Genomic DNA, 142,216 nt, shown 5'->3' with positions numbered 1-142,216 from the left:
AAGGTTTAAAGGTTAAATATTTCATGGTTAAGTTTACCAGTAGGTGAGGGTTAACCATGCAAAAGTGTGTGTGTGTGTGTGTGTGTTTGTGTGTGTGTTGAGTCAAACGACACACCCAGTGTTACTCAGTGTGTCTGCAGAGAATGAAAAAAACAAAAAGTTCAGGAGTGTGTTCAGCTAGCCCCTGGGCTAACATTTCTTTTCACACAGGTGACGATCAGCACGCCGCCTGTCAAAGCTGAAACAGCACCCACAGGGCACTTATAATGTCTAGGTAATGACTTTGTCTCTGTGTTACCTGTCATCGTTGTTTCCCAGTCGGAAAAAAACACACAAAATAGTTTTATGTAATATTTAATTGAAATAACTCATCAGAATCAGAATCAGAATCGTGTTTATTGCCATGTAAGTGAAGGGGGTTCACATTACTAGGAATTTGCCATAAAACCGTTGCATATCAATACCCCTGCATTAAGCATCTGGACATACATGTAGAATATGACATTGTGAGACATTGTCAAGACATGTTGGGCAATAATTCAGACATTGAGGAATTTCAGTGTCTGTGAGGCAGGAAGGAATCTCAAGCACTTGTGCAGTACTGAGTACACATTCTGACAGATTTGTCTGATAGTACACAGCAATCAATGGATTTCACCATTGTGAACATGTGTCATTATTTGCCATCTCTCTCTTTGTTGTATACTTCATCATAAATGGTCCTTTGAACCTAACACAACCCTTTGTGAACTCACAGGAAATGATAGCATTTAACCGACTAACCTTCTAAGCTAGCTGGTTGCCACATTTTGTTATCATCCCAGATGACTAATGTAACTCAGACATATTAATGATTTGTATCAGACAACAGTAATGTTAATGTTTTTGGTGCAACACCTAAGTTTTTGAAGGCAACAACTGCTTCTTCTGTTAATGATGATAATTTCATACATTTGATATGGTGTCCTAGTTGCTATGAGTCCAAGCTGTGACCAATTAGGATGAGACGCATTCACCAAAGCATCTGAGTGTATCTCATTTTGAATGCTTACAGTAGTACAGTGCAGTAGTGATAGTGAGATTTGGCTGGCTTTACTACAAGGCTGGAGATTGCTGCCATGATACAAAATAAACCAGTAAAATACAAAATCATCTGATTGTAATATGGGAAGTATAACCTCATGACACTCCACTTTTACCTAAAATGAGATGTCCTCACATTTGTCTCTAGAACACTCTGGTATACAGAGGAGTTCATGGTCCACACAATGACTGCAAGGTGTCCAGGTCCTGTGTCAACAAGCCCAAATCATCAGTCCACCCCTGACTGTGCTTGACAGTATGTATGAGGTGTTTCTGCTGACATGCTGTGTTTGGTTTTCAGCAGACATGGTGGTGATCATTAAGACCAAACAACTCCACTTTGGTCTCATGTGTCCATAGGACATTGTTCCACAAGTGTTGTTCTTTGTTCAGATGCAGTTTAGTGAACCTCAGTCCTGCTTCCATGTGCTTTTTAGACAGAGTCTTTCTCCTGGTAACCCTTCAAACAAACTGTACTAGTTCAGTCTTCTTCTAATTGTGCTGTCACATTAACACTGAGCATGCTCAGTGAGGTCTGTAGCCTCTGACATGTAGCTCTTGGGTTTTTGTGTATTTCTCTGATCTTGGGCTGAATTTGCTGGGGCGTCCACTCCTGTGAAGACTGATAGTGTCTGTCACACTGAAAAAAAAAGTTATAAGGTGTTCCTCTCCTTCCTCCATCTAGCCAAGCTGGCAACCATTGGGGGTGAGAATTTGTCCATCATTTAACACTTGTGTGTGTCTCATTTCAGATACTTGCATAGGTGTTCTTGATAATTTGTGCACTCAGAGGGAATGACACTAGTGCGATTTACCAGCTAACACTACCCTAAAATGTGTCCCCTGTCTTATGCTGCCAAACTAAATTGAGGATGAATTTGAATATATCAATGAGTACCCAGTTGTGTGAAGGCAGTCCAAAAAAGTACCTAAAGTAGGTACATGAAATGAGAGTTTTAATATCTGATTGGACCTACCATTTCTATCCTATCCTATGTTTTTTTTTTTCACTTTGATTGCTTTCAAAGTCTTTCTACCTGTAACGTCTGGTGTTGAGTCTGAGGTATCACTTCTACAAGCATATGAGATTATTTTCTACCAAGTTTTCATTTGAAATGAAAAGTGCTCCACTTCCCCTGTCTCTATGGTTCTTGTTTAGGTTTGTGGTTCCTTGGTGTCTGTTTGACTGTGTGTCTGCATGTGCCTGCATGTCTGAGTATGTGTCTTGATTCATGAGTGAAGGGAGTGGTTGTACAGGGTGTGACTCTGACACACACTGTATCACAGCGTCCAGGTGAGACAGTGTTTATAAAGTGGCAGCCAGGCAGCAGCACATACCTTAATACAGACTATAACCTTGCTGCCCAACAACTAGGTGAGACTCACATCAAGAACAAGAGTGTACAGCTGGATTTGGTTCCGTTTGTGTTTTCTGTGTTTTCTGATTCAAACTTTTCTTTTCTTTGCAGAAGAAACACGACATGAGAATACTGCTACTTCTAGCTGGTAAGATTTCCTTTCATTTTCTCTTTTGCTTTATTATTTTCTTACATTTCTTTTTCACTAATCTTTGAACTACAGCGTTTGAATTTTTTTAAACCAGATGTTTACATTATTAAATCACTACAAGTTGACAGCCTGCAGGTTTTCTCAGTGGAGAGGAGGAAGTGACCTCAATTGAGCTGCTACAACAACAACATGCCTAATTCCTTTATGTGATGCCACATTATACTAAGCTAGTAATCCTGATGGGATTTATTTGCCTGGGTTTTTTTTTTCCTTTTGAAAATCACTTGACTAAAAGGTGTTGAAAATTATAGTTGCGTACCTTATTGTGCTTATGACTTAACTCTAAATCTAAGCATGAAGTTGTATGACATCACAAGCATATTCTGTTTCAATGAAAAAGAAAAATCTAAAATCTAATAAACTAAGAAGCTATTTATGTGACTAGCAGTCACGTAAAAATTAGTATTTTCCTAGTAGTTTTTGTCCAATATTAATAAAATAAAATAAAATAAAATAAAAATTTAAAAATATAAAAATATTATATATAATATATATAATATATATCCTCTCCTTTTTTCCTTTTCTTTTTTTAATGCTTTGAACAGTATCCCCTCAAAGGACCATGTGGCAGAAAATGTGATTTTATGAGCAATTAAAATACTGCTTTCATCTTAAAGGTTAATATCAGCTAATATATAATAAATAAACGCTATGTGTGTGACACAAACAGGTCAATGTTTAATGTTTACCAATCTCTAAACTTAAAAGCTTCCATCCTTTCTATCATTATTGATTGTCAGCTGAGGCCATCGTGTTATTGATTCAGTTAGTGGCACATTGTGAAGTTGCTTTTCTGGTTGTGTTTCTTTCCTCCTGGCAGCTGTAGCAGCTGTATCACAATCCCAGTATGACTGCTCTGGGGGAGCATGTTACCCACCCAGCAAGGACCTGCTCCTGGGCAGAGGTCACCAGCTCCAAGCCTCTTCCACATGCGGCCTGACAGGCTCCGAAGTCTTCTGCACCCCATACCAACAGGTAGGAGCACAGTCCTGAGCTAAAAAACATATGGAAGGCATTCAAGGGTAAAATTTCAAGGTTAGGATGTCACAAAGCTCTAGCTCTTAATTATTGATACTGGCCTTCCAAAACCTTGGATCATACAGCTGTGTCCACCCGGGGTGCACGTGGGGTTTGCTCTGGCAGAGTGTGAGCGGTGCAGAGGTCATGGTGAACAGACTGATGCGCAGCCAGTTATGGTTTCAGACATATTTGTGAAACTGTCTGATTTCAGTGCCCGAGCATCATGTTGCAACTGTACTCTTTGACCAGTGTCTGAAAATCCACTCATCTGCTGGCTCAGCAAAAAAATCTATGACTGGGTTTTGAAATCCGACATGAGTCAAACCTGAGGTGTTGCAACTTTTATTCTGTGAAATCACTGTATGATGGATAATTAGGTACAATAATTTGAGCCGGACAAATAGATCATGTGTGTATCAGAATTCCCTGAAACACAGACTTCTACAAGATATATGATGTGCGCTATTTTAGCTGTTTAAGGGTGTAATGATAAGAAGGATGGTGCAACAAAGAGTGTGGGAGGGCAACAAAGGTCACAAGCTACCACTAGATGGTGAAACAATTAAAATAAAAAGGCACAATATTTTCTTTTACAGTCGATATTTCAGATGTTAAAGAAGATATCTTACATAATCTGATGTTTATACAAAAAATATATAATATGTATATTATATTCAATTAATATATATAATTATATATATATAGTTATATAGTGAAATAAATTATAATCTGAGTAGTATAGCTTTAAATTAGCTAGTTTAGATTTAGCTAGTTAATATTAGCTTGTGTTCCAGTTATTTATAGCTATTTTTGCAGCTATTCAGATTTTATTGTACTCATGTTTTAGTTACTGTTGCAAAGTTAGTTAGTGCTAACCTAGTTTGAGCTAATGCTAACAGAAAGTATCCAAGCTAGATATAGTGTACATCAATGCCAGAAGTGACAAAGAAGCTACACTCTGTGTCGTTAGTGCAAATTGCAGGCTTTTTCCAGTAAAATCTGGATCTGGGCTCCCATGAGATGTGGTGATAGACCTATCAGTGTCCTATGAGATTGTACTGGCAGTAATAGAAGTGTGATGACACTCCCCCTACTTTTCTCTTGAAGTAGTTTATCCGATTGGCAGAAGTTACCCCCACACATACCATGCCTGTTTTAGCTAATCAATCAGCTTTTTTATTTTATTTGGTTTTTTTTTGTTTTTTTAACAAACAGCATCAGGTTATGAAAGATATTCTCTTAAACATGACAACACTTTAAAAATCCACTTTAAAAGAAACAGCAGTGAAAGACAGGCAGGATTATGTTTGTGACAATGTTGCATAATTTTTATATGAGGATTAGTTGTGTTGGGCAGGGACTCTGGGCATCTCCTGTTGAGCAACCCTTTCCCTTTTTTGTAAATTATTATTATACCTGAGTCACACCTCGTCCAGACAGGGAGGGGCTGAACACGCTGACACATGGAAACGCACACACACATTCATGATGAATACCGTTGGTGATAAAGACGAGGAAACTAGTTAGATCTTGTTGGGTACACTTCATCGCCACAGGTTTTAGACTTTCTCTAGCAGAAATATTGAAGTCTAGTAGCAGTGACAGTGTTGTATGCAGAGAACTGTTGATAGTAATGGGGCACTGAGCGTAATGTGAATGGAAGTAAACAAAGATAGTGATAATAATAAAAATAGTGATTGCTTTTATTATCAAAATAAGAACATGTACAATATAAATGTTAGTGCTGTAGTATATTGACGTTTCAGCAGCTGAACAGCATTTATGTTAAATTAAATAGCATTAACTTTACATAAATGTTTTTGGAGGGAATTTTGTGTGCAAAAATATAACCTGCAAAACTTACTTTAAAAATTAATGAATTATAAATTATCAAATAATTCACTTATTACTCAAATATGACTGGATAGTGTTTTAAAGGTAGGGTAGGAGATTTCATTATGATGCACTTTTTGTTAAATTAGTGTAACTTCTCTTTACAATCCGATAGCAACCAATTAGTTAGGCAGTTTCACATTAAAACAAAGAATATTAAACATCTGTGGAAGCTATAAAATGCTACAAACATCAACCAATCCTCCGGGACGACCCTGCGTGGAGTATTGGCTGGTTGTCACTCTCTTTCTGCTCTGCGTGCACCAGAGAGATACATGCATGATGGCTGAAGACACAGACCACAGCTCGTCTTCAGGTGATGCACGTCCATGTGATTGGAGGAGTGATTGGCTTCGGGGTGAGCTCAGAGAGAAAGGGGCGTGTGTTTACGTTCGAAATCTGGCTGACTCTCACTGAGTTTTCAAAATCTCCTACCCTACCTTTAATACAAACACTCAGCGTTCAAATCTTCTAAATATTCAATATGATCAATTATGAACACCACAGGGAAAATATGTGATTTACCTTATAGAAATGTCATACTGCTACTGTTAATCTGTTTGTAATAACGACAAAATACTGTTATTTGTTGTTTGTTTGGCAAATCTAAATACAGTGTACCTACTGTACTAGGTACAACTTTAAAGAAGAAATTTACAGCACTTCATGAATGAAATAAAAACATTAAAATACTGCAAAGCAGAAACGTAAAGGAAAGAAATAGGAAGGAAAAGAACATCTGAATTTCAGCAGAAGAACCCATCTGTGAAGCATAGCAAAGGTAATATCATGGTTTGGGCCTGTTAACCTGCCATCATAGATGGAACAATGAATTGAGTGATTTTTTTTTTTAAATGTCTGAATCTGCAGAGATTAAGGGAAATGCAGCCAGACAACAGCCCTTAACCATTAATATAATAAGCTTTCGTCTCACCTAGATTAAAAGTGAATTCTAGCCTGTATGTCTTTCCCCTCTCTTGATATTTAAATGTTCTTAAGTTAGCAGAGTTTCCAAAAGACAGATTTCTGCTTCTATTACAATTCCAGGTATCCATTAGTACATTTCCAGGCCATTAGTGTTAGATTTGTGTGCATTATTGTGCAAGTAGTGCACTTTAAATGAGTTAAAATGTAACTGACAGCACAGAGCCTGATAAAGTTTAGATATCTAATTTTATCATATAATGCCCAGTGTAGACTTTACACCCTACCTGCTGTGGATCAACTGGCAAACAGCTGGCACTGACTGCATGTAAACAGTGAGTGTTTGTGCAGGCATTTGAGGTGATACACTGCGGTGCCAAAAGCCAAAAAAAAAGAAAAGTAAGAAAAGAAAATCACTTTTAACCCACAAAATGTAGGAAAAGCAACTGAGGTGAAGTAGTGGTGAAAATGAGGTTTTAGGAGGGTTTAAATGTTTATCAGCTTAGGTTAGATATGGTTCACTTTGCAATTAAGGGGGGGAAGTCATACTTGAAATTTAAGGTGAAATAGGCCTTTAATAAAAGGCAACTACAAGTATTTATTAGTATATTATTATTATATAGCTGGAATTAATGCAGTTCAGCTTAGGAAGGGACGGTGTATGTGTAGGAAAAGCATGCTGGATGTGAGGTTATCTGCTGACTTTTATCTGACATGTCTGCGACCCTCATTATTGAAGAAAGAGAAGGTGATGATAATTCAGAGATAATGTCCCCTTAGCCCTCTGAACCACACACGTGCAACTGTGTAAATGGACGTGTATGAGTCATATACTGTGATTGCATGAGGTGAGACACATACATGGTGTGGAAAACATCACAGTTGTAACATTCACAGAAACACAGGAGGAACTTTTCCCCACAGGGAAAACTGCCATGGCCGGTCTGCAGAGTGGCAGCCGTGTCCAGAGTTTCCAGCATCGAGAGGAGGGAGCTAATAAACACTGGACAGTGGCACAGTGTGCAGAAATGTCCAAGTACATACAGCTGCAAACAATTCTCCCTGTGGACACTGTGTGACCTGCTCAGTGACATGGCTTATCTTTCTGGCAAGGCAGGGAAGCAAAGACACCAAGTTGGTCTCAGGTTCATCTGTCCATCACACACTCACAGTGACACCATTACATGCATCAAATATGACAGCAACATTGTAGTAAAAGTCTGACTTCTGATTTGTTTAAATTGATTGATTGATTGATTGATTGATTGATTGATTGATTGATTGATTGATTGATTGATTGATTGATTGATTGATTGATTGATTGATTGATTGATTTCCTTACAGAGGAGGATGAAGTGCTGCCCGTGTGACTCCAGGAACCCAAACAGTCAGCTGGCCCACACTGTCCAGGATGTCCTGTCCACCTCTGGTCCTGACAGATGGTGGCAGTCGAGAAAAGGTGGGGAACACAACATATGATCATTAAAATATCTTCTTCCTAACATTCTGTGCCCATGGAGTGCTGTGTTATATAACCGTACACTGTGCAAACATGTAATTATGCTCTCCTTTTGTGCTATAGAGTTGAGTCCAGTTACTCTCCAGCTGGACCTCAACAACCTTTTCCAGCTTGACAACCTTGTGCTCAGCTTCAAGGTATGACACAGTCTACAATCATCATGCTCAATCATGTACAATCATGCTCCACCACGCATTTTGATTTTTAAATCTCAATCATGAAATTGTGAACAAGACACAAAATGGGAATTGTACATTTGATTAACTTTTCCCTGCAGGGTCCTCGTCCCAATGCCCTGGTCATAGAGAGGATGCTGGACAATGGCAGGACATGGCAGCCTGCTCTCTACATGGCCACAGATTGTCAAAGAGAATTTCCTGGTGTTCCCACAACATCTCCTCTTACCCTTGAACAGACGTACTGCTACACACTTCCCCCTACTGGCACAAACCCATACCAAGATCACACGGTAAGTATACAGTCCCGTTGTAATAGCAACTGTGTCAAATTACCTAACATCTTTAGTATATACTTTTTTAAATTTAAATGCATTTCTCTTCCTCAGATTGAGTTCAGTCCTTTGCGTCAGTATGCTTTTGTGCCAGTCCCTGACAGCCAGAAAATTGAAGGTAGGTGTCCTCTGGTGTCACAATGACCCTTGGTTCTACGTCTCTGGCTAACTAATAGCCGTCTCATCCACAGGTGTATCGGGGCTGACGGGGCTGAGGGTGAGGATGACAGAGTTGGGCGACGTGCCTCGTCTGCCAGGCAGAGCTCTAAGCAGGTTTTTCGCCCTGAAGGAGATGAGGGTGGTGGGCACCTGTATGTGCCATGGACACGCTAACCGGTGCCTGCCGGAAGAGTACAGCAACCCACAGTCTAATACCATACAGGTGTGATTACAGATCAGATCAGACCAGGTTTTGGAGCTGGTTTATCCAGAATTACATGTGTGTCTCTTTGCAGGTGAATCCACAGTGTGACTGCCAGCATAACACAGCAGGTGTGAACTGTGAGCGCTGTGATGATCTCTACAATGATTTGCCATGGAGGCCTGCAGAGGAAGGAAACACTCATACCTGCAAACGTGAGACCACACACTTTTTTTTTGTTTGGAGGATGTTATGCTAACACCATTGTCCTTTCTCAGGCTGCGAGTGCAACAACCACGCCCAGAGCTGTCATTTCGACCAGGCAGTGTACGAGGCCAGCAGGGGGAGGAGTGGAGGTGTGTGTGAAGGCTGTATGCATCACACCACCGGGCCAAAGTGTGACCAGTGTGCCCCGGGCTACCAGCCAAACCCCCGCAGCCGAATGGACCGCCCTGATGCCTGCATACGTGAGTGAAACATCGTCTGACTTTACAAAAATGTATGATGATGATGTATGATGTAGGATGTGTGTTTTATAGGTGATTTTTTTTGTTGCTGCAGGCTGTGTCTGCAGTGCTGAGGGAACAGTGAACGGAGGCCGCTGTGATGACAGCACAGGTTCCTGTCACTGCAAAGAGAATGTGGAGGGCCCCCGCTGTGACCGCTGTAAGAGAGGATACTACGGCCTGAGTGCCTCCAACGCTCTAGGGTGCACCAGTGAGTCATACAACACCCACATATACCCGTACAACACATTTATATATGCATGAAGAAATAAATGATTTGAACTATGCAGATTCTGTTAAAAACAAAAAAAAATCTTCTCTCATCTGGCTGATCTGGCTGATCCCATGACAACAATTAAATCTGGCTGAACTGACATTTTTCTAACTGTGTTAGTTTCTAACTGTGTGTAGCGTGAAAAACTATGTTTTTTCAGGATTCTTTTCATGCCATATTTGTAATAAATAACTGCTTTTTTTGTGCATAAAAGAGCATGCAATTCAATTCAGTTCAGGTTTTGGGGCCTTTCAGTGTCACACTTTTATTTGTCACAGTGTAGTATTTCTCTGTTAGCTCCTGATCCTTAGAGCTTTGGCTGTTGTTGTAGTACAGACCAGTATGTGTTTTTGCAACTGTATACTCATGCTAATCATAAACATAACTGTGCTGTATCTTTGGATATGATGTACTGTGTGTCCTCCTAACTCTGACCTTCTCCTGCTGTTAGAGTGTTCCTGTTCTCCTGATGGCTCGCTGTCAGGTGTGTGTGACCCAGTGACTGGCCAGTGTCCCTGTCGTCCCCACTTCCACGGCCTAACCTGTGATGCATGTTCAAAAGGCTACTGGAAACCGTTCCTGTCTGAACGCTGCGAGACCTGTGGCTGTGACCCCACCAGGTCAAGCAGTGATGCATGTGACCAGGTGTGACCGCACACACTCATCCACCGTTATACTGCAAGAACACAGCAGGGAAAGAAAAATAATATTTTAACACATGATATCTGATATCATTAAAAACAACTGGAAGTGTGACAGTCAAAATGTTTAGTTATAGGAAACAGCTTGCAAAATGTATTATATTATACAAAATATTAGTAATCATTACATTTAATGTTGCCTAAATGTTAGCAAATTTTATATTTATTTTTATAATTTGGTAAATGTTATAATTGCTAAATTTTAATGGATAATCTAATAATAAGTAATTTTACTACATTTTGTATTACTTACATTATAGTTAATTTAGAAAATGTTCAATCTTAAATTTACCAAATTTCAGTAAATTTTTTATTTACAAAATTATAAATTTATATAATTATAAGGGCTAAACTTTAGTACTTACTATTGAAATTTTAAAAATATGTGAATATCAACAATTTATTACTTTTAGTCTTCCACGGTTGCAGACATACTGGCTCTGGAACATCATCAAAAAGTTACTGGTAATAATACTAATTGTGTTGTGTTTCCTTCACTTCAGCTCACCGGTCAGTGTCAGTGCAGACCAGGCTTTGGGGGCCGAACATGTACTGAGTGTCCAGCCTACACATACGGAGACCCTCTCTTAGGTTGCCAACGTGAGTTAGCCATCTTTAATTCATCTAATTGATGTTAAGAAATTGTTGGATTCTTGGGCTTAGGAGATGCATTTTCAGGATAAAAAATATCATGTTTTAGGATTGATATTTGAATACCTAAAAGTGCCTTGTAAGAAATTGCTCATTTTTATGTTTCTGCCATTGTACAGCACTTCTTCATGCTAATTGTATGTGATAATCGCACTAGCTGGTGACTACATTCAGCTGTTCCTCAGTGATAAATTGTCTTTCTGATATTGTGTTTCTTCCTCAGTATGTCGGTGTAACATTGACGGAACCCTTCCAGAAGTCTGTGATAAGCAAACAGGGGCGTGTTTGTGTCGGCCGGGCCTCACTGGGGCTTACTGCGACTCCTGCAGTAGAGGCCACTGTGATTCCTTCCCTGCCTGTGACCTATGTCCCTCTTGCTTTTTCACCCTGGATGCCCAGCGACAGAACCTCAGCTTGGCTCTGGAGAGACTCTCTCCCAGGTTTCCCTCACGTCCTGGAGGAGACGTTGACCCTGGAAACTACGGGCCCCGCATTCTGGCTCTGGAGACCAGGCTGAAGCAGATTCGAGACTCCATATCCCTTCCACCCGATGTTGCTAAACAGGTTGCTGATGCTCTGTCTCGGCTGAATAAGCTCAGGTAAGGAACTGCTGAGTTCCTCAAGGAGAAAATAAAACACCAAAATAGCTTTCACTGTTGCTTGATAGAACAATAGAATGACTTTCATTGTCTTACAGGGGTCAGTTGGACAAAGTTGATAATGATCTTTTACCCTTGGCCAAGACTCCTGGTCTGGACTCAGAGCTGGACGCATTGAAGAATCTTCTGGACAGTCTCACTTTGGTGTACAAAGCTAAGAAAGATGCCATGGATAACTCCATCAGTCCTAACAACGCAGGTTAGACACAAACTGATCACTGCAACCAACCAGTCGTTATTAACTCACACTGATCGCACACTGACTTCTGTCTCATACAGGAGCGTTTACTACCATCAAGAACGCTTACGATGAGTCTACAGATGCAGCAAAGAAGGCAAATGCCAGCAAAATCACAGTGAAGGAGTCAGCTGATGTCAGACAAGAGACTTTGGACATTCAGAACCAAGTACAGCCAGCCAACACCAGAGATCTGAACAAACTGAACAGCAGCATGGCCTCCCAGCCAGACCTCACTCCTGCTGCTAAGCAGGTACCTATGCTGACCTTTCTGCTACCATAGGATTTAAGAAGTCCTCACTGAGCATGCTCAATGTTAATGTGACAGCACATGATTTTCATGTGTCATTGTGTTTCAGGTGTGTGGCAGTGTTCGCTCAGAGCCCTGCACCCCTCTGCAGTGTGAAGGTGGAGACCTGTGTCCACCAGAGGGAACCGCCACATGTGAAAAAGACGAAAAGTGCGTGGGTGCACTACCTCTGAGCAAGCGAGCAAACACTGAGGCTAAGGACGTGAAGGACCGCCTGGAAAAGCTCAGTGAGAAGATCACAGAGGCCGCAGAAAAGGTACACACTCACTTATCACCTCAACCTTTAAAGATTATTTTTAGACTAATAAATAGTTACTGATTATTTAACTGATTATTGTCACAGCTCCAGAAAGCTCAGGAGACAACCAATAATGTGAGACAGTCAACAGAGAATCTGTCCAGTAAGATCAATCAGGCCAGAGATGAACTTGAAGACGACTTGAAGGAGACACGAGATGTTGTGAAAGAACTTAAAGATTTCCTGTCAGGTACAGACCAGAGCAAATATCTGTCACACCTTTGGCATATACACTGACTCTAACTGTTCACTTTTTCTGTCTAGACCCATCCTCCAACCTGACCCACATCCAACAATTGAGCGACTGGGTCCTGAAGGCCAAACTGCCTCTGAGCCTGGCTGCTCTGAAGAGAAAACTAGAAGAGCTGAAGAAACTGGCAGACAATTTACCAGACAGCACGGCCGTGCTGAATCGGGCCGAGCCGCAGCTGGAGGAAGCCAGGAAACTGCTGCAGGAGGCCCAGGACGCCAGGTGAGACTTCATGTTCCAGGGTTACTGACAGTTATAAGCTCTGTTAAAAGCTATGTTAATTCTTGCCTAATTTGCCATTTACAATCTGCCTGTGATCATCCAGTCTAGTTTTTGTACCAAGCTGTACATGTTTATTTCTAATGCTAAAGCTTCTAAAGCTGGACATTTTAACATGGATGTCAATGGGGATTGACTCTATTTTGAAGTCAGCCCCTAGAGGCCACATGGGGAACTGTGGTTTTTGACACCTACATATAGGCTTCACATCTCAGCCCAGAGGTTCTTGGTCTGCCCCACCTGATGAAGCTTAGATTAATGTATATAATTTAATATAATTTTAGATCACACTGTGTGTGTTTCACATTGGCAGGGACACTGCACTGGGAGTAAAAGCTGACGTTGACGGGCTGCTGCAGGGCTTCAGCACTGTGGAGGGCTCCCTATCTGTCCTGGAGGATAAACTGCAGGACAGCATGGCTCTCATCGACAGCCTTAACAACAACCTGACAAAGGTATAGAGACAGCTTCAACAATGACAGAAGGAGACGGCGTAACTGAGTCTCCTCAGCACATGCCCCTCTTTCATCGCGCAGAAGGCCACACAACATCCATACTGCATAATACCTAATTTCTCCACAGGGATTTTTAAAGTTAATCTTAACTTCTTTCTGGATGCTGTGAGTCTAGTAAATTGACCACTCAGCCTTATTGCTCTTTAACACTAAATGCACTTCATTACTACCATTGTGAGCGCTATTGTTGTTGTTTATTTTTAAATGCTGCTGCTACTGCTGCCGATATTACAGTAGTCCTTGATCTATTTTATCATCCCATATTTTTATTGTTGTTTTTATTGATAGTGTTTTCTTTAAATCTCTCTTATTGGTATTACTATTCATTGCTGCCAAGGCCAGAGTACTGTATTTTGTTTCAGCGTGTACGCGTGAAATGGAAATAAACAATGTTGATCCTTGAACCTCTCCATCCAGGCCAAAGACCAGCTGAGCCCTGCAGAGAAGTCTCTGAACGACATAGCAGCTCTGGTAACTCCAATAAAACCACAGCTGGAGGGGCTGAGAGACCTGCTGCAGAACGGAGAACAAAAGGTGCAGGATGCACAGAAGAACGCAGACAAAGCTGAGGATGAAGCAGCTGCTGCAGATAAGGTGGGAGGCATGCTGTAACTACAAGTGCAGGTTCAAATATGAACAGGACATTGGATTAAGATCTGCTACTAAAGTGTATTAAACAGCATTAAAAGAATTTAGAAAGAATTTTGGAATAACTCAAATAACAGCCTGTTATTACTAGCAAAAATTAGTGAGAGTCCTGCAGCCATCTTTAATACAGCTTTCAAAATAAAACTCTGGCTATGGAAAGTCTTTATAATAATAATAACTCAAAGAACATTTTGTTTCTCATCTGTCTGTAAGTGGAGAAAACTAACCAGGGTCATAATGTCTAATAAGCTTGAGAAGCTTCTAAGCTATCCTAACCTGTGTTTGTGTGTTTGTAGGACCTGGAGACTTTGGAGAAGCAGCTTGATCGTCTTAAAGATGAACTTCCCTCAGGGACAGGTGGAAATGAGGGACCTCTGGCAGATCGACTAGCAAAGCTGCAGCAAGATGCTTCAGCTCTGGCTAACACCACTAAAAATATGGTGACAGTTCTGGAAGGTAACGGAGCAAAATCACACCAACACAAGCCAGAAATTAGAAAGAATTTAAACAAGCCTTTGTTTAGAATACATATATTTATAGAGTTATATGTACATTTTTCTTTGCATTTTACTGTCTCTACAAAACTTAACTTAGGCTTGTAGACCACAGTGGTAATGTGTTTTTTGTAAGAAACACACTTTTGGAAGGTAAACTTGCAGAAAGACACCAAATATTTTGGATTGTTTCACATTTTTATTATGAACATCAATCCAAATCCATTGTAACTCCATGTCCTCTTATCTTTTTTCCAGGAAAAGCAGATTCCCTCAGAAAGTTGCAGGATGAGATCCTTGAAAAGTCAACAAAGCTTGAAGGACTTGATGCCAAGCTCGAGGACCTTTTGGCACAACTCCGAAAGAAAGCCTATGATCTCAGCATCTGTCAGGGCTGAGAGGGTCACCATGAAGGATCACACCAGCTACACATTTTTCAGCCCCTGACCATGTGTTAACCAAGTCTGTGAGCACTCCAGAGCTGCTTTAATCTGCCTCTCTACTAACAAAATGAAAAGAAACTGTCTTTATTAATAATAAAACCCTTCTAAACCCTTTTAAAAATGGCATCAGCTCATTTCTGAGCAATACTTAAAGGGTGAATGTTACAGTATTTATGTTTTACTTTGCATCAGTTGTTTGTGCAGTATTTAATAAAAAACCTGGTGTTACTTTCATTTGTATATCCTTTATTCTGTTTTAGAAAGCTCATTACAGTGTCTATTGTAAGACAAGAAAGAAGCTACATGTTGCTACATGCTACATGTTTATTAGAGAAAATAATACAAAAAAAAGTATGACACTATGTCACCTATTGTGAATTAGGAATAATCATTGACGTGACTAGTGTTCTCAGTATCGTTTACACCAGCTTGTGGCACTTGATGAGTTCACTTTAACAAGAAAGCAGCTTATGGACATAAGAGAGAAAAGAGCAAACACACCACCGGTGTGTGTCAGCAAAATAATCTCATGAACAAAAAGAACAGCTTCCATTCATAACTGGAATAAAGTCTGTATGAATGGCAACAAAATAATGCATGCCCGAAAGTATATATAATATATAATAATTTACACAGCATAGAAATAACATGACTGATTTTGCAGAGTCTATAAAAGCATTTATAAAACTGATCAGCCTTTAGAATTTAAAGCACATGTTAAGCAGTTAGTTCTAACAGAAATCCGTCTGTTGCTTAAATCTAGTCAAAACACTTGAAAGTAATATATAATTAATAATATTTTTGAAAAAATAAAGCTTATCGGGAATTAAAAATGATTAATTATTGCTTTGAAAGTGGTGTTCACTGCAGTCAAACAGAACACTGAAGGTGTCTGTTGATGGTGCAGCAGAGAACCACAACTGACATGAAAAAGCTGAGCTCTTATTGAATTAAGAGTCAACAGCTTCATGTCGAAATGGAAGCAACTGAGTGCCTTCTTATGGAAAAAAAATAGGAGATTGTTGAAAATAAGACAGATTTCAAATGAATTCAGTCCACGTCTAAACTCCAAAGCAGACGCACCAGTGCACATGCAGTCCTCTCTGGTTTGATCAGCCAATCACATGACAGAGCATACACCGGACTGAAGCGGCTGGATCTTCCTCTGGCTGCAACACATTATGAACATCATTAAGATGCTGATGAGCAAAGTGACACTGAAATAGGAACAACACAGTGATATTGCAAAGATTTTTTTAATAACCTTGCAAGAAGCTCAGTTGCTGAGCTTCTTGCAAGGTTCTGTGGTTTAAAGGGAGAAGACAGCTCTCACCTGGTGGATGGCCTGAGTTGAGCTTCACTTTCTGAGTGGAACCCATGGACTTCACTTGATTGGTCATCAGTGTTGGGGTTACCGGGCTCACTAAAACTGGCTCTCAGTGTTGGACAGACACCTCTGCAACACTCAGGGTTAGTGCAGGACAGGTGACTAGTGGCAGGAACAGGATTCCCATTGGGGTCCAGAGGATCCTTTCCCTCTACCACCTCCTCCCCCTCCTCCTCACTGTGGCAGCATCCCAGTGTCTGCAAGTCATTTTGGGAGGAGGACTGTAGTATGATGGTGGGTGCAGAGTGGGCTGAGGGCTCGCTGTGGGACAGCTGCAATTTCTTCATGTGATGTATTACTGAAGCTGCGTTGAAGGCTTGCTGTTAAAGATGGACACACCAAGAAACACATGATATACTACATAAACTTTGAACACAAAAACTTCTGGCACTGTTCCCTCAATATTCTCCCTAGGATCATGTTTTTCTATGGCTTTAGACAAACGTAGAACAGTTACTCACCTTCCATTTGGATTTGGCAAAGTTTCTCTCCATCTGTTCACAGACAGACTGATAAATGTCAACATCTTTAGCTGTGTCCAGAGAAATCCTGCAATCCAATCAACAATATGATGTTAGCATGGAAAGAAAAAAAATACAAAAGCACCACTGTGGTAGAGAGGAAGTACTAACCATGGGTGCCTGAGTGCCTGTTCAGTGGTGAAGCGTTTTGTGGGGTTCTTCTCCATCATGTTCCTGATAAAGTCCTTGGCTGTTGACATGACATGAACATCTTCTGGTTAGAAATCAGACCCTATCTTGCTGCTAGCATACAGTAAACTGCACAGATATGGCTAGAGTAATATGTGGTGATTGTAAAATTGTAAAATAATTTTATTATTTTGTTTTAACCCAGAAATTCCCTTTTAAAGATTAAATTAAATTTAAATGAATTTTAAAAATATCTGTTTGAACCAGCCTATAAGTATTTTGTCCCATTTTGTTCAATTTAGAAATTCACTCTAGAAAATAAAAGACGGAACATATACTTCACAGGATGAATCAAACTGACTTTCGTCTTTAGGTTAGGAGGACAGCTGACATGCTTCTTATAGGCAGCTAATTTAATCCTGCAGGAAGGTGAGAGCTGTCCTTTACTATTCTGTATGGGCACTTGGGCAGTGATTATATTTGGCCTAATCCAAACCACTATAACTGTCCTCAGGAGATAATGTCAGGGTGCTTGGTCTGTATGAGGTTAAGCTCTAAGAGCACAAGAACACATCCTGCTCTATATTTAGCTAAAACTGAGGTCAACCACAACCACGCTCATATTTGCCATTTTGTATTATATAGTTTTATTCTCTAGAATAATGTGAAACTTCTTTCAATCTGTTTTCTTTAGCCTTTTTACTGTAAAATGTAAGTTTTAAGCAGGTCCAAGTGACTTAAAAAGTTTTCATACCTGACTCAGAGATGTCATCCCAGAAGGGTGAATGAAAGGCGTACTCGGCCCTCATGATTTTTGAAAACAGACGGGTCTCATTTTCTTCAAAGAATGGAGGGTAGCCGGAAAGCCTGCATCACACATAGTTAACATGGTAAATATATTTACCAATAATATATTTTACCATATTGTTGCCTACATATTGTTTATATCTATTTTGCATCAGCAATATGGTACAGCAATTAAAGCAGAAGGTGTTATTGCCTACGATTAGCACATAATATCAGTAGAGTAGAATGTACTTACAGTATGTAAGTGATAACTCCAATAGACCAGCAGTCCACTGCTTTGCTGTAGGGTTTCTGAGCCAAAACCTCAGGGGCTGTGCAATGACACACAACAGTGAGTTCTACACATCAAGTTTATAAATCGTGTTCATGTCATATCAATGACACCATTTATACTGAGAGAAAATCTTTTTTTATTGTGTTATTTATAATATTGGCATTGCTGTCAGGGATGTGTTGGAAAAAAGGGTGTGCCCCTCCTGATTAACTCACCAACATATCCTGGTGTGCCACAGGCTGTAGACATTACACCATGCTCCAGTGTCTTGGACAGACCAAAGTCACTGACCATGATCTTAGCATTCTCATCCATGTTATAAAACAGCAAGTTCTCAGGCTGCTCAAGAGAGAGGGAGGGGGAAAAGAAGGGGAGAATGTAAAGAAATGCACTTGTGTGTATCCTTTTTACTCAAAAAAGCACAGCAACAGCAACAACTCCACTTTCTTACCTTAAGGTCCCTGTGTACAATGCTGTTTTCATGCAGGTAGCTGACAGCCTGCAGCACCTGTTTGATCACTCTGGCGGCATCCTTCTCTGTATAAACCCCCTTTTCTAAAATGCGATCGAATAGCTCACCACCTGACACCCTGTAAATGTGCACACACACACAAATATTGTTGTGTAATCTTACTGATTTATTTTTTTGAAGATGAGGCACACTAGCCATTTGAGAACTTGAAATGTGAGTCCACTTACAGTTGCATGACCAGGTAATAGTGTGTTCTACTCTCATAGAAGTCCTCCAGTCCCACCACATGTTCATGCTTTATCCTGAAAGAGCAAAAAAGGTGAGGCTGTCTGGTGATTTTACTCTTCTTAAACAGTAAGAAGAGACTACAAGTTAATGTACTTAATATGGGGCAGGACACTACTACTGCACTACCCTCTAATGGATACTATGTTATAGAACATGAAGTACAGTTGGTGTGAGAGTGTGTTTTACCTCCTCAGAACATTGATTTCATTTTCGAGGTTGCTATGAGCCAAGTGCTTTTTCTTCAGACATTTCAGAGCATACAGGTTCCCCGTTTTCTTGTCTCTCACCATGAAGACCTCTGAAAACGCCCCCCTGCACAGAAACACAGAGGTGAAACAGAAATTATGCAGACACTTTTTTATTGTCAGGTGGGTTAACAAAACTCATTTTTAATCTTCTGTAACAGACTTCTAGTCTAGTCATCTCTACAAGAAGACATGAATGCTTCCAGGGTGAAGGACAATTATAAGAAAGCCTAGGAATGTTAAAATGCTCAAGTACTCATTGTATTGTACAGCAAGTCTAAAAATATATGCCTATGATACATTACAAGGCTGGTTAAATAATAAACCTTGAGCTTTTATTAGCTTTCAGCAGGTGACACACATGGCTTCTGTATACCTCTGATAATCTTCTGTAACAAGACTTCTTACAATCTTGGGGTTAGCACCCACACATATTAAGCAGAGTTAATGCAAAAAAAGGCTGAAAGTGATGGGATGAAATACAGGGCCTCCTCTCCATAAATGTGTATGTTTCTGACAGTGATAGACTTCCTTTTTCAGTGCTAGGTGGGTAGGTTTAGACACTAAACAGTCATTACTGTGCTGTCTGCTCCTATTATGTCTCCATATGCAGTGAAACCGTAATTAGCTTGATTGCTGCAAGGCAATCAAACTCTTGTTCTTCGATTTCTTTCTTCTTTCTTTCTTATTCTTCCATACGTTTTTTGGCACAGCGTGTCTTTAGCATACATTTACCGATTTCAACCATTCAACTACAAAATGTTCATCTCATAGAGGACATTCCAAGTTTTTTTTCCAAAAATTATAATTTTTTTAAATATTAAGCAATTTCTGCGTCATTTTTAACATGGGAGTCTATGGAGGAGCCTTCAAAACCAACTTTGACATGCAACTAGTTCCACATGCCTTCAGCTACAGAAACCATTCAAACATCATTCTGTTCAGCTCTTCGAGGGATATTAAACTTGTATTCGGATTTGTTCAAATATGTTTTGTTTTCAAATTATTAATAAAAATTCAAAAGCCATTTAACATTGTAGTCTATGAGAGAGCCCTTCAATGAGGGTCATCTGCCAAATGTACCTCCTACAAATTTCAAGCTACAGACTCCATTTTAGTCTTAAAATGCTCATTAGATGCTGCTCTATCAAACTTGCATTCAGAATTTTCTAATTCCCAATCGTTTGCACATGCTAGCCTCTCAAAGTTGGAGTGGTTTTTGAGGTCTCCTCTGACTTTAACATTAGTGTGTATTGCACGGAATGTTGGGAGCCAGAGTTGATGATGTTATCACTCAGAGTGGAGAGAGGCTGAGGGGATGCCTAAAAAAATCTCTCTAACCTGCGCTCAGGCCTGCACCTTCCATCTAATTGGGATAATTTTTATATCAGTTCAAAGGAACACTCGTTAGCTTTCTGACAGTGTGACTCTTAAAACTGAACACCAAACCGTTTTGCCTGTACAGCCAGCTGTTCGGGGAGAGTGCTGGTCATTCTTCGATTAAGACGTAATGTAAAACCAAAAACAGAGAAGCCATATTTTCCAACTCGCTGACAATTCCACATCTTTGACATCATAGACATAACAATTACACCACTTTGTAGAACAGCATCTTGTGATTCTGACAGTGTGCATATTTTTTGTCTGAAGGCTTCAGTTTGGACAAAAAGAGAAGTTGTTCAGAGGGTGCCACCCCCATTAAAATACATGGGATCTGCCATGAGAGGAGTGAAAGGAGGCTGACACACTTGAGTCTCCAGCGTAATTAGACAGGCAGGCAGGCAGGCAGGCAGACAGGGCTGTTACCGTGGTGACAGGCTAACAGGAAGTTATTTTCAAAAATCAAAGGCAGGTGCTCCTACTCAGGCCGTTGTTTGTGGGAGAGCGCAGCTCAGAACTTTAATTGTTGTACGACTCTGAGCAATAAAGGTGTTTGGTGAACAGTTTTAAAGATAGACACAGCAGGATATTTTGGATATTTCTGTGGAAACCAACCTGCCTGAAGTGCAAACCAACAGGCGTCCTAAAGGAAAATAATCTCAAGCGTTAATACTGGACTAAACACAGAGAACAGAAGGATCAGAGAGGAAGAACCAAAAACACAGCTGCAGAGGAGGTTAACATCTTAGCAACATATTTCTTCATACAGTCAGATTCGTGGTGAGTACCAATAGTAGTGAGTGATAAGTGCAACTTCATCACGTTTATTCAAAGAAAGAGAGGGAGAGAGAGTCATGTGCATTTCCGCACATGCCGTGTGTGTCTGTGTCTGTGTGTATTGGGGCGAACTCAATTCTGCATGATAGAGAGACCAGAGAGGTGTAAACCCAGGGACTGTAGAGACGGTAGATAGCTGCAACTCTTGGTGACGTTAAATTGATGTTAGACTCAACTTAAAGAAAACGCTGGGAGGAAGCTATTGTCTACTTAAAGTTACAGTAGATGGTATTATTTGGCTGATGATCTGTTGTTTGCCATATCTGCGATGGACATAAGGAGAAGGGTTACAGGCTGGAATTAGTAGATTTGATTCCAGAATCAGAAAATAAGCGTTTACTTCTGTATGTTTGACATCATAGACATACAAATTGCACCACTTTGTAGAGCAACATCTTGTGATTCTGACGTTGTCCATATTTTTTGTCTGAAGGCTTCGGTTTGAACGAAAAGAGAAGTTGTTCAGAGGGTGCCACCCCCATTAAAATACATGGGATCTGCTGTGAGAGGAGTGAAAGGAGGCTGACACACCTGAGTCTCCAGCGTAATTAGCAGGCAGGCAGGGCTGTTACCGTGGTGACAGGCAAACACAGGAAGTTATTTTCAAAGATCAAAGGTATACCTTTGATCTTTAAAAAAAAACGGCAAAGATCAAAGGTAGGTGCTCCTACTCAGGCCGTTGTTTGTGCGAGAGCGCAGCTCAGAACTTTAATTTTTGTATGACTCTGAGCAATAAAGGTGTTTGGTGAACAGTTTCAAAGATAGACACAGCAGCATTTTGGGGAGTTCCGTGGAAACGAACCTGCCTGAAGTGCAAAAGGAAAATAATCTCAAGCATTAATACTGGACTAAACGTGGAGAACAGAAGGATCAGAGAGGAAGAATGAGAAACACAGCTACAGAGGAGGTTAACATCTTAGCAACATATTTCCTCATACATGAATGAATATGAGCTCCTAGGCTTTTCATGACTGTGTGAGTGTCGTGATCTTGAGATCTTTTGTCATTTTCCTTGTTTCTGTTGTTGTTCCTGGTCTTAGATTATTGTTTAACTCTGTGTTCTGGTTGTTTTGTTGTTCTTGTATCCTGAGTTCTGTTGTAGTTGTGTCTTGTGTTTCTGTTTTATTTTGAAAGTCTCGTGTTCACCCATGTGTTTGACTTCCAAGTGTTTCCCCTCTCTTAGGATTGCTCGCCCCGCCCTAATGTGTCTCACCTGTGTCCTGTTATCCCCATGTAAGTCCTGTGCTCTCTTTTGTTCTTGCCAGGTCATCGTGTCTGTAACCTAGCTTGTCAGCTCGTGTGTTATACCGTTTGTCAGCCCTCCGAGTTTGTGGTTTCTAGTTCTTTTGTGTTGGTTTCTGCATTTTGGATGTAGCCTTTAGCCTTTTGTTCTTTTTTTTTTTGCTTTGTACTCACTGCATTTTCTCTGCCAGAAATATAGTATCTGTTTTTTGAACCCACTATGCCTCCTGCCCTGCACTTGTTTGCATATCTCGAAACCCTAACAACGAGAGTATGCACAGAAGCCATAAAATGAGTTATGTGGCAGAACACAATCATGCAGTCAAATTGCAAATATACCAACCACATATTTGAAGCTTAAAGATCTGGGCATGAGTACAAACAATGATTTCAATTTTAATTACTACACAAAAGGTTTGAAATCTGCATTTAGGTGATAAAAGGCAGAAAAATACTTCAAGATATCAACTGATACCAATTTATTACACCTCCCCTAGACATAAATAGTGTATTAACATAATTTTGACACTGATGGAAAACCATTTTGTTTATACGCTCACATCAGTCTTTACCCCAGATATAAGTTAGATGTCATAGACCACTGATTTCTTTTCTATCCTGGAATGGGTTTTAAGAGTTAGTCTGGGATTTAGTGTGGTTCAAATGTGTAGTCAGTTATCATAGATCTGATGTCATTGACGAAACACACATAACTTTAGCTGAAGATTGCAGCTCACATGTAGTCCAAAGCCAGCATGCCTTGACTGTAACCCAGACAGTCCCAGCTGGGTATCCAAATAGAGCCTGTTGGCTTACAGTGGCAGTCACAGGTGTTATGCCACACTTTGGCAACTGAAAAGAGCATCTGGACTCTATACACATGCTACAAATGTGTAGCTTATATTGTTTAGTGCATGTGTAAAACAATGTTGGAGTTTTAGTTTAGTCTATAAGAGCAGACAATTCTGCATTTCAACTCCAAAAACATCATAACTTAACATATTTGATACACTTATCCCAAACTAGGAACGGGACTAGCCTGTAGCCTTCAGAATTTCCTCATGCTAATTTGTCATTAAATGGTCACTTTTTAAAGGCATATAAACACTTGATCGGAAAATTTAATCCACTCTGGATTTAATGAAGTTGCGCATGTGTTGACTCAGTCTCTGTCTCGTGTTTGCATCAACACCTGCACCTGCTCATACCACCTCCCTTCATATACATTCAGTACACTCATACACCAAGATAGTCAGGCAGACGCTTAATCCTATAATGAAGTGGTGCTAGGATGTTCTCGCACTGCTGCTCTGACGTAATGCACCATAGACACACACAGAGGCCTCACTCATTCAGTCAGTGGAGGAGAGAACACTTTAAGCAGCTTTGACACTGTAGGACAGCTCCTTTGGTTACAAGTGAGTGTACTGAAGGCAGCTGGTCTTACTAAATGTCTGGAAATTCAGCAAATTACCCTAAAGCAAGTACAACTGTATCAAAATGTGTATAAAAGACTACCACCAATCACATAAGTCTGGATGTGAATTCTAATTTTAAGTTGCACAAAATGTGTGTTAAGCCTTATTAACTCATTTGTATTCTTTGCTTGGAAATGCTGTGATTTAAATTAGATCTCCTGATAAATCTCTCTTCTGATACCAGCCATTAACAGATATTTTAGTATAGGTGTTGAATGATTTTTTTTGAAATGCAGTAAAAAATGCTATAGGTGTGTGTCATCAAATAGTCTGAGACGCTTAAATTCTATGGTTCACTATCTGTAGCACATGTGCACTCACAAGTTTTGAAATTCATCCCGGAAACCGGATGAATGACCACGATCGTTATTTGATTAACTGTGAGTCCTGGCTGTCTTATAACAAGTTACTGATGTAAATTCCTTCACTGGCAGGTTGAGCTGTGAGTCGATTACATAGACTGTAAGATGCTCCATTGAGAAAAGAAGGACTCTAAAAGGCAATGAAAGGGATTATCTTCAGCCTGATGGCTAGTCTAGTCACTGGGAAGGCAGATGGCAATGTTCTTTTCCATTCATTAAAATAAAGACTGACAACAACTCAGTGTTACTGTAAAACAGAATCTGGACTCAAGACAATAGCTGCAAGACATGCATTTACAGCATTTACCATCTTCAGAGCTAAATACCTACCAGCTTCAGAGCTAAATGAAAGGTTGAAGCTGTAATTGATGACACAGAATGTGTCAGCTTCTTTCTGTTTATTTAATTCCATCAAATGGCTTCAGTGTACAACCTGACTGATGTTTTTGGAAGAAAACCATTTTGAAATTGATGAATTGGAATGTATTAATTAACTCAAGCAATGTAATAGTACATTGTAGTAACTTAAAATGAAGACATTGTATGACTAACAGCATGACCATTTGCCTAGCAATAATCCATACGACACGTGTGTTGCAGACAGTGCTGACTATTGTTTACAAGAAGGCATGTTCAAACTGTGTGATGCCACCAATGCTAAAGAACCCAAAGCATCTAAATTCTGCATTATACTATGTAAAAAACACTGGCCAACACATACTGATACTGACACACGTGTGATGAGCAGATATTGACCAATACCAGACAGACTGTATATCAGTTGACAGTTTTGTGTAGCATTGCACCAGTAAACAGACAACAATGTCACCCACATTGTGACATTATTGTCCGATTGCAGTCTCACACTCATGTCAGTGCCACCTACTTAAAAATTAAGTTAGTTGCAGCACCAAAAAATGTACATAAACTAACTAAAAGTTAAGCTGTCTATTTGCTGCAGCAGTACTTACGATCCCATTTTTCCCTTGAAGTCAAACACATCCTTGATGTTACTGGTGCTCTTCTTCCAGCTGCAGGAGATCTCTTTCCGCCCCATCTTGGCTCTAACGTTGCCGTAGACTCCTAAGGAACAGATAATGTCTCCGATTCACATTTACATTGAGATTAAAAAATACTGTTTTAGTCTAGTCTCAATTTACAAGGGATTACATTCATTTTTAGTTAGTTATGGGTGAAATAGGCTTTTGGAGTGTTTTATAAAACACAAGACTTATAGGACAAGACTGATTGGTTCTGTGTTTCTGTATCAGTGAGAAAGTGAAATTCTATCTATCACCTCTCACCAAATGACCTAGGATCCAGCCCACTGCACCCTAAAGTGGCGTAATGATAGATGAAACATCCTCTTAAGAGTAGATTCTCAGATCCTTCACTCAGTAATTAGTTAGAGCAACACTGGCAGCATTAGAGCTTGACACTTCTTGGTCCTGATCCCACAAGCTTGGCACAACCTCTCTTCATTCAGAAGTTTAGCCTTCACAGTTTTAGTGATTCATTCATTTCATTTGTGCCTCGACACAAACCTCTCGCACCTTTCTGTGGACAGTTTTTTTTCTTTATTTTACCTCAAGACTTCACTCACACACCAGAACACACCACCACCTGTTTGTTTGAGCCAAATATTGAAGAGCATCCTGGTAAAATTTCTGCAGTGGATGGTGGTCTCAGGATGTCATTAAGTTGTTCATGACCCTCATGACCCCTAATACTTACCCAGTCCCTCCATCCCCCCAGCCCCCATGTTCTAGTTACATAAACAGCTGCATATGTCCATGACTGAGGTCAGATCTTGCTGGGTAAAGCTACTTTGTACCTATCAGTTACACAAGCTTTAAACTAGCAGAGGATTAGAGAGGTAAATAGCAGCAGTTAGTTAATCGTCCCAGCCACCTCTCCCTCATCTCCTACATGTCTGCTGTGGGAACAGATTAGCAGCTGATTCCCTGACAGAACAAAAACTGGGCCGGTTTATTATCTTGGCCTTGAAAGGTGGCTGAACTCTGCCCTTATAAAAAATATTTGCCCAAATATCAATGCACACTGTATTGTCTCAAGACAGAAGAGAAGAGGTTGATATATTTAAAGTTGAGTTAGAAACAATCAAATGATTATAAGGATTTTGTTCCTTAGATTAACAAAGTAGTAACACATTTTGGAAACTCTTCCACACAAGAAGGGACTAGAAAGAAATTCAACATATCAATCTCAGGACGTACAACGTAAAATGACTAGGTAATATTAGCATAGGAAAACCTGAATTAAGAAACTTTAATAGGTGATAAACATTTAAGATATCTGTCTGCTAACTAAACAATAATTTGTAAAAAACGAGTGTATTTCAAACTCCAAAAATGGAGTCTGGTATGACGGGGGTAACAATAGCAATAATTGCTAAAACCATGTTGTGCTTGTAATGACTAATTAAGCATCTGTAAAGGGTCAACTTTAATGTTCAAGACATGAAATATATGTCGACTTTATTTCGCCAGTATAACTTAAAAAACCAATACAATCCCTCGGTTTACATACAGAAGGGGAACAGAAGACACTCTTACCTGAGGAGCGGTGTGCAGGTGGTTGAGGTATCCGTGCATGTACCCGACTTTCTCAGGTGCCCCGAGCTCTTCAATAGAAAGGGCGGAGCCTCGTCCATTCATCACCTCACAGCACCCATACACAGCATCCCGTCACCGTGTTGCATTCACTGACCCTCGGACACTGCGCCCGCTACAAGTTTTTTTAAAAGGGGAACTTTTGTTAATTACTGATAGGAATTTAGAATATTTTAATCAGTATCGACAAAAATACATAAAATTAATATAACTCTAAATGGGGGTCAATAGGCTATTTACTTTCTGTCATGTTATTGCCTACAAACCATGAAGGTATCATTTCTATTCACTCTGTGCCTGCCATTTATTTTTTTAGAGATTGGACAAAGTTACTTATTTCATATTTTATGTTAAAGAATGTCCTTAAAGTTAAGTTCCTTAAATACCAATGCCATTTGGAAGATGGAGGATCAGTTTAATAATATCTCTATAAGACTACAGTAATGTAATAAAAGTGTGATATTACTATATAAATGGATAACAAAACTCCAGTACCAAAAGAAGCCAGCTGTGTCAATAGCACAGTTTTGGGCATGTGTTGTCTAAAAACAGATAACATAAGTCATTTTCTGTGCCTGAATGTTTCTCTGTGCATGGCGAATCACAAGACTCAATTCAGATGGTAAACTACCTACTATTGTTGGTATAATACACATTTTCCTTTATCAAGAGTGTTTTAGCCTCTTACCAACATTTAAAATACTCAGTGCACCATCCTCTCTGCACCTTAGTCACGTTAAACCAGTCCTAAATAAGCTTAAGTTCTTAGATCATCTATTGCACTTATCTCACTGTGGACTGTTTAATTACACCTGTGCCATGACTGCACTGTTTTTGCACTATTAACATTAGCGCTCTCACTACAATCTTTGTGCCTTAAATTCTGGTCCTTGTATTTTGTGTGTGTGTCATTGTAGGTACACATTTTTATACCGTATATTTATTTTTTGTACTTTTTAAATTCTTTATTCTTCAAGTTATATGTTGTGGGTTTAAGAGTAACCCAAATGAACTTTTCCCCTTCCATGGTTACAAACCCAGCTCAGTCACCAAGCTTGTTTTGCACGTGCAGTTGTTTATCCTATCTTCTTTGTTAAGAAAGAAAACATACCAGAAGTTCATCTTCATTGCCTCTATGTATCTCAACACACAATCTCAAGTGGCGATTGTTATACTATATCATAGGGATAGAGATCGCCATATGCAGCCTAATATTAATTTTCCCTCATTACCTTCTCTGTGATCAGCATATTTTAACACAAGGGCATCTATGCTTAGGAGACAACTGCCAGAGCTACTTAAACTGCACCGCAATAATATCCTACGTGATTATCTCATACACAGTCAGCATACCTTCCATAATATTACATCACCTTACCATATGGCCCTCAAGGTGCTATGTTCTGCTATTGTCATATAGGCCTACAGTGTTTATGACTCATGTGAACAAGCCTCCATATTTTATGCCATAAAAATCTATATTAGCAGTTTATGTCAGCAAGCTTTACCATAAACATATTAGTCTTTCAATAGATGGATTTATACATAAAAATCATATAAAAGTGACCATGATATCTGCTATCTGTGTGAATATTTTATTAAAGCAAGAGGAAAATAAAAATACGGAATTCAATAATACCTTAGATGCTTGTAAATTCAAACTAGTCGATGTTATGACCCGTCAACTTAGGGGTGGTAAGTAAATATGCACGTTTTAATTACATTAAAAAAATACATAGGCTCCTTTTTCTCACATGGCTTGTTTTTAATGCTACTATATATTTTGAACGTAAGGGGGCGCCATAATAATTTGAACGGAGCATGACTTTTTTCAGACTTCAACTATAACCCATACAAACGCAGACTTACACTGCTATCATTAACAGGTCAATTAAACTACTTGTTTAATTGTTTAATATAAACTGCCCTTTTCAGTCAGATTTGGGTATTTATATTGCTATTGGTAGCATCACTTGGTAAAAAAGAAATAAACAGTTTAAAAATGAAACTAATACGAAAGCAATGTTAAACATGTTTAATACAAGAAACTATACACAAACTGTCACTTGTGTTGACACAAATAAAAACTAAGAGATAAAAAAAGAAACCTGTTAACGGCAATATCCCTTCCTCCTTCTGGTCACAACAAAGAGACGTCACCTACGTCACTTGTTGACGTCGTGTTGATTTTGAGCGGAGAAATAATTTATTTATAAACTGACGCAAGGGCGCTAAATCTAAAATAAACCGTGAATAAAATGTGAAAATACACAAGTATTTTGGTGAAGCAGCAGCACGCATGAAAGGTTCGATAATATTTCACTTTAATATAATAACCTCGTTACGTTAGTGTCAGGTAGCGTTAAATAGAAAGTAGTGGGACAAATTACTTGCTAGCACGGCCAGTCGGGCTAGCTACGTTTAGCTAACTAGTTAGCATTAGCACGTCTAGTTCTCACTTGTGACGTTACTCTGTAAACGCCGTTTTCAGAAATGTTTAGTATATCAGAAAACTATCCATAGTTACGATTCCGTGTTAAATGCTCACATTTTAAGTATAACTGTGTAGTGAGATTACAACAACGCTAACATTAGCTGGCTAGGTTAACTGGTAGCAACACTTGCTAACGGGAGGTTGCTTTGCAAGATCGTAGCTATGACCTGCTAGAACTTATCCTGCTAGCCGGCGTTGTGATTAGCATACATATATACAGTTTGGCTGAATCATTTGTATCTTTGCTCTCTCACGAATGACTGTGGGTGACGTTACATCGTAGGATTATGGCGCCCCGCATTCAGCTGGAGAAGGCGGCTTGGCGTTGGGTGGAAACGGTGAAACCCGAAGAAATAAGGCAGGAACATATCGAGCTAGCATATCGCATCAACCTCCCGGCCTGCAAGAGAGGAACCTGCAGGTACAGTATTGACATTCATACGTACTTCCCAGCTCGGTTGTGCTAGCTATGTGTCAGGAAAGAAACACACGTATCAAAAGTAAATTTGATGTTACGTTTAGCAGCGCATAGATATCTGAATCCCGATCTTGAATGTGTTTTGTGTCCTTACTTGCTTCTTAGAGTGTAGAACAACCGTACACTTTATATGAAAGGTCATGAAAATCTACTCTTCAAACACAGTAGCGGTGCTATACATGATGGAAGGCACCGGGTTTTAAATCCAGCGTTAATAACTGGCGAGGCTGATGATTATGACTTTCTTGTCCAGGAGGAACTGCAAAGGAAATCCCAATTGTCTTGTGGGTATTGGTGAACAGGCATGGCTTGGGGAGATTGATGAAAATGCTTTCCACAATATCGATGACCCAAATTCAGAACGCAGAGACAAGGTATTTCTATTATTGGACTAATATACTGCAAGTTATTTACCCACTGGTTGTATTGCTTTGGTTGTAGGTGGACTACTTTGAAAGCCAGAGATGGAAGTGTAAATAAAGACATTTATCCTTCTACTCTCCTTTTTTCTGCTCTGTTTCAGAACACATTTGTTGGCTTGACCAACCTTGGTGCAACATGTTATGTCAACACATTCCTGCAAGTGTGGTTCCACAACCTGGAGCTGCGTAGAAGCCTCTATCAGTGTCACAATTCCAGAGCACAAGAACACAACATTGAGTCTGGTATAATAAATCTCTTCTTCTGGTTCAAACAATTCAGATTTAATCCTCGGATCAGATGTGATCCTGATGTGAACCTCTTCACATATTCAGATTTGATCAAAAAATTTCAGGATTGTTACACTGTGACAATTGTCAATCCTGTGTGACATAAAAATTAGGCGTTGGTTGCTCTGTAAATTTTTACCTTTTGCATTTGATGAACACATGCTGTCCTCTCTCATTTATTTTCAGACTATGAGCCCCAGTCCATCTGTGAGCATCTGCAGTACCTTTTTGCACTCCTGCAGAACAGCAACAGAAAGTATATCGACCCATCAGGTTTGGTCAAAGCACTGGGCTTGGACACAGGACAGCAACAGGTAAGTCCAAAAATAAAGTTATTATAGCGTTAATTAAAAGACACATCAAAAATGTACACGGCAGAATTTTCATTTAGAATGTGAAGACCCGATTGTTTATTAAACATTTCTTATTACAGACTTGGTTTCTGTGTAGAGTACTGAATTCAGAAATTTTATTTTCAGGATGCCCAGGAGTTTTCAAAGCTTTTCTTGACTCTGTTAGAGGATACATTGTCCAAGCAGAAGAACTCCAACCTGCAAAATGTCATCCAGCAGCAGTTTTGTGGGCAATTCTCCTATGTTACAATGTAAGGTCACTTAGTACTCAGTTGTGTTTCATTATTGTTGGCAATTGATTTCAGTGATGTTCCACACAGCGGCTGCACCTGCCTCAGAAGTTTGTCAGTGAAATCAGATGTGGTGGTTCAGAGAACAGATTTGACTATTCTTTCCAAGCCCTAAAGGCTTCAGTACTTCTTGCTAGCTAACTAGTGCATGTTGTCTCATTGATTTTCTAGTTGCAAACTAGCTGACAAGCTAACTAGAACTGTTTTTTGGTTTTTGTTTCCATCTGCTTCATTCTACCATTGTAAAGTACACTCATTAATTGTAGGTGTCTTACATCTGATGCAGACAGACAAAAGATTTTTTCTTTATTTCTTTTGCATAATACCTTGTAGGTTGTTGAACAACATCCCACTCTGCTAAAGGTAAAAGTTTGACTTTGGCAGCTTGATGAAAATGCAGTTTTATCCTGAGTTGTCAGACTCATAACTGCAATAGCTTGGCCTTTTGAGCTTTTTCATATAAAACCAAATAGTTGTTTAGAAAAAGGACGCTTGCTTTTGGATGTGTTGCAAGATCCCTAATAATATATGTTTTTTTGTTGTTTTGTTTCCAGCCAGACACTTTTAAAAAAGTCATGCTCTTTTGTTGTGTAGCACTTTTATCAGACATGGTGCCAGTTGGACTGGAGATTAGGTTTAAAAACTATTTAGTTATTGAACACTTTTGAAGGAGATGGAATGCTTGTTGTTGTCCTATTATTGGGTCTCTATAGGTCTGGTTTGATTTTTCACCATGCACACCATGCAGCATTTGGACTGAGACCAGAATCAACCAAAAGCACATAGCGTAACTCTTTCGTTTTGATTGAACCCGTACAATGGGTGGGAGAATTAATGCTAGGGGAAACTTATGTATTCATTTGGTGTACCTAAAAATAGTTAAAATTAGTCATTTTGGTTGTTGCTGTTCTATAGGTGTAACCAGTGTGGACGGTCATCTGCACTACCTTCTCGGTTCTACGAGCTGGAGCTGAACATCCAGGGCCACAAGAATCTCACAGAATGTGTGACAGAGTTCCTGAAGGTAAAGTAGCCTTTATTGGTATGCTGAATGTATTGTCATCCTTACAGTAATACCTTAATAATGGGGGCAGAGCAATCCAAACATAAATCCACACACATTTAGAGTGTGTGTGTAGAAAAACAGGTGCTACAAAAAGGCTTTTTGAATATGGAAATGGCAAAGAGTATATTATATTGACACGTGTGTGTGTGTGGTTATGTTGCAGGAGGAGAAGCTGGATGGGGAGAACCGCTACTTCTGTGAGAGCTGTCAAAGTAAACAGTGTGCCACCCGAAGGATCAGACTGCACAGCCTCCCTACAACCCTCAATCTGCAGCTCATGCGCTTTGTATTTGATAGGTCAGCCATCAGCCTGTGGTTCATTTTAGCTGTGACAATACAGAGCAATAATGAAAAGGACTGTGAAAAAAATATAATATATCCTCTGTTAAAACTGCTTTTAGACAACAGAGCAGACTAAACCCTACTCAACAAACTGCTGATATCATTGGTCTCTGTTTGTTTAAGGCTTTACTGAACTATGTTGTCTTCTGCAGACAAACAGGCCACAAGAAGAAGCTCAACACTTTTATTAGTTTTCCAGAACAGCTTGATATGGGCCCTTTTTTGGAAGGAAAACAAGGTATTGGCAGTATGAATCACTGTGATACATACACATTCTTTACTGTCATTAATATTTATATATATATAACGGAGCATAGTCTGATAAATTGTATTTTTGGCAGGTATTTTTTTTAGTCAATTATAGTCCCATTTCTCAGTGATAGCAGACATTTGTGTCTGTTATACTTAAGTATGAAGTTAACGTGCTGATGTGCTGGTGTAATGTTTTTGCAGACCAGAAGTGTGTTTATGAACTGAGTGCAGTGCTGATCCATCGAGGTATCAGTGCCTATTCAGGCCACTACATTGCCCATGTGAAGGATGCTCGTACAGGTGACTGGTACAAATTTAATGATGAGGAAATTGAAAAGATGGAAGGGAAAAAGCTCCAACTTGGTATCGAGGAGGATATTGGTGAGTAGTAAGAAAACAATGTTGTACAATTCCACAAGTGACAGTACTCTACTAAGCCAAGATAATACAAGCATGTATGTAACAACACCATTTGCTACCTTTTGGTTCTCTAGCTGAGACAGTAAAATCCCAAACACGAAAGCCAAAGTGCAGTAAAGGCTACCACTGCTCCAGAAATGCCTACATGCTTGTGTATAAGGTCCAGGAAGAGGAAAGCTCAGATCCCTCCCGGACCAGTGTTGAGGTGCCCGGTAAGAAAAAGACTTAATACAAACAACAGAAACTCCATGCAGAGCTCACTGTCTGGTGTTGCATTGCCTGATGGTCTTATTTGTTTGTGTGCTGGCTCCCAGCCTTCCTTCAGAGGCTGGTAGACCAAGACAACTATAAATTTGAGGAGTGGTGCTGTGAGATGGCTGACATGAGAAAACAGAGTGTGGATAAGGGCAAGGCCAAGCACGAAGAGGTGAAGGAGCTCTATGAGCTTTTACCAGCAAGAGACGGTGAGTTCAAAACACTCCTAATCATCCACATTCCACAGAATTAGGGCCTGTTCCTCTTTTAGATTTGTTTTTTTTTAATGAATACTTCTGTCTACAGGTGAACCCTATGAGTTTATCCCCCTGGAATGGCTCAAGAAGTGGCTCGATGACTCAACTGCCACAAAAGAAATTGACACCTCCCTCTTCCTTTGTTCTCATGGCAAACTGCACCCAGACAAAGTAGGAGAGTGCAAAAGGGTTTCCCTGCAAGCTGCACAACTCCTCTACGAACGCTACAGTGGAGGCCCAAGACTAGAGGGTCAGATGCAAATCTTCTGCATTATCTGCTCCTGAAACCATTCTTGCTCTTACTTTTTCTGTGTGTGTGTGTGTTTAGGCTCCTCTCTGTGTCGAGAATGTGTTAGCGAGCGATGCAGAGTTCTGAGGCTGAAGAACCAGCTAAATGAAGACTACAAGGAAGTTTCCAATCTTATCAAACGTACACTCAGGTAAACACTCTGAATGTTAGCTTGATTTATTGTTCTGTTTATTTAAGTCTAAATAAAATGATTGAATGATGTGATGAATTTTTGGTGTGCCTCAGTGATGAGGGATACTGGGTAGGCAAAGCGTCTCTGCGTCGCTGGAGGCAGCTGGCTTTGGAACAGTTGGATGAGGATGAACATGAAACAAAACACAGCAATGGCCAGACAAATGGAGATGGACCACACAACAACAGTAAAGGTGGGAGGATGTTTCTCCTTTTGCATCTGTTAATCCCCACTAAGCAGAAACCAGCAACTGCTAAAATGGTAATTTATTAGTTTAACTTTTGGAAAACTACTACACATCAAAATGAATTTATGTGAAATGCTTTGAGTTGAATGTTAATCAGCTTGCAAACATGTACATGTATCTCTCGCCCTGGCTGTATACTAATGTGTCTCTGGGCAAGACACTTAACCCTAACTTGCCTACAACAACAACAAGCGCTTTGAGTATGTTTGGCTTGGTAAGAAAAAAGTGCTATATGAATATACAGCTAACATGTATACAATGATGACAATGCAAATATATGATAAGTACAGTGTTTACAGTGTTAGCATTGGCATAATCAGTTCAGTATTTGTTGAAACCATTTACTTAACTCATCAAAGAAGAAACCATACCTGCTTCATATCATATATTGGGACACACCCATTGAATATGACTTTTAGCACCTAACACGTGATCTGACAAATATGTAAATTCAAGTTAGGGAAGGATTGATAGAAGTTAAATTGAACGACACAACTAGCAAGAACGTGTAAAATAGTAACAAACCAAATAACAAGGATTATGCTTGCAAATACAAACATTGAAACATAAATTAATAAAATGAATAAATAAAAGTGATAATGTGCATTCTTGCTGATTTGTTTGATAGCAGAGTTCGAGACAGATCTGTCAGAGGGCACTGAAGACGACATGAAAACTTTCAATGAAGACATTGTCTGCAGTCACGGTATTTCACATGTCAACAATAACACTGCACAGAATCATTTTTTGCATATGTACTTACCGATATACTCCTTTATTGGATGTTTCCTGCTATAGGTGGGCTAAGTATTCTGGACTCTGAACGGAAGCTTGTATCCTCTGAAGTTTGGGCCAAACTGAGGGAATATTTCCCCAAAGCCCCAGAATTCAACCAAAATCAAGAGTCCTGTCAGCAATGCCTGGTGAGTGCAGACTGACACATTATTTAGGGCTGCACCACAATCATCCATCCTCCATTTTCACTATTGACAACACCTTTGGGAATTTAGAAAAGGTTATGCATACTGATTCAATTTATTTACACTTTTTTGTGAAATCAATAGTGAAAGAAAGTTAACTAATTCTTTGAGACTTATGTCTAACTGTGGTATACTGCACAAACACTTATTTGAGTTCTATCTTTACCATTATTGAAGTGTTTTTTAGAAGGTGGAGGCCTTTATGTTGCAGAAAACAATGAACTCACTTTGACTAGTGACTGTAGCCCTAAATATCAAACACGATATTGATATCCTACAGCAGATCATACTGTATTCACAAGTCATGGTAGTTTGACTATATGCCCCTTGCTAAGTTTTTCCCTCTTCAGACTTTAGAGCAGGAAGAAAAGGACAATGAAGCAGTCAGTAAGATGATGGCTCTGGAACAGAAAAACCAGCTGCTTAACCTTTTCCACGAGAAGAACCGACCAACACTCACAAAGTGGCCTCAGGTAAACACAAAGCAAAAGTATACGCTCTTCACTTCAACAACATTTATTTAGGTTCTCCATGTACAATGGCAGGTGCAGTAAATCCTCTGGTTTGTCTTCACAGGGCACAGATGTGCTTTACATAGTCCCTCTGTTTTTTGTGGAAGAGTGGAGAAAATTCATCAGGTATGTTTACTTCTCTGAAGAGAATAATTTTTTCAGTTTCAAAATCAAGTTTACAGTGGTTATTTTATTCCCATGTGTGCATCTAGGAGGCCAACAAAATCCTCTCCAGTGTCTAATGTGGGCAACACTTTGCTGCTCTGTCCCCACGGAGGCTTCATGTTCACCTATGACTCTCTGATCAGTGGGGATGCACAACAGTGAGTTCTGTCAAAATCTGTCAACAAAACGTAGTGTAGGGTGTAATGCAGTCCAGTCCTTATAAAACATTTGCAAAGCTGACCTTCGCTAAGAATTTTAATGTCTTATGACCGCCCACTTGGCAGAAACTGCTTCGGTCTCATGTTGTGCTGTTTGTCTTGCACAGTATAGCTCTGCTCTGGCCCAACGAATGGGACGTGATCAGCAGACTCTTCATGGTGGACCAGGCAATCTCCATCCACTGCTTTAAAGAGACCACGCCAAGTGGTTCCACCACCCAGTACACCACACAGCCTGGTAAGGCTTTTATCATTTCAGTCTTAGCAAGGTACAGTGGTTTGCACTATAACCTCACAGCAAGAAAGTTCTTGATTCAAGCCTGGGTCACAGGCTTATTTGGGCTTTTATAAAGTTCACTTTTGGAAATGCTATGATTACACACATGGACATGTACATGTGTAACGTGGATATTAATGTTTTTTATGGTACCATGGTTATGTTCTGCACATATAAACACCTAATCCTGCTTTCAGCAACCTAAATAAGACTGGTTTAGAATATACTAGGTATGCTCCCCAGTGCTCTAAATAGAAAGCATGATACTTGTACTGAATATTCTCTGCTGGTAGAGAACACAGATACAAAACTGTATACGGAACAGAAACAGATTACCATTGTAAAAATTAATACATGGGTATGTTTTAGCATGTTATTTACATGCTAATATGTGTGGTAATATGTGTTAATATGTTCATAGAGCTGTGTTGGGAGTGCAGAGAGAGCTTCCTTTTCCAGCAGCAAAGGGATCTCAGAGAGTACACCCAGGCAACCGTCTACATCCGCAAAGTCATCGAAGACAAGAGAGTATGTAACAGCCAAATAAGAATTATAGATTCATATGTTTAGTGTTTAACATCATGTACTCTTGTGTAGATGATAAAAGATGCAGCACCTGAGCTGAATGCCAGTAGCTCTGAGGCAGAGGAAGAGAGGGAGGAACCTCCGAAGGTGGATGGAGAGAAAGACCCAGACTTCAGTCAGGTAATGCACATTTGTGATGTAAGTGACTATTGACACTCAGTACTTAGCCATAATGATAACGTACTCTGTTACAGTCACAGGATAGTGCCAAGCGGCTAAAACTGAGTGATGGCAGCACAGCATCATCCGCTGCTCCTGTGACCAACACAACCAAACTAGGTGGAATCAGAAGAAGCACTCGACACAGGAAACTCAGAGGAGAGAAAGCACTCATCGTCTCAGCCAATCAGACACTCAAAGAGCTTAAAATACAAGTAAAGGACCCACAATATTGCACACAATGCTGCAGGAAGTGGTTTCACAGCACTAATTCTGCTCGTGGTTTTGTAGATTATGCACGCTTTCTCTGTGGCCCCGTTTGACCAAAACCTCTCCATTGATGGAAAAAGTCTGACAGATGACTCGGCCGCACTAGGAACTCTAGGTATCATCCCAGAGAGCATCATCTGCCTAAAGGTATGCATTACTTTACTTTATTATCTATTTTCTATAATCTGGAGTGTTATTACAGATATTCCCTTGTTTTTTTTTACAGGCAGATGAGCCAATAGCAGATTATGCTGCAATGGATGATGTCTATCAGGGTAAGCACCACTGATGTAAACTAATATATTAAGCTTATATATGTTATATAATATAAACTCTTCTGCTTCTTCTACAGTGAGAATGCCTGAAGAAGGATTTAAAGGTGAGTGTCCTTTTTATTAAGTTGTGAGAATCTGTAACAAACTATCATCTTCGTATCATCTGCACTGATACATTAGAAAAACAGTATTAAATTAATAAGTAATAAATTTATAATTATTTAAATATTCACAATTTTTGCTTTTAGAGTGTTTTGGTGTGCAGAATCTGGGGGGTATCAGGTGTAGAGATTTGTCTCCTCTCCACTTTAATGGAGCTCAAAACACCAAAAACAATCTATTCATAACACCATTTACTTCCTCACAGCAACAGGTTACATTTTCAGCAATGTAGGAGCCATGGTTTAACTAATCCAAGTTGTCAAGTGTTTTACAGTGATCTAATGACCCTGTCCCTCTTCAGGCACTGGGCTTCTCGGGCACTGAGGAAAGTTGTGCTGTAGCTATGCTTGAGTTGGATGAATGACGGGAGGATTTTTTTTTTTTTTTTATAAAAGCTTGAATTTGTCAAGTGTCCATATATAAATAAGTGCTTTAATTTGTTTTTTGTTTTTGTTTTTTTTTTACATTTTAAGTAGGCTTTCTTTGATAAAACTGTGACTGTGTTGCAAAGCCGCTGTTTTTTCTCTAAATAAATTTAGCTGGCCTTTGATATTTAAAGATCCTAATTACGACTCTGTGGTAGCGCTTCTGCCTGACGAAGCTAAAATGACCGTTGTATCCTGAGGCTTTGCTTCAGTTACGTTCTACTGTTTATCAAGAAAAATGAACTTTGTTTTTAAATTATGGCAGAAGAAAAATTCACCATGTTCTTTTTTCCATTTTGTGGAAGCTTGTGTTCTCACTGCAAAGTTTTCAGGTTTGTCAAAAGAATGCACAAGTTACTTCAATATTACAACTATAACTGCTCTTAAATATTACCTCTACGGCAAATCTATATCCATATAATCCATGTGGCATTTACAGATACATAGCTACAAGGTATGTATAGAGCTGATTCTTGCAGGCGCCAGCGGTGCACGACCTTGTGAGAAACAGAATGCAAGCAGTGATATGTCCTGTTATTTTCACTGTTATTTCTTATGGACAATAAAGTTATTTTCAAAGCACCGTGTCCCTTTACAATTTCTAGTGTAATCCATCATATTGAGAACATTTAATAAAAGGATCCTCCTCAATGTTTCATTTGTGAACTTTGGATTTACAAATGTTTTTTGAAAATTGTGTTCATTTATTGTGATCAGATTGTAGAATCACTGTTTTGGATGATTTATTATGCAGTGAAGAGACATAACAAGGATAATCAGTCAGAATTCTGGTAGGGACATATGGACATAGCAACACGTGGTTGGAGTCAACCCATGACCAATTATTCAGAAGAGAAAAGGAATACAGAGAAATTGACCAAAAACATAAATTACCAGACACAAGACAAAAATGGCAAATAATCACCACAACCTGTTATAAAATAACAGGAGACATAAACAAAACTAACTTACTTTTGAAAAAAGATTGAATATGATCAAATACATACAGAACATGAGCATTTAATATGTGAACTGGGATGACATTTTTAAATACCACATAACAATCTACATGGTTCCGTTTTATTAAAGGTTTGTGGTACGTGCGTCGCTGCTGCTGAGTCTATCCGCCTGGCGTCATTTTTGAATAAAAAGACAAACCAACAAACGTGTTAATTGTTTTATTTGATAATACTACTCGGCAGAATTCTATTAATGCTGATAAAAAAGACAAAGTCGTCGGATTTACAGTGGACTTTCTTTGACCGGAAGTGTACTCATTTGACTGCCGGACCGCATGTCGCCATTTTCAAAATAGCTAAAGCTTTATTGAGCCCGGCAGATTTGTTCAGCAGAGAAGTTTAAATAAAGAGACGGATCGTTTGAATAATTCAAGGTAAAGCCTTCCCCAGACTGGAAACTGCGGCTCGAATGGCCGTCTGGGGTTTATTATATTATAATTACCCCCGTATTCCAGTGTGTTTCACCGACATAACATCAACTAGTAGTATTATCTAGATTATATTAGCATGTTATGCTAACACTATTGATATACAGACTGCTACAGATATTTAGCATTGCAGGTGACTTGTAAATACTGGTCGATATTTGAGAAAACCTGTAAAGTTGCCAGTTAAATGTGGACCATTTGCGTTGTAAACATTACAAAGACATAAGCTGACTGTTGACAATTTTCATTCATTAATAAATATGCTGGGTACCTTCACACACACTTAACAAATACTCGTACTCATTAGGCTTACAAAATAGAATTCGTGTAGTCGTTTCCATAATTATTCCCATAATTAGCTGCAGAATATGGAGGCTAGTAGTATTATCCATCCCAAAACGCTACATGAGTCTGCACTATTCTACCAGTTAATCCAAATTCTGACATATATGTATAATAAATATATTGATTGCTGAACTGATGTCTGCTTTTTCTCCGCAACACAGAGAGACGGATGCAAAATGATGGAACTACCGAACTACAGCAGCCAGCTGATGCAGCAGCTGTGGGCCCTGAGGAAGGAGGGCCACTTCTGTGACTGCACCATCTTGGTGGGAGACAGCCATCACAGAGCACATAAACTGGTGCTGGCTGCCTCTAGCCTGCTTTTCAGGTAGTTATTCAAAACAAAAACCATACAGAGACTGAGTTGTTGTTAGTGAAATACTGAGATGGATTTGGATACAAGAGACAAGTATTTATTATTATTATTATTATTATTATTGACCTGATCCTCAGGAATTAAGAGAAGGGCAGTATGGAGAAAGGACTTGTGTCAAAGTTGTTGTTAAGAGATCAGAAAGTATAGTCATATGGGATCTGTTATATTGATGAAGTGGAAAACAACGCCTAGATCAGACTAAGGATTTCTTAATTTCTTAATTATATGATGAGTAAATAATGCAGACATTCTTATAGTTCCCTGTTGTGCCCTCTAGATGGGTAACTAGATGTAGAGTTTTGCTTTCATCAGTTGTCTACACAAATATGCGGTTAGAAAGGAAAGTATTTAAATAAGTATGTATCTCTAGATGGATCAACAGTCTTACCCAGACACAGAGGTCTAAACAGTCCATTCCAATATCTATATTCATACTGTTGGTAATATTGCATTTGTATGTACGATGACAGATGCCAAGTTAGAATCTCATGGTTTTCCTCAGCAAAACAGGATTCTATCAGCTATTGGATTATTAAAGAATAAACAACATATAATAATTATGATATTCACAGGTTTTGTTCAGCACATTTAACAACTGAACACAACTTTATGATTTTGAAGCCTAAATATGACCACATGAAGAACAAAAACTAAGGCTTTGCTAAAAACCAGCTACAGCTCAGTCATGTGTCCTGATTATCACCACTATTAAACATAGTCATCGTTCGGACCAATGAATGACATTTAATGTTCATTCTGTAGTCTCATATAGCGTACTGTTAGCAGTTTCTGTGCACAGCATTCTGGTAAGAATTGCCTCAAAATGTATGTTACTTTTAGCATACTGCATGCATTGTTTTTGGCATACTAAATGGTATGGAAGTGTGGATGTTGGAACCCAACACTAGTCTTGAATATAGAAAAGTGATATGAATCCACATCGCCTCTTGTCAGGTCTGTCCTGGATGGCTCTGACACCATCTCCATCGACACATCCGTGGTTTCCTCGCAGGAGTTCGGCTGCCTCCTGGACATGGTCTATACCGGCAAGCTGCCCCTGGGCAAACACAACGTTGGTCGCATCATCGCTGCTGCGGACAGCCTACAGATGTTTGACGTAGCAGTTGGCTTTAAAAACGTCCTCAATAACCTGGTGAACCAGCATCCTCCAGTGTCTGTCAGTTCTACACAAACACCAAGCCTCACTGTGATCAATAAAGTCCAGACTGTGAACTCTGAAGGGACAGAATCATCCAAAAAGGACAATTCATTTGAAGAAAAGGTAGAGGATGGGGCTGAGCCAGAGAGGGACAACACAGAGGAACCACCATGTAAAAGAGCATGTGTGGAGCTCCCTCGCACCTCAGGTTAGTTTGCATGTTAAAAGCCTATTTTTGCCTGATAATATACACAACAGCATTCAAACTCCATTTGTGTCCACAGAGCCTGAAGAAACCAAATCCTCAGAGAGTGCAGTCGAAGAAGACAACACTCCAGCTGCCCAGGTTTCCACTGATGAGTCTGCTCTTCTGAAACACTCCTCTCAGCTCGTGGAGATCCTCTCCAAAATGTCGTCCATCCTAGAGCTGCTGAGTCAGGCAGCACATAGCAGCCTAAAAGAGGAGGAGAGACAGGTAAGACCTGGAAAGGGTTTATCAGTGGCCATGCCGTTAATGATCCAAACCTAATATTGTGTGAAGGGAAAAAACAAATCTATGGATTTACAATCTATGGGGATTGATGCTAGACTGTATATAAAAATGGATGACATGACAGCCCCCAAAAATGATGTCAAAACACCTGGTGACTGGCTGATGTAATGGTCATAAATGCCTTCTCCATGTTAGTCAATGGGACTTGGACCCAACGGAAACTAAAACATAGTCATGCCCATAAGCAAAATATTTGGCCTTATTTTTGTACAATGGGTGGAGGTGGGACCGTGTTGTCCATCTGTTATACAGTCAGTGGGATTTACTCACTTTTGGAGCCACTTCCTTATTGGCCTTCTATCTCAGTCCTGATGGTATTGTTAATAATTATTCTACTGCAAGCCTTTTATTCTGAAAGTCATGGAGATATAACAATAAACAAACAAGTAGCAGTAATTAGTATATATGGGCATACAAACTATTCATTTGAAATGTTTGTGCTTTCTCAGATTGTGTGTCAGTGCTGTGAGGAGGCAGATCCCAGCTCGGCACTGGAAAAGCTGATGAGCAGAGTGAAAGAGGGGCTGATCAGTGAAGCAGCGCTCCCTAAACTGCTCTGGACCCTTCAGCAGAAAACCTCATCCTCCTTTCCCGAACCACTGCTCTCTCTGCTGGAGGAGACCGAGAGGAACACAAAGCAGCCTGGGGGTAGACACAAGCACTCACACTGATTATGTGATCAAACGTATCCATTCCTCTTATTAATAAAGAATTTCATTTCCATCTTTCACAGCTGAGTCAGAACAGCAGGGCAGCTGCAGCAATGAGGAAAAGCAGGAGGAAGAGGTAGAGGAGGAAAACAGTAAGGAGGAGGCCGAAGAAGACGAGAAAGATGCAAACACAGACTCCTCGTCCCCTTCCTCTAAGTCCAAGCCCTACTCCTGCCGCTGGTGCAAGAAGAACTTTGATTACAAGTGTCGAATGCTGGCCCACGTGAAGCGCTGCTCCATGTCACAGGAGTGTGAACAGCAGTGCCCGCACTGCCCCGAGAAGCTGGCCAACCAGCGCGCCCTGCAGCGCCACCAGGCAGAGGCTCACCGCAACACACGGGTTAAAAAGAAGGTGGCGTGTGACCTCTGCGGGCGCACCTTCGCCCACCCATCAGGTGAGACACTGCCGATCCAGGGAGAGCGCCGACCTGCTCTCTGATTGTAACACATAAACTCTAGATTAAAGATCTGTCATCTTTCAGGTATGATTTACCACAAACGCACGGAGCACTTTGAAGAGAAGCCATTTGCATGCGAGGAGTGTGGCACAAAGTTCGGCGCCAACTCGTCTCTGAAGAATCACATGAGGCTGCACACGGGAGAGAAACCGTACCGCTGCAAACACTGTGACATGAGCTTCAGCGTGGCCGCTGCGCTCGCATACCACACCAAGAAGAAGCACTCAGAGGGTAAGACACACACACACACACCTGTTTAATGCGACTTATTGGATTTTCTGTTACTGTGCCTTTTGTGTTTTTTAGGTAAGATGTATGTGTGCCAGTACTGTAAGGCTGTCTTCGCTCAGTCCATAGAGCTGACACGTCACGTGCGAACACACACTGGCGACCGGCCGTACGTGTGTCGGGAGTGCGGCAAAGGCTACAGCCAGGCTAGTGGACTCACCGTACACCTGCACACCTTTCACAGTGAGTCGCACAGTTCCATCATCATGTTACTAGAGACTGTGGTAAAAAAAAAATCACAGTTCATCACAACCAGACATTGATCTTTCCAAATGCATCACTTAAAAATACAGAATATAAGCTAAAATTCTCTCTGTCCTACACAAATTTCCAAACATAAACTGTTTATACAATTCCAAAAAAGGGGACACTGTGTAAAACGTGAATTTGATGGCAGCAACATGTTTAAAAAAGTTGGAACAGGGTGATGCTTATCATTGTGTAGCATCCTCTTTTCTTTTAGCTACTGCCTGTAAAAATCTGGGAAGAAGGAGACCAGCAGCTGGAGGTTTAGGAGAGGAATGGTGTCCTGTTCTTGTCCGATGCAGGATTCTAGCTGCTCAATAGTCCTGGGCCTTCATTGCTGAATTTGTCGATTCATGATGCGCCAAATGTTTTTTATTGGTGGAAGGTCTGGACTGCAGGCAGACCAGTTAAGTATCCAGACTCTTTCCTGCAAAGCAATGCAGTTGTGGATGCAGTATGTGGTTTAGCATTGTCCTACTGAAACATGTAAAGCCTTCCCTGACAGAGATGTCTGGATGGGAGCATGTGTTGTTGTAAAACCTCTTATGTGCTGTTCAGCATTGATGGTGCCTTTCCGGATGTGTCAGCTGCCCACACCAAAGCCACTAATGCAACCCCATACCATCAGAGATGCAGGCCTTTGAAGAGTCTGCTAATAACAAGCTGGATGGTCCCTCTCCTCTGTAGTCTGCAGGACATGATGTCCATGGTTTCTAAAAAGAATTTCAAATCATGATTTATGTGACCACACAACAGCTCTCTATTGCTCCTCAGAGCATTTTAGGTGAGCTTTGGCCCAGAGAAGATGGTGGTGTTTCTGGATCAATTCAATTCAGTTCAATTCAGTTTTATTTATATAGTGCATTTTACAATCAGAAATTGTCTCAAAGCGCTTCACAGAAACTCAGAGCGTGAGACCCAGAACCCGAACTTCCCTAAGAGCACAGTGGCAAGGAAAAACTCCCTTTAAGAGGAAGAAACCTTGAGCAGGACCCGTCAATTAAGGGGGAACCTGCTGCTAGTCGGCCAGGTAGAGGAGGAGAAGAAGAGGGAGACAGGACAGAGAGGATGAAGGAGAAGGAGAGAGAGAGAGAGAGAGAGATAGAGGAGCAAACATGATACAGTACAGAGCAAACATGACAGCAAGATGAAACAGTGATTATATTATAATGGATAACTATATATATCGTCAGTCCATAAGTAGGAATAGTAATTTGATAGTAATCAAAGTAAAGATGAGCAGCAGGGGCTAGTGAAGTCAATGAGCACAGGGGAGATCAGGGGCCGGACTGCAGGTCAGTATGCAGGTCTGGAGACCTGCAAAGAGAGAGAGAGAGAACGAGAGCGAGGTACAAAACTACGAGGAAGACGGTAAACACAGATTATGAGACAATATTACCCAGTATGAGCCAGACTAAGGAGAGTAGAGGAGAGGTCAGAGGGTGAAAGGGAAACTGCTCAGTGGATCATGTTTGTGCCCCCCAACAACATAGGCCTAGGGAGAGTTCAGGGGCCGGACTGCAGGTCAGCATGGGTGTTGAGACCTGTAAAGACACAGAGAGAGAGCAAAAGCAAGGCACAAAACTACGAGGAAGACAGTAAACACAGATTATGAGACGATATTACCCAGTATGAGCCAGACTAAGGAGAGTGGAGGAGAGGTCAGAGGGTGAGAGGGAAACTGCTCAGAGGATCATGTTTGTGCCCCCCGACAACGTAAGGCAAGAGAGACTTCACGGGCCGGACTGCAGGTCATCATCCAGGTCTTGAGACCAGTGTGAGCCAGACTAAGTGCAACACACTAGGTCTAAGGCTAACTGTACGCCTTACTAAACAGAAAAGGTTTAAGTCTAGTCTTAAAGGTGGAGGCAGTGTCTGCCTCTCGGACCCAGATTGGTAACTGGTTCCATTGTAGCGGTGCCTGATAGCTGAAAGCTCGTCCTCCCATTCTACTTCTATGAATCCTAGGAACTACAAGTAAACCTGCACTCAGAGATCTGAGTGTCCTATTAGGAACATATGGTACAATCAGGTCCTGCAGATACAATGGAGCAAGTCCATGAAGAGCCTTGTAGGTTAGAAGAAGGATCTTGAAGTGTATTCTTGAGTCCACTGGGAGCCAGTGAAGAGACGCTAGGACAGGAGAGATATGATCCCTTTGGCTGCTTCCTGTCAGAACTCTAGCTGCTGCGTTCTGGATCAGCTGCAGGCTGTTGATGGAGTAATGTGGACATCCTGACAATAAAGAGTTGCAGTAGTCCAGTCTTGAAGTGACAAAAGCATGGATGAGCTTTTCAGCATCACTCTGAGAGAGGATGCTCCTGATCTTAGTAATATTACGCAGGTGAAAGAAAGCGGTCTTGGAGACCTGCTTAATATGAGACAAACGACATGTCTTGATCAAAGATAACTCCAAGGTTCCTCACAGTCGTACTGGAGGCCAGAGTAATTCCATCCAGAGAGAAAGTACTATCTGATAAACTAGTTCTGAGATGTTTAGGTCCAAAAACAATGACCTCAGTCTTGTCCGAGTTTAATAGTAAAAAGTTGGAGGACATCCAGTCCCTTATGTCCTTTAGACACGCCTGTAGTCTGACTAGCGGCTCTGTTTCATCAGGCTTCATGGATAAATACAGCTGGGTATCATCAGCATAACAATGAAAGTTTATGCCGTGCTTCTGGATGATGTTTCCTAGAGGGAGCATGTAGAGGGTGAACAGGATCGGTCCGAGCACAGAACCCTGTGGAACACCGTGATTAACCCTTGTACCTGTGGAAGAAATATCGTTAGCATGAACAAAGTGAAATCTGTCAGATAAATATGATTTAAACCAGCGCAGTGCTGTTCCTGAAATCCTGATCTTGTGTTCTAATCTGTGTAGCAGGATGCGATGATCTACTGTGTCGAAGGCAGCACTGAGATCCAGTAGAATGAGTACAAGTCCACGGTCCGATGCCATGAGGAGGTCATTAGTGACTTTGAGCAGTGCTGTTTCTGTGCTGTGATGGGCTCTGAATCCAGACTGGAAAGCATTGAGCAGACTGTATGCAGGTGGTCATTTAGCTGACTTACAACAGCTCTTTCGAGTATTTTGGAGATAAAGGTGAGGTTGGAGATCGGTCTGTAGTTTCCTAAGACGTCCTGGTCCAGTGAAGGTTTTTTAAGGTTTTAAGGTTTTTTTACGGTTTTTATCAGAATGATCACAGCAGTTTTAAAAGCCTGTGGTACATATCCTGTTTCCAGAGACAAGTTGATCTGTCCTAATATAGAGTCTCCGATCAGAGGAATAGCATCCTTTACATCTGAGAGTCTCTGCCTCTCTGAAACCCTCCTTTCATATCCAGTCATTTTGCTCACCTGTTGCCACGTCACATAATTAGTTGTTGGATTCTCCTCCATTTGTTTTTGATTTGTGCTTTTTACTTTACAGCCTGTTGTTTCCTGTTCCAACTTTTTTGAGATGTGATGTTGCCATTAAATTCAAAATATACATATTTTCCATGAAATGTTAAAATGTGTCTTTTTCAACAGCTGATATGTTCTTTATGTTCTATTGGGAATACAGTATGTGTTTATAAGATTTACAAATCACTGTATTCTGTTTTAATTTATGTTTTACACAGTGTCCCAACTTCTAAGAAATTAGGATTGTAGAGATGTGATTCTGTTAAAAAAAAACCTCTCAGTGCATCGAGAAAGCCAGGATCATAAGCATCAGTGTCTTCTTTGAGTCACTTTAGCACCACGGCCTAATTTGTCCTACTGTAGTTTCATAACAAACCAAAAATATACGTACCCATCTCAGCATATATTAATACAAGACAAGGACTCATTGTGTCTCCCTCTTCTCCACCACTGAATGTGGCTCCACAAATTCTTGGTTTAGACTGTGAGTTACCAGGCAGGATTTTGTTTAATCATTCAAACATGACTGTCCCTGGTAACCTTGCTGCCTCTCTCTCTTTAGTTTTCTGTTGTGGAGTTTTATTCCGCATGATTTTGTTACCCACATTATGAAATGTCTTAATCATTGCTGCTGTGGTTGCTGTGGTGTTTTTTTTTTTCGTTGTGTTTTTTTTTCATTGTAGGACACTTATGCCACTTACCTATCAGCACTTTAATTCTAAAACACTTACAGTGCTCCTGTAACTCACTGCTCCTTGTTTCATGCGGACACACTCATTTCCCTGATAAAGACACATTAACTCTCTGAGCCATATGAGACATCATTTTTCACTGCTGCACCTCTATGGGAATAACACAATCATGGCTACCCTTTTGTCTTTTGTTTAATATTTTTCTTGTTGTTTTTCTTACAGTTGTTATATGGCAAAACTCAGATTTCTTAAAAGACGATGTCAGAGTTTAGCAGTAATGTTAGCAGGATGTTAATGTACATTAGTGCTGTCAAAGTTAGCACGTTTTTACATGTCCTCTAGTAACAGTCGGTACAGCCAACCAGGTCATCACAGTGTGTTCTGCTCTCCCTGTCAGACTTGTCGGAGCCTCATGACTGTCAGAGGTGCTGTCTCAGCTTCTCCTCCCTGGAAGAACATCAGCAGCACATCCAGGAGTTTCACCCTAAAGAGTTCCACAAATGTCCCACCTGCAGCAAAGTGTTCACCAGCGCCGCTCTGCTGGACAAACACAAGAGCACACACATGGGAGCCAAGCCCTACAGCTGTGAACTCTGCAACAAGTCATACCAGGTAGGAGTGGCTAGCTTGGTCACATTGAATCTTATCAGCCTGGTACAAACAATTCTTGCAGAGGCCCTGAGGGGCAAAATACATCTATATTAGATATAAATGTTTCTCTAGTTTCATGTGTATTCCTCTGTTGCCATAGCAACTGTCAGGCCTGTGGTACCACAACAGGACCAACCACCCCGATGTGTTTGCCAACCACACCCGTCAGCTCAAGACTCTTGTCCAGTGTGACATCTGCTTCAAGTTCTTCCCCAGTGCCACCTGTTTAGCCAAACACCAAGCTGCTGAGCACCAAGGTGAGCACCGCACAGCAGCTATTAAGCGCTGTGAAGCCTCCACACACCGCTGCCTCTTTCTCAGTGTCTGATCTCATGTGTCCATCCTGCAGGCACAGAGGCATCGGCGCTGCGCTGCCCATTCTGTCCATACATCCTCGGCAGGGAGGAGGAGATGCAGGAGCACATCAGCAGTCAGCACATCAGCGAGGTGTTCAGCTGCCCCCTCTGCTCCCTGGTCAGCAACTCCCAGCTGGAGCTGCAGGAGCACCTGTTCGCCTGCCACATGGAGGCCCAGCAGGAGCAGGAGAGTGGCGAGGAGGGGCAGGCCTCCACCTCCTACACGGTGAGAACAGCTGCCAGCAAGAACATTCATTGATGCACTGACTTTTATCAAATATTTAGTAGATAAGCCTGCTTTTATCCATGAGTATATAATACATATATTAAATCATCATGAAACCTTGGACCCAGAGTTTAAAACTGAATGAAATAAACCACTAAATAGTCCACCATCTCTCTGTCCAAACAGGTGATTTCAGATGATGGTCCCTCAGAGGACAGAAAGGCAGGATCAGAGTCCACTGTCCTGCCTGAGGAGCAGCAGGGAGCGGGCCAGCCGGTGTTCGTAGCTCTGGCGGACAGGGATGGCAGGTCGTCATCGGAGGTGGTGGAGGTGAACATGTACGACCTGGTGAACAGCAACGTCACCTTCATCTGTGAAGGCGAAGCGTCAGGTGCAGACTCCTAACAGGACTACACAGACAGAACAGTATCACATGATCCAGCTGCTATTTCTACTTTGTACACTGTACGCAGCTTTTTATTGATGACTGAAAAACTCTATGAACTGTCATAGTATATGTTATTGTATTTATTGTAGGATAAGACTTCATTATTATATTCACCAGAATGGAGTTAAAATAGTTATTTATACCCACAGAAAGACTTTTTTTAGACTTTCATGTCTGTGGCCTTTCACAAATGCACGACATGTAGTGCAGCAATAGTGCAGTATTTTTGTAGGACAAAGGTGACAAGTATCCTTGATAAAAAAAAAAAAAACAAAAAAAAACCCAACATGATTTTTTTTCTTTGCCATTTAAGTTTTTGCAGAAAATAAAGTGTAAAATTCTTTGTTCAGCAAGATAATAAACATCACTTTTATAATTTGTCCAAAAGCCTAAATAGGAGTAAGACACTATTATTACACTATTAACGATAACTAGGGATGTCCCGATCCGATCACGTGATCGGAAATCGGGCCCGATTACGTGATTTTAGACTCGATCGGAATCGGATGTTACCTCCCGATCAGGACTCGGAGGCTCTCAAAGTTAACGCCTTCTGTGCAGGGTGGCTCTGTTTCCTGTAGTGTAGGGGTATGACTAGGCCTGTCGCGATAAACAATAAATCAATCAATTGCATAAATTACAAGTTTTTCTGCCACGATAAATTACATTTGCATGCTGGTTTGTTTTCCTCTCTTTCTCTCTCTCTCTCCCTCTCGCTGCCAAAGAGACTGGATGACAAAAGGCGTCACTCCGGTGCGTCGTAGTGTATAAAGGCCGTCGGACTTTACATGGCCCGCGGCTTCTGTCTTAAAATGTGTCAAATCAACAGGTAGTTCTTATTTTTTTAACTCATTGTGTGACGTTTACGGGATGTTCTGAGCAGACCACGGTCAGCTTGGTGTCTGCGTCGCCACGGTGCGTCACAGCGCTGCAGGGCTTGGACGTTACAGCAACACAGAGAGCTGTGAAGCTGCTCAACACCGTTTCAACACTTTTCCACAATTCACCACGACACTAAACATGCTCATGTATAGAACCTGCTCTCAGAGAGAGTCCGCGTTGTACGAGTGAAGTTCTCTGCCTTCTCACTGGCGGCACTCGCTGCAGCGCCACCCATTAGTTCTCTTGCCCAGTCCTCTTGTGCCATCTCTGCTGTCAGTTTCTATGTGTTTCTGTCTACATGGTGGCATTTGTAAAATTCACTGCAGCTGTCTGCAGTGGCCTGATGCGCGTACACACATGCAAACGCGTGCGCACACAAGCACATGTGCTCACAGGTGAGCCCACTCCCAGAGAGTGCGTGTTGTTCGGCTCTGTTGCTCATGACGTGCTAGTTGGTTTGACTTAACTCCATTGACTATGCTCAGATAAGCCATGGTAATAGGCCTACCACTACTCATAATAATAATATCATTAATAATAACAATAATAATAATAATAATGTTGATGATTGGGGGCCTTTCCAGTGTTAAATGTTCTTTAGAAATTAGTTTATTGATCTTATAGAGAATCTTGAAAGTATCGGATCGGGACTCGGTATCGGCAGATACTCAAAATCAAATGACTCGGACTCAAAGGCAAAAAAACCTGATCGGGACATCCCTAACAATAACTATTGCATGATCACATGACTTTCACATCCCCATCACCAAGTTTATAGGTCAACTCATCAACAAACTACAATCTACAAACGCCTTGATGACGTCTGATTCCCCCTGACTGCATTTGTTCCATTTTTAGTGTGGAACAAAAAAAAATCCCTCTGACTTCAGTAGGAGGAAACAGGAAGTGATAAAATGTTAGTAAATATATAGGTTTTAAGACTTATTGTTGTTGCACAGGTGTACATTTGTTGGAAGACCATTTGGAGCTTTAAATACACTGTAGATTATTTCACCTCTTAGAAAGTTTTGAATGACTTATTTTTGACCTTTAAAAAAACCATTCAATTATTAAAATAGCGTTTCACTGATCAGAAATAGTCACTGGTAATTACTTCTAATTTACAGTGTGACATATTAATATTATATATTATATTATTTCTCTATTAATTGTTTAAATATATAAATACATATAAATACATAATACAATTAAATAATGTAACATTTTTGCATAATAGAAAGGCATGTGCATGATGATTTGTTTTTAATGATGTCAACCTAGAAAAAGACTGTCAATGCCATTGTAATACATGTATTTGGCTCCAATTCACCTAGAGGGCGCTCATGAGATGACTATGCGCTCTTAAAAATACAGCTTAACAGAAAAATTATTCCAACTCATCACAGTTTGTGTTTTATTTGTCACGCAGAGCTCACAGGATTAGATAAACACAAAGCCACTTTATAAACTGAATGGGCTCATACAGGCCTGAGTTTACTACAAACTGAGAGCCACACCGGAGGAGACTTTTACACATTCATGGCATTTTCACAGCATATACCACAAATGGATGTTGCCTTAATAGGAAACACTGCTGATTTCATTTGCATATGCACCTGCTAAATAAGACATAAAGAAGAAAAGAGGCTGCTGTGCTGGAAGATCAGTACATCCAGTAGGTCATCGGCTTTTGAACATAGTCCACATTCATCGTCCTGATTATTGCGGCTTTAAATAACACCATCTGCAGCTGCTTTTCTGGAAAACTGCAGAGCAAAGCAACGTGTTTGTGTCCTACATTCAACCCGTCAGGTAGCCTCCACAGCCTCACTGTGTGCCCCATACACAGGACTCTGGTAGTGCCTATTGTTAAAAGCTGGGAAAATAATAATAATCCTTATGAGACTGATGACATTTTTAGGACTTTTATGACAAAACAACATACTATCATGATGAAAAGTTAGTACCACCTCTGTTAATTCTGTGTTTCTTTTGTGTAAAAACATAATAAACACAATCATCTCTCATGGTCTTAGTATTAGGCAAAAACACCCTCATACAAATAACATCAAACTTTTTTTTTCACTGTGCCATTATTTATTTATCAAAACAAAAGCCAAAAAGAATAAAACATGTTCATACTGCATCCCATAGGATTGAACTGGTAGAGCTGCAGCAGGTGCTGCTGATCATCAGTCCTTGATGAATTGATCATCAGCAGGTGTACAGACCTCTATTAAAACAGATGACAGTTTGCTGCTCTGGAACATTCAGGTGTGTGTTAACACAATGACAAGAGAGAAAGACAGAAACAATGGTGTTAGAGAAGCAGCTGTTCGTGAACATCAATCTGAAAGACGCATAAAACCATTTCAAACTATTTGGAGTTCAACGTTCTACAGTGAGAAAGATTATTCACAAGTGGAAACATTTAAGACAGCTGTCAGTCTCCACAGGAGTGGATGTCCCAGAAAAATCACCCCAAGACACATACAGATACAGACCTCACTGAGCATGCTCAGTGTTAATGTGACAGCACAATGAGAAGAAGACTGAAGAAGGGTTAGGATTAGACTTATATTCATAATCATGAGGGTACTTAGTATTGAACACACGGCACAGTGAAAAAAGTTACGTAATGTTGTTTGTCTGAGGTTGTATTTGCCCACTATGATCAGTGGATTTATATAGTTTATAGTTTTTTTACACACAAAAAAAACTGAATAAAAAGAAGGGGTACTAAATTTGAACATGACTTTAGCATCAGTGCAGATTCATTTTTCATAAAATATAAAAACAAAAAGATGATCAGAAAACAGGAACACAGAGAACAGGACAGTTCACACTGGATATATGAATCAGGTGATACATGCAGTTTTTAACATGAGCTCAGTTTTAGTAAGGACATATTTTATGTAGTTGTTTATAGTGTTATAATTCATGTAGTCCCACTGTGTAAAAGCTGCAGTTATCTCCTGCCACCACCTGACAAAAATATCTGCAAAACATTTAACTTTATCTATCAGCTGGCATCAATGTGTTGTGGACCTCTGCAAGGGGCCCCTGTTGACCCCCAGTGTGACACTCTCACAGCAACCGAATGAGGCAGATGGTATGTCACACAACTCGCTCTGAGTTTGATGGCATAAGCCGTTTCCCACAGCGCTAACGCCTCTTCTCTCAGATGGTGCGTTGCTAAGTGTTAATCAGTTGTATTTTTATTTAAAATGTGGAGCATCTGAAATAAAGTGTTGTTGGATTAGCTGAAAAAATGTAGCTCTATGACATTACATTTTATTTCTATGTATTTTTATATGGACAGTATCTGATCAGTACTTTGAACTGACTTGAAAAGTTAAGTTTGATGAAACTTTCATGTTGAAAATCTTCATGTAGCACCTTTAGGAAGTGATTACAGACACAAAAAAACATACATAAATAAATAAGAGAATTTACAGGCTGGTAAATACCACGTGTGCCCCTGTATGCCCTAAAATGCCGATAATTCCTCCTCAGAGGAGGTGAATGGACACTCCAGGGCTGCATCTAGTAGCTAAAGCCACATATCCTGCTTAGCATGTGAGTCAGAGGTCAAATGGATGTACTGGCTCAGAAGGTATGAGGACAAGACCTTCTTTCATTCTTCCAAAGGGATAAAAGCTGTCAGAAATAAATGTTCCTATAAATATAAATGTGATTGTCAGTGGTCAAATCAGGTGACCAATATCCCTCTCCATGTTATATCCTAACTGCTCATCTTCTTCCGAGGCAGGTAGGCGTTAGTGATCTGATTCATCACCACCAGTGCGGGAAAGAGGGGCAGCAGGAGGAAAGCCCACCACGCCACTCCCTTCACTGTGGCCTGGAACCAGTCTGAGAACATGGCCGTCATCACGGTCACCATTGCTAGCAGGTAGACCACCAGGCCGCAGGTGGCATGGTACAGCTTCAGCCTAGGTGGGGGGGACGACAGGCGCAGCAGCTTAGGGAACATCACGCAGATGCCGCACGCAGCTTGGAGTAGTGTGGCAGCCAGTGTGGAGATGCCCAATAGGCTGTGCCAGGAGACCAGGTGGGGGCGCTCTGATATGTTCTTGCTGGCCACCATGAAACCCAGCCCAGTGGCTGCAACAATCAGGACCAGGGCCTGACAGAACCAGTGCAGGCGGACTTTACCTTTCCGAGACTTGAAGCAGAAGGGAGAGCCCTCGGCAGAGAAGAGGAGGATGCCTTCAGTCATGCACAGGCAGTACTGCAAAAAGATCAACTCACATTTTATACACAGACTACATATCTGATGGTTAGGGTGACTCTAAATCATGCATCATTCATTCTTTTTGTCTTTTCTTTTTCTATTTTTTCTTTCCTTCTTCCTTCTTTTCTTTTCTTTTCTGTCAGGTGTATTATTATTATTATTATCATTTCTGTGGCTTCCTTCCAAAGTGACAGTCTGCAGCTTGTTCTCAGTGTTTGTGACTGTCAATCAAAACACCTTTACATATTACAGAGGGCAACTATTGAAGAAAAATACTTTAAAATGTGCAGCCTTTACACTGGAACAGGAGACAAAGCTTTCACTGAATAAATGAACTGTACAGTATTCTAACAGCAGGCTGTGCATGTCATTTAACAAAGTGAGCAATGAGTCACTAGCAGAGTTCTATTGTGTGGTTTGAATAGAATTAAAAAAAACACCCACATCAATCAAAGGTTCCCAGCTCTGAAAGGAAGAGCCGTCGCTGACAGGAGAGGCGTGATGTTTGTACACCAATGACTGACTGGAGGCGATGACGCACTGTGACCCAGTCACCACGTTCTAGTGAAAACTCTGACGTTAAAAAGCTGCCACTCCAGTGTCAGGTCAGTGTGTAACAGGATAGCTGACACAGTGCAACACACTTAGACCATGTTAGTGCGCACTACTCTATCTATTATTCACAGTGGAAAAAAGCCAGAGACACAAAGAATCCAGGGTGTGGAGGAAGAGGGAATGTTTAGGTGTGCACAGGGGAGTTCATATTTAACTGAAGAGACGCCAGTGGAAACATATACTGCATGATAAGCTTTCCTTATTATGGAATTATCTCTGTCCTGCTTGTGGTAACATGTTAAATTATTATTTCTAATGATAATTTCCCCTCGGGGGGACAATAGAGGAACACACAATCATATTACCCACACAGTTTCATTTTAAACCTACCAGTTAAAACAGAGTATTTTAAACCTTTGACCTACCCACACTCACACGGTAGTGCCACTCACTGTAGTTCTGCCAAGTTCGCTTGTGCCATCTCTGCTATCAATTTATTTACCTTGAAATCCCAAACTTTTTTAAGACTATCCCCATCTCAGCCTTAGCCAGTTATTTTAACTGCTAGGCCACTATCTGCTCTGCATTTCTTATAATTATTATTATTATTATTAACAACAATAATAATAATGCATAATTAAGAACACAGCAAGCGCTGACTCAGATCTCAAGCTTCCTGTATGCCATTTCAGCTACACTCACACTCCACCTCTTTACCCATATGTGGGTTATTTACTGCGATTTTTACTGGACTCTGGTGGCATCAGCCAGAGCTGGAACCATTCTTCAGAAATCTATGGATGGCAGCCATTTTTACAGTGATTGGCAAACACAAACCCACATCTAGCACGACTGTGCATTAGCACAAAAAATATGCTACTACAGCAAAGATGGTTGGTGCCCATATATAATGAGTTAATAAAGAGCAGGATGCAGCAGTTTGCATTGGATTACTAAGTGATACATTATTTGCTTAGCTATATATCAGAATGTAATTAAATATACATGTATTATGCCATTAATGGATAGTCTCCTGCCACAATAAGCATTAACAACAGGGGGAACATCAGAGCAAATCCCCCAATAAACTCTGCTGTGTTGCTTTTTACAACCTCACTAATTCCTTTTTAACCAGCTAAATATTTCAGTTACAGTAGAAAGATGTTTCTTCCTTCTGTATGTGAGTGTAGTAAAAGTAGTGGAGGTGACATCATATAAGGGCTATATACTTACAGCAACAGACATGCACACTGGATGCCAGGAAAACAGACCTGAAACACAGAGAGAATGCAGTGAGAAACCTGTAACCAAATCTCTCTAAAATAACAGCAGCAGATGAAGGGATTTAGGGCTCATTCTAACCTGTTTCCATTACCTGCCTGCAGTATGATAATCACATTGCACAGCACATGCACACTGAATGCTCAATCTAAACTGACTGAAATAAACGTTGCAGTGTTCCACATACAAAAAGTTGGTGTTTATTGTCACTCTTAGAATGATCATTTCATTTAAAACATATTGACTGACTTAAAAAAAGGATAAGATCACTAATAGCCATTTATGTTTATGATCTAATTAAACAATTACAAGGTTTGAGAGGTGTAAAGAGTATGACACCTATGAAAAATAGCAAATGCCACACTTAAACTTATTTATTTGCTTTATATATTTAAAAAAATCCATTAAAGCATTAGCAGATTAACTTCTAAAGAAAATGGTTAATTTACCCTGAAAATGAAACAAGAAATGACAAAATTATATTTATGCCTGCTCCAATGTCAATGTCTTGCCTCCCTGTGCAACACTAGCTCATATTTGCATGCTAAGATAAGATAAGATAAAACTTTATTAATCCCGAAGGAAATTCTTGTGCCAGAGGTATCAAGTTACATTAAATGCAGTTAAGTACAGAGTATAAGAGTATGTGTCACTATAATCCAAAATAAGAGTACAGCACGCAGTATGAGCACAATATATGATACATGGATACAAATATGGAGATGTAAGGTGCTAAGTAAACATAAATATAGACCAGTGGAGGGAATGACAGTGATGCCTGACATGATTATCTAGCGCTTCTCCCTACAGAAAGGGGAGGAGTTATACAGTCTGATGGCCACTGGCAGGAAGGACCTCCTGTGGCGTTCTGTGCTGCTCCTCGGTAGTCTCAGTCTACCGCTGAATGTGCTCCTGTAGGACAGCAGTGTGTCCTGCAGGGGGTGAGACGTGTTGTTACGAATACTGAGGAGTTTCCTCAGTATCCTCCTCTCCGTCACCTCCACCACAGACTCCAGCTCCACTCCCAGCACCGAGCCAGCCTTCCTGATGAGCTTGTTGAGTCTGTTGGTGTCGGCCGTCTTCATCCTGCTGCCCCAGCACACTACAGCGTAGAAGATGACGCTGGAGACCACCGAGTGGTAAAACATCTGCAGCATGGTCTGGCAGACGTTAAAGGACCTGAGTCTCCTCAGTAGATACAGGCGACTCTGTCCCTTCCTGTATACTGGTAAGCAAACTGCAGGGGGTCCAGCGATGGTTCCACAACAGCACCCAGGTGTTTCAGGACCAGCCTCTCCAGAGACTTCATCACATGTGAAGTCAGAGCAACTGGTCTGTAGTCGCTGTGTGTGCTTGGATGTTTGGTCTTGGGCACAGGAACAAGGCATGTTGTCTTCCACAGGGCAGGGACAGTCATCAGCTAGCTAGTTAACGTAGCAACATTGGTCTTATATGGAGTCAGTTCATTAATGCACAGTGCCAAAAATGGTTAAGACACTTTACTAAGTAATTTCCTGTATTTGTGTCACATGATTATTTTCTATTTAGAAGACTAGCAGTACATTCATTCCAAAGTGAGACACTGACCTAACACACAGCAGTGTGTTTACATAAGTGCCTGCTTGAGACCTGCTTGTATCTCAGCAGCATAGTCTTGCAACTGTTTGGTAACAAATATCATAGTTAGCTCATTTCTGTGATGCTAACTATAGCTACTAGCTGTGTACATGTCGCATTTTAGCAAATAGGAAAATTTAGCATGCAAATATAATTTAAATACATAAAATTTAGTGACTGGCATGTTTTGACCTGAGACAGCTTATCTTGTAATCTAATGTTAATAACAAAATTTCAATATATACAAATGGATAGTTCACTATAACAGCTGGAAACAATGCATGGGCATCTGTAACTTAGCTCTGTATCTGAGATTGGCTGACATGTTTAATTCAAATAAACCTAACTTTATTGTCACCTCTGACACATTATAATTTATTACACAAACTGCGGTTCATTAAATGGCCACGGGTGTCGCTATTATCCGCTTTTCCCTTCGTACATTTGGAACCTTTAAATGAGGCGATAGCATTCATTAAGATTAAGAAACCTTTATTAGTCCCACAATGGGGAAATTGCATTTACAAGCATTTAATATGATATTTACCAAGCAAGTACAACTACATAAACCCTGAACCACGTATTACTTATTAATGTATGTTGTATTGTGAATGTATTGGTTTATCCTCTTTAGTGAATATGAACATTGTTTTTATGTAGTCGTTGGCATAGCAGGTATATATTCCATGTATGTACTCACTGGTTCCGGGTCTGGACAGCATTGAGATGACGAGAGTCAGGCCAAGACCGGTGACATGAGCTGCTATCACGGCCACTCTCCGAAGCCAAACGTACAGCCAGAAGTCCCGCATCCCCAGCCCCTCTCCCACCGGGCTGTACTCCACATCGGACCGCATGCTGCTGACCCACCCTGTCCGACTACCTAGCAGCGGCGGGTGTGAACGCTCGGCAGAAAGGCAGAGACGCGGCGTGGACGCTGCCGGGAGACAACACGGGCTCCATGATCACGTCGTTAGGGAAGAAGGAAGAGCTGAGCAGCCACTGGGGAGGCTGACCTGAGTCAAGCTAGCGACAAATACCACAACAACACATGCTAGTACTTCCGGTGTGCTTTCAGCATCGTGTGTATTTTATTCCTTCATGCTACCAACGAAATGTGTTTAAATAAAAAATTATTTTGAATGATCCTTCCTGTGTTGACTAAATAAAGAAAGTGAGCTAAAAGCGGTCAGACCGCGGATGGAAAACTCGTTTGATAGCAGTTTTGTTATCATTACAGTCTCTGCCTTCCATATGCTAACAGCTAATTGTTCCCCACGTAGTATCCACATCATTATCATCATAGTTCTTGCTTTGGTTCCACTTCCTGGTTTCAATCTATCTTCGAAGGATGCTTCACTTGACCTTAATTTCCTGCTGTTTAGTTCTGGCTTCTAGTCTGTCAGAACATTTTTGCATTTTCACTTGCTGTGTTGCCCTTTTTTGAGTATTTTAATTTGTTATACATCAACACAACCCTTATATCCCAGATTTTAAGAATACGTATATGTCCATACAAACTGAATAAAGGGCCAAAACTGCAATAAAACCACAAAAAAATTGTTTTTTTTTCTCAACTTATTTTTCTAAATACAAAGATGTCATGGCTGTATCCCTCAAAAAATTGTAAATCTAAAAAAGGTTGCACAAAATTCTTTCAAACCACAGTACATTTATTTTGAATGTATTCATTGGTTAGTTTTTAAGGTACACTCAAATTTATAAACTAAGACAAAAATGACAAAATGCACATTGTGCGAAATTTGCAAAAAAAAAGATATCATGATAATCAAAATAAACTATTTACAAATTTCTAAGTGTTTTAAGTGCTTATGATCATAGATGGCTTTATATGAGAGTAGTCATCAATATAAAGTGAAATAAACAACAAAAATGAAAAGTGTTTTTACTGTGTTGAAACTTCAGAAATCAAAATACACAATCAGGCATAAATATATACAGGAAGGCACAATCTGCAGAAAGTGTATGGACATCCAATGAAAGTAGTTACAGTGCAACAGTATTTTACTGCATATCAGAGCTGTGGTAGGACTTATGACAATTCCTGTCCACAATGATACAAAGAGGCACTTCACATGCCTCACACATGAAGGGAGTGCACTTCCCACACAGTCTGCACTTCCTGCGCCCCTGTGTGGCTTTTTTTGAGCCCGATGCCCCCTCACAGATGGCAACAGGTAAGTGCTGAAGTCCTGTGTTCTCCCAGACTGGCTGTGAGGGCACTCCACAGAGCTCCGCAGTCAGCTGCTCCTGGAAGGCCTGGTGTGTCATCGGCTGCTGCTCCAGTCTGCCACACAGCTCTTTGTGTAGCAGATAGCTGTTTGTAACAGCAATGTCAATAAAATGATGCAGCACAGTCAGGTACCCCTTCCTGCTTTTCCTCCAAGAGGAGTACGAGACAATCAGCTGGTCTGAGAGGTTCACTCCCCCCATGAACTTGTTGTAGTCCTTCACAGCTGATGGCAATGGCACCTCCACCGCTCTGTGCTTGCCACCAACCTTCAGCACTCTTCTCACAGAGTCCCCTGAGAAGGCAGTGTGCAAGGTGGAGCACACACTCACCTCCCTCGTGTCCATCCACTTGATAAAAATGAGAGCTCCCTCTCTGATCCACCTGATGGTCCCTCGCGGAGATTTTCTTGTCATGGCGTTTACTTTTGTGTGTGGGATGCCAACTTGTGTGTCCTGAAATGTCCCACAAGCCCCAAACCCCAGGTCATGCAGGTGGCTGAACAGTGCTGGGCTGGTGTAGAAGTTATCACAATAAATGTGATAACCAGATCCCGGGAAGTTTTTGTTCACCAGTGACATCACTGCATCAAATGACAGCCCCTTCCCACTTCCTGGAGTATACCTCCCTATATATATGAAGAAGTCCACTGTGCAGCCTGTATTGTCAGTTGTATCTCCCACTTTGTGGGCTTGTTTTTGATATATTGCTTCAGGGCAATTCTGGCTTTGGTGGTTACCATGCGCTCATTCACAGTCAGGTTTCGCTGGGGTGGTATAAAGATTTACAGGCAACATGTAGCACATCATATAGGGGTCGAACTCTGTGTAGACAGTCATAATCATCAGTGCCTATTTTGGTATCATTGACAGCATCTTCAGCAGGATCACTCATATGAAGGTTCCAGGTGATGGTGAGAAACCGGTCTCTGGACATGACCTTCTGAGGATAAGACACATGAAAAATGTGGTTGTCACCCCAAAAATCTCTGAGCTTTGGCAGCTTAAGAATGCCCATGAACAGTGAGATGCCAACATATTGATGAAATTCGGCCTCTGTTAGCTCAGTCCACTTGAATTTTTTGCCTGCAGCAATATTTTTTTCTGCATTTTGTTTGTATTTGCACACAGTGTTTTGACAGTAGCTTGGTCAAAGTACATACCAAACAGCTCAGAAGGAGATGGTATGTCCACATACTCTGTTAGAGGTGGCTGCACACCTGGTCTTCTTCTGGGCAGGAAATTTACGGGGGGATGTGGCAGGTTGTCAGGCTCCTGTTTTCCGCTCCACTTTTCTAGCCAGCTACATCACCAGAGAGTGCCTCTGACCTGGGATGCTTGCCAGTGGAGCGGCTGCTGAGTCTTGCTTTAGTTGGAGGCAGATTCCTTCCTCTCCCTCTGCCTCTCTCCGGGGTGCAAGGTGCTTCAGGGGCACATGGTCCTCATGTTCATCATCAACCTCATCGAGACTGCAAACGGAGGAAGATTGCACAGCGTGTTAGATGTGTACAGCACGAGAGTATTACAACAACAATCCGTATTTGGCGCGGAATCCTTTCAGTTGAATATGCTCCTTACTTTTCTCTAATCAATACTTGCCATAGGCCGGGTCTATCCCGTAAATGAAGTCGGCTTCATCGCTACTGTCGGCAGAATCCGGATGAATTAACAGAAATCCAGTGTGTGTAAGTGTGTGTGGTGAGTATCTGATGTGTGTTAGCCGTGTGTGCCAAATGTTTTAAAGAGAGATATCGATAACAAGAGCGCGAATGCTATCCAGAAGTTTTTTCTGCAGAAAAACTACAAAGTCCCGGGAAGAATACGTCAGGCCCGGTTTCGCGGGTAATGTCGCGGGATTCATGCACATTCAAAACGTGATGACGAAATCGCCTGCGACGCCTTGAACACCCGCTGTCCGGATTATAATATTCTTATATATATATATATTCTTGCCGTCGGTTTTATAGATTTAAAATGCTGTAAAGGAATTAAAATGTCATAAATGGGTTGATTACAGACTATGGCTGAGCATAACATTGCTTTTTTTAGTAGTGATATCTGACACTTTTAAAAGATAACCGCCCACTTTATTCATAGCACTAGGATTTTCAGTATAAATAAAGAAATACTACTAATTTGGCCCATCCCCTAACTCTACTGAATTAATATTTATATATATAATTATAGTGAATTTTATATTTTCAGAAACTGCGACTGATATGAGATGATGCATACTGATGAGAGTGGATGCAAACGACCAAGTCACAAGCAGCCGAGTAACCTTTGTGTGGGGTTAAAGTAACCATTTTAAATTTGTTATGGTTCTGCTGTATTACATAATATAACAGTGTTTTAAATATTAAAACATAGAATAGGTGTAGTCTGGCTGGTAATGCATATTTCTTGGGCTAATATCAGGATCAATTGTTGGGAGAATAAAAATTGAGCTCAGGATATTAGGTTTATAGCATCACACAACTAAAAATAAGTCCTGGAATAAAGGAGCCTTGATATTTTTGTTAACAAAACTTTGTAGTGTATGAATCATTCAGGCCAAATAAACTTGACAGTTTCTCTGTTCATATTTCCACATCACTGCTAAATTAGATCTCCACAGAACACCTTTCCATAATCAGCATCATTGTAAAAAACAGTCACAGAAGCCAAGTGAAAAGGACATTTTTAATCCATTTTTATAAACTAACATTTTTAATTTAGCAGCATAACCGGATGGTCTTGAGGTATTTCTAAATCCATACACTGAATTTAATCCCACCCTCCCACTCCCAGTTCTCCCTCAGACATTCATCCAGACCCACACACCCAGCCAAGACTCACACTGCACTAACTTTGCACATACAAACACCACCTGACACATTCATACATGAGCATATGCTCAATAGCAAAAAAGGCAGACAGATTCAAACACACACACACACACACATATGCACACACTTGAGTCCTGTAGCCTCAGTCATGGACTAGGCAGAGCTGGCTCCCTCATAGTGGCTTGTAAGGCAGGCACACTTAATGGTGCAGTTTTGGCTGTTGGGGGGGGGAGAAAAAAAGGTTGTAATTAATACATTTGTTCATGTTAAACACTGTTGATTCAGTTCAGAACTAAATCATATCATTGCAAGACTTCCTTTACATTTTTCAAAGTTGATGTGACATAACTGCTGGACAAGAAAACGAAAATCAAGCCTGTACCTTTAAATATGTGTAAGTCACTGAGTGCTGTGGGTAGCTTTCTATTTAAAGTCAATTCCAGGCTTCAGTTACCTCCCACTGTGCATTACTTAACTACACTGTCTTGTTAAATAAGAGGATGTGCATCAAGATGGGGTTACTGCAGTCCCTGCCCATCATGTCCATTAGGTGTCACAGATTGTTGCCATAGAAACCGCTCTTAGCTGACAGATAGCCTGTGGGAAAGTTAAGAAGTTTTAGACCTAAAGTTCATCCATATTTAATCCTCGACAGCAAACTTTTGATAGATAAGTATAAGAGCAGAACACACGATGAACACTGACCGCCAACGACAAGTTTACTCTTAAGTGAGTCATTTTGCAATTATAGTATTTGTCTATAGTTAAGACCAACTATTACTACTGGCTTTTTAAGACTGATACAGAATAAATGCCTGCATTGGGAACACAATAATGACTGACATTTCATTTTAAGGCAAATATCTTGCCAATAATATTGTGCATTCCTTCTTTATTCATATGCAACATGATGGTTGGACAGGGCTATGTCAGAGTTCTATTGAAAATGGAAAATGATTTCTTTATTAACTTTCCAGCATTGTGTTTCACATACTAGTAAGAATCATACTGTCAATTCATCTGCTACTACCTGTACTGTAGACATGTTAAGATTATTGTAAATTGTGGAAGTGAAGCACTTTAAGCTAGGTGATGAGACCATATTATATATGATCCCAAACATCTTTTTCCAGCATTGTGTTATGTAAAAGTAACATTGTCTGATCACTAAATATCACCCAACACATATGCATATTCTAGTATAAGTAATAAACACTATCGGAAACATAAAAAACACAACATGGGCAGAAGTTATAAAAAAATAAATAAACTTGCTTGTTAAATATCTTAGCATTCTTGGTGGAAATTGGTTTTGGAATTGTCTGACCCTAAATGAACTGTTGCAATGTTATGAAGAAGATTCCTCCACAACTGATAGTCATACAAGTTATTGATGCTAAAGGTGGATCTACAGGATGCTGAATATCACAAGTTGTACTTAGTACTGAACATGTTTTTTTTTTAATTTTCAATTATTAAATAATGACAGTGAAAAGTGAGATGTTTGCCTAATACTAAGAATTAAAAGTAGGTACTAACTTTAGACATGACTATCATGACGTTCATGACTGTAACGCTGATAGTTAAGGTGGTGTAAAATAGAAGGAGCAATCCACCCTTATTGTTTATAATAGTGCTTGCTTTAGCATACATTATATATACACACAATGGCAGATAATTAAATATTTTAATCCCAAAACAATTTCCTAAAAAAATCTATCAGTGGGGCTAATGTAAATTGGGAATTAATTTTTCCTTTCACTCTTCACTTCTTACAAACCTACCTTTTGTGTGCCCAGTTTCTTCTCCACACCCCCAGCCAGCCCCCCACTTTTACTGTCCTTCCATGGATAGAAGTTAGAGCGTGGAGAGGGAGAGGTGGCAGAGCTGGAGGAGGAGGGCAGGCGATGTGATGGAGGCTTGGAGGAAGGAGAGTGGTCCTCCATGCCACCCCCCTTGCGTTTTTTCACCAGTCCCTGGTGCTCAAAGCCCCTTCCGCTGCCTTGCCCGTGCAGTCCTGAGTCCCCCATGCCAGCTCGGCTGTGGGAATTGGTGGTGGAGGAAGGGTCTGGGGGTGATGAATGGCCCAAAGTAGGGGGTGTCCGTCTGTAAGTCCAAACTGCCTTTGCAGCTGGTGAATGGGACTCTGAGGGCGATGGTAGAGGTCTGGGTTTGCTGCTTGGGGAAAGCGTGCCATTAGTCTGTCCATGTGGGAGAGACAAGGGAATCGAGGCTTTGGACGAGGAAGATGAGGAGGATGAAGAGGAGGAAACAGTGGAGGGTGGCCGGCCCCGGTCCTGGAGAATGATGCAGTTCCTGTCGGGGCCTGAGTGCTCTCCTTCCTGTGATGGGGCTTTGCGTTTGCGGAGAGCGGCAGCCGCAGCAGCCTCCTCTCGCAGCTTCAGCATCTGTTTGCTGGGACGCCCGACTGGATTCTTGGGGTGCTCAGGACCCACTAGGCGCACTGAAGCAGGCTTGCACGGAGATACTAGATGACCACCAGTGATGCTGGTTCCACTGCCCCCAGAGTTATCCGACTGTATGGCTGTCGAGGGCCTCCCTGGACCGCGGAATGAAGATGAAGAGGGTGATGATGTTTTGAGGGAGGAGCTGAGATGACTTCCTGTGCGGACCTTAGAATGTAATGAAGTGGAGGACATGGTGGCAATGGAGGAAGAAGACAAGGATGTTGTGGCCTTGGCTGAAGTAAGTGGAGACTGAAGGTCTGTGGCTTGAGGTATTTTCCTGAAAAGATTAAAAAAAACGTTTTGATGCTCATAAAAGTTTTTGTGATTTGTAACAACAGAAAATCTGCTTTAAATCTATGTTCAAATTAACACAACAACAATGGTCCACTGTGTTAGCACATGCTATTTCTTGGTGGTTTCTGTTGATATGTGAATGTGGATCATAATCACCAAACCTTTAGTGTATTGATGTTTAAGTCAGTTCTGTTTAAGCCCAGGAAGGTTTTTAAGATATTCATTCTGTTGCTAAAACATGATTTAAGAATGCTAACAGAACACTTGTGAAGAATAGGCATTGGTATTTAGATTAGTTTATACTCAGTGCACTGCATACAATTTGGTTTTCCAGTTTTGTGAATGTTATGTGGGTGGAAGTAGATTGGGTTGGGATTATAAGTAATTGTTGGAATTAACATATTTTTAGGTGTTATCTGGAGCTAACTCATATTTACCATTTTATTGACTACTTTAGTACTCTGAGTCCTGCAGTTAATTTTTCTCCTCATTTCTCTGGCTGAAATTGAAAAGGTTTAAAAAAGGAATCCAATATCAAGTTCTAGTTGACTATGAGGCAAACAAATTGGACAGTAACTGTGTGCTCAAATTCACTCTTGCTATGTCATTTTCACTCAACTCTAAAACTGTTGCTGTTGTCCAGTTTGAAGGGGCATAACAGAATTTAATATATGGTTGAAAATCCCACAAAGTTCACCCAAAACATATGATCCTTACAATTCAATGTACCGTAGATTGAGTATTCAAACAAGTAACCAGGTTACAGCAGGTCTGTAAAGAGGCTGAAACTGATGTTTTTCTTAAGACGTGTATTGCAGTGAATATCAGCAGATATTCAAGTCTCCATCCTTCTGCCAACTTCACAGACTTCACCACTGCTATTCTGGGCAGCACAGAACTCCATCTGCCTCATCTATTAGTGACTAAGCAGTGGGTTACACTCACGGTTATCTGCTAGTGTTACAAATTCATGGAATCTGGGTAACTAGGCATCATTTTACTGTGACTGGGCATCTGCAAAAAAAAAGCTTTCTAAATGGGATGGATGCGATACATACTTGTCATTCACCACTGGATATATTGATTGACATATTTTGACACATATGGTATCAATCACATTTTATATAGCCTAAAGTTATATGAACATATAGAGTCATGCTTTGCAATGATTGATGATGATTTGATGTCCATTCTTATTCATGGTTAAGGATAACAACTGATTTAAACTTTGTACAGATTAGCACCATAAAAGCAGACAGCTAAAAATCATGGCAGGAATGTGAGCTCAGGTTTCTTACTTCCAAAGATGGGCGCTGATGTGCTGCTCCAGCATGCTGCTGAGTGCCGACCTCAAGTGGTGAAGTCTCCTGTCGAATGTGTAGATGCCATGACCCAGTGCATGGCTGCCAAATGAACACACCTATAAGGAAGGGAAAAAGGTGTATAAAACAGCTGACAAAAACCTGAAAACATGCATTACTCTGCAGTCTTTGTCACAAATAAAACACCATTTTTGTGTCTTGGTTATGTGCGTTCATGGACATCTCGAAGATACTAAACGTCAGAGTACACTGTCTGTGCATGTACTGTAATTAAGGAAAAATGAGAAGGTACTTAAATTAAAAACAGCACAGAAAGAACATTATAAATGCCTGATCTAAAGATTAGCAGCAGTCAGGTATGGAAGTGTAATGTAACTTCTCTTTACAGCTAAAGACATGCAGTGAGATAAAGCTGGTACAGAAACAGTGATGTGTTCCTCCACAGAGTAGTGCTGCTTGTACATACATGATTTATAACAATAACTTCTCACAAGGAAAAGTTACCTGTGATTTTATCTCAAGATGTTTTCAGTGTGAAATACAACACAAAAGTCAGGTTTGTTTGAGGAAGTGCTGCAGTCAATTACTGTTTATCACATCAGTGGTTAACAAAGTTCTTTCAACAGTACAACACAAAGATAAAAACACCAACATTTGGCAGGAATTCTCTGGCCCTCTATTTCCACTCCTAAACCACAGTAAAAGCTGCTCACCGCTACTGGTCTGGGATGTGTTGTGGAAGATTGGAACTCAGCAGGTTCCTCTGGTCCTTCTGTCTCACTTTCGTCACTGGAGATTCGCCCATGGACAAGAGGTGAGGGGGGTCGCAGACTAGCCTCCTCCTGCCGCTGCTTCTCTTCCTCTGGGATGCCCTCTGACACTGCCGTAGGCCGACTGGAAAAAAAGGCAGGCAGTTTGTTTAAAGTACTTGTTATCATACAACTATATGATCAACTTACATCCTCTACATGTTGTCCAGTTCAGTCTGGACTGTGTGTGACCATAAATGCATCTCCCTTATGTACAGCAGCTGCAATTGTTGATGTAAAATAATTAACATATTGGTTGCCCTACAACACTAAGCAGATAGAAAAAGGTGATCTTGAAAAACAAAGAGCATGAACACAGCGAGGGAAACGAATCTTTTGAAATGCCATGGTCATTATGTTAAGCAACAAAATGTAATGTAATGTTTCTAAACGCTGAAAAATAGTGCTTAACCAGGAGATCAGTCAGTAATGTGTGGGCTGAACACTTGTGTAAGTCTGCAACACATACACCTACAAATATTGTCATCTTGTAAAATGCTGTCTCCCAGTGTATTTTTTCAGTAGCTGACCAAGCATCACTACCTCAAGCCAAAGTTTCATTGGCTATGGAACTAAAAAAGAAGGATGAGCTGGGATACTGAAAGTAATTTAAACAGGAAACTCTAGTAATGTTCTCACCTGAAAGCAGGGAGGCTGGCAAGTGGTCTCTTGCAGTGTGGTGCTCCAGCCTGCTCTCTGGGGGCCTCAGGGCTGGGGGAGCGTCCAGTAGAAGAGCCTCCCTCCAGTGCTTGGGACCCCTTTTCCCGAACCTTGGTCTTGAGTTCTGCCACTAGCTGGTCGAAGTTCTTGCTGCGGCCCACCACCTTCCTCCGCTGGTGGATAGAGTGAATCTGAGGATGGAGATACAGTACACTCATCATCACTTCATCATTATTGCAAATGTCCTGCCAGACCCAAAAGCTTAAACCTACTCTAATCTTATTAGCTGCAATCAGTTATTTTTCAACACTGGGTAACAAACACTGAGGCTCACAGGTGCATTCAGATTACAGAATCTGTTAAAAAATGTTAATTGAAATTATTTAAGATAATTTCATATGTTTTTATGCATGATGTTGAACTGGCCTAGAAATATTTCCATAACAAAACTTTTGAGTATAGTGAATAAACATGCCGCTTTCTGCAAATTTAAAGGACGTGATAATTTGTTGTTTACAACAGAGCTGACGGATGTAATGCATGAGTGTAATGCTGGTGGGCCAGGGCACGCAAGTCAGGATCAGAATCGATTGGCTGAACTTTAGACAATTGAGAAATAAATTTACCTCTCTCCTTCAGAAAGAAAAATCAGAATTCTATTTTTCCACATCATACTTTAATCAAACTTTTTTCAGCACGTGTATGTTTTTTACCACATCAAAAACTACAGCACTGTTTGGGAATATTGTAACAAGAAATGGACACCAAATAGAGTTGGTACCTAGGTTTAAATATCTAGGATTTTTAATTGATGACTAGCTATTTTTTAAGGAGCATATTTATCCATCTATACATCCATCCATCTTGAAACCACTGGGGCACCAATCTAAGCAGACATCCAGACTTTCTCATCCGGGACACTTCTTCTAGCTCTTCTGGGGGAATCCCAAGGCTTTCCCAGGCCAGCTGAGAGACATAGTCTCTCCACTGTGTCCTGGGTCTCCCCCGGGGTCTTCTCCCAGTGGTACATGCCCGGAACACCTCCCCAGAAACAGCCAGTCTACCTTGAGAACCTTTCGAGGGATGGAGCTCCTCGCCCCTATCTCTAACGGAGCGCCCAGCCACCCTTCGAAGGAAACTCATTTCAGCAGCTTGTATTTGCGATCTAATTCTTTCGGTCACTACCCAGGGCTCATGATCATAGGTGAGAGTAGGAACGCAGAATGAGTGGTAAATTTAGAGCTTTCCCTTTCAGCTCTTTTCTCACCAGAACGGCCTATAGTTAGACCCTTAGATCCAGGAGGAACGATGGGTTTTCGTTCTGCCCATGAAACACTGGACCAGCTCTATACCCTTAGTAGGGTGCTTGTGGTTTATGGGAGTTTGCCCAACCAGTCCACATGTGTTTTGTGGATTTGGAGAAAGCGTTCAACCATGGCATCGCTTGTGGCATCCTTAAGGGGGTGCTCTGGTAGCATGTGATCAAAGGCCCTCTGCTAAGGACTGTCCGGTCCCTGTATTACCAGAAAGGGAGTTTGGTTCGCATTGTCGGCAGTAAGTCAGACCTTTTCCCGGTGCATGTTGAAGGGCTGTCCATTGGCACTGTCACTGTTTTTATGGACAGAATTTCTAAATAAATATTGCCTATATATTAAGCTAAGTATTATTAATGAATTGTCATTCTTAGCAATTACCACAAATATTGGACATTTCACAAATCCTCAACCTGACTCTCAAGCTGAAACACCTTATGTTTGATCTTTGTATATTGACACTGAATTTGAAGAAGAAGAAGATCTCAGAATGTAATTAAGCATGTGGGCTGCTCAATTAACTCATTTCAAACACTGTTGAATGGATAGTAAAATAACTAGATGACACTCCAATCTTGGTAGCAGGTGGCAGAGAAGACACAGCCACCTATTGAAGTCTGTTTACCTACAAAGCAGGTATGAACTATGAAGCAGCCTGTTTTTTTGCGTCTTTCTCGTCACTTCAGCCATTTCCTGTTGGTCGTGTTATCCTGTCTCTCCCCTACTGGATGTGGCCTCTTGCACTCACTTCCTCTATACACACCAGGCCACCATATAAGGACTCTTCCTGTCCTGGGAGCCATTTTCACTGTTGAGTATCAGTCAGTACTGATAAGTAACAAGAAGCTGTGGTTGCACTTTCATTCATCTGAAATCATCTCTAAAAATGCAAGCTAACACCGTCTTGTAATTCAACACATTTCAGTAAGACAAGCTAAAGATTTTACAGCTATTCAAACAACGGGATCACAGTGCTGTATGTGCAAACATTCTGATTCACTCACACAGGTTAAAAAAAACGACAACAAAAGAAACGGGTCATCTGATTTTACCACTACTAATCCAATACTTGAAGAAATGAACAATAACCTTCACATTACAGCAACAGAGAACCTGTGCCACACATACGCAGTGATGTTTTCTCCAGATTTATTCTTTGATTATTATTTTTGGTCACTATAAGAGCTGCAGGGGTAGGCGGTCAGGGGTAGCTCAAATTATATTTTGATAAACCCTCAAGTATCTTCTGTGTATAGCATAATGACGTCAAAGGGCTTTCATTCAGTGTATATTAGATGAGCATGAAAAAGATGCGAAATTACACGACAGACACCTCAAAGTAGAGAGTACACTAAAAATTAACATGTGTGCTAAAACTAGCAACCGACTTTCCTATCACTAGTAGCGATGTGTGCTTTCTTGTTTTCCTGACATCACCAATACGTGACAAAACTGTGTATTACAAAAAAACACTTGCTAAAAAAGGGGCACAAGTAAAAGTGTCCATTTGGGTGTCATGTTTCCATCAATGACAATGAAGCTGCTAACGTCCACTGACTGTAGAATCTTTTGACCCACTTTTAGGTCAAAGACAGGGCTGGATGCTCCAACTAAGCCTCTCATTCTTCTACTGTTGTGTTTGTGAACCTTGTTTTTGTACAAACAGACCTGAATCACTTCCTGAAACAACCTGTTAATTTCTCAGTTCAACTAAGGACTCAGTCAGTCAGTTGCAAGCAAATATGAAGACATACACCAACTCCCTAAAAGAGTGCATTAGTGATACACTCATGTTTGACAGATCTAACAACTAATAATGCCAGGAATTAACACCTGATAATCAACTGGTCAACACAGCTTCCAGTTCTTTTATTTTAACACCAACTCAAGAATTTAAAAGATATGGAAAGGATACGGTTATTGAAGATGTAATTTTAAAGTGTGTGCCACCTTTGCAAATGCAAGCGCTGTGTGGTGAGATGAGCACTTAAGAACACAGAAGAAAAGAAAACAGATTTTGTCATATAGCTAAAAAGGCATGTGCATTACCTTGCATAGTATTAAGTCTGCAACTGCTTAGAGAAATTTGAAATATGCAGCAAGCTTTGCTTGGTCCTTGGGAATCAAAAAAACTACCAAACACTAAAGTTTGGTGTGTTCATTAAAGTGATAGAGCTTCTGCTGAACAAGGTACATGAGCACTCATTGTTTGCATCTTTTTACTTGGCTGATTTCTAGTGAGTCAAGACACTGACAAAAAACTGTTTAACACCCACTGAACTTCAGAAAATATTACACACAAGAAAGAAAAGCTGGAGTGACATGAAAATCTGTGGCAAATGTATTGTGCAGCGTTGTATGCATGCGGGACTTACATTGCATGTCAAAAGGCGAGTGCAGACTTTCTTTCTGTCAGGATCCAGGACGCCACAGTGTTTGTCCAAGTCACACTCCCTCTCTGAGGAAACAGAGACCAACTCAGCTACAACACCACACAGTCAATGAACAATTTCAAACAAGTCAACATCAAAAACGATTTTTACCAGAATACACTATACAAGCTGGAAATCTAGCCACAGACACTGCTGAGTCATGCTGCCCCCCTATAACCACCATGACCTAAAACGCCATCTCACGTCCTCACATTTACACACAGCTACAACGATTGTGTACTGGACTAAATTTTGCTGCTGAATTGTGAATCTTTATTTCCTGAACACATCCTGTGTAGACTCTTTGCTTTAGCTACAATGAACTGCAAATTCACATTCTTTAAGCAGTCTGTATCAGCAAAGTATCCGTGTTCATTAGCAACGGCCGAAAGCAAACATAATAAAGCAGTTTTGCCAGCCACGTTATTACCACAAATGCGTTACACCTGCATACCATGTGATGACATCACTAATGACCCGTCGAATACAATGTTAGCCGTCGACTAGTTGCAGCCCTACTTTACACCTGTTAATGCAGTGGCATTTTAACAATTAAACAAAAGGTACGTTGCAAAGGTCACAGACTGACTAGACAGCTCTTATGATGGGTACTGTATGACCTAATTTCAACAGCTTTGTCTCCTCATTGCTGATACAGAACAGTGCTCCTTCTCTTTTGTTAAACTGTGTCATTTTTAGGGTCCAGAAATCACAAAAGTGTGAAGACACCATTTATAGCTTTGGCACATCAATACTCACTGGAGGCCACTTTGTTGTAGGGTCTGGGGATCCGGTGGCCTGGCACCACAGAGGGTTGAGCGGAGTCCTTCCTTTGCGTAGGATGCCTGTCACTAGTTGAAGACCTACCAGACGGAGTGCCTCCGTGTGGCCAGGGGGGATCTCTGAGTGACGGAGATGGTGAGCTCATCGGAGGTTCCAGAGGTGGCGGCTGCTTGAATACTGAGGTTTCTGAGTGGCTGCTGTGAGAGTACTTCTCCAGTGGGGAATGTCTGCGATAGGAGAAAAAGGCCTAATGAGATCTCTCTTTGAATTTACATTGCAGAGGATGTACTTGCATATTTTGAGATGGATTTAAATCAGTATATTTCTCAACTTTAATTACATCTAGTATAAACTCCCATCACCACTATGCCCCATTTCCTTCTTACCGTACGCCGTCCTTGGAGTTCTTGGAGTGTCTGTACTGCGGTGGAGTAGAAGGTGAAGGTGGGGCTGCACGAAGCTGCCCAGCCCCTTGGCCGCGGCCCTCCCATGATGAAGCTGAAGCAGCATTGGTCCCGTGAGAAGGAGAGTGGCCATGGTGGGGTCTTTGCTGGGGCTGAGGTGCAGGGGTGGGAGAGCGCAGTCGGGCATACAGCTTAGACAGGGGTCCATGTCTGCGTTCGCAGTGCTTTTCAAAAGCCTGCGGCTTCACTACTTGACTGCAGTGGCTGCACACCACCAAGTAGAATTCGTCGTGACCAGGATAGAGACCAAAGATGGACATGTCTAGATGGAGTGGACAGGAGGAATGTTGAGAGAATATATTGCATATTCAGTTGAAGCAATGTCACTTAGACAGAGAAGGCAGAGATGACGATGTCTAAGGGGTTTCTCCACTCTCCACTCCCATTAATCAGATCAGAACTACAGACCATATTTGGATGCGAGTGCTATTAGAAAGATGCTTTGTATGGAAATAAACCAGAACTTTGGATGTGCAAGAACAATGTAGTTCTTCTTGTGTGCATATTTGAGCAACCAAATGAGATTTGTGTAACCTTGGGCGTGCTCTAGCCATAAATTCAACATTATGTACAAGTAGAGGTTTTGCGTGTGCATGTCCAACTGAGCTATACATGGACACGTGAAAGTAAGTTGTGCGCGATCTCTTATATTTTAGATGAGTGATCAGACTTGGATCAAAAGTCTGGAAAGACATATTTTCCTTCTCTCTTTCATTCTTATCCATACCTGAAATTGGATTATATACTACATACAGACACTTGGTTGATGTAGTATGAGTGCTGGATTATTGAAAGCATTCCTACCATTGGTGTCTGACACATTATCAAAATATGTACTTTCCCAAAGCACGAATAAAGTAAATGTAAATGTAGGCTAGTTCCCTTTCTCTTTAACCTAACCAGAAAAAACACACCTGGCACAGACGATCTGCTACCCCAGACACTGTCTGGTCGTGATATTTCTTTTCAAAGGTCATGTTTGAAAACGGTCATGTGTGAAAATAGCTGTGAGAAATGTTAAGAGGTAAAAAAAATAATAATAAAAAAACGTGTGTGCAGACTCTTTTTTAATCCTTGTTTTGGCTGTTATGCTGGTATGATGCAGATGTAGCACAACAAAGGTAGAGAAGGTGAAAACACTGACTTCATCGTGCCAAACTCTGGCACAAACTCATACATACACACAGGGGGGTGTCTGTTGGACAGCTGCTGCTACAGACAGCCAGGCTAGGTGCCAGAAGGTGCCTAAGCAAAACACCATCTAGAAATAATAGTCACTCAGGTCTTTGCAAACCAGCAGCTCTATTTAATCATAGAAAAAATGAAATACAATTTAAAAACTATCAAGTTTTTACAGGACAATGGAAACAAGCATGTACAATATGATCAGCTCTGCTTACGGATCCAAAACAGCCTTAGCTATGTCTTCTAAATGTTAGTGGGCAAACTTACCCTCTTTACTGAGCGACATGGCCTCCGCTGCCTTTTTGCCATTTTTGCTGCAGTCTTCCACATCAGGTCCTGAAACATCACAAACACAGTTGTACTGTTCAACAAGCCCCTTGTCAAGTATGGGGTTTCTAAACCTTGTACATCAGGTTCACCAGAAAGAATTCTGCATATTAACATGCCCTTAAGCTGTGTTATATAAAGCACTGATTTGCAGGTCAACAGCTTCTCTACTGACTGCTGTTGGTCAATTTAATTTTTATAGTCATAGTTTCTTCACAATAGCAAGCAGCTAATGGTATTGTGTGGTGGAAGAGTTTGTTAGATAGTTATAGACAGAGTAGCAATTGGAGGAATGCCAAACAATAAGTGAGCGCAAATACTTAAAGCAGGGAAGGGCAAGAGCAATTCTGAGGAGAAGTCACACATAAGGTTCCCTGTCGAACAGAGAAATGCTTACATCCTTAAAACGACACAATGGCGCTTCAAATAAAGTGGGAATACTAAAATAAGGCGAAAGAAACCCAGAGTGACGCCTGCTAATATCAAACGCTGGGCATTTACATGGTGGCAACAGCATCAGACTCCTCCTCCGTCACCGGTGTCTACTCTGAATTCTCCTGCTGCTAGCATTAGCATGCTAACGCTAACTGCCCCGTCGTCAACGGCTAGTCTCGCTTGCGTTGCTAGCTTGCTATCCTAGCCTTCAACAGCAAGAAGTTGCTCGCCCAGCCATACACACTAGCCTTCTTCCGCTCTGATGCTACCACTGCCCGACTGGTTTCACTGAACGTTTACTTTAAGCATTGGCACCCTGAATTATGGACACAGCAGTAAAACACATGCTATAATTGTTATGTCTTATTAATGAGTATTTTATATTTCTTGAAGACAGCGTATGCAGTAGAACCTGAGAGGGAGCAACATGTTACCCACCCAGCGCTAGGACCCGGCAGGGTCTTTGTTTGGGTAACATGGTTAGCTCTGTGCTCCGTTTCCACAAAAATAAACCCTGGTGCTTTGATTAAATTGCTTTATAGCTGCCGGCGTTTGCGCCAAGATGCTTCCTTACCATCCGCCACTGTCACGCCGGCCCAGTCAGCCCAGGCAGTCCAGCTTTGACCCACGAAATCATCGAGGCTAGGCACCCGCCGATCCAGAGCAGCCATTACTTTTACTGCGCGTTCACGCACCGCCATCATCACTGCGCGGCAAGTAACTTACGTCATATCGCGCGCTCTCGGCAGGATAGGAACTTCCTGCGTGCGCGTTCAGGGGACACCCACACAGAAAAGAGAAGAAGACTCAATGTTTGTTTTATTACCTCATTAAAACTCAAATACTGGTCACTTCTGATTTTTTTAACAGAAAAAAAGAAATGTCAGAAAGATTAAAGACACACTCTTTCATTCATTTTATTTGAATGCCACAAACACCTAAAATTGCAGGAAAACTTTGACTGATTCAGCGTATTATTGTAAGAAACACATATAGTAGAATCAATCTTGAAATGTATCATCAAAATAGGTTTGTACATTAAATTAATGTCTGTATAGTGTTTTAATCACCAATAACCAATCACCAATGCATGTTGCATGGATCACTACTACTAGAAGACAATCTGTCCAATCCTAGGTTATCTTAAGGTGTGTTCAATCAGTAGCACCATAAGGCTAAGGAGGAGCGAGAAAAAGAAAAAAACTGTAGAAATCAGGGAGTAAGTTTAGAAAACCCACTTTTGGGACTTTACTTGTTGGAAATTTTAAACCAAGAGTTGAAGGCCTTAAAGGAAATTTTAGTCTAATACCATCCAGCTGTAGTACTCGTCTCTGTAACCTGCTTCAACATCATTGTATCACAGTGATATGGTTGCAGCTGGATGATGTAGTGCCGCTCTGTGCCAGAAGCATCTATCGATGACTGAGCACATAACCCTGAGGAACTCCAGTGCTCACTGGAGGCATTAAGCCCTTGTTTTACAAGGCTGCAAGATACACTGCGAGAGCTTGATCTTAAGTAGTGATCAGAAGTCACAGGTCTACACACGTGAACACACCTCCGCATTTTCTAATCCATGTAAGTGCTTAAGCCTCACACAGCTGATTAGGAGTTGTGGTAAAACACAAACACGATGCAGAAGTGACATAACTCTGAATGTGACACTTTGCAGCTGAATGTGTGTAGCTAGTGAAAACTATTAGGTTCTGTCTGTGCAGGTAAGGGTGTCCACTGTGTGGTATGGAGACCAAAGGGCTCAGACCTTAAAACCCTGTGCAAATATTTAAAACTCAAGTAAACATCTAAACTCTGAAAGTAGCTGACACGATGATGGAAATATTTCAGATCAGATTCAGAACCAGGTTATTTGTATTGGCAATTAAAAAAAGGCTGAATTGGCATCATTAATGTGTAGCAAATTATCTTCTAATGAATACATCATTTAACAACATGCATGTCCATCACCTTTTTCATTCATTCATTTCATTCATTCTTTCCCCCATTGTTTTGTGCATTGTTTTGTGCTTATATATATACATATATATATATATACATATATATATATACATATATATATATATATATATATATATATATACACACACAGTATATATGTATGTGTGTGTGTGTGTGTGTGTGTGTATATATATATATACACGGCTCAAAAAAATAAAGGGAACACTCAAACAACGCAATGTAACTCCAAGTCAATCACACTTCTGCAAAATCAGCCTGTCCAGTTAGGAGGCAACACTGATTGTGAATCAGTTTCAGCTGCTGTTGTGCAAATGGAACAGACAACAGGTGGAAGGCAATTATCAGACAAGCCCGGTCCATTTCAAACCTATGACAACACTGAGACAGAGACTGGTTCACCCGAAGGATAAGATTCCCAGGGAGAAACACAGCAATGTGATATATGCAGTCCAGTGCAGTGAGGAATGCTCTGATCTGTACATTGGAGAAACTAAACAACCACTCCACAGAAGAATGGCTCAGCACAGGAGAGCCACCTCCTCAGGACAAGACTCAGCTGTTCACCTCCACCTCAAAGACAAAGGACACTCCTTTGAGGACAACAATGTTCACATTTTAGACAGGGACGAAAGGTGGTTTGAAAGAGGAGTCAAGGAAGCCATCTATGTTAAGCTGGAAAAACCTTCCCTTAACAGAGGTGGTGGCCTCAGACATCATCTTTCTACCACATACAATGCAGTGATTCCATCCATTCCCAGGAAGTTTGCACATACTCACAGTAAGAACAAAGGGCTGTCAACCAGTCCCCCTCCGGCAGTTTCATAGTCGTTAGCCAGTCGTTAGACACACCTGGCCCAGTCAGCCAGAACATCACAGGTAAGTATGGAAACATTTAGTGCTATTGTTTGTAAGTTTTTTAAAGTTTTACCCAGACCCACCCACATAGGTCTGTAACCACATATAAACCATGTTTCCCCACCAAACAGTTAGAACTGATGAAGCTTCTTGGATGAGCAGCGAAACGTCTTCAATAAAACTCTACAAGTCCAGACGCCTTGCTTCAATCTTCTCTACGTATGATGACCTGGATGACTGAGAATCTTCATCAACAATTATCAGACAACCCCTATAAAGGAGAGGTTCTGCAGGTGCTGACCAAAGACCATTTCTCTTATCTCAGGAGACTTGGAGGGGGCCGTAAGAGGGCAACAACCCAGCAGCAGGATCGCTTCCTCCTCCTTTGTGCAAGGAGGAACAGGAGGAGCACTGCCAGAGCCCTGCAACATGACCTCCAGCAGGCCACTTATATGCATGTTTCTGCTCAAACTGTCAGAAACTCTATGAGGGTGGTATGAGGGCGCGACGTCCACAGGTTGGGCTTGTGCTTACAGCCCAACACTGTGCAGGGTGATTGGCATTTGCCAGAGAACACCAAGATTGGCAGATTCACCATTGGCGCCCTGTGCTCTTCACAGATGAGAGCAGGTTCACACTGAGCACATGTGACAGACGTGACAGAGTCTGGAGACACCGTGGAGAACGTTCTGCTGCCTGCAACATCCTCCAGCATGAACGGTTTGGCGATGGGTCAGTAAGGGTGTGGGGAGCCATTTCTTTGGAGGGCCACACAGCCCTCCATGTGCTAGCCAGAGGTACCCTGACTGCCATACCAGGATGAGATCCTCAGACCAATTGTGAGACCATATGCTGGCACAGTGGACCCTGGGTTTCTTCTGATGCATGACAATGCTAGGCCTCATGAAGCGTGTCAGCAGTTCCTGCATGATGAAGGCATTGATGTTATGGACTGGCCTGTTCCTCAGACCTGAATCCAATCCAGCACATCTGGGACATCATGTCTTCCATCCACCAATGCACTCCAACAATCCACATTGCACCACAGACTGTCCAGGAGTTGACTGATGCTTTAATCCAGGTCTGGGAGGAAATCCCTCAGGACAACATCCATCGCCACATCAGGAGCATTGTAGGGAGGTCATACAGGCAGAAGACCACATTGTTTGACTGTGTGTACAATGTTCTTTGGTTTATATGCTTCTTTCATTCTTCAATTGGAGAGCACATATCTGTGACTAAAGAGCTCTAGTTTAATTTTACCAGACTAAATGAGACACTTCCAGTATGTGTAATCCATCTCTCAGTTCCAAACTTGGTTGAATCCTTTACTAGTGTCACTGCAGTTCTCAGCTCTTTGGACACATCTCTCGCTAGATTTCATTCCAGAAGCTTCCAAATGTTTCACTTCCACCCTCTGCCAGTCTTGCTCTGCTCTGTTTGAAATCTTGATAAAACCTCTCACACCAGTTCTCGAAATTCAGAGGCACTTTGATAAACTTGTATATCCTTCTCCTGCTTTGTAGACATTAACAACACCTTTTTCTCTTACTTCTTTCCCATTTTGCTATAATACTACAAATCATGAGGCAAAATGTTACTTGTTACATTGTGGGTGTACTACAAGATAGCAATCCTCACTTTTAAGTGTAAATCAAATGCTTACAGGGTCACAGTGACATTTTCATAGAGGGGCTAATAATTTTGTGTGTAAGTGGAAGGTTACTCATCAATAGTTATAATCAAAGGAGACAGAATCCAGGAGTTGCAGCTCTCATGTTTTATAGCGCTCAATACAGATAAACCATTATTTCCTTTTGCACAAACAAGACATACAATACATAAACTTCAATAATCAATAGCAGAAACATCTGTGATGTAATCAAACTAAGATTTTTAAAAGTGTTCTTACTGAATTTGTGTCTAATTTGAGGAAATATATTACTTACGTATAGTGATAAAACATTCCCATTTATTCCCTACAGAGGCAATGATCTATTAAATCATTCCTCTTCCGCAACGCAAATAATCAATGTGTTGACCATCAGTGAACAACAAAAACTTATGGCTCACAGCCAATTTGCATTTATCCTAAGAAGATTAGTCCTGAAACTACTCAGTTACAATCAGTTTAACAGAAAATGTGTCACAAAAAAAGGAAAAAAGGAGAAGCTGCACCATTGGGGAAAATCATAAACCCAATGTAGGTTTTAAAAATACAGACCAATTAATGTTGATAAAAAAAATACACATGAACTGTATATAAATAATGTCACTGCAAATTACCTTTTGCAAACCAAGATGAGTCTTAGCGTGTCTGAGTAGTCGAACATTGTAACATTTTGATTATACAGGAGCACAGTTTGGCCTGACAACAGTGATGTCATGTACAACAGCTGCTGGAGTAAACCTGTAGAGCCTGTCCTGCTCCGGATACAGGCTCAACATAAACAACCGGAAACACAGAGATGCTTTCAAAATAAAAGTACCCATTAAAAGTACAGAGAACTGCAGTAGACTGTAGTGTAGATTTGTTTTTCTTTTAATTACACTGTGTTGCTTTTTGTGATAAACAGAAAATCACAGTGAGCTGTATGTACGGTAGTTGTATGTGTGCAGATCACATAAGACATTACTGGCTGTCTCTCAGAATGGCTTCTTTATGAACTGGACAGCAAAACATACATTTTTACTTCATAGAGATGCTCTTTTTGGGGTGTGAAGGCTGATTTATTTTAACCACAGTAAATCTTTAAACCATTTTCATTGCCCAGCAGAAATTATAGTTATACATCACAATTTTATCACTAGGTGGCTCCCTTAAGGGCTGACATCAATGGATGAAATTTCTAATGTGGAGGCAAATGCACCACATAAATACCATTTTGAGATTTGAACTCAGGCTGTTTGGCCTGCAGCTCTTGTTATACATAGCGTTAAAGCATTTCACTGTATACTGGCACTTAGTGTTTTCAAGGATCAATGGTAAAGGTATTGCTTAGTGACTGGAGACTACCTTAGATTAAGTGTTTGACAGTCAGCTGTGTGTAGTTTCCATATCTGTAGATTAAGATGAGAGGCAGTTGTGGGGCATAAAAGATTTCTCTGTGGGTAAATGGCTATGCTTGATGGATGTTAATGATAAAGTTAGGGCCCAGGGGCCCCACCTTCCTCCATGGTGGCTGGTGGTTGTGGATCTTTGTGGAATGGAGTCTCCTTGTAAATAAACCAGCAGTTACCTGCCCACAAGATCAAGTTCAAAAAGCCAAAAATCTGTAGAAAGACAAGAAGAAAACACATTACTCTGTAATTTCAAAGCTCACAGTGAGAAAATCACACATGCCTTTCATATCCGTCACATTTTTTGTCAATGTGGCCATATTATTGTCTGCAATATAAAGTACTGCATCACTATGAAAACAGTACAATCATGGCGAGAGAGCTCAAACATGTCTTTGTGCAGTATAACAGTCAAAAAGACAGAAATATACATTTTTTACTCTTTATTTAGCTTATGCAAACCAGTTTACAAAGTTTGCAAATCAAGATTTTGCCATGCTACTACTAATGGTCACAAGTGAGCGACCATGGTCTAAATCAGGTTTTTTTTAAACCAAACGCTGGTAGTGCAAAATGTTTATTCTATTCTTTTATTGTGACATGCAAAAAGTACAATTCCAGCCTAGATGTGGAGACATTTTACAGATTTCAGTTGACTGAACTTGACAGACTACTTTACCACTGTGCCTGTATTTACTCAACATACCAATAAAAACAGCAACATCATCATCAAAATCCCCTGGTCCATATCAGAAACAATTAGTTCTCTAAGATCATTGCTGATGTCTTTCCTCATTTTCATTGTGTTAACACACACTGAATGCTCCAGAGCAGCAAACTGCCTACGTGAGAATGCTCAATTAAGCAGGAGCATGTGATTAGCAGCACTTGGCTGTTACCTTCTGCTTAATTTCTATGGAAGGAATAAGGATGACTTTTAATAAATAAATAATATGTCATATGTTGTTGTTCATCTAGGGCTGCATTAAACCTGCTAAAGACCAGAGGCCGTAATCACAAAGATTCTTAGCACTAGGAGTTTCCCTTAGTGGTGAACATTTAAGAAAATTCTTAGAATTATGACGTTTTCTAAGAATTTCCCCTTATAATTAAGACTAAATCCTAGTAAAGATAAAAGATCTTAAGGTAAAAAACTGTTAAGAGTGAAGAGGAGGACTTTTAAGAGGTGTAATAGTTCCTTGAACAGGGAGAACATGACGGAGTGACAGTGAGGAGAAACGTTCTCCAAACTATGAATGACGCTGAACTCATAAAAAGCTACAGATTAGAATGAGCCGGAATAATGTTTGTTGTTGAATATGAATATGAAATCTTAGTAGTGACTCTTATCTTAAAAGTGATTTAAGAACATTCACAGAGCGACTCCGAGGAAGGAGCAGACTAAAAGTGTCATCTTAGTGAGGAGGCATGTTTGACCCCGTTGCTAAGCATGACGCATTGTTTAGGAGAATCACCTCTCTGTTCTCTCTGTTTAGGGAACTATTAAAGCTGGATCCATACTCCACGAGAACTCGCTGCCGGCGTTCCGCCCACAAAATGATGTCATTTTTTTCTCGGAGCGCCTGTTCTGCAGCTCTCTCAGACAGATGCAGAACACACAGAAGGAGCAAGTACAACGACGATGGACAGTTTAGATGCGCAGCTGGTAAACAACTCCTGGAAGGAGCACAGAGGAGAGTGTCTGTCCAAAAGGTGGCGATAAAAATTAATCCCAGTATTGATCATGGTGTTACAGTGACTGGACGCGCACATTAAACACTAGGAGACGAGATTTATTATTCCACACGTTCACAGAATTAAATTCACACACCAGAGGTCTGCTCTACAGTCAGCTATACTAATCTTCTATCTTAGAGAAGATTGAAGCAAGGCGTCTGGACTTGTAGAGTTTTCTAGAAGACGTTTCGCTGCTCATCCAAGCAGCTTCATCAGTTCTAACTGTTTGGTGGGGAAACATGGTTTATATGTGGTTACAGACCTATGTGGGTGGGTCTGGGTAAAACTTACAAACAATAGCACTAAATGTTTCCATACTTACCTGTGATGTTCTGGCTGACTGGGCCAGGTGTGTCTAACGACTGGCTAACGACTATGAAACTGCCGGAGGGGGACTTCCCCTCTGAGCTGGTGGGTACAGTTTGTGCTCTGTGCTGCAGGGTCCTGATGACTCCCAGTTTGTGTTCCAGTGGGTGGTGTGAATCAAACAACAGGTACTGGTCCGTGTGTGTGGGTTTCCTGTACACTTCCACATTGAGGAAACTGCCAGAGGGGGGATGTCAACCAGTCCACCTCCGGCAGTTTCATAGTCGTTAGCCAGTCGTTAGACTCACCTGGCCCAGTCAGCCAGATCATCACAGGTAAGTATGGAAACATTTAGTGCTACTGTTTATTTAAGTTTTACCCAGACCCATCCACATAGGTCTGTAACCACATATAAACCATGTTTCCCCACCAAACAGTTAGAACTGATGAAGCTGCTTGGATGAGCAGTGAAACGTCTTCAATAAAACTCCACAAGTGATGACTGAGAATCTTCATCAACATAATCTTCTATCTATTGTCATGCGCCCGCTTCCTTGAGCATTATCAGCTCATTAGGCCAGGTAACCACGACTGTGCACACAATTTGCAATACAATTGCATAGTCAACCTTTTGTGTGTGACGTGCGCACACACTTCTCGCGGAGTATTGTACCTCCGTGCCGAAACAAATTTTTTTTTTTTTACTCTTACCACCCGGGGAGCGAGAAGCGAGTTCTCTGTTCTTGTGGAGTATGGATCCAGCTTTAGCCTCTCAAAAGTTCTTCTAACAGTTTCTCACCTTAATACCTCTTTTTAGGGCTTGTGATTCACTTTTATATTTACTAGGATTTAGGCTTAAATATAAGAGTACATTCTTAGAAACTTAATTCTAAGAATGTTGTTAGAATTTCACTCCTAACGGAAACAAATAATCTCTGTGCATGCAGCCACTGTCCAATCAATGCTGCCTATATATTGGGAGCATATTCTCATGTTGTTCTGTCAACCAATCACATCTTCTAAAACAATGTGTTACACTTAGCAATGGGGTCAAACACACCTCCTCACTAAGATCAAACTTTTAGTCTGCTCCTTTCTCAGCGTCACTCTGAGAATGTTCTTAAATCACTTTTAAGCTAGGAGTCCTTACTAAGATCTTTTAGGCTAAGATAAGAGGGGATTCTAAGAATCTTTGTGAATAAGGCCCCAGATGACTATATTATTATCTCCTGATACATAAAACTATAAATATATAAAGGATGTAGTTTCGATTTCACGATTGTACCTGCTGTTGGTCAGGCATTGCATACTAAAGGTGGTATAGTTGTAAAAGTGTTATATAGTCATAGTAATAAAGGTTCCAGCAGCCTTACCACAGAGGCATTGAGGCGACCCATGAAAGGATACTCTCCTGCCTGACAGACTGTAGGGCATTCCTTTACTAGGTGGCTGGGGTTAGTTGCCCATTTGACATCAGTCAGACCTTTGCCCCAGGCTGAGGATGACACGAGCCACAGGAAGGCAAAGGCAGCAGTCACCACCAGGTCCTGGAAGATGTAAACCATAGACGCTGAGCACACACATCAATAATATATATACTCAGTTTATGATTCTGTACTCACTATGATGGGACCGCGGGTGGTCTGACGGTACACACTCTGGTAGCCCAGGTAGAGGATCAGTGTGGCAGTGCAATAAAGGAACCCAAACACACCAACACAAACAAAAAACTCTGCCGAGGATGAGAAGTCACCCTGCAGGTACGTCTTATTGGACAGGCTACTGTTACAAGAGGGGATGTCGAATGGGTACGCTGACAATCTGTGGGAAATTAGAGAACGAGAAGAAAAAGTCAACAGCTGCTGTGATGGCTCTTCTTTTTATACAGTGTCATTTCTGAAAAAACAAGTCCTCACCTGGGGTATTCTTCTATCCAAAGAACGCAAGAGGAAAGAATTGGGAAGTGTAAGGTGAGACTTTTGACAAAATACTTTAAACTGATGATTACAGAAGAGCTTTATTGAAAAGAACTTAAAAAGAAACACTTTCTGTTACTTCCTAAAATAATAACATGCAGCGTATTTTACCTCAGTAATGCTGTGGGACTGTTCCGACCTAATATGTTGTTTGTGATCCAATTCCAAGTAGAGAGCTCCATCTATCTCAGTTTATACCATGTCTTTGTATCTGTTCTCCCCTCTATGTGCAAATAAACATGTTATAGGAAGCATGCTTATGCATAATAATGTCACTACCTATCTATTACTTAATCCTAATAATTAATTATGTCAACACTATTATGCTGTAAGCTCAAATGTGCACTGTTTTCTCTTTTTGGAGTCGTTTACCCATGTTGTTCCTGCAGGCATTTAAAAAAAATCATGTCTACAGCTGATCACCATTGTAAACATACATATCCGCAAGGCCTGCACAGCCTCACCTGTACCAGATCACTGAAGGTACATGCTAAGGTCAAACAGTGTGACATTTCAATAGCTGAGAGTGTGGTTGTCTGACAGAGTATAGGTTAAAGAATGAAAGAGACATGTCACATGACACTGCTACTGGTTGTTATGCACCTTCTCCTTTCTAACGCTCTCTTTTCATCCATAGCAACCGCTGACCATTGCTGTGAATGCAACAGTCAGTCATTGCTCTAAACACCACTGAGGATATTGCTGACTAAACAAGAGTCAAATTTAGTTTTCTATCAACAGACTATGTGTTTTTAGTTAGCAGCCATGTAACGAGCATGATAAAGATGTGTCATATAAAAAGAAAGTGAAGCAACCATATTTTTCACCAGATGATGGCAGCAATCATCATCATTGTGTATCCAGCTGGACAAGACAGATTTTTGTGTTTTAGTGTGGGTGGCAGTATTGACAGTAAATGTTAGGGCATAGCAGCAAAGGATAGTGTACCCTGGTGCTCCACAGTACCTGAATGGGTAGCCAAACGTAGCCACTACACCCAATGGCTCTTTGCCATCTGGGCATTTGACTGTGAATTGGGTTGTCCCAGAGTAACCTCCTGTGGTGGCGAAGGCAAAAATGGTAAAGACCTGTTGAGGGAAATAAATATTACAGGGTAGGAGGGTGTCAAATAAATTTTGTCAAATAAATACATTTGAAACACCTGAGAAACATGAGTAACATATATTCCTTCCCACCCACTGTACTAACGCTCCCCTGGACTATCACTCTGCTCCATGCAGCTGCGAGCTGAAAGCAAACATGGCAAACATGAAGCTGACAAATCAAGCCAGTCAAGCTTTTAGACATATTTTTAAAGGGTTTAATGTAGTTGAATATTATGTAACTAAGATACACTACTAGTTAAGTGAAACATTTGATTCTACTAGGCTAATCTGTGCTAATTGATGTATTGAAAGTGTAATAAAAATGGAACCTGTAACCCTCAGAACCTCCTGCAGTTATAGTAATGTTACTGTACAATTAGTTTTCTTTCAGTGCTTCTAATCTTGGTCAAACTGTAGCTCCTTGTGATATAGATATTGACCTATCATGGCTTCCTAGTTGCACCGATGCATTATGTGTGATGGATTTTGTGATTTTGGTTTTGTCATCACCTAAATTGAAGGATGCCTAAAATGACTAATTTTCAAGCTGTATTGTTTATTTACTTTTGCAGACATGAGATATATACACAGCTATATTTAGCATTGCAAAAAAGCACTTAGCAAGGACAACAAGTCTGACTGGGCTGTCTGGAAAAATGCAGTTTTGATGTTTAAGATAAATGTTGATGAGATAATTGTGCCTATGGGGTGAATATAGGTGACATACTCCTCTTCCACTGAAAGAAACAGGCCCACCACTAGCCTGCTAAAGGGTCGTGGCAGTGAAATGGCCTCTGTGACACAGACACATCGCATGAAATGGCAATGATATGAATCCAAGCAGACTGTGAGGATGTGAATACTCGATTGACAACTGAAAATTAACCACAAAACAAGAACATTCTTGTATAAACAATGCTATGAATGGGTGTTCAATTCTGTAGAAATGGCTTTCTCAACAACACACAAGAATGACTGTCAGCAAAACTTTCCTTCTCATGGGTGAAAAACAAGATAAGTATGCTGACAGAGACAGCAGCAGGAAGAATGAAAAGCAGAGGGATGCACAGCCATTTCCTTTCCTTGTTAACATACCGGTAAATTGAATGTGCAGCAGAATCTGTGATGCCATGCAGGGGTCAATTTTTTAAACCACTTTTGGCTACTAAATTTAAAACACCTCTGTTAAACTGCAGTATTAATTAATAAAGAGAACCACACTGACTATTGCTTTACATTGGGCTAAAGCCTAAAACAAAGAAGCAGGGTTGAATGCATGTTGGAATGAAAGACATGGTGCAATGCTCATTGTACAGATTAATAAGAGTCTTAAAAGCCATACAACTCTCTCTCCGAGGCCTTTTCTGTGCTAGGAAAAACCTTGTTACAGGTACTATATCAGTCCACAGAGTAGATCTGTCTGACTACATTACAATGCTGTTGAGGTTCTGATGGCTGTGGTTTACTCCTATTTTTAACCTAAAGACACAACAAGCTAAAATAGCCACACTGCTAACAGGGTAGCACATGGAAGATTGTCTTTGTCACAATCCATAGTTCACAACAAAGAGAACACTAAACACTGAAATGCTGAAACAGAAATGATTTTTGAAAATAGACATATTTGGTGCAACAACATGACTTGACAGGGGCATGTTGAACACTGCCATTTGCACTGATGCCCCCTATGCAATCACAGATGAAATTTTATTACAAATGTTCTGGTCCAATCACTTTTTTGAGTTTCTACACTGTAAATGTTTACCCCTTTGCTTACTTTTATTTTACAGTGTTTACAAATTCCCTGAATACTAAAATGCATGAAATAAATGGTAAATATGGATAGAGTGAGATAAGTATCCTTTGCAATTCAATGGAGGATTCAAGGAGCTGTGCAGAATTTTAATTTGCTTACAGTGAATTTTGTAACAAAATTCCACTCAAGTAGTCAAATGGACTCCAAGGAAACATATGAAAAATGCTACACTGCTCAATACCTACATAGAGACTACTGTAATCAGTAGTCTTACGGGTGTGTATGTCATGAGCATATTTCAGGTAGCAGTGACCTCTATGGTGCATTCTGAAGCCCCAGTGTGTGGAGGACCAAATGTACATTTCTGTAATAATTCTTGTTGGCAAGGTTAGCACCTGCTCTTAATTGACCTCAGCCATCACACAAAGTCATAAATAAATTAAACTGTCCAAGTAATACTCAGTTTGCCTCCAACATTTATAACGCGACAAGGTAACATGTTTTAGGTAATTTTTAGGTAAACACTGGATCCCAAAAGGCTGACTCGATACGAGAATTTAATCAGGCTGATTTCAAAGCATTTTCAACTCACAAGGAATATTTAAGAACTAAATAATACATAAATATCATAGTGTGTTTTTATCACACTGTATATATGTACGTTTACAACTTAAAAACACATTTGGACTTTGAATTTGAAATTCCTGCAACTTTACATTTTACAGTTTTAAAAGCAAAAGGTATAATGTGACCTAGAGACACTGTGGCTTCTGTGTGCTTCCATGAGCACGGTAAACCTGGTAAAAAGCTTGTCAATACCAGCATATTCCTTTTTAAGTCTCTTCAAACTGATCTTGTACAGCAATTTTCCACAACTTATTGTCTGACAGGGCAAAAAAGGCCAGACAACAAACATACTTCTGCCCATTTACTATAGAAAGATTTTGACCAGGCAAAAATGCTGGAGAAAATGACCTCTACTAGTTTTGGGAGTGTAATCTTTTAACTTAGTTACAGGCAATCAAATGGGGTATTTGTGGCTTTCATATGACACTGACATAGCAGGCACAGTACTTATTTCTGATAAAAAGAGCAATTTTAGTATTGCAGTAATCACTACAGCACCGAGAAACACTGTGACCACTGACCACACATCTCCTCCCTTTCCCACACATCCTTCCTGCAATAAAAAGCTTCTCATTAAGACATGTGATTCTTGCTTCCGTAGTTTCTCACAAGAATAATGTCCTTTGTTCAGTCACACCCACATCTTCAACATTGGGCTCCTTTTCAGCGACATAACATTTGTATATAATGACCAAAAGTGCAGGACCAGGCACTGAGGCCTGCAGTACTTCAGATAAACAACATGCACACATATACACACACACAGAGGAAAGGAGTGCCATATTAGCACATATCAAGCCCACTGTGGATTTTCAAGAATGGGTTTCATCTTTCAGGTGTCTCTGGATCTCCACACAACATTTCTCAGTTTTCATCTCAGCCCTGCATGACCCACCCAGGTCAATCTGACAGCACTCTCCCTCCCAGACAGGGCGGGGATTCCCTGTCCAGAGTCTAGTCTCCCACCTAGGCCCCCACAGACTTGACACAATCCTACCTCTCCAGATCAGGGAGCGGCAGAATAAGATAAGAAAACACAGAAGTAAGTCACAAGGTTCTGCTGTAAGGGATTTAGCATTTTCTTTTACCTATGTGTGTATAGCACATAAAGCAGATATACAACAACACTAACCAAAAATACTGCCCCACAGGTCATATGGCAGAAATAGCCATTCCACTGGCTGGCTGACAAAAACTGCAGAACTGGCTAAGGTTCATGTTTACACAGAATGGCATACACACTGGCCTGATATTCAGAAATATTAACTATAAACATCTCCCTGAAGCACACTGTTCGCCCAGAATGAAGATTTCAGTCTATTTAGACTTAAAACTGACACAGAACTACAAACAAAAACTGAACTTGCAGAATTGGAAACAATATGACAATAACAGAAGAGCACAGACCTTCATGCTCCAAAAGCAGAGACACCTGCCCAGCAAACAGGTTCCCATAAGGAGTGGGAGTCCTCACCCACACCATTATGACAAACAAATGTAGAGGAACACAATAAAGCAGAAAAAAAAATATCATCCTCTGATTTTTTTTATGTTACAGGGTTACATTTATATGAAGTGAATGTATGTAAAACAAAAATCACTGTTCTTCATTCATTCTACTTTCATGGTTTGACATTAGCTCATCATGAATTTATTAATGCTGCATCTTACATGCAAATAAGTGTTAATGAAATTTAGATCATCTGCAATTAATTAATTTGAGCAGCTCAAATTATTTATTTATATATATATATATATATATATATATATATATATATATATATATATATATATATATATATATATATATATATATATATATAATTTAATGATTATTATTAAATCCCTATTTGTAATCCACATTTGTCCTGTGGAAAGGGGCTTTCACATAATGACTAAAATACACCATTCTGCCATAACATTGTGAGCACCTGCAAGTGAAGTGAATCACACAGATTATCTGGTTATTATGGCAGCTCCCAGTGGCTGCAGGTGATCATTGCATATTCTCTGCAAGGGTCAGTAACTCTAAAAAGTTATCCAAGCAAGGAAAAGCACTGAACTAGTGACAGTGTCATAGATGGCCAAGGCTCAATGCCCAGGTAGTGAAGGCTGGCCTGTATGATCTGACTGGATTGACCACAGAGTAACATCAAGCAAAGCATGGTTGCTAACATATACTGAAAATGTATCTGTGTTTCACACATCACTGACTGTAGTATGTAAACTTCTTTTTGGTTGCTTTACAGGAATTCAACAAGGTTGACCAGCTCTGAAACAATGTTAGCTTTTAGTGTGAAAGGACCTCATAGTCACATCCAGGAAGTGTAACTAAACAACATCCCAACCAACAACAAGGACACCTCAGCTTCATCATTGTTCTTCTGATTTACTGTATTTACAAATACAGATATAGCTAGACACAGGTCTGCTTAACTAATATTACATTAGCCACATTAGTGGTTCAAATTAATATTAACATTTTACTCCCTATGACATTTTGACATGATGGACAAATAAAATCAAATTTTGCTTTTGGCTGGTTCAGAGCTTACCATCATCATCATTAATTAAACTAATTACACACCTGTATGAACCCTGCAAGATCTGACAACTACTGTTAGAAATGCAAACTACTGATTTTCAGCAATAGAAAATCACACATCATACAACTTTACTTATGACACATAAATTCATATACGTACAGACAGTATGTACCATTTCATACCATTAATGCAGGGGTGTCCAAACTTTTTTCGGGGAGGGCCAGATTCGATAATGCGAAACTCTCCGAGGGCCAGCAGTCCCCGATGTCATTATTTTAAACAATAAAAACTGTGTATTTACTCTGTTTGGCTGGCGGGCCAAAAATAACACATTTTAAGATAGAAGCCGCGGGCCATAGAAAATCCTGCTCGCGGGCCGCAGTTGGCCCGCGGGCCGTAGTTTGGACACCCCTGCATTAATGTAATGTGTCATTTCTCAGTGGCCCCTTTCACACAGCCTGTTCAGCACCTGCACTTTGCTGTCCTGTGCATGGAGGTGAAATAGTGTTGTAACAGGCCGCAATATCAACAGCACCCAATCTACTGCTGTGTGAAAGGGTGATTGTCACAGCAGGACAAATAGGAATCACACCTCTGATTGCACAGTGGAGCCATGCCCTTAGAAAGTGAACATTGAAGCTGCAGCTTCACATGGAGCAAAGCTGGCACAAAGAATGGATCTTTATAGGGCAATCTATGCATGAAAGTGTCAAGGGTTGAAGTATTCTTGCTCCCTTCCTGTGATCCCACTGTGTGGTAAACTTTAACCATGAAATAGAAAAGCAGGGTTTGCCTTGCTTTAGTCGGCAGATAATGGCTGCTATGTTAATTAGCAACAGGACGTGGCTGTTCCACAAAGCCACACCTTAGCTACACACAGGGCTGAATGCATTAAAGAAGCAGTTACTGCAGTAGTAGTCTAGAAATGGAGAGCTTCATCCCTAAACCGTTTCTGAGTATACACACTTCATTCAGATTACAAGAATGGCTACACAAAGTGGAGGTAATATTTAGAGCAACACCAGCAGCTGGCATTCCACACTGCAGCCACACAGGAGCATACGCTCAGATTTCTGCTTTTAATTTTGTCTGCATTACATAATGACGTACAACTCTAGTGTAGAATTGCCAAACCCAGAACACTTTCTGAAGCAGCATGGGACTACAGTTAATAGTAAAGTCACAATATCTGGAAGTATTTGGGTCATCTGTGTCTGCTTTTACTTTGACCTACTGATACATATAATAAAGTTTTATTATGATGAAGGGTAAGGTTTTACACCAGCAGGTCCAGTCTGGACTGTGTCATTTAGGTTAATCATTCCCTAGGGAAATTAATGAGGTAGAGAAAATGAATTGCACATTCACAAGCTATAGAAAAGTGTAATGCAGTAAAATCAAATTATAAACCAAGATTTTTATGCTTCAAATGAACAGAGACAGAGGAAAAGTTTCTTAGTATTTTAAGCCTTAATAAGAAGTATTAAGAAGTAGGCTGTTTGCCTAAAACATTCGTATTGTGTCTGACTAATTGGAACAAACATCAACATCACGAGGATCAAATAACAGGGATGCTAAACTAACTACACATGAAGACTTAACACAAACAGCATAACTAACTTTAAGCGTGGTTTGAATTTAGAATTTTTAGGTAACGTCTTACCCATTCTAGGACGCGAATAAATCCAAGGGGTTCTTTCAGTGGTCCCAGGTCCAGAGTGAATCCAGACACCATTTTCTGTGGATAACGAACCAGATGTTAAAGACCCACACAAACGTACTGTCAGCTAGGTGAACTACAGACGAATGAGCGTTGACGTCAGCACGCACACGCCTATCTTTACCTGTTCGTCACCTTGCAGCTAACTGGCCCTGCCCTTGTTAGTTAGCCAGCCCGGTGCTAGCGACATGCTAACGCTAAGTCGTGTCAACTTTGAAACTCAGCCAAACGCACCTACCTGAACAGTATCCATTGGGGCGTGAGTAAAAGACCCAGAAAGCAGATTATTTTAACTACCAACGTTGCAGTTCGGGGGTTAAGCGAACTTAAAGTTACTCGGTTTGTATTCAAATAGTAGCGTGCAATACAACTGGTGTCAGCAGGCGGCAGAATATCAGTCTGTCAAACCCTGTGCAACCGAACTGCTGTCAGCTAAAGCTAACAGATACCACTTCCGGGTTACTTTTCACAATAATGAGCCTTTATTATTTGCTGCTCGGTTAAAATCAGTCTGTGCACTCTTTCGCTCATAGCACACCAGATACACGGTGCGATTTTAAAATTATGCTATGCATTGTATTTACTTACTGTTTTTACTTGACGCTTTAGATTCATGTCAATAGATGTAAACGATATTTGCCCAATTTAAAGTAAATTTTAAATTAAAGACTTTTATTCAGTTTTTAACTAAATGATACAAAAATGTACAAACAAACTTGTTTGCTTTGAGGCTTTTACATATTCTCTTACAAAATGGTAAACCTCTAAGGCACACGTTAAGAAGCAGGTCACACCGTCCTCTTGTGGAATTTTGATTTATTGCGGCCTTTTTAGATGATCCCAGACTTTTTGATGCGATTTAATTAAATACGCAGCCAAAACACAAACAACAAATCCAGACGTATTCGCCGAAACGTGCATTCCTGATTTCTGTTTATACATATAAAACTGCTATGAGAAAGAACTGTTGTGTTCATTGTCTATCAGGAAAAATAACAGTTCAGTGTGCTAGCACTTGTACGAAAGCGTATTACATTCACCTGAGAATATTTTCTGTTTTTATGAGTTATTTTCTTTTATATTTATCTTTTTTTAGTTTGAGAAAAATACCTAATTATTATCATGTTCAATCCAAACAGAATGTTGACTTGTTCATGGTAGCAACAATGTCCCATATGTTCGATTTAATCCGTTTTTATTTTTCTTTGGGGTTACGACACTGGGAGATACTGCAGTCTTTGATCAATATTGATGGTATTATTATAAGTTTATCGACTTTGCGCAGGCACCTAAAGACTTTATGGCTGTTCAGGCGAAAGGAGCAGTCTGATCTATTAGATATAGCAGTGTTTCTCTAGGACCAATTGAATTACTATGGGATACTGCATGGATATAAGATGATGCCTTTAAAATGCATTCAGGCTGGCTATGTGGTGACTCAAGAGACAATCCTGATGGGGTGCAACTGAGACGCAGGAATCGCCTTCATTCACGTGTATCAGAAGATAGATAGATAGATAGATAGATAGATAGATAGATAGATAGATAGATAGATAGATAGATAGATAAATATTTACTTTATTAATCCCCATGCATGGGAAATTAAGTTGTAGCAGCAGCATATCAAAAAACAATAAATATAATAAACACAAGCAAAAACTCTTTTATACACATGCACGCACATGGCAGCAACAAAAGAAGAAGAAAATGTACATACACACACATAAAGCAGATTAAAGAAGATAAGACGCATAAAAACACAGTTAATGTAATTGAGCAGTTTGAAATGCACCTATGATGATGCTTTAGTCCAAGTTAGTGAGCACAGCTCTGACAGTCACAGGTGAGTTATACAGTCTGATGGCGGACGGCAGGAATGACTTCCTGTACTGTTCCTTAGAGCAGCAGGGCAGCAGGAGTCTGTTGCTGAAGCTGCTTCTCAGTCTGTCCACAGTGTTGTGGAGAGGGTGGGAGAGATTGTTCATGATTGACAGCAGTTTAGCCAGCACTCTTTCCCTCGCCACCTCCTCCACATTGGCAAGATTAAAGCCAACAACAGACCCCGCCTTTTTGATGAGTTTGTCCAGTCTGTTGGCGTCCTTTGCTTTTATGCCTGATCCCCAGCACACCACAGCAAATAAGATATTGCTCGCCTGGTAGAACATGTCAAGCATCCTGCAGCAGACATTGAAGGACCTGAGTCTCCTCAGGAAGTACAGTCTGCTCATGCCCTTCTTGTACACAGCCTCAGTGTTTGTGGCCACATTCCTGTAAAAACACTCCACAAGGCCTCTGTACTCATACTCCCGTCCGATCTCCACACAACCAACTATGGCTGTGTCATCCGAGTACTTCTGAAGTTGACACGTCTCAGAGCAGTACTGGAAGTCAGCTGTGTAGGTGGTGAATAGAAAGGGAGACAGCACAGTTCCTTGAGGAGCCCCAGTGTTGCTGGTCAGGGTGTCAGACACACAGCTCTGCAGTCCCACAAACTGTGGTCGGCCTGCCAGGTAGTCGTCAATCCACGAGACTAAGGGAGCATCCACCTGCGGCTTCTCTAATTTAATCCTCAACAGTCCCGGCTGGATGGTGTTGAAGGCAGAAGAGACATCAAAGAACATGACCCGCACTGTGGTGTTCAGTCTGTCCAGGGAGGAGTACGCCCTCTGCAGCAGATATGTCACTGCATCATCAACCCCGACCTCAGGCTGATATGTAAACTGCAGTGGGTCTTGGAAGGGGCTAACCAGGGGTCTGAGGTGAGACAGTGCAGTGAGGTCGGTGGTGAGGTCAGTGCAGTCAGCACTGGGACCAGGCAGGATGTCTTCTATAGCACTGGAATCATCTGAAGATGAAGGCTCTGGTTTAACAGGTGCTGCAGTACTCCGCACAGCTGGCTGGAACAGTTCTTCAGCACCCATGGACTGATGCGGTCAGGACCAGCGGCCTTTCCCTGTTTGAGTCTCTCCAGCTGTCTCCTCACCTGGCTACACACATACTCCACGAGAGTATGAATCCGCACGGACCAAGGTACAGAGAACTGTTATGTAAAGCAGATGCAAATGTTCATGAGACATGATCATATGGACGAATTCTCGCAAAGATGTTATTTGTCTGGCTCAAGCAATCACAACCAACGCATAGAGTGCTGGTGGGGGTTCTTAAGGAAGCAACAGGCACAGTACTGGATGAATGTATTTCAGGATCTAAAGGAGAGTTTCTACTACTCTAGTGACTTCCTAGACAAAAGTCTGATACAGTTGTCTCGAATTGATAGAGGTAAGATGTTTAACTTTTTTCTATAATCATATCTTTTCTCTATCTTGTATATGGCCTGCAGGGAGGAGTGCCTGCAGAGGCGACCATATCCATGTGATGATACTGTGTTTGACATTTGTTGCCTTGCTATGGCAGAGAACAGTCTTCATCCACCCACTTCTCCAGAGAAAGCTATTGAGCTTTACTTGTTTTTACGTTCTTACATACATGTTTACCTTTTTTGATCACAAATGACTAAATGTGAGCATTAACCCACAGCAAAACACCTGATGTTGGTAATCACTTCATACCATGATTGTGGAAACATGATTCATGTCAGGGTAACTATAGGCATAGACCTTAATCAATTAATACATTATCATATTCTGTCAAATATATTTTTTATCAAATATCATATGGCATATTGTCACTAGAAGTGTATGTCTATGACCTAAATACACATCTGACCACAGTTCAGTTTTAACCTGCATTGGGCAATATACTATCCAGAGACAGCAGTGCAAGTTATTTTTCTATTTGCATTATGTATATTAAGCATTATGTCATTTTTTATGTTTGTTTCAGTTGTTGTCAAATAATAACATGAAATTTGACTATATGATTTATGTGTAATTTACCAATGTTACATTACAACAAAGATACTAGCTAACAATAAAACTAATAAATCTAAATGAAAGATTCTGTTGACTTATGCTGGATTGACACCACCAATTATGTAACATTACATAACTGTATGTAAACATAAAAGGCTGAATTGATGGTGGGTGATAATTTTGTATTTTAGAGTAACAGTATTCAACAGAGAAATTGTAAGCACTAAGGGATCAAAAGCCTTTCATGTCATGGTTTCAGCCAGGTCTTTTATTTTGTAGTTCTTTTTCTGTTGCATTAGTTCTAGTTTTACCAGTTATTTCCTGTTTTATTTTGTAGTCACTGTTCTCCCTCTTGTTTCTGGTGTTTGGACTTCCTTCCTTGTGTGTGTGTGTGTGTTCCCTCCTCCTGTTGATTACCTGCTCCGCCCTAATGTGCTTCTCCTGTGTCCTATTATCTTCCCGCCCTCCTGTGTATAAAGTCTGTGTGTTTCCTCCTTCTTGTTTGTCTTGCGAGTAATCCAAGTGTTCCAGCCTTTCTATAGCCTGTCGGTTTTTGTGAGTTTTTGTGGTGTTTCAGCGTTCAGCCCTGTGTTTGGATTCTCTAGTGTTTTGACCTTGGATTCTTGACTACGGTTATGCCTTTTGTTGTTTGTACCTTTGCCCGTGTACTGAACCCTGGCTAATATTAAAGGAACTGAGTTTGTTTTCACCTCCGGCTAAGTCTGCATTTGTGTCTGCCATCACAATCCCTGACATGGTTTTCAAATGTGAACATCTGTAATCACAAAAAAGACATCCTGCCAACATTATACAAACTACAATAGTTAAGATAGGCAGACATCTCTATACAAAACTACTATAAGCTGTTATTTTGCCTAATGAAATTGCATCTTAGCAGTAAACACTATTTGCATATTTAATTTTTTGTCATGGTTTGAGCCAGGGCTTTTATTTTGTAGTTCATTTTCTTTTGCATTAGTTCTAGTTTTACTGAGTTATTTTTTTAATTTTGTATTCACTGTCTTCCTCTTGTTTCAGGTGTCTTGACTTCCCTGGATTATCTTGTGTTTGACCGCAACTGATTTTGACTACCGTTTTTGCCTGTGCCCTTTTGTACCTTTGCCTCGCCGACTGATTATCTGTGAACTGAACCTTGGACTGTATTAAAGGACTGAGTTTTGCTTTCTACTACTGGCTACTCTGCATTTGTGTCCGCTGTCTAACACTCCCTGACATTTTTGGTCAAGTGACGACTTTGTTGATAAAACAACAATTGATATTCATGAACACACACAGAACAAAGTGAAATGGATGTATATGTGCCTGAGTGAGAGAGGGGCATTTATGCAATGTCCATTCTATAAAAGTTGGCGGACAGTATAGCCTCTATTTCAGCCCTTTCAGCATTGGATAGCTGTTGTAAGTTGACAGCAGTTCCAAAGTAGAGCCACAATTGTGTGCAATGGGCCGTCGTGCTAGCACTTCCACATGGGTGAATATGACTTCAATTTCCTTGACGCATATGACATCAGACCCGGTCACAAATCGCAACATTTTCCGGAGGCCAACCTCATCCAGTCCCCTGATGTATTGATTTAAGAACCAGAGAGATTGGTTCTCGGCTGGAGTAACTGGAGAGGCTGTAATCAGTTTTAACACCTTTCGTGTTGTTGGTTTAAGATCATCGTACATCTTCTGCATTTCTTGCACACTTTGGAAACACTACCTCAGAGGTGGTCCTGCAAGTGCTGCTATATTATCCAGTGCATATTGTGGTTGCTGTATTATTTGTTTGTGGGCCACTTGGAGAAGCACAGCTTTCAGGTTGTCTTGTGATGGGACTGTTTTTACTCCCATGCGATCCATGAGATCAAGGAGTTCATCTTGATCATCACCAACTAAAGTCTCTTGCAAAGCAGTGGACAAGATATCTGGCTCAGACTGGCTCAGATACAACATCAGGGAATCAAACAGTAAATCAGGAGAGACAGAATGTTCACCAAATGTGACAGCAGCTGTAAAGGCCGGGGCCAGGCGAGAAGGAAAATATCCATGGTCCTTAAATCCCTTCACCAATATTCTACCAACAGATCTCCACTCTTCCTCTTGCCATTTTGGGGATAAGGATGGAACCCTAACATCTGCATCCTCTGCTGCACAGTCCAAAAATTCCACCCAGAAGGCAACATATACATCCCTGGACACACCATCAGCATCTGCACCCACTTCATTAATTAATGAAACTGTATTTCAAAGAGTAGCTCATCATTGCTTCATCCTTGAACTGTGTAACCATTTCATCTAAGAGATTCACTCTGTGAAGTTTCACTGTCACATGTAAAGATTCATAAGAAGGACTTAGTGGACCAGCAGGTTCCACCTCTGAATGAAAAGGCATTGAGGTGTCCGTGTTGGCGCTAGTTTGTGTCTCGTCTATAATGACAATTGAAGTCAGCTGCTTCAGATTGGATAGTAGTTGAGGTATAGTTAGGGCCAGTTTGTGCTTCTTCTATCACAATGATAGGCTCAAATGGGACCGTATCATCAAGAACACCTAAAAATGGTCCACTCTGACTAGTAACAATAATGACTTCTGATGTATTGCACAAAGATTGTCAAGTGCGGTGGAAGCAGGACTCAGGCGCAGGCAGAAAGCATGCCAAGGAGAGGTTTTATTGCAAACAGAACAATAACAAAACCAAACTCCAAAAATACTAAACCAAACTAAGAAAGCAGAAGAAACCCAAGAAAGAAACGATCCAAAAACGTACAGCAACGCAGGAGAAACTAAGGTGACGAGACAATCTGGCACAGACAAAGGGGAGCACAGGACTTAAGACAATGAACAGGACACAGGTGAAACACATTAGGAAGGGGCAAACAATCACCAAAAGGCGGGAACACAAGGGAAGTAAAACATACAGACAAACACAAGGGAGACAGGACTTTCAAAATAAAACAGGACAGAACCCAAGTAACTTCACAAAGACTGCCAGAAACAAGACAACACAGGGAACACTAAGAAACCTAAAATAACCTGAAAACTAAGAATAAACTTAAAAAACACAAATAACCAAATCATGACAAAGATGTTATATCAAAAACATCAACAGCTGGCATATTGGTTTTACCTTGCCCATTCACCTCTACAATATGTGTCTGCAGTTCAATATCTTCTGTGTTCTGGAGCTGTTCAAAAATGTCTGTTGTGTTTTTCTGTTGTCTGTCTGTTCTAGATGCATCAGCCTCTTTACCAGATCCATCCAGTTCTGCAAACATGCCTTCTTCATTGGTCAGACAGTCTGTTAGTAAATAAAATCTTAGCATCCCTAATTTGTATGTTTCATAGAGCTCTCCCACACTAATATTCTCAGCAAGGTGTGCTTCCTCAAAGTCAACAATACTGTGACTAAACTCTTTGCATGTGTCAGAATGTCTTTTTTGGTGGCACTCTTGGAAATATCAATAACTGGTTCCTCCACCATTGCTTTTTCTCACCAGTTTCTTATCATGTATCCATCCCAGCTCGATTTTTTTTTGTCATCTTTGAAGCGCTTTTGTTATTTTTTAGATGAATCTGTGGTAGTGGCCTGGGATGCACCTCCTTATAATCCTGATCTTTGTTGCTTTTAATTTCCATTTTTCTTTTAAGTTTTTCTAACAAAGACAGTTTTTTTGGGTCAGCTCCACCTTTTCTCTGCTTTTACATAAGGAAATGCCTTGTAGCAATCCTATCACCATATGCTGGAATATAAGCAGCCAGTGTTACATCATCAACTTCTCCAACCACTGAAGAGTCAATCTGTAAAGTGAGAATAATAACATTAAGACATGCTGGCTGTCTTAAGTACAACAGACATAAAATATACTAAGAATTATTCATTCATGGCATGTACCTCCAGAACATTTGTAGCTACCATATAAACATCTGTAATGTATTCATTCTTATACTACAGCAATTATGAAATTGGAGGGCAGTTTGTGAGGTTAGGTGTTTGACATAAAAAAGGAAACTATTGGGAAAAATGTGAAAATATAAAGATACTTAATATATTAGGTTAGGCTGAGTTTGTTTAATAAAGGGACAGTGCAATATAGACAAATATATATTAGATTTAGCAAAATATAAAATAATGCAGTTAAGCCTAACAAAACGTTAATATTTAATACACTGCAGAAATGATTGTGCAGAGACTTACATGTTCCTGCTGCATCTTCAGAATATTCTCCTTAGGAACACCGCGACTCTTAAGAAATGTCCACAGACCATCATCTTGTGGCAGGGGGTTATTTGAACATGTGGCCATAGCATGCTCTGTAAAAATGTAAAAAAGAAACAGATAGACGTTTTAAATATGCCAAGCACAATTAAGTATACTGCCGTCTGCTTTGTTTTGGAAATTGGTAGGTTTGTAAATAACAACGTACTTACCTGCTAACTCATTAACTTCGAAGCGTTTTAGTTTAGCACCCAACAGCAACACTACGGTCGTGTCAGCCCCTCGATAGCCTTCGAGTGAGTGGGTTAAAAAATTATTAGTCGTAAAAACTGAAAATATAACTCGTAAAAAAAGTTTTCTCAGAAAATATTTCTGTCAAGTGAATGCAATACGTTTCCGTACACTATAAAGTTTTCGCATCTACGATTTTTAAACGTAACATGAACGTCACACACTGGAGGCCTGGCCCGTCCTCATATTTTTATCCCACTGCCGCCATTTTGCTTTAGTCTGAGTGCGGCTACGACATTCAACGAAGCGGGACGTACACTTTCTTACATTTTGCAACTTTTTAAATCATTTTAAATCTCCAAAGGGTAATTAACACTACATGCACTTTTCGTATCACATATTTGCCTGTTAAATTGTAACATTATAATATTTATGAGTCAAAACCACGGCAGTTGGAAAAAAACGTCCGTCCTGACATTTAGCTAACGATAACGTCTCGATAGGCCTCTGTTATATATCATGTGCAAAATAGCCATATGCGAGCATAATTTGCCGATGTAAATATAGAGACAGTTTAGCCAGGCCAAATATTGATCCTAATTGCCTCGGTGTTATTTTTTAACAGTAGATTTTTCCATCTCTGCTGGGAATCGCTTGTAGTTTGTTCCAGCTAGCTTTGGACTACTTTTTATTATTCAACAGTAAGTATGCGATTGCTTGTTCAATGTTTGGTTTTGGGCTCTGATTATATATCGACCCGCCATTGTATTTAGTGAACACCTTTTTGTTAAAGGCGATATGGTGGAATCAGGAAAAATGGTCAACTGGAGGGATTTGATCCACTTCGATAATGGTTAAATTATGATAGCTGAACCAAACGGTCAGAACAAGAAAACAAACTGCAGCTCTTGTGGGGTGTCCTCGGCCTGCAGTGGTCAGTGTCGATCAAAAACCAAGGCGTTCTGGTTGAAGACGTCCAGTGTGGGGCCACAGAACAAAACAGGCCTGCATTTTCTAAAAGAAAACCAGATTCGATACTTAAAATATATAAATATGGGCCTTTAATATTCAGTGTCAGTGAGTATGACGGGTAACCTGGATCTAATATCTGTCTCATGTTGCTGTACCTCTGTATGGAAATGTCTCCGTGTTTGTGCTGTCTGTCTCTTTCTCTTAATAACCCATTTTCAGTTCTCTGGGAAGTTTTTTGATTGATTTGTAGGATTTAAACCATCAGCTTGGCCCTGTTATGGAGTCCCTGGATATGGATAGTTCCCCCCCATGAGAATACCGAAGATTTTTTTCCCCTCTTCAGCATTGGTAACCAACAGCTGAAGATCCTGTCCATTTTTTGCCATTGCCAACACCCAAAAGTGTGCTAAATGTGACCAAGAGCTCCCAAGAAGAGGCTGATTTTTTTTTCTTCATCTACCTACATGCCCCCTCTCTACTTTTTGCAATTAAGCATTTTTTTCTTTCCCCCCCTGTCTGGCTGTTTATCTCCCCTTATTTATTTCCTTTCATTAGCCACCCCAAGTAATAGTAATAAAAAAAATCACAAAAGGACTCTATTGCATCAACCATCAGTAAAGTTTAGCAGTCTGGCGGAGAAAATAAGATGTCGTAGGAAGACAAGTGTCTCTGGGCGACCCACCCCACTTTTCCTGTTATCTCACGGATCAAGTGTTCCTTCAGGACTCCCTACCCACCACGGAGACACCCCACCAGCAGTGTACTCAACGAGGGAGAATACTTCTCGACCACCTCAGGTAAAGGTGGACAATATTAGCTTATTGTTGAATGGTTATTAGACATTTTAAAAGCTTTATTCATTTTTTCCTCCTACTGTTTTGTTGTCTCTTATGCTACAGTATATTTATTTTGGCTTCTCTATCATTTCCTCTTATGTGTCATAGTTAAATGTCATAGCCAAAGATGAAGGCATATTTGCTAATAAGTTCTCAGTCTGATATTTGGTGTGCTCAAACAAACAGACCACTAATGTAAGAAATATTTGTCCTCAGAAGCATAGTTGGTTAAAGTTCTAAGTTGTATAGGCCTGTGTCACCTGAAAAACCCTGCTGCCCTAAAATGACAGCACTCATAAGTTTAACACAATGAATGCATCATACTCCTGTTTTTTATAAAGTAACTGAAAATGACTCGCTGGCTTATTAGTAGCAGCCTTAAATTAAATTAGAAGTTATGTTTGAAAGGTGGCACGGAGTTGGTGTTCCAAATGTGTCTGTGCTCTTTGCTGTCAGGGAGATTCCTGTTGGCCCTGAAGAGAACCAGTTGCTGGGTTTTAAGATCATAACTTCATCACCGCCACCCAGGGCTCGTACCAGCATTACTATGACCAACCATGGGGATGACTGCTACTTCTTCTTCTATTCCACCTGCAGTAAAGTAAGAAACTTTAAACACAATCACCTTCTGTACAGAAGTCAAGATTTGGTGATTAAAGGGGAGCTTACTTTTTTGATTTATTGTGCAGGGAGACAGCTGCCCATTCAGACACTGTGAGGCAGCTATGGGCAATGAGACAGTCTGCAACCTCTGGCAAGAAGGACGATGCTTTCGTGCTGTCTGCAAGTTTCGTCACATGGAGATCACAGTAAGCGATATTTCTATGTTACTTTACGCTAAAAAATTTTCCTTCAAGCTTTGCCCACTCAAGGCTGTATGTGTCTTGAATGGTCCTAAACGAAGGGTAAAAAATGATTTCCCTGTAAACCTGGGGCAAGAGCTTCACTCCTGCCTCTGGACCTGTCAGGAAAAACAATTGCAATGTATTATAAATATATTAGTATATTTCTGTCTGGGTGCTTGCCTTAAATATGTGGCTGAATAAAATATGTTGAAGAACATGTTATAACATGGTAATCTTTTTTTAATAAAACAGAAAAACAGAAAAGAGATCCCTTGTTATTGGGAGAACCAGCCAGCTGGCTGCAAGAAGCCACACTGTGCTTTCTTCCATGAAAAGCCTCGCTACATACAAGGCATCTTTGTCCAACCTGATAAAAGTGAGTGAGCACAGAATCAATAGACAAAGTCCATAATATAACTCCACGTGAAACAAATTAAAGACAGTGTGTTTGTTTTCTTCAGGTGTGATCAAGACTGAGGAGCAGCAACATGAAGAACCTCCCCCACCACCAGCGGCTCCACTCCCAACCACAGCTAACCCTCAGCTCAGAGGTGTTATAAAGACAGAAACTTTGGAACCAGTACCAAGCCCCACCCACCCACCTGTTGTGATTAATCCAGCAGATGATGACGAGGATGAAGATGGTGAGTGTGATTTTTAACAAATACTACTTCTGTGTATTTACCCCAGTTCTCTGATCCTCACCCCTCCATATCCTTGTGCTTCCAGACCAGTTCTCAGAGGAGGGAGAGGATGGCAAGGTCGGCCCTCCACCTAGGAAGCTAGCCAAATCAGGTTTGACACAAGAGAGACAGTTTGTGTCTGACATTTTAATTTAGCATGACAACATTTTTATGAGACAATGGTGTCTTTACAGGCGATTCTCTAAATTTTGGTGTGAGCACTTTGGAGGAGATCCGGCTTCGAAAAGCCCTGAAGGCCAGCATGAAGAGAGCAGGCTTCCCCCTACAGTGTGCTGAAACCTCAACCAATGGAGAGAAAGAAAACATCCAGTCACCTTTTCAACCACCCGTTTTTGAGGACAGAGATGGTAATTGCCATTAGAGTTCTCTTTCTGTGTACGTGTGTATTGGATATTCAGGCCTTTTATCTTGTGGAAACACTAAGGGTTTTTTGTCTGCCATTTTGTATGTGTGATATCTACCCCAAAACTGTTTCCTCCTGTTCTCAATCACTACATGGTCTCTTCTTCAACCTAGGCTCACTTATGTATGAGGAAGCTTCAAGGCCAAGAGGCAGCATGGCAGAAAGACTAGGCAGGAAGATTCCTAGTGCTGGTAAATGGGCACTCTTGTTGCTGATCTCAAATGCTGATAACAGCTGATAGCAATCAGTGGTTGATTGGAAAACCCTGATGTAGAGATGTAGAGTGTCTCATGATTTGTGTTTGTTGTAGGTGTGAAGAATGAAGCTGTTCCACTAAAAAGGAGTTTGGCTGATCGTCTTGGCAGAGTTGTGGATGAACAACCACCATCAGTGCTCCCTCAGAAGCGTGAGTACTCTTAAAACTAGCTCACAATCATGCAACTCTTTTCTAAGTTCTGCTATGTGTTATATGTTGACTTGTTTTTCCTCTACTTCTTTAGTTGTGAAACCTATAAAAGAAAGGCTTGGAATGCCTTCTGGTTCAGTTGCAACCACTCAGTCAGGTGAGGGATCTCTTAAAAAATCAGTTTCTTTTGATTGTTTGTAGAATGGTATTAAATATTTAAAAAAAAACATCATTTATTGTTTTATCATAGCTGAGACTAGTCTGATGTCAAAAAAGACTCCTGAGCCGGTCCGCATCAAAACTCTGGAGGAGATCAAACAGGAGAAGGCAGCGAAGTCACAGTGTCAGAGTCACAAAGATGCCCCTTCAGTTGTGGCTCCAGAAAATACCACAACCAAAACAGCAACCAAAGGCATCAAGCGAGCCATCACTGTGAAAGATACGTCAGACAGACATGTCAAAACGTTTTCTGAAATCCTTCGGGCCAAGAAAAAAAGGCAGGAGGAGCAGAATTCAAGCCCTACAACAGCTAATAACACAGTGGAGAAAGGTCCAAGCAAGACACAAAAGGAGTCGGAGACAGCTGGTCTTGATCCTGAGCCCACAAACGTAACAGAAGTTAAAGTAAAGACCTTGGAAGAGATCCGCAGGGAGAAGGCTACAAGAATCCAGGTGCAGCAGTCCAAAGAGGCTGAAAAGAGGAAGAACACAGATGCTGAGGAGAATGGTGCCAAGAAGCCTGCCCTACTGCACATCAAAAAGCAGGCCTCCCAAAGTAAGACAGCACTGTTTAAGTTTTCATAGTTTGTTTCTCTGTGTGTTTTATATAGGCAACTGGGTTGTCCTAAACATATTTCCCTTATATTCAAGTCATTTAATATTTACTGTCTGCTGATACTTGTAATCAGTCAATCAAAGAAACAAAATGCCCTTCTTGTGAGTTAGGAAATTCATCCCAGAGGTGGATATATGTGCAAGTGTGGCTCCTTTTCTGCACTGTCTCTAGCTCACTCAACCCAGGGGTTCTCCTACATAGAGACACAAAACATACCAGACCAAAATTATAAGGCTTGAGGATAAACAGTCAAAAACAACAAACTATTGATTTACAGCTTTGTTTTTAACCAGACATGGACAGATTTGAGTAAAAACACTTTGAGCAACACTATATAAATAAGATCATCCTTACCCACCCTTCTGTGTCCCCCTAACATCCTCACAGAAATACATGTAGAACTGTTGACAGCCCTTTTAGGCTTAAACACACACAATGTTTCTACTGTGTTTTTGAACCACTAATTTGTAAATTTTACATTTACTTAGAAGCCAACACTGCTACAGAGAAGAGTGCTGAATTGACAGTGAAGCCACAGAAAACCCCTGCTGCTGCATCTGAGGTATGTTTCATAAGATCCTGCAGTGCTGGTTGAGGGAACTCTGTATGCTGCCAGCCTAAGGTGACAGTAATGTTTCTGTCTTTTCAGACCAATAACGTAAAGGTCAAGACCTTTGAGGAGATCATGCGAGAGAAACGCCTTCGAAAACAAGAAATGCAGGCCAAAAGCTCTTCTGAAGAAGAGCCTCCTCAGAACCAGACTGTTGCTGTTACACTGAAAAGGAATCTTAAAATTGGTCTTGCATCCACAGGCTCTTCATCACCCTCCTCCACAACTGCAGACCCTGATTCTACCCTTCCCACCCAAAAAGTTCCTGTTTGTAACCTTGTAACACTCAAATCCAAGGCTGCATCACCCCAAAGTAGCACTGCTACTCCTGATACAACCGTGGCCTGTGTCCCAGTGAAGGCGGGTTCTCCTCCCCAGCAGTCCATGAACAGCTCCAGGCAGACCTCAAACAAACACACCAGGACCACCACTGCACTATTACCAGCCAAGCAGGCAGGAGTATCTTCACAAGATCCAACTGCTGAAGCTGCGACAACTCAGAAGAAATCTCCAGCAACAGACACCAAAGGTAAAGGTTTGTACACACCAGGAGAGTGTTGAGAAACAACTCTTAAAATATATGTCTTAAGCACAGAACAATCTTTTCATCATAAATTAATTGAACTGTTTTTGTTTTTTCCAGTGAGGCCCAAACTGAATGTGAAGCCATCTGTCATGAAACCTGCAGTGCAAGTGAAGCCAGGCCAGAAGAGGAAGGGAGCAGAGCGATCTGCCGTAGCTGCTGTCAAACCTCTGAACAGCGCTTCCACAGTGCAGGAGGAGCCACTGCAGGAGACGGCATGCAGAGACAGACAGGTAGGTTGGACAAGTAATATTAATTCGATGCATCTCATTTCACATTAATCAAAAATTGCAGTATTCCCCAAGTGCTTTCTGTTAAATGTAAGTTTATTTTCATGCATATTATATTTATGCACTGAACTTGTGTAATGACCCCTCTCACTTTTGCACCATTGACAGGCGTTCCCTTCATTCAGTGCAGAAGCACAGCTTAGTTCTGCTGTGCCCCATAGTCCCAGCACCTCTCTGGATTGTGGCTCCAGCTCCAGTCCTCTGAGAGAGGACCTTCAGACAGTCTCTGTTTTCAAGAAGAGTCCTGGCAAAGAATCCCAGCCAGCTGCTAATGCAGCTGCTACTAGAGAGGCGTGCACTGTCCCCCAGAGGTAAAGATCCACAGACAGCTTTACACTTTGTAGAAATAGAAGGAAATCTGTTACTGTAAAACATTAACCAAGCCACGTGTAGGGATGGATGTGATTATTCCTGGTATTAAATAGTACTGCCCAAGATGTTGCTGGCATACATATCTAGGGCTGCAACTAATGACTATTTCAATAGTCGACTAACTAGAATCATTCTCCGCAAATGCGTTACGCTTTTAGGGTTGTTTGATAAAGTTTATGAACATGACGTCCTTACGTGACAGCGCAGAGAAGCAAGAGAGGGAGAGAGAGACATAACTTCTAATAAATACTGCACAAGGCTGCGCTCTTTTAATGTGATAAAATTGCAAAAACAGAAACACATCGCGATGGGCTCATCCCATTTTAATAACGCTGCATGCTGCCAGCAGGAAATTAAAAAAAAAATAGTCAGTTTGCTATATGCGTATTTAAATAGCCTCGATAAAAACTATATTAACTGAAAAAGATCGCCTGACCTGTTTCAGGCAGTTTATAATGTGTTTTACCTGCAGTAAATTGTAGGCTACCACAGCTAAATTAAAATGTAAAGAAGTGTGCGGTGTCTCTGCAACTTGCAATGAGTAGCCTATATGTTTTGATGCGGTTCTGCAGACACACCTCTTTCTCTCTCTGCAGGCACACTGAAGATGCGATCACACAAGCTATCTTTGCCAGTTTAGTGCACTCAGGGTAAATTTATCTAAAATCTAATGAGGAATTTCCTGTTGAAGTTCAAGTCTCTAGTCGGGGAGAACCGGTGGCATCTTGTTGCACACTTGTGGCATATGAGCGTGGCTGTAGCTGCAGCGGACCTGTCCTCACTTGTAATTTATTTGATTCAAAATTCAAATTGTACTTGTAGGGACTGTTGTCGCGGGGCATTTTTAGTTACGGGGGGTAAAAAAATACTACTAAATTGTTGCCAAATTTTGCCGCCGACTATTAGTCGACTAGTCGTTGCAGCCCTAAACATATTATAAATACATGAAACAATTCTAGTTCAATTCTAAAGATTTTTCACCTGACATAAATGCAGAAATGTAGTTAACAAACCTCTGTATTTCAGCCCAGTTCCCAATACTCCCACTCAGTCCAAACCACGGAGATCCAGTGTAGCAGCATCCCGTGCTGCCTCTACCTCTGCTGCTTCCGCCGTGGATGACTTCGAAGACCTAATCAATGAGTTCACAGATGATCAACTAGAGGACGATGTGGACCCTGCCATCGGTGAGGATGACCTGCTGCAGGAACTGTCAGAAATGATTGATAGCTGAGGGCTGAAGCGAGCACAATCTGCCCCAAACCTCTACATCTCATTAACAATAAGCGTTTCAAAGACATTTTGTTCTTAAAACTCAAACTTATTTTAAACTTAAGGTTCTTAATCGCTACCACTTACGTTTTAGACATCTTCTCTCATCAGTTGTTTCCTTTCATTTCCTGCCCACGTGGTTGTTTAAGGAGTTATTCTTGCAGGACTGAGATTTTCTTTATCATTTCTGTTTTGTAATCATCATCCAGCTTTTCAGGCCCTACAGTAAAAATAGAAAGACGTTCAAGAGCAGTTGTTCTCCTTAGTTTTTCAGGCTGGATGCTAGAAGTATTTTAGAGAGAAGTCATATATGTATACTGTGTATGCAAAGAAAGAGCTCAACATAGAAATACTGCTGTACTTACAGTATCCTGTCCCCAACTGTGGGTTTTTTTTATATGTGAGTGCATGAAATGGTTGTTTCTGAGTTGGTTTCTGGAGTACCTTCTCCCTGACACTGTCATTTTAGTTTTTTTTTTAATATTTGTGTTTTTGGAAACATGTCTTTAGATTGGGACATACCTTGAACCAATGTCTAAGTACAGTCTTTATTAACAAACAGCTCAGGGACTGTTTCTGATGTTTATATGTTCTTTATAAGATTAAAAAAAGTATGTTTTCATTTTGGCAATGCTGTCTTCAGTTGATTTTATCTGTCTTGTCTGGAAAGAAGGTTTTCTGATGTCTTGACTTTTTTCCACAAGCTTTCTGTTCAAAGTGGTTTGTACAAATGACTGTAAATAAAATGCTTTAAATGACCATCTGAATCTATTAATACTAATTGACCAAACAAAAAGGCATTTCAGAAGTGCCAAAGTCAAACTCAGAAGGTTTAGACATCGTTTTAAGTTTAAATACTAAGAAAATACATACAATTCCTTACTTAGCCATTGGCTGTATTATTGTGGTGGTGGTGGAAAGTAACTATTATATAGTATTTGTACATCATTACTGTACTTACGTAAATCTTTATGTATTTAGGTAAAAATATTACTACTGCTTTATACTTTTACTCGATTACATTTTGAAGCTACTATCTGTACTTTCTAATCCACTACATTTCTACAACGTTTGTAGTTACTTGTTACATTTGTGAATACAGTTGTGTTCATACAACTGTGCTGGACTGTACTGCTGGACTGATGTGAGGTCAGACATGGAGGTGGTGTCACACTGCAAAATGTGTTTCTATAATGTGCCTCAGTCATGATGCCGGTGCTCTGGCTCCGTTAGCTAACTAGTTAGCTACTGTCTGCTAACACAAGTCCATCCATTAATGTCTGATTAACATTAATCTAAAGCAGGAATACTTACACAGTAAAAATGCTGAATGCCTGTTTTTCTGTTCACTTGATGCCCACAGCCTGTCTCATGACACAGACCTGTCCATAGCTGGTACTGGGTACTAAAAATGTATATTAATTACACATTGTCAATTTTAATTTTAAGATGATTTCTTTGATTATTTTAACCTGATCAGATATTCTTTGCAATGGAAATATATGTATTCAGTGCGAGAGTACTTTTACTTTTAATACTTTAAGTATTTTGCTGGGTAATTGTACTTTTACTTAATTACCAAGCTTCAGTACTTCCTCCACCACTCTTAATAAATGCTTCAATACTCCCCTACTAAAAGGAATGGGTTTGGAAATAAAAAAATGTTGACAATAGCATAACGGCAGAAATGTTCTTTATATTTAGTATTTTTTTTATTTCATTACGCTTACTCAACAAAACATCTAAATATTTTCAAAAACAAAAATAGTATGTATCCTGGGAGCCTCCCGGCCACTAGGCGACGTGTGAACACTGACAACGCGCAAGCGCAGATTTGATTCTACTTCCGGTTTAGTGGATGTAAACATAAGGACGTTCCACCTCTGAAAGACAGCGGTAAAAACATGACCAAGCTGGAGCTGCTAAACGTGTTTCTGAATGACCGGCTGACAGCGGCCGCAGAGGAGATTTTTCGCGCCGTTAAAGAAACGGTGGTGGAGTACCAGAGCGAAATCCTGCGCTCTAAGGAGGAGAACGAGCGACTCAAACGTCTCCTAAATGTAGCCGTCCAGCGGCTCCTACTACAACCAGGTGAAGAGCACAGCTGCTGGGTGCTTGTCATTCACAGGCTGTCTGCACTTGATGCACTGCATGTCACGTCAGATTCCATTCAAAACAGCACAGTTTTAAGTGAGTTAAACTAATGGAGAGAACGACATGGTTTAGCTAGCTATGAGAAACCTTCCGTGTCCCATAACATTAGCATATTTGTATAGGAGAACTTTCTATTGGGTTTTCTATAAAAGCGTGTGATGATTAAAAACCCTCACGATAGTGTAAAACTTTGAGAATGTTTCTAAGCACAAGTAATATTTCAGGATCATTAGGTTGCAAATGGGCGCCATTCCACTGAGGAAATAACAGAAAACGTTAAAAACAGGTCATATTTTTGTAAGACAGTTTATACGGAAGCGTATTGCATTCACTTGAGTAAAACAAAAATGCCTCTGTTTTTATGAGAAAAAATGTCTGTTTATTTGAGAAAAATTAGGCTTTGATTTTATGGGAGGGAAAATCCGTTGTGTCTTGAGTCACCACGTACCCAGCCTGAGTGCATTTCAAATGCATCTTCCATGCAACAAGCCCAAGCCGTATTGGTTTAATTTAATTAAAAAACAGTGCTACATCTAGCTAGCAGATCAGAGTGCTCATTTTTGCTGAGTGAGAGAGAGTGCTGAGGTCAATCCCCATAGACTCCCATGTTAAAATGTTGACCTTTACAGCAGAAATACACGTTTTTTTATATTTATATATATATCTTTATCTTTTTTCTTAACCCCCCCCCCCCACATAAAAAGAGAATTAATTTTTCTCGTAAAAACTGAACTTCTATCGTAAAAACACATTGTTTTATTTTACTCAGCTGAATGCAATATGCTCTGTAGTTTTAATGTAATTGTGCAAATAAACCTCTTCACGAAGTGTGTGTATTTTGAAATATATTCTCCTTTAATAAAAAAAAACCCATTAACTAGTATTGAAATGTAATCAGTTTTTAATGTTTAAACATTTTGAACACACTGTGAGCACATCTAAAAAAAGTCAACCACAGATTTTATGCCTACAAACTGTAATCTGTAGTTTTATTAGTAAAACTGCAGTTACATTAAACTGTCATTTTCTTTAAACCGCTTTCCTGTCTGCTCCTAACACCACCTCCACCTTAGCTTTACTATGTATTACGATCTTGTTATCTTAACCAGGACCTTAGGGAATTCTTTACAAAATGTAATTATTGTATGTTTTTAAGAAGAGTTTTGTCACTAAGAGCAACAAGATAAAAACAAGATGAAGAAACAAGATAAAGAAAGACATGCCGGCTGTTAGTATCAGCATGAAAACACTTAAAGGGCAGCACAAATCTTCAAGTGTTTGAATGCACCAACAAAACCACTGAGGGTGAATTTCTGTTTTACAGGTAGTTCATCACAAGTATGTCTAAAAATCTTTCAGTACTGCTGCTGTTTTTAAAGAAATACTGTATGCTGCAACACAGTTAACAAAATGTGCTCTGTGTTCACCTGTTGCCATGGTGTATTGTGGTGTTATAACTCCGTTAATGGTGGTTTTTGGTTTGTTTGTTTGTTTTTGTTTTTCTCACTAAACTCAGCCTCAGCACATTCAGATTTACCTGCTGTGGAACACAAAACTCAGGTTCAGTCAACACCTTAGGTTAAGGCTCAGAGTTTAAGTCTGCGTCCTGGAACATGCAACAGAAAAAAAGAAAAATAATTATATGTGTTGTTTTTAAATCCCTATGATGACTGTGACATTTGTCATCTTTCAGAGTCTCACTCTGTTCAGTCCCAAGAAGTGGGTCAGCTCTGTGAGTCTGACTGGAGAAGCAATGTGGAGCTGCTGCCACAAGTTAAAGAAGAACCAAAGCTTAGAAACATTGAGAACGATTGTTCACAGGAAGTAAGAGACTTAGAAGAAGGGAGCTGCAGTCGTGCTGAGCTGCAGAGGTCCCATCCTCAACCCGCCACCCCACCTCTGCCAACATCCACAGAGATTAAGATGGAGAACGATGGAGGTGACACCAGGAAGCAGCAGCCAGCCAGCAGCTTATCGTCACTTGTGCAGTCAAACAGCAGAGCAGCTAATTTTTGCAGCACTGCAAAGAGTCACAGGACTCAAAAAGCAGATTTGCTTCGCTCAAATGGAAAACAGAGCACGCACTTAATCCAGATCCATAACGTAAGGTCCCTGAAGCTGCCACCTTCTCGCTCATCCCACCCAGCCCCGAGCATCCAGAGGTGGCACAGCTGCAAAGAGTGCGGCAAGGGCTTCAGCTTCGCCTGCCAGCTGGAGGTTCACATGCGCTGGCACACAAAGGAGAAGCCGTACAGCTGCACAGTGTGCCGCAAGAGCTTCACCACAGTCAGCATGCTCAAAAGGCACCACCGCATTCACACCGGGGAGAAGCCTTTCCGATGCCATGTCTGCGGGAAATGCTTCAACCAGTCTGCACATCTCAACACACACTTCAGGCTGCACACCAGAGAGAGGTCCGGCTGGAGCCGAGCACCACACTGCAAGTGAATGCAGCAGGAGCTTGTAATGTCTGTAAACAAGTTAACAGTGTACCTGTGATTGTGTGTCGTTGTGCAATAAAGAGTGGTATGTGTAGATTTATTGTGGTGGTTGATGTTCTCAGAGGAAGCTAGTTTCCACGACTGACACAAATAGTACAAATAAATATAGTAATACACAAGTAGTACTAGTCAGAGCACTGTAGTAAGATATTCCTGTTGCATCTGCAGTACCTGGACTGATCATCCTGAATGCATAGAATTGAGTGAATAGTGTGAGCTACAAAGCCTCAGATAAACAACTTCAGATGAATATCTAACTTTTTTCACTGTGCCACTATTTAATTATTAAAATTGAAGACAAAAAGTAACACGTTCATACTGCGTCCCCTTTTACTGCTTCCATAGGATTGAAGCTGCAGCAGGTGATGCTGACCATCAGTCCTTGGTGAATTGATCAACAGCAGGTGTACAGACCTCTATAAAAGCAAACGTTTTGGCAGTTTGCTGCTCTGGAACATTTAGGTGTGTGTTAACACAATGACAAGAAAGGAAGACAAACAATGGTGTTAGAGAAGCAGCTGTTGCTGCACATAACTGGAAAAACCTATAAAAACCATTTCAAACTATTTGGAGTTTAACGTTCTACAGTGAGAAAGATTATTCACAAGTGGAAACATTAAAGACAGCTGTCAATCTCCACGGGAGTAACATGAATGTTAACCACACAGCTGTGCCCTGATGAATGACCACAGCACATGAGAAGATCAGGTAAGACTGCAGGCTTCTTTTTTTCTTTGTTGCACACCGTTTCAAACATGCACCACCGACATGTGTACCGTGTGAGCAGAGAGTCTTAACAGCAATTGGTTACAAATGGATGAAATTTTATTAACCAGTGGTGGAGGAAGTACTGAAGCTTGGTACTTAAGTAAAAGTACAATTACCCAGCAAAATATATACTCAAGTAAAAGTAGAAGTGCTACATCAACAATCCTACTTAAGTAAAAGTCTTAAGTACTTACTTTTAAATGTACTTAAAGTATTAAAAGTACTCATGCACCGAATATATATTATTATAGAAGCAAAAATATAGAAGCAAATCAGCGCTGCACGTCAGTGTTCACGCGATACTTATCGTGGCTGGGAGGCTCCCAGGATACATACTATTTTTGTTTTTGGAAATATTTTGATGTTTTTTTAAGTAAGCGTAATGAGGTCTGTGTGTCATGAGGCAGGCTGTGGGCATCAGGTGAACAGAGAGGCTGCTAATTAAAAATAGGCATTCACCATTTTTATGTGTAAGTATTCCTGCTTTAGATTAATGTTATGATTAATGTTAATCAGACATTAATGAATAGATTTGTGTTAGCAGAATAGTAGCTAACTAGTAACTGAGCCAGCACACCTGTATCATGATTGAGGCACATTATAAAATCATTACTGATCATCATTACTGTAGCTTATAATGTGACCGTTCACCTGTCTGAAGGGAAACTCTATAGGTCCCTTTTTTGATCTTGTCTGATCCTAATTTATGAAGTCACTAATTTTGTGTTGTGCGTAATGACGGACATCTCTCTGGAGAGGCAGATAACAAACGTTCCTTTCAGTAATTAAATGAGCTCTAAGACGCTGACTAATGTTTTATTCTTACAGTAGCCTAAGTCCAATATATGAACATGTGATCAGTTATACATGACTAATAGCCTATCTCTGAACTGGCCCCTGTAGGAGCAGTAGGTTACTCTAAAAACGAACCACAGCTGTGTTTGCATTTGTTCTATAAACCCAGATGAATACATATTACATCAGAAATCAGAATCAAAAATACTTTATTTATCCTAGAAATTGCTTACAGTAAGCTTACACAGTTGAAGGCATCTGTGATGAGAGATTGTTAAATTCTTGAAATGCAATGGCAGATGAGGTCAGACAGGTATCTCAATGATGTTTATAGAAGATGATCGCGTGATGTGTAGTCAGAGCAGAGAGCAGGTGGAGGTCTGGAAAAAAATAAAAGTCGTAGTTAGACTGAACCACTGAGTAGGTGGAGAAAAGTGTCAGGAGTGTTGTGTAACTATTTCAATTGTAGGCTTTTTTTACATTTATTTGCATTTCAAAAAGTTAATTCTCATTTTCATGAAAGCAAAGGATAATGTGTCCACCTCCATGTTTGACGGTGGGGACAGTGTTCTTGGAGTCATAGGCAGCATTCCTCCTCCTCCAAACACAGCGAGTTGAGTTGATGCCAAAGAGCTGGGTTTTGGTCTCATGTGACCACAACATTTTCAGCCAGTCCTCCTGAATCATTCAAATGTTCAGTGGCAAACTTCCTGTACATGTGCTGTCTTGAGCAGGGGGGCCTTGCGGGCACTATGGACAGGTGTCTTTAATACAGGTAACCAGCTGAGAGGGCTCCCAATGTCAGCTTCTTACCTGTATAAAACCACCTGGGAGCAGAAATCTTGCTAATTGAGACGAGATCAAATACTTATTTCATTCATGAAAATAAGAATTAATTTAGAACTTTTTTTTGAAATGCAATTGTTCTGTCAAATAAACCAACCATTAAAAACTCATCATTCCTTTGTTAGTGGGCAAATTTACTAAATCAGCAGGGGTTCAAATGATTTCCCCCCTAACTGTAAATGTACTTAAAGAGGACATGATTTGCTGTGGTGACCCCTGACGGGAATAGCCGAGAGTAGTGGAACGCACCATAATCCCAGGGAGATACTGGTAGGAGTGACCGGGGTTTGTTGTCACACGCGGGTAAGTTATCACACTTGCAATAACTTGACCACAAAGGGGGTCTACTCGAAAGTGGAATGCCAGTTTTGTGCTTAAACATAATGTGATGTCACATACTGCCTGGGAAAGGCAAAGCACACTGTCAACTGAGGTGAGGTCAAATTTCCCATTTTTCACATATGAAAGTAAAAAATACAAACTAAATATTTTTTGTAATTGTCTGCTTAAAGACACAAAAGTTAGTCAGTTATTTAACATTTGAACCTGTTAGAAGAGAGAACAAAGTGTTTCACCAGACTTTAGTTACAGTGCTGCTTCAAGCTCACTTAAAAATATGGCTAATATTAGCAAATATGGCTGTTTGGGGCAATTTGTCACACTTCTTGAGTATATGCAATAATAGACACAGAGAATCTGCTGGTTAATGGTTGTTCAATTTGTGATTGTTTTTTGAAAGAACAAAGAAAAAACTCAGGAGAAGAAATTGTCAGGAATTACACAAGAAAAACAACAAATGGCAGCACACCACATGACCTGATTAAGGGAGGTGAAGTTGGCCAATTTTTATTCAAGTTCATTGATTAATAGAACTTTTTCTAGCTAAATTTAATTTGGAATATTAATTAAACTGAAGTGTTCTTGTTTAATTCATGCCAAACATGTGTGACGTATGGTGTGACAGCTTACCCGCTAATGGGGCAGCATGTCACATGTGTGATAAGTCTGCACAGAAAAGAGATATCAAAACGAAATGCATACAAGTATTTTTTAACAATCTGATAAACTAATTTTAAGATATATAAGAGAGTGTAAAAAGTGTGACAACAAGCCCCGGTCTCCTACTGGTTGGAGTTATCTCTGGTTTACAGACAAATTCATGGTTCACTCTGACTGCAAGGTGCCCAAATCAGAATCAGAATTGTATTTATTGCCATGTAAGTGAAGAGGTTTCACATTCGCCTCAGTGATAGTAGTAGTATAGTATAATTGTAGTTATAAGACCTGAGATGTATGAAGAGGTTTCCTCAGAGGGCATTCTTTGGATCTGCAAGCTGACAGTAACGCACTAATCAAACAACAATTCATAACATTTAGGATCATCTTTTTATTAATGACAGATTTATATCCATATCCTGTGCAGACAAACCCTCCTCCTTGACTTCCACCTGCTCGGATTACGTATGGGGCGCGTCCACGCGGCAACACATCGCGGGGGCGCGCTTGCGGACCAAAGAGACAGAGACAGAAAAAGCGAGAGAGAGACAGAAAACAGCTGAGGAGGGGAGGAGTGCAGTGAGTCCACGAAAGAGAGAGAGAGAGAGAGAGAGAGACCTGAACCGCATTGACAGGAAACACGGAGTCAGAGCTCCGGTAACACCGACAGCCACAGAGGAGGAGGCAGAAGGCGCTCTGATGCCGCTGCGGAGCTGACCGTGCACGGTGCTGCAGCGGGGGAGAGGAGCGGCAGACCAGCGCAGGTAAGCGGACACTTCGCACGTTACTTTCCACTGTGATGCTCCGGTAGTTAGAGCTCGCCATCGCACTGACGCATGGGGTGGTGTCCCGGGTCCGGCGGGTCCGGACCGGGCTGACAGAACCGAAGATGTAAAAGAAAAGACAGCAGGACAGAAAGCTGCCTGTTGTAGGCTCGGAACTGTGTTTCCCCCTCTGCAGTGTTTTCCGGGCAGCCGGTGCACACGGGCCCCCGCCTCTCTCCCTCTCTCTCTCTCTCTGCCTCTCTGCGCATCTTCTGGATGATGCTGCGGTTTTGTAGGATTTTTTTGCTGCTCTGCGCAAATCGCAAATAAAGGTTCCTAAGTCCAGGGAAATTTAGCCGGGTCGGGCCCCCTCCTGTCCGTCTGTCTGCATCTGCAGAGGCCCGTTTGTGAGGTGTGGAGAGGATGAGAAGTAGTGTCATTGCAGAGGACGCGTGGACGGGGACATTTAAAGGGCTGTCAGGTTGGGCTTGTTTGGTTGTAGGCCCCGGGGCTGCAGCCTGAGCTCAGCTGCACACAGGGTGAGTCAGGTCTGTCTCAGCACTGCAAGTGGAGCCCAGCACATCTGAATGAGGAGGGGGTCACTTTAAAAATCAGTCTTTATGTTCGATTATATCATTTTACCTAATGGACAACACACACACACCCCATAAACAACACACACTTCTGGTTAACAAAGTCTATTCCAGTGGTGCTTTTGTGGCACATTACACAGTGACCTTGGTGTATGTCTAATACTTAAGTGTATTAGAGTCCCATAAAGTCACTTACTGATACTGATATTAAGGACTGATAATACCTGTTGTGGCGATCATCAGTTGTAACCATCATTTTCAATTGATTGCACATTATTATTGAAAAAAGTGTTGTAATAATTGGCTCTTAAAGTAGTCTAACAACTTGCATTACATCAACTACGTCTGCTATTTACTGTTACTACAGAATATCACATTTCTTTTGTTATTTATGTCTGACATTACTGAGTGATAAACACGCACAAAGTTATATTTGGCATTGGCTACTTTATTTAGTTTTCAAAACCAAAAAAACTAAATGATATCCTGGGAAATACCAGGATAATCTTACCTTTTAGTGCAAAGAATAAATAAAGGTAGGGTGGCAGGATGCCACAGAGTGTCCTACTAAGCTGCAGGCTTTTGAACGCACCACGAATCCAGCAAAGATAAAAATGACTAGGCCTAATTAAATGTGAACTGCACACATAAACAAGACATAGCTTCAAATGTTGTTTTTCATTGACATGGATACTACTAAATTGGTTGCTAGCTTGCGTTAACAGTCGGGATTTTGAGTCAGGAGCCTCACTTAGCACTAGCATTGCTTATCAAAAAAACAAAGTATCTGTGAAAACTTGTGTTTAAAATAAAGCGATAAAAATATAAATAACTGCAAATGTTTTCCCACATGTAGGACTTCATTTGACTGGGAACTTTATGTCACTAACCCACTAGATCATCTTGTGGTACAAAGTGGTATTACAGCTTGCAGGTTAGCATGCTAACTAGAGAACTTTGTAACACAGCAAATGTATTTATTACAATGGCCTATTACACCTTAATGTACAGTAACATACTTTCAATCATAACTGATAATACACATATGCTGAGCATGTGATAGTTTTGGTTGTCTGTGGGCCTCAGCTGTAGCCTCTATTTTCTGCCTTACTTCCGGTATTGTGTGACATTCCTATAATGTGTTCTTGTATAGGGGCAGCAGCCTCAGTGTTTTGCAGTGCCTGTGTAATTGTACAGTTTGCTTATTGACTTGTGTAATGGGAGCCCAATGCATGTCCTCAGCCATGGAAAGAGGCTGGTAGTGTGTCTCTGTTCCAGCTCAACATTACATTACAATGTTACATTTTATTTCTTGAAATGAATCAATGCATGTATTGTAAGTTTAACAAACAACAAAGCTTTAGTTGACTTTGCCCCTCCTATCTCAGAAAAAAATGCTGCACTTTAAACTGTTACATTAATAGTTAATTTCATCCCTTTACGTAAATGATTTAAGGCTTAAATTTATGAATGGTAGTGGCAGATGATTACATCGCAGGATGCTATAGCAGGCGCTGGCAGCACAAACCAATGTAAAAAGTGGGAACTTACCTCAAAAATATGAGACCCACATAAGAATCATACTAAAAAAAGGCTTCTGGGTCAAATTTGAGTAAAACTAGTATAATAGAATACACTTTTTTGCACTGTGGAACAGGGTCAGTTAGCTGTTGCTTGCAGCATGCCAGCATTTTTTCCATATTTTGACTGTTTAGTTATCTATTTTTTATTATATATTGATTTGTGCACAGTTCTTGACTCGTGTGATAGGAGCTTGTGTGACTTGTGTCTGTCTATACTTCTATGTACCTGCTGCAGATCAGACTTCTTTTGGGGTGATAATAATAAAATTGAGTTAAAAGTAATCAGAAACCTTTGCTGCATATGTTGTGATTCTTTGTTTTTTAATTTGGCGAGTCAAAGGCCACTCAGGGCCTCATCTCTCCACAAATCAGTGGATTCCTGACCTGATCGATGCATGTGTTTTATTCCTTTTTACCCCACTGAACTATTCAATTCCCCTTCGTCCTGACTGAACGCTGAATATGGGCCACCGTGCTCTGGGATTCTCAGATCTAGATCTTCAGCACCACAGCATGCCCTGCTTCTGAATGGATTATACTTTTTCCACTATGAATTAAAGAACAGCAGAACAGCTTCCACATTAAGTGTGACCCGAAGTCATGCGGTGGGGCTCAGGCGGGCTCGTGCCATCTGTCAGCAGTGGTTTCATGGTCAGTGGGGCACAGTACTGATGAAAGACGAGCACAACATATCCACATGCAGGACGATATGTAGATGTTCCTTCACTGAAATCTGAGCCTGGGTGTCGGATGTCAGCAGGTTGACTGTCTTCCTCTGATAGATGACAGGAGGGGAAGCAGAGAGGCGTGTGAATGCCATTCACAAATATGTCAGACTTTCTAAGCACCTGAGTCCAAACAGTCTCCAAGACGCCTCAGTTTGTACTGCTGCATGAGCATGCCTGCAGTGTACAGCTGTGACCCTTTCACTTGCAGAGGTGGAATGTTTTTGTGAAAAATGGTAGGTGTTACATTTCATTTGTCTGTAATATGACAAAATAGCGTTTGCTGAGCTCTCCTATTTTCACTCTTTGTAATGATGTATCTCAGCAGCCCATTCAGGTGACATATCTTTTCACGTGCAGGGGATTATGGGTACTAAGAGCCAGAAAAGTGTGTGCAATACAACCAGATAGAGAACATCATTATGGACATTGTGCAATGTATGCATGGTTTAAGATTTTTTTTTTTTTTTTGATTTACTTGTCTTGAACTGCTCAACATGTTTTTGTGTCAAGGCACTGATTATTAAACTGCATTAAAAAATAGGAGATAAGGTATATTTGAATCCTTAGAACTCCAAAGTCTACTAGCAGGTTTTAAATGCATGTGTTTTTTACATTTTTAATTGTACTGTCACAAAGTTCAAATCTAAACTTGAAATTGTGATTTTCTTTTTGTGTTTGTTCTGTAGTTTCTCACCATTTTGGCAAATAAACTGTATTTACAAAGTTCTATAAAAAACAAAGAATTCTGCACTCCTTTATGCAACTCTTAGGCCATGATTTGCTCACTTGTGACTAGCAGTCACATAAAAAATCAGAAAACTTTCAACATACATATAAAGTAAAAAAATGATTGTACAGACTGCAAAAACAAATAACAAATATGAACAAAAAAATGTAGAGTACTATTTTTTAGCGGTAAGTAAGTGTAGGCATGTGGAAACATTTTTGTATATTACTGCTTCCAGTTTATTTCCAAAAAAATTAGTCACACAAATTTGTAGGGTCCATTATGATAAAAGTTTCAGTTAAGAAGCCTGGTGGCTTTTGACAGGAATTAATCTCCCAATTGAAGCATATCCATGTATTCATTATTAAGTCAGGCTTTGATATTGTGTATTTGGTAATGGGATATGTGGCTAGAAAATATAAGTAGCTTTCATCATGTAGTAATTTCCCTTAAGCCTCACTGAAAAGTCAGCAGTGATTACATGGAGCTGCAGTTCACATAATTGGCCAGCAGAGGGCAGTGTTATCACACCCTAAAACTGCAACGTTATCATACTCAGATTTCCACATTATACACACTGTTTTTTGTTGTGTTGTGATTGTAAACTGATTTGTAAAGATATTACTACTAATCATACATCATAGCAAAGTTAAAAAAATCAAATCTGGTTCTGCATAGCTGTGCAGTCAGTGACTGTTACTACTATTCCATGCGCTCACGCTGTGTGAGGCTGTTCCATACTGGCACAGAGTACACAGACTGTCGCACACTGCAGCAGCAGCAGGCTGTATGGCTGCCTTCCTGGCGATCTCCTGTCTTGGCTCCACTTCAGTTTAATGGAGCAGCCAGGGCAGATGGGACATTGCCAGGCTAGATGGATTGTGGGTAAGATGGGGAGGTGCCCAGTTATAGATAAATTAAATCTGCATTAGGGAAACCCGCTGGCATGACTCTGGTCACCTGGTGTGTGTGTGTGAGTGAGTGTGTGGCTCACCTGGCATGGGATTCAGTACAACTATCCTCCTGGGGTGATTGTTTGGTTTAAAAGCTTCACCTGACATCCTATGTTGTCTGAACCACACATCCCAGCATTCAGACTGAGAGAGCTGATTTGACTCATTTAATTCATCCTAAAGGATTTTACACACCTGTGCAAGGAGACCCTGTTGATTATTGTTGATGTTGAAGGGGCTTATAGTGAGGGCAGCTGTGACTCAGGTGGTAAAATGAGCTGTTCACTAATGGGTTAGCGGTTTGATCCCCTGTTTTTACATAGCATCCCTGGGCAAAACATCAAGTTGCTCATGGTGATGTCAAGACCATTGGATTTGTGTCTTCAAATAATAAGTCATTTGGATTGGATTGAAACTGGTAGCCAACTGCAGGCCAAACAACAGCTTTGTTACACAAATATTTGATTCATACACAGCAAGTCCATACACATTTACATTTAATCAGCACAGCCTGTGTGTATCAATTACCTCGATCAGCATTAGCACCGCTTTCTAGGTTAGCCAGATGTGAGTGCCAGTTGTACAAACAAAAATATTTGAGTTTTAGATTATTTTTCAATTCATGGCTTAGTTAGCATTTCTTTATTATTAAACTTGCAATGCCATGTTAAACATTTGTAATCCAGTCACATTTCAGCTGATTTGGTTGGTCCTTGGACAAAGGCTGGACTAAGGCTGCATTAATGATTTTGTAAAGGAGTTTTTTCTGTTACATTTCATTTTATCTTAAAATCAGACAGTTGCACCTCTATCTGGTTAGTGCCTCCCTGATGCACACACTGCATAATCCCACCCTACAGCCGCCCTTCGGTGGAAAACCTTTCTCTTTCCAATACCTCCATCCGTTTGCGGTTCCGCTCAGGTCACCTGAGCCGGGCCTTCAATCGTCCATCACTTTTTGCTTTTCAGCTGCTTCTATTTTTAAATGCCTCACACAGACCGCTGTTTCCTCTGAGGGCAGGGGGGGAGGGTGAGAGGGAGAAAGAGAGAGAAGACAGTAGATGCGAAAGAGTGATGGAAGACAGGGCAAAGCTAGAAGGATGAAAATAGAAAAATGGAAGTTTGTGAGCGTCTGGAGCGAAGGCCGATGGCACTGTGCTGTCTGGCAGGCAGCCAGGTAGAGAGGATAAATGGAGGGTGGTGGGAGGGAGGCTTCCTGGAGTCTGGTACTGCTACAGGCCTCAAGCTCTACTGAGACCTCTGATGGGATGAATAGACAGCAGTGTGTGTCTGCGCGATATCATTCTGCAGCTGATGCTTTGTTTAAATCTGATCTTACATTTTTGACTATAGTGACAAACTATAAGACTGCAGACTATTCACCATCATCCTATTAGACTGCAGACACAGCTAAACACACTCTAAGTTCCTGTTTGAGAACCACTGTTAAGCAGAGACTGATTAATATCTAATTTTTGGGAATGATATATGTTTTTTGAAGTAAAATGTTGCAATATCAACAAAATCATATAGAGCTTCATGGGCTCCCATGTTTCTTTCCCAATTCTGATTCTGGTACCTAAAATCTAAATATAGTATTTTTTGTATAATATACACTATAATTTCTGTTCTGTATAGAATCATATGCTTTTGATATCTTGTTTATCACTAAGTCATAAGTAAATATGAACACAAACAATTAAATAATGAAAGTAACCGTTCACACCGATCAAAATCAGAAGTCAGTTCTTTGATTGCGTGGATCTCAGGGAACATTCTCTGAAACTTCGGTTCCTTCTGTACTTTAGTTCCTGTCAAAATGATGTGCGGGAAGTTCACTGCCAGATTGCTGAATAGGCTGTGCTAAGGGGTTAGTCACCAGGGGGTAATCAAGATATTTTGGCCTCACTTTTGGGTTAGGGTTAGCTATCACATAATTTTATTTTACAGTCTATGGTATCAGGCTTGTGCTTGTGAATTGTTGTCTCTCTGTATGTTGCCCTGCGATGGCTAGGTGACCTGTCCAGGGTGTACCCCGCCTCTCACCCGAAGTTAGCTGGGATAGGCTCCAGCCCCCGTGACCCTGCACTGCAGGATGAAGTGAGTTAATGGATAATGGATGGATGGTATCAGGCTTAGCATTACTCTTTCTGCTTAAAAAAAGACATTGGCCAAGATACTAACGCAGATATATCAGTATCAGTGTATTAAAGTCAGTATTGGCCAATATCAGCAGCCTGATATCTCTGTTGTGCTTAGTAATTTTTTTACATAGAATTCTGTTCATGATGGCTCTATACAACCAACATACAGTGATCTGATAGCAGGATCCATTAGACAACATCATATCAGAGCCAAATTTAGATTGTATTAAAAGCAAGTGTTGGCTGATGTATCCGTGTGACGCTCGAGGAGACAGAGACAGGAGCCGCTGGAAGACAAAGGTCATGCCGCTGCTCAATCAATGCATACTGATGATATTTTAGCAACAGCTTTGCCACGGGGTTCTTTTCTAATGCAGCCGCTACATCCTGAGAGACAAACTGTCTGAATGGGAAAGGGAAAAAAGGCTTATACTGCTGTCAAATATAAATATACTCACTATTGTCCATTGATTCAGATTTACAAATTCCATGTGAATATTCTGTCCTTCAATGAGGCTGTTTGAAGTGCAGCTGCATCAAAGGATGCAGCATACATATGTCCTACTCCGCTTTTTCCTTTAATACCGTAAGCAACAACCAGCATAGAGAAAATGCTGTGTTAGTTGTCTAGCAGGTCTCTCTCTCTGTGTGTAGATGTGCCTTGCAGCATCACAACATTTGGCTATGCATATGCATCAAGGGCAAAAGTGAGACCTATAATGAGGACGTTCCTCTGATAAGTTTGCCCCACACTTGATGTGAATGCCAAACAGAAGCTAATTCAATTCACATGTTTTGTACTAAACTTTTGTTTTTGCTCTTGGGCCTTTCCATACATGTACTGAATAGTTTAATAAAACTTTGTTCTCCAAACCCAGAGATGTGTCAAAAATGCATTTCTTTAAATGGCAGGCTCAATCTCAGGTCAATCTCCATATAGCTCCATATTAAAATGTCCAAATTTACAGCAGAGATGAACATGTTTACAGCCTGGTACAAAAACTGTTTCGGTTTCTATATAGGCTCCCTTGTTAGTGACAACAGTAATTTGCAATTCAGTGTTTTGCTAAATTAATGATAGGTGGGGGTACAGGTCAACTCATAGGACCAATGGACTATTACTTAACAATAGGTTTGGCTGGATTTAATAACAAATGATACTCTGCATTTTTGTGTCTGCATATAATATATATTTAATAATTACAGTTTTTCTTGGGAAAAAACAGTGTGTTTTATGTATCTGTTGCTCTTAAACTGCAAATTGCTCTGGTAGGCTATTACCATGGTCACAACTATAGTTAAGCGTAGTTTTAAGTTCTAATACAATAAAAACAAATGAGTTATATAAAATAGCCAAGTACAGTTGTCACCTAAAGGAAACTTGTCAATAAAGACAAAAACTATAAACTACTGTACCAGGCTGTAAACATGTTTATTTCTGCTGTAAATGTAGACATTTTATCACGGATATCTATGGTGACTCACTTTTGGAGCCAAATCCTAGAGGCTGTGGGGTGAACTGCATTGGCCTCATGTTTGAGTGACGGATGTTGCTGCTTGATCTATAAAACAAAAAACAAAAAAAAACAAACCACAAAGCAGGTTATTCTTGTTAAAACTTGGACTTTTGAATGTTTTCGCCTCCATTTTTACTGATTGTTAATTGTTAGAAAAAATATAGCACATACCTTGAAGTAATAAAAACGTTGCTCCACAGCAACAACACTGCCTGCCGATACGTCTGCCCACCTCAGTTCTACTTGTTCTGTACACTTTATACTTTCTACAACAAGTGAGTGAGAATCTATGTGACCCAAATGTTGTCATCAGAAGATAAGCAAAAGCCTCCTCAGGGCCACCATATTTTTGTACTTATCTGAAATATCTGTGAGACACTGCACTGCAAGGGAATCAACTGTGGATGCATCCGAAAACCACCGATTTCGAAGAGAGACTGTAAAAAGGCTAGGCGCAGAGGTCACTTGGTTGTCCTTAAAATAATATAAAGACAATAAAATGTGCAAGAAATTAAGAAAAAAAAACTGAGAAATAAATGCACTGTCCAGGATAGACCTGACATACAACTGATTGTAAGATGAGCGCTGGCAAAAATAGGAAAAGTCCATGACACAGCAGCTGAGGGTTCTAAAACCGCTAAATAGGTTCTAAACCGTGCATATTTGAGGTGCAGATATTCATGCATGTCCAGTGGCCTTCTGTCAGGATGACCTGGTGATGGCTTCTGGCTAGAACAGATGCTGTTTTTGTGCAGAGGAAATGACCCCCCATTAAAGTCCTTGCATGGTTAGTCATTAACTCAGTCCATCAGCTTCTATCACCTCTTGTTCCACTCCACCCTGATCAATCAGTTCAGCTCTCTTTCTCTCCCTCTGCTCTCGCTTGGAGTCCTTACTGCATGTATACATCTGATCCTGGTTTCTGGACACTATAGGAAAAGGAGCGGTTTCACCTACTTGTAGATTTTAGGGTGTAATGTATATGTCAGCCTCTTGGGGTCAGTATTGGGGCTTTGCACATTAAACAGACCTTTCTGTCTTTGCTCTTCTTTATTGTTTTCCAAACTCACCCTTTCACTAGAAAACATCCTGAACATACCGCACATGTTGTACCTGATCTTCCAGTCTGTCTGAGTGTAACTGAAGCTGTATGCCTACAGGGTTCTTCCCACCATACAGCCCATCTGTCACTGCACTGCGCTGAGTGTCTTCCTGCAGCTGATTGACTGCGTCTGGCAGGCAGGTGAGGAGTGTCTGCAACAAAAGGCTTTCTTCATTATAAAGCTGAGACACCTAAACCTGCTAACAAAGGACAGCCTCCACTGCTTGCTTCAGCCACCCTGCGGGGCTTTCCCACTGCTGCTCTCTCACCGCTTTATTGATCACAGTTAACCTATCACTGGATCAATAATACTGTTACCAGCCTGTCACCTGATATGAGAGTCTTTGACACTTTAGAACTGCAGTTGAAGGGCAGGGTTGGTCACACAAACACATACACAGACAACTCCCAAAGCCCTTTGAGTTAAAGAAACTTGATGATTGTGACCTGATGGCTGTTAAGGTCAATAGAAAGGGATGGTGGGGGTGAAACTACAGGACATGTTTATCTAATTGTGTTAATGCTACTTCCATCACAGCCAGGAAAAATGGCAGAACATTTTGTTGATAATAGAAGTTGGCCTCCTGTACATTAGCTGAGCAAACTTTGCTAACAAGTTTTCTACAGCATTTAGTAAGCTTGTCATGAGTATCATGACATCAAGGTGAACCAGACATCTGCTGCTCTGTGTGTGTGTTCATGATGGCAGCATCCATTCTGATGTGTTATAACTTTTTTAGTTATAAAGGTAGTAAATCATAATGTCCATGATTAATTAATCAATGTATTTTGACATTTTATGAACAAACCAGTGAAAACATTGCAAAAAAAGCTTGGAAACTTTCCAGATGTGCCAGTCTCATGTATCATTGGGACATAATACACATTCTTTGAAACCAGAAAGTAAGGGGTGTGATCTTTTAACACACTGCATATCAGTAGTAGAAATCAACGGTATGGATGCACTTGGTTTGGTCGTAGTCAAGACAAAAAACACAGTGGGCTACTGTGTAAACATGTTATGTGACATTGTGATCATTAGAATCACCACTCCTCCAGAGGCCATGAACGTGCAGTGTTAATAGCTACAAATTGGATAAGGTCACTCACTCACTCACTCACTCACTCACTCACTCACTCACTCACTCACTCACTCACTCACTCACTCACTCACTCACTCACTCACTCACTCACTCACTCACAAATAAATGTGACTCTTCACAACACACAATCAAATCCACACTGTTATTGTTGTTATTCAATGTGACACTTCTCATGTTTGTATGCACTTCCTTATTCTTTTGCTGTAATACTAACTCAGTGTTGTTGTCCCTGTAAGCACTTATGCTGAAAATATCTCAAAGTGTCTTTATCTCCTTAACATGTGACTTCCTGGAATGTTTTACATGTAGTGAAACAGTACCCTCAAAGAAAATGTGATTTACCCACATAATCCCAAATCCAGCTGATACCCATCATCTGGTGGTCCTTGAATGCACAATGAGTCAGGGCAACTATTAAACCATAATTGACTTACTTGTGACCACCAGTCATGTGACAAAAATCCAGCTATTGGCTGATCTGCAGTTTTCCTTTTTATTGTTATTGGATAGAAGTTTTATCTCAGGGAATTAAAATGTCATCCAGTTGGGTTCTACTGTGGAGTTACGTCTCTGCCCCACTGACTGTTTGTATTCTTGCACTTCCACTTAAAAAGCAACAAACTGCCAGTGTGTATGTTCAATGGAGGTTTTGTTGCATACATTATCGTCCCTCTGAGTAGCCTGTCAGTCTCTGTGCTCCACTTCACTGCAATGAAACTCTACAGTACACATACAAGATGCTCACAATGCATGCGCACGCGCGCACACACACACAACACAAATATATGTACACTGTACAATGCACACAATGCATCTCCAAGACATACTGTGCTCCTTTCTTTCTGTTTTGTACAGTGGTTTGAAAGAGACACATAATGCAGACAGAAGTGAGCAATGAGTGCATTGTGTGTGTGTGTGTATACATGTGCTCAGCTGACAGAGACTGGTGTGATATGCTCCGTGTGTAACAATAGCATGAAGGACGAGCTCAGACGTCTGCAGCACAGATTTAAACACTTTCTGTCTTATTTAAATTGAAATAAAAGCATAGGTAATTCTCCTTTTTATGATTGTTGCAGCTGAATGACATAAAAAAAATCAACTTTTCCCCTGTGGTTCTTGGATTAAAACTAGGTCATTGAATCATTACTACACAAGGATAAACAGCCACTTTTAAATGCAAAAAATGTAAAGGGCTGTTAATACACACACACACACACACGCATGTATTTGTAAAGTGATTACAAACAGCTCTTCCACTTTATTATGAAGCTCAAAACTTTTTCTTTAATCAGCCAGTAGGGTACATTTTATCCACAGATGTGTATGAAAATATGTGCTCTTGTGATCAAAACAGGGTACGGTTTAGACTTCGACTTTATAGTCAGAAGGCAGATAGTTCCTCTAGTATTATGGGGACAAAAAGAGAGACATGTGGACTAGCCAGCTGTACCCATTCACTCTGAAAATTCCCTCCATGAAATGAGTCTGGAATTCCTCCCCTTTTACAGCCATTTCCCTTTGTTATAAACTCTATCACATCTTATATTGTAACTATTCATCTAAAATGGGGTTGACTTTCTACTCGCCTTGTTTAAAAATATTTGCAATTTTCAAGTTTTATTGCAAAATCAACAACAGTCATTCACTGCCTACTCAACTGCATGCTGTTTTGGTTGTCTTTGGCTGATACTAGTCTGGCACGTAGAGTATCTCGCTCTGCCTATGTCACATGCTTTTTCTCTGATTGGGTATGCTTCTCCAAATGTGTCACAGGGCAGTTTATTCTGCGTCTGTTAGTACTGCCCCTAGAAATCCAACTGGAATCCCCAGTAACCATGTTTTTTGTATAGGGAAATATCATTTAAATATGTCAGTTCTGAATGGGAAGATTGCTTTTACAACCCAAAACACCGCTTTGTACCAGGATTTTTAAAAATTTCATTTGAAGTTTTAACATGGAGGTCTGTGGAGATTGACTCACTTATAGAGGTAATCCCTCAAGTGGTCATTTGGGGAACTGCGATTTCTAACATGTTGTCTAGAGGTTGGAAGTTTGTGTTAATATTCAAATCTAATTTATCAATTTTAAAAGTGTAGAAAATGAATCACAATGTTTTTGTGACCAATTGTAGGAGAGTTCACTGATTTTCCAACAGTGTTTGTGTAGATATTCTCATACCCAGTAGGGGGAGACAAAGCACTGTAGCTTTAGGAGGTTTATAATTATAATGTAATTTATACACTCACCAAAACTCACCAGTTTTAAATCATTTTTTTATTTGGGTAAACCAATTGTTTTTATGATTTCAGCTTAGCTATAGTTAACTTTTGCTGTCAAGATTACAGTTTGGTTGTATTTGTTGAGGATTACCATGGAAATCATTCACAGAAGTAGTCATTTACAGCAGTAATGAATACTTGTGAAACCACCAGCTCACAGTTCTTCAGTGGGAGGAAGGGGATGGAGCATCCACACATACCACAATCACCTCACTCTCTATCCCTGCAGTCTGTCACCATACACTATAACCCCCTTGTTTCCTTTCAGCACCTCAGCAGATGGGCAGTAGTGCTCCCTCTCTCTATGTCACACTGCATGTCTCTCTCTCTCGCTCTCTCTCTCTGTGGGGAGCAGTCTTTTGATACTGCCCGTCCAATCTATACCCCCCCACTCTCCCATCGCCTCAAGGGCTCACTCCCCATTGTTTCCATTGTTTGGCCTGGAAAGTGGGTTAAGAAAGATAGCAGCGGCAGACAGAAGGGACAGAGGGCTAAAGGAGGAAGGCAGAGATGGAGAAAAGAAGTCAAGACGGTGGGGAGGAGGTGTTGGATTATATGAATACAAGACAGGGAGATGATGAAATGTTAGGGTGGGGGCTGATTTGTTAAAAAGAGAAGCAGATTGTGGGGAAAGATGAAACATGGATACCAGAGGGAGAAAGAGAAGAAGTTCATGTCTAGAACTTACATTATGTAGTATAGTTTTGTTTGTCTGTAGCACACAGGGAAAGCCACACTGTAGACCCCCTCCTTTATTCTTGCTCATTCATAGACTAATAACAGTGCTTAGGTAATGCCACCCTAGTGTGCGCTTTTAAAGCACGACAATCAGACGTGTGCCTCATATCATTTGTTACGCAGTTCCTGCTTACTCATTCACATAGTGGCCAAGCAGCCTCTGTTAACACCTGTGATGTCGCCACAATAGAGGGGCAACAAAATGCTTTTCGTAGCCACAAGCCCTGTTGGGTGCCCATGCATTTTTATTTAAACTCTCTTTTACTTATTTCTGCTGTTTTAAAACACATTCACTATCAGAATGGGTTTACGGATTCAATTACAGGCTTTGATTTAGTGTCAGCCTCATTGTGTGGGGATTGGTTACCATGGTTACAACTCCTGTCCCTTCAATAAATGAGCCCCTGCCTGAAAAGCAGCAACTGCCCTGGACTCATGGTATTCATACCTTCTGCAAACCTTCTTGTCATGTGATGTGGACCAGTGTCCTATCTGTAATGCTGGCCAAATTTTTGTGAGTTGCAGAAATACTGCTTTACAGACCAAACAGGCTTTGTATTGGTAGTTTGGTATTGAAGTTGGACATTTGAACCTGGTAGTCTATGGGGATGGAATCTTTTATTGGAGCTTCCCTCAAGTGGCCACTAGAGGAACTACAGTTATCTCTCTCAACCCTCTTTTACACATGCACACACCTTGTGTTTTGTCCTAGTTTATGCTGTTATGTATTATTATTATTATTATTATGACCATTGGAATATCTTGCATTCAAGGTTATTCAAAGCCTTCATGTTTGTACAAGTACCTGTAACAACACACATTTATTTTTTTTTAAACACACTCATTCCTACTTCGAGTGCCCTCCTAAATTGAGCTTGACTCCACTGAATCTGTAGGCAGGGAGTCAGGACCCAAACAAACAGTTATCATTTATAAAATAAGAGGTCAAACTCGGTCCGGGCCGCAGATGCTGGAGAAGCAAATGCAGTTCTAATAGTTGAAGGAAACACTGCCAAATTCATCAAAGCTCCATCTGCGGATCAGATGCACATTTGTCATCATTCTGATTTTCCACATGGTTTAGATGTTTTAAGGATACAAAAGAATCCTGCACATTGTACGCCCTGGCTTCCTACTCACAAACACACACACACACACACACACACACACACACACGTCTGTAGTTCTCATTAGCTCTCAGTGTGGTTTCGAAGCTGAATGCCTTTTCACTACAGACCTGATTTGTCTGCCTGATTTCCTTTTCATTTAGCACCACTGCATATATGAGTCAGTGTGTTTGTGTCCCATTTCCCTGGTTTGTTCAGGCTCTATACTACCAACACTTAACCACACTAAATGACACATCTCTCTGCTTTGATTCAAAGCTAAAATTACCCATTCTTAGAGCCAATGTGATCTTTGGTCAGAAAATGACATCCATTTAAAGGTCTAATAGTCTCTCCCTGCTCTGCAGCTGTTCTGAAGCTAATTTCAAGGTTGCTTTTTAGAAAGAGACCTGAATGCTGCTCAGATTACTTAGTGCTCAGCTGTGAGTAAGTCACAGTAGCATATTTTAAAACACGCCCTCCACAGCTGTGAAAATCACATTGATGCTGTTCTTAGTCAAAATTCAGCTCACAATTCTCTGAACAGGATTTTATTATAAGAGAAAATAAGGTATTTGACTTTTTTCCCCACTCTAAAATGGTATGAGATTTAAATATGATCAATGATCTCCAGTGTGTCTACTAGAGGGCTACTCAAACAGGCTTGTTGCTTTTATATGTGAATTTAATTCTCAGGTTCCTTCACCAGGAAGGTAACATTCTCAGCCCCACAATTATTACTGAGCATTATAGTAGGTCTAATTAGCATTAAAGACCATTAAGGCATTAGACAATACTGGGTGGTTTTGAATACAACACTACATGAAAAGGACATTAATCCATCCCAAGAAACTTAGAGCTGGACTTGTTATACAGTGCATTGAAAAAGTATTCATACTACATTAAAAAAATTTTAAGCAAAGAAAAATATGAAAAGTGTGTGGCTTTAAATGCATTTTTTAGGAAAACATAACTATTCTGACTTTACAATAAGGCATAAAGACAGAATTATTACAGTTTATATTTCAAAAACTACACAGTTTGGAGTCAGGCCTCTGTTCTAAACTCTGCTAAGGGATCAAACAGTCTTCCCCTGATAGCCATAATCACAAGTTCTACATGGAGTCCAAACAATAAATTAATGAAGGTCTTAATCCCGGTTTAATCTTTGTGCATAATTACTGAAGCGCCTTGTTGATAGTATAAAGAGGCCATTGAGCTAATTTGCAGTGGAGTCGATTCAAACACTGATTGTCTGATCTGATGAGTAATGTTAGCCCGGTCTACCAGTGGTGACTGTCAGTCACAGGGGACTGCAGTCCTCTGAGCTGCGTTCATTATGTATTCATATGTGCACCAGGAGTGTGAGTGGCAGACGTTCAGTGTGGCCTCAGGCACCGAGCTGTCACAGCAATCTGTCTGAAAGGAAAGGGTAACATGCTTAAATTGGTAATCTTGATTTATTTCATGTCCTCTTTTACTCTTAAAATGTTGCTGTTTTATCTTTTATATTTTTTTGACGGCCTTTGCTTTTTTTATCAGATGTGTTGTGTTTGCTGTTGTGGAACAGTTTGTCAGTTCATCTCTTCAGGCTTCTACAAAAGCTGCTAATATCACAATGATGTCTGAAGTCAATTGTTTGACTCACTTTTGGGTCAAGTGGACTGGTATTCAAAACAAAATAAATCCACTAAAGAAAGTGTCTGATTTTTCAACTTTTCACCTCACATTTAAAATTTAGTCGTCATCCATTCTCCCCAGGCTGACTGTCAGGCTGAGTCAGAGCTGAGTGGTGAGTCTTCATCTTGCATGATTTCCCAGCAACCACTTCTCTGTTTGTAACGTTGCCCTAGTTGGAGCCCTAGTTACACCACATGTTGGTGTAGCAAGCAGCAGCGGTTGTTGTAATTTTATGACTCATTATGAACACAGTTTGAAAATAAATGTGCTGAGGACTTTGATAGTTCTTTAAAGGACCATGGTCCTGTGACCCCTACACCAGTACAGATGCCACAACCTCAAGGATGTGCTAATACTGATCATATCTAAGCCCAGTTATCTATTATAGTAGATATTAAAATATCAAACTGTTTATCAACTTTGTAGCTGTGCAAATGTAAAAATAAGCTTCTACTGCTAACTTTAACACAGAAATATACAGTTAGGCAAAAATTATTAGAACCCATGCTGACTTTGTAAGTGTGCCTTACAAAAAAAAACATTTCAAAGAAGTTCTAAATGAATTCTTATTTTCATGAATGAAATAAGTATTTGATCTCCGATCAATCAGCAAGATTTCTGCTCCCAGGTGTATTTTATACAGGTAAGGAGCTGACATTGGGGCCCTTTCAGCTTGTTACCTGTATAAAAGACACCCGTCCATAGAAGCTATCAATCAATCCAGATTCCAAACTCTTCACCATGGCCAAGACCAAAGAGCTTCCCAAGCATGTCAGGGACAAGACTGTGGACCTACACAAGGCTGGAACGGGTTACAAGACCATCTCCAAGCAGCTGGCTGTGAAGGTGACAACAGTTGGCATGATTATTCACAAATGGAAGAAACATAAAACGGTCTGGAGCTCCATTCAATATCCCACATCATGGAGTTTCAGTGATGATGAGAAAGGTGAGGAATCAGCCCAGAACTACTCAGGAGGAACTTGTCAATGATCTCAAGGCAGCTGGAACCGCAGTCACCAAGAAAACAGGAGGAGGAATGCTACCTATGACTCAAAGAACACTGTCCCCACAGTCAAACATGGAGGAGGAAACATTATGCTTTGGGGTGTTTTCTGCCAAGGGGACAGGACAACTGCACCACATCAAAGGGAGGATGGATTATAATAATTAATAACTTTTTTAGATGCATTTTTCCTGGATTGGTTTGTTATTGTTCTGTCTCTCACTGTTCAAATAAACCATTGAACTTATATACTCATCATTTCTTTGTTAGTGGGCAAACAAAAGCAAAACTAAATCAGCAGGGGGTCTTCTGCTTGACTGTGGTGTTGGAAATTATGATTGTGATTTATTTACATGCTGGAGTCCTTTCATAATTATTCATCCCATCTGTGTCTTTCACCTTTTAAGGACCTGCTGTGTTGTTTTTTCGCAGTTTTTTGCAGTTGATGAGCATGTTGTCTTTATTTTCCTCAAGCTGCAGTGCTTTTGTCCAGTGTTAGCATGATTATTTTAACAACATAGAATGCAATATTTTGGTGCATTGTCCTTGGTTAGGACACAAGTCAATGTGCTTGACAGAAACTTTAACACATTTCACCTTCACCAGAAACAAACTTCAGGTACACAGTCGCTGCACCATTGCCTGGAAGTAGAAAATGTCCTCAAAAGGATTATCTCTGAGTGACCATGTACCACCCAGAATCTTACTCAAACTGAAATGATAAATGGAGAGAGAGAGAGAGAGTGTGCAAGATAAATGTACAAGTAATGGAAGCAGTTACCAGTCTCTTCCTCTTGTCCTTGCCCACCAATTATCATCTGGACATTGTTATCTCACTGCACCCAATTAGGCTAACCCAGGGCCTCTGCTAATTTGATTGGACAAGACCCTTGCCTCACCGAGGATGGAGAGCCAATTGCCTCAAAGGTTGTAGTCTCGAGCAGGATTGTCTTTGGCTGAGCGATGATTGGTATGATAGGATACACAGAGGAGCTGAGGGAAAGCATACATGGCGGAGCTTTTTATCAGGCAGTTTTAAAACCTGATGAGTTTTATGGACCCAAAGCTGAAGGTCAGTCACCCAAGACGAATAAGGGAACAGAACAAAGGTCCAGCTTCACAGTTTTGTATAAACAGAGCAGTGATGTTCAGTGAATCCTTCACATGAAGATCTAGATCTTTCAAAGCAGAGCTTTTTCTGGTGGTGTTATTGAGATACAACTACAAAGTTTGCTTACTATTTAAAATTTTGAGACGTTTCAGATGATAATTGAAATCTATGAAGCACGTTGATGTTGTTCTACATTCTTGGTGCAAATTTCTGCTGTAAAATTGGACTTTTTAACATTGAGGTCTATGTGGAGTCACTCACTTTTGGAGCCTCCATGGACAAGTGAGGAACTGCAGTTTTTGACACTGGGTATTTAGAAGTGAAATGACTGTAGCCATTGTATAAACTGTAAACTGTGTTTATTTTACCTATGTAGCTAAAAGTGCACCTAGCGTTTGAGATGATTGGCTGGTCAATGTTAATCAACATCCTGAAAACAAAAGGGCTCCATCAAGCCAATAATGTCTTGGTGTCCTACTTAAACGCATTCAAAGACATACTGGAGATAGAGGGGTTTGATGCAGAGTTTTTCAGCTCTAGATGGCACTTTGCTTGTTATACTACCTACCACAAAAGTCTCTCTCCAGAAATCATGACCCCGGTTACTCCACAGTCCTCGTTAGGACCTCGTTAGGAACGATTTCCTATGGGAACACCCATGAACCATGCCAGGGCACAGAGAGGAGCATTACTGAATTTAAACAATAGTGGTGTCCTCCTTTTGAGCTGTAATGTTTACTTTGTCATGGTACAGTGAAGAACTGTTGTTCTGTATTATGACTGAGAATTTAAAATGTAATTGTACAAAATGGAGGGTGAATCTTACGGTGTACACGCATGCAGTACACGCTTGACTGCACCTCTAATGTACAGACAAGGTAATCTGTTTCAGTCTTCATTGTGTGATTGTATGTGTGTGTGTGTGTGCGTGCTTGCAGCACTGCATACCTCTGTGTCTGCAGTAATCTGAAGTCAATGGAGCATAGCAGGTCAGAATTGAATGCCAAGGTGGAGATTAGAGATGAGTCAAGGACATAAAAGCACACCATCACTTCAGATTGCGACCTTCAACACGCATGCAGACACACACACACACTTTGTCAGCGTTGACAGGTTAACAGTGCATGAGTGATGGAGGTCATGGCTAACTGATCCTTCAGCAAATGTCATTCACTCCACATGTGGAATGTAATTTTGTGTTGTGCAGTCATGTCACATCTGCTGTCCAATGTGTTATCCTGGTCCATCACAACAATGCTGTCCGTACAGATCTGGACATATTATTTGTATGTTTATTTAATTTCAGTAGTGCATTAAACTTTGTGATTGAACTAATCTTCGGTGTGGACAGATGGATTGTTTGATCAGGTGTGTTCAGGCTCTGATATACCACTGGCTGTAATCCTGTCCCTAACCCCTGAGTTGGTGTGTGTGTGTGTGTGTGTGTGTCCTTGCTGGTTGAGTTAACATGTGAAATGACCAAATATAACCCAAGCCCAGGGGTCTCCTGCCCCTTACACATATAGGTCACCATGCCACACACACACACACACACACACACACACACACACACTCCCACATCACGAATAGTGTCAGTGTCTATGTCTCAGTCTGGCTTATAAGAAAATTTACTAAATTGACTCTCTGTGTTCACCATGTTCAAGCAAAAAAAAAATTCTGATACCTAGTGCCTGAATTTTGCAAACATTTGGTAATACAAACTAAAACGAGACCTGACTTTACCCATGAGTTTGCTGTTCAGTTGGTTTTAGGTTTGACAAACCATGTAGCCTGTGATCCCTCAAGATTCAAGATTCAAGAAGTTTATAGTCAAATGCACAGCACTTTACAGTTACACTGAGCAATGAAATCCTTACTTTGCGAGTTCCCTTCACATGACTTTATACACAACTAAACTAAGATAAAAAAAAAAACAGTAGACTTATTTTAGGCATAAGAATAAATAAGATTAAGATTAAGAAACCTTTATTAGTCCCACAATGGGGAAATTGCAAAAATACAAATAAGCTCTCCTCATCAGGAGAGGTTCAGTGTAACCTTGTCCTTGAAAGCCAAATCTATGATATATATTAATGTGTGAGAACAAACATTCCTTATTCTTTTTTGGCTGCTATGTTTATACTTATATGCTATTTCTGAAGTACATAATTAAACAAAAAGGGTGTTGTATATGTAGCAATAATGACAACAGTATAGGTTGCTTAGACAAATGTAAACCAAAATATTGTGCAATTACTGTACTGTATATATTAAAATGGAATGTTGAATGTAATGCTACTGTAAACCTCCAAGTAATATGAAATGTGAGTTAAAAAAAATTACATGGATATTCCTGTTCCTAAAGAACATAGCTGCTCCACATTTTGGACACACACCCTCTGGAAAAATGAACTAAATCATCTCATAATTTGTAGCTAAAAGTCATTTAAACATTATTGCACCCCCCACGGACAAACACAGTTGTTCCACATAACACCCTTATGATGAATTCTGCTTTTCCTTTGTCCCAAAAATGCTAAGGCATTATGAATACATAATAACATTATTTTGCATTCATTAATTTTGTGCATTTTTATTATGTTTTTTTTCCTGCAATAAAAATTATGGCCTTCCGCTAGTGTAATTTTACGACTAAACTAAAAAGGTCTTTGCGTGCCTCTCAGCTGCCACTCTCTTATGGAAGTCCTAATGAGTAGAGTGAGATGCCAGACTGGAAGCATAGAGGCATGTTGTTTTGTTAAAGTAGATAAGAAGTGTCTAAGGAGGTGTGTATGCGTGCGTGTGAGTGTGTGTGAGAGAGAATAGTCTCGCGCCTAATTGGTTAAGGGATGTGTAAACTGTGTTCTGGCACATGTGCTCTGTTCTGCAGAATAGAAGGCTTTGCTGCAGGTGTTTCCCAGAAGTGGGGGAGGTGTGTGTGTGTGTGTGTGTTTAATCCAAACATCCCTCTTCACCAAATCCAGATGTCTCTATAAGCAGCAGCACACTTACAGATGTTGAATGGAAGTGTGTGATTGCTGATTGTAGTTGATCATATGCAGATTTTTATGTGACGACAATATGAGGAAATGAAAATTATTCATTGTTTTCTTTGTATTTGATTCAGAGCTTTGGTAGCAGCGGCAGGACTGGAGATGAGCTATTTGTTAGGTGCCAGTCTATTTTTTGGGACTATGTGGGATGTAGGCATCCATGCTGAGATAAACAAAAAAAATGTCATTTTAAAAGGCACCTTAATTGACAGAACAAAAAATAAGAATAACAATAGAAAATGTCAGTCCACAAAAATGTACTTAGTTCCTTGGTCTCTTTGGGTTTTGGGATACTGGCCTGCATATATCTCATAGAAGCTTTTGTGCATTTACTTTTTTCTTTAACAAAGATCAGTCAGATTCTCGGTTCCTGTAGTAGTCTGGTAGAAATACATGGACAGTTAATAAATAACCAACACTTTTTCTCTTTTCCACTCACTAACAAGGTAGCCCAAGGGCCTATAGATTAATATTAGCACATTTAATTACCAAAAAAGGTAATAAAATAGGTATCAATCCAATATTTGTCTGGCTCAAGTGAGAGATGCTATTCAGATATTCACCATTGATTTATACCTCTAACAATCCATCCAGCCTTTACCTAACTATTTGACCTACTTCTTCTGCCATTGTGACCTGTCAGTACGTCAGTAGATGTTCACACCACTACAGTAATATCTGTGCATGTAACTATGCTAAAGCTAGCCTGCTACCACCCCCAAACACAGATAGTCCTTTTGTAGCTCAGTAGCTGCCATACCGACATGTATGTGTGCGCGTTGGGCACTAAAATTAGTGTGTGAATAGTTGTTTTGAATACATGACTATACATTTTTTTTAAATGTATCTTATTAACTACAGCCCCCATTTACTTTTATTATGAATCTTTTTGCACATACGTGCTGGTATGGGTTAATGTGTTAACTCATGCATGCCTGTGTGTGTAAATGTGTGTGAGAGTGAGTGTGTTATTGATCGCCACAGATGTTCCACATGGCCTCGGTGCCACAGATGGCCAGTCAAGGCGTCTTGTCTTGTTCTTGTGTCGTCTTGGCACGTCATTAGACATGCAGGGGCTTGTACATGTTGCATGTTTGTAGTGTCAGTGTGTGTGTCTGTATGGCTCCTATGGTTACTGCTGACCAGCTGCTACTAAAAGCTATTGTGTCACCAGACCCCATGACTATACTTGTCTCCTTCTCTGTGTGTGTATGACACCCTGAAGAAAGCACTCATTAAGGGAGTGTGTGTTTGTTCTCAAAAAGTATATATTTTAATGTGTAAAATATACATTTTTACCTTAGCATAATTGTTTATCTAAGCTTTGTTTTATGCAAGTGTGTATGGGGGGAAATGGGCTGAGGAGGCTTAAAGGGCTAAATGAATAAATGACCTGTGCCTCTGCTCGGCCCTTGTGGCCCCGCCAACTCATTAACTGTAAAAAAACCGACC

The 142,216-nt window shown here is 40.5% G+C and overlaps 10 protein-coding genes and 1 long non-coding RNA gene across 18 annotated transcripts; 5 read left to right on the top strand and 6 right to left on the bottom strand.

The window, feature by feature from the left end:
* The first annotated feature begins 2,362 nt into the window (after positions 1-2,362).
* On the top strand, positions 2,363-15,380 carry lamb3 (laminin subunit beta 3). 2 transcript variants are annotated; one of them, XM_028407125.1, is made up of 23 exons: positions 2,363-2,458; positions 2,553-2,589; positions 3,473-3,627; positions 7,834-7,948; positions 8,072-8,145; positions 8,286-8,477; positions 8,574-8,637; positions 8,711-8,901; positions 8,975-9,095; positions 9,159-9,347; positions 9,442-9,597; positions 10,112-10,305; positions 10,865-10,961; positions 11,236-11,611; positions 11,710-11,870; positions 11,951-12,162; positions 12,269-12,475; positions 12,563-12,707; positions 12,782-12,989; positions 13,360-13,501; positions 13,979-14,155; positions 14,506-14,665; positions 14,962-15,380. In XM_028407125.1, the coding sequence occupies exons 2-23, from the start codon at positions 2,565-2,567 to the stop codon at positions 15,099-15,101; spliced, it is 3,501 nt and encodes a 1,166-aa protein (XP_028262926.1). In that variant the 5' UTR covers positions 2,363-2,458; positions 2,553-2,564; the 3' UTR covers positions 15,102-15,380. The 2 variants fall into 2 exon arrangements, with proteins under 2 accessions (XP_028262926.1, XP_028262927.1); XM_028407126.1 differs by having other exon boundaries at positions 2,429-2,501; positions 2,536-2,589.
* An 867-nt stretch (positions 15,381-16,247) lies between these two features.
* Positions 16,248-27,239, bottom strand: LOC114436106 (calcium/calmodulin-dependent protein kinase type 1D-like). The gene is made up of 12 exons (XM_028406194.1): positions 27,145-27,239; positions 25,540-25,651; positions 19,211-19,336; positions 18,964-19,038; positions 18,716-18,854; positions 18,480-18,603; positions 18,226-18,301; positions 17,938-18,050; positions 17,166-17,244; positions 16,995-17,082; positions 16,480-16,853; positions 16,248-16,315 (listed from the first exon to the last, which is right to left on the bottom strand). The coding sequence occupies exons 2-12, from the start codon at positions 25,623-25,625 to the stop codon at positions 16,267-16,269; spliced, it is 1,329 nt and encodes a 442-aa protein (XP_028261995.1). The 5' UTR covers positions 25,626-25,651; positions 27,145-27,239; the 3' UTR covers positions 16,248-16,266.
* A 2,127-nt stretch (positions 27,240-29,366) lies between these two features.
* usp48 (ubiquitin specific peptidase 48) lies at positions 29,367-39,454 on the top strand. 4 transcript variants are annotated; one of them, XM_028406019.1, is made up of 28 exons: positions 29,367-29,507; positions 29,979-30,116; positions 30,427-30,547; positions 30,697-30,838; positions 31,070-31,197; positions 31,363-31,487; positions 32,442-32,550; positions 32,756-32,889; positions 33,087-33,172; positions 33,388-33,567; positions 33,681-33,818; positions 33,921-34,070; positions 34,168-34,368; positions 34,447-34,558; positions 34,654-34,793; positions 35,479-35,553; positions 35,646-35,770; positions 36,178-36,300; positions 36,404-36,465; positions 36,552-36,662; positions 36,830-36,960; positions 37,421-37,527; positions 37,597-37,704; positions 37,779-37,958; positions 38,035-38,160; positions 38,240-38,288; positions 38,366-38,392; positions 38,752-39,454. In XM_028406019.1, exons 2-28 carry the CDS (start codon positions 29,983-29,985, stop codon positions 38,772-38,774), a joined length of 3,147 nt encoding a protein of 1,048 aa, XP_028261820.1. In that variant the 5' UTR covers positions 29,367-29,507; positions 29,979-29,982; the 3' UTR covers positions 38,775-39,454. The 4 variants fall into 4 exon arrangements, with proteins under 4 accessions (XP_028261820.1, XP_028261818.1, XP_028261821.1 ...); XM_028406017.1 differs by having other exon boundaries at positions 35,476-35,553; XM_028406018.1 differs by lacking the exon at positions 29,367-29,507 and having other exon boundaries at positions 29,574-30,116; positions 35,476-35,553.
* A 738-nt stretch (positions 39,455-40,192) lies between these two features.
* On the top strand, positions 40,193-50,904 carry zbtb40 (zinc finger and BTB domain containing 40). Its single transcript, XM_028406021.1, has 12 exons — positions 40,193-40,268; positions 40,829-40,995; positions 41,998-42,410; positions 42,487-42,677; positions 43,205-43,403; positions 43,489-43,860; positions 43,948-44,154; positions 44,230-44,394; positions 48,953-49,167; positions 49,307-49,463; positions 49,556-49,788; positions 49,975-50,904. Exons 2-12 carry the CDS (start codon positions 40,844-40,846, stop codon positions 50,191-50,193), a joined length of 2,523 nt encoding a protein of 840 aa, XP_028261822.1. The 5' UTR covers positions 40,193-40,268; positions 40,829-40,843; the 3' UTR covers positions 50,194-50,904.
* Positions 50,905-53,462: 2,558 nt separating this feature from the next.
* Positions 53,463-59,861, bottom strand: cyb561d1 (cytochrome b561 family, member D1). Its single transcript, XM_028407250.1, has 3 exons — positions 59,527-59,861; positions 57,162-57,199; positions 53,463-55,370 (listed from the first exon to the last, which is right to left on the bottom strand). The coding sequence occupies exons 1-3, from the start codon at positions 59,681-59,683 to the stop codon at positions 54,864-54,866; spliced, it is 702 nt and encodes a 233-aa protein (XP_028263051.1). The 5' UTR covers positions 59,684-59,861; the 3' UTR covers positions 53,463-54,863.
* A 990-nt stretch (positions 59,862-60,851) lies between these two features.
* On the bottom strand, positions 60,852-62,874 carry LOC114435947 (piggyBac transposable element-derived protein 4-like). Its single transcript, XM_028405935.1, has 3 exons — positions 62,655-62,874; positions 62,240-62,545; positions 60,852-62,019 (listed from the first exon to the last, which is right to left on the bottom strand). Exon 3 carries the CDS (start codon positions 61,656-61,658, stop codon positions 60,852-60,854), a length of 807 nt encoding a protein of 268 aa, XP_028261736.1. The 5' UTR covers positions 61,659-62,019; positions 62,240-62,545; positions 62,655-62,874.
* Positions 62,875-63,874: 1,000 nt separating this feature from the next.
* On the bottom strand, positions 63,875-77,127 carry atxn7l2a (ataxin 7-like 2a). Of its 2 annotated transcripts, none has more exons than XM_028406052.1 (10): positions 76,971-77,127; positions 75,902-75,970; positions 74,372-74,711; positions 73,962-74,212; positions 73,146-73,228; positions 69,437-69,648; positions 68,702-68,882; positions 67,965-68,086; positions 65,689-66,649; positions 63,875-64,121 (listed from the first exon to the last, which is right to left on the bottom strand). In XM_028406052.1, the coding sequence occupies exons 1-10, from the start codon at positions 77,098-77,100 to the stop codon at positions 64,104-64,106; spliced, it is 2,367 nt and encodes a 788-aa protein (XP_028261853.1). In that variant the 5' UTR covers positions 77,101-77,127; the 3' UTR covers positions 63,875-64,103. The 2 variants fall into 2 exon arrangements, with proteins under 2 accessions (XP_028261853.1, XP_028261852.1); XM_028406051.1 differs by lacking the exon at positions 63,875-64,121 and adding an exon at positions 64,133-64,501.
* A 3,866-nt stretch (positions 77,128-80,993) lies between these two features.
* Positions 80,994-94,506, bottom strand: sypl2a (synaptophysin-like 2a). The gene is made up of 6 exons (XM_028406351.1): positions 94,301-94,506; positions 94,006-94,080; positions 87,274-87,395; positions 85,954-86,152; positions 85,705-85,878; positions 80,994-82,501 (listed from the first exon to the last, which is right to left on the bottom strand). The coding sequence occupies exons 1-6, from the start codon at positions 94,313-94,315 to the stop codon at positions 82,376-82,378; spliced, it is 711 nt and encodes a 236-aa protein (XP_028262152.1). The 5' UTR covers positions 94,316-94,506; the 3' UTR covers positions 80,994-82,375.
* Positions 94,507-100,776: 6,270 nt separating this feature from the next.
* On the bottom strand, positions 100,777-102,491 carry LOC114435717 (uncharacterized). Its single transcript, XR_003670607.1, has 3 exons — positions 102,367-102,491; positions 102,134-102,249; positions 100,777-101,736 (listed from the first exon to the last, which is right to left on the bottom strand). It is a non-coding gene; the product is annotated as an uncharacterized LOC114435717 (long non-coding RNA).
* Positions 102,492-102,657: 166 nt separating this feature from the next.
* zc3h11a (zinc finger CCCH-type containing 11A) lies at positions 102,658-111,141 on the top strand. 3 transcript variants are annotated; one of them, XM_028405631.1, is made up of 18 exons: positions 102,658-102,750; positions 103,011-103,086; positions 104,081-104,154; positions 104,650-104,794; positions 104,883-105,002; positions 105,291-105,414; positions 105,500-105,682; positions 105,768-105,833; positions 105,916-106,089; positions 106,259-106,336; positions 106,456-106,551; positions 106,646-106,708; positions 106,802-107,326; positions 107,875-107,948; positions 108,036-108,531; positions 108,640-108,812; positions 108,978-109,180; positions 110,268-111,141. In XM_028405631.1, the coding sequence occupies exons 4-18, from the start codon at positions 104,741-104,743 to the stop codon at positions 110,473-110,475; spliced, it is 2,637 nt and encodes an 878-aa protein (XP_028261432.1). In that variant the 5' UTR covers positions 102,658-102,750; positions 103,011-103,086; positions 104,081-104,154; positions 104,650-104,740; the 3' UTR covers positions 110,476-111,141. The 3 variants fall into 3 exon arrangements, with proteins under 3 accessions (XP_028261432.1, XP_028261434.1, XP_028261435.1); XM_028405633.1 differs by lacking the exon at positions 103,011-103,086 and having other exon boundaries at positions 102,668-102,750; XM_028405634.1 differs by having other exon boundaries at positions 102,668-104,154; positions 108,036-108,525.
* A 1,231-nt stretch (positions 111,142-112,372) lies between these two features.
* On the top strand, positions 112,373-115,202 carry LOC114435716 (zinc finger protein 3 homolog). The gene is made up of 2 exons (XM_028405635.1): positions 112,373-112,604; positions 114,361-115,202. The coding sequence occupies exons 1-2, from the start codon at positions 112,418-112,420 to the stop codon at positions 115,113-115,115; spliced, it is 942 nt and encodes a 313-aa protein (XP_028261436.1). The 5' UTR covers positions 112,373-112,417; the 3' UTR covers positions 115,116-115,202.
* Positions 115,203-142,216: the final 27,014 nt, after the last annotated feature.

Source organism: Parambassis ranga, chromosome 5 (assembly GCF_900634625.1).
Source record: "Parambassis ranga chromosome 5, fParRan2.1, whole genome shotgun sequence".
NCBI classification, from domain to species: domain Eukaryota; kingdom Metazoa; phylum Chordata; class Actinopteri; family Ambassidae; genus Parambassis; species Parambassis ranga.
This window is presented reverse-complemented; position numbering and strand designations above follow the sequence as displayed.

Coding starts and splice junctions, on each gene's coding strand:
- lamb3 (XM_028407125.1), top strand. CDS start 2,565: ATGAGAATACTGCTACTTCTAGCTG. Junction 3,628..7,833: donor TCTGCACCCCATACCAACAG/GTAGGAGCACAG, acceptor ATTTCCTTACAG/AGGAGGATGAAGTGCTGCCC. Junction 9,348..9,441: donor CCGCCCTGATGCCTGCATAC/GTGAGTGAAACA, acceptor TTGTTGCTGCAG/GCTGTGTCTGCAGTGCTGAG.
- LOC114436106 (XM_028406194.1), bottom strand. CDS start 25,625: ATGGGGCGGAAAGAGATCTCCTGCAGCTGGAAGAAGAGCACCAGTAAC. Junction 19,039..19,210: donor GAAATCAATGTTCTGAGGAG/GTAAAACACACT, acceptor TTGCTCTTTCAG/GATAAAGCATGAACATGTGG. Junction 17,245..17,937: donor GGATGACATCTCTGAGTCAG/GTATGAAAACTT, acceptor TCATGTCAACAG/CCAAGGACTTTATCAGGAAC.
- usp48 (XM_028406017.1), top strand. CDS start 29,983: ATGGCGCCCCGCATTCAGCTGGAGAAGGCGGCTTGGCGTTGGGTGGAA. Junction 30,839..31,069: donor AGAACACAACATTGAGTCTG/GTATAATAAATC, acceptor ATTTATTTTCAG/ACTATGAGCCCCAGTCCATC. Junction 38,289..38,365: donor AATGGATGATGTCTATCAGG/GTAAGCACCACT, acceptor CTTCTTCTACAG/TGAGAATGCCTGAAGAAGGA.
- zbtb40 (XM_028406021.1), top strand. CDS start 40,844: ATGATGGAACTACCGAACTACAGCAGCCAGCTGATGCAGCAGCTGTGG. Junction 40,996..41,997: donor GCCTCTAGCCTGCTTTTCAG/GTAGTTATTCAA, acceptor GCCTCTTGTCAG/GTCTGTCCTGGATGGCTCTG. Junction 49,464..49,555: donor CCAAGCTGCTGAGCACCAAG/GTGAGCACCGCA, acceptor TCCATCCTGCAG/GCACAGAGGCATCGGCGCTG.
- cyb561d1 (XM_028407250.1), bottom strand. CDS start 59,683: ATGCGGTCCGATGTGGAGTACAGCCCGGTGGGAGAGGGGCTGGGGATG. Junction 57,200..59,526: donor GCTGTCCAGACCCGGAACCA/GTGAGTACATAC, acceptor TCTGTGTTTCAG/GTCTGTTTTCCTGGCATCCA. Junction 55,371..57,161: donor CAGTGTGCATGTCTGTTGCT/GTAAGTATATAG, acceptor ATCTTTTTGCAG/TACTGCCTGTGCATGACTGA.
- LOC114435947 (XM_028405935.1), bottom strand. CDS start 61,658: ATGTCACTGGTGAACAAAAACTTCCCGGGATCTGGTTATCACATTTAT.
- atxn7l2a (XM_028406051.1), bottom strand. CDS start 77,100: ATGATGGCGGTGCGTGAACGCGCAGTAAAAGTAATGGCTGCTCTGGAT. Junction 75,971..76,970: donor CGGCGTGACAGTGGCGGATG/GTAAGGAAGCAT, acceptor GTGATGTTTCAG/GACCTGATGTGGAAGACTGC. Junction 68,087..68,701: donor CACATCCCAGACCAGTAGCG/GTGAGCAGCTTT, acceptor CCTTCCTTATAG/GTGTGTTCATTTGGCAGCCA.
- sypl2a (XM_028406351.1), bottom strand. Junction 87,396..94,005: donor TTATTCGCGTCCTAGAATGG/GTAAGACGTTAC, acceptor TTCCCTCAACAG/GTCTTTACCATTTTTGCCTT. Junction 86,153..87,273: donor ACGTTTGGCTACCCATTCAG/GTACTGTGGAGC, acceptor AATTTCCCACAG/ATTGTCAGCGTACCCATTCG.
- zc3h11a (XM_028405631.1), top strand. CDS start 104,741: ATGACCAACCATGGGGATGACTGCTACTTCTTCTTCTATTCCACCTGC. Junction 105,415..105,499: donor CTTTGTCCAACCTGATAAAA/GTGAGTGAGCAC, acceptor TGTTTTCTTCAG/GTGTGATCAAGACTGAGGAG. Junction 107,949..108,035: donor CCCCTGCTGCTGCATCTGAG/GTATGTTTCATA, acceptor CTGTCTTTTCAG/ACCAATAACGTAAAGGTCAA.
- LOC114435716 (XM_028405635.1), top strand. CDS start 112,418: ATGACCAAGCTGGAGCTGCTAAACGTGTTTCTGAATGACCGGCTGACA. Junction 112,605..114,360: donor GCGGCTCCTACTACAACCAG/GTGAAGAGCACA, acceptor GTCATCTTTCAG/AGTCTCACTCTGTTCAGTCC.